General features: G+C 35.8%; 1 protein-coding gene and 1 pseudogene across 1 annotated transcript; both read right to left on the bottom strand.

Moving 5' to 3' along the window:
* Positions 1 to 29,379: 29,379 nt before the first annotated feature.
* On the bottom strand, positions 29,380 to 98,493 carry LOC149559800 (protein SEEDLING LETHAL 1, chloroplastic-like). The gene is made up of 2 exons (XM_089824299.1): positions 97,884 to 98,493; positions 29,380 to 29,981 (listed from the first exon to the last, which is right to left on the bottom strand). Exons 1-2 carry the CDS (start codon positions 98,408 to 98,410, stop codon positions 29,441 to 29,443), a joined length of 1,068 nt encoding a protein of 355 aa, XP_089680425.1. The 5' UTR covers positions 98,411 to 98,493; the 3' UTR covers positions 29,380 to 29,440.
* A 26,221-nt stretch (positions 98,494 to 124,714) lies between these two features.
* Positions 124,715 to 125,638, bottom strand: LOC149559801 (SNF1-related protein kinase regulatory subunit gamma-1 pseudogene; annotated as a pseudogene).
* Positions 125,639 to 144,179: the final 18,541 nt, after the last annotated feature.

The raw sequence follows: 144,179 nt of genomic DNA on the forward strand, positions 1-144,179 counted from the left end.
GATCCCTTGTATAACAGAGATAAGATATATGGTCAGCCTATTATGAATGCAGAGATTGATAGAGAAGAAAACTCGGATATTAATCATAGGGCAAGGCATGTCATTCAGTTAACCAAGGATTGGATGAAGAGACCATTCAAGCTGGAAACAATTCCACAAACTATAGTTTCCTAAGCTGCACCCAGCCCAGTGAAAGGTAGAGGAGTGAAGGTGATAGTGCAAACATTCATAGCTTAGTCTCTAGTAAGGCTAGAAACAGTGCATCATCTTGATAGAGAAGTTGGATACTTTAGGGCACAAAAGGGTAAAAACAAAAGAAAAAGAACTTCCCCTTGGCAAGGTCAACCTAAAGAAGAAACAACTGAAGGGGTAGAAAATGTACAAGGAGCAAAAAATGAAGAGACCACCCAGATTCAAGATAATCCACTAGTGCCACCACTAGAACAAGGGCAAGGAGCTAAAATGGAAGCACAAGAAGTGTCTTCACCTACACAAGAGGAAGAAGCCTCCCCATTAGCTACCAAGAAAAGAAAGATGAAAACTCTAATTAGAAGGACAAGGAGATAAAGGGTGATAAGAAAAGTTATTCCTTTTCCATTAGTCATAGAAGTTATTCCAGAAGAGGAAGACGAGGATGATGAAGATGAGGAGGATGACCTTCCCTTGAATCAAAGGACTCTTCTTGATAGGGCTACAAAGGTAGAATGGAGAAGAAGCTCCACTAAAACACCACCATCCATTCCTATACAACCTACTCAAGTTACAACTTCAAAGGATGATTTATAAATATAGATCGATGAGAAAGAAGAACAAGGGGCTGATGTCTTTGAAATGTCAGATTTTGATTTCATGCCTAGAGGCACTAAGTTGGTAGGCAACAAGATAAGGGATACTCTGACAAATCAACCTCCACAAGAGGATTGGATTCAATTATCACCTTAGCCACAAGGACCTAAAATTTCTCCACCATCATAAAGTCAAGATTTATCTTGCTTGGATAAAGGTTCAGTTATTCCTCTCCCTCTAAGTAATGAAGAATAGGTGCAAGCTGAATAGGAAGAAGAGCTACAACAAATACCTGCCGATGAAGTATCAGAAGAGGGACAAATATATAAGGAACCTCACTAGACTTCCCAAGATATAGAGGTAAGGATTGTGTACTCAATAGATAAAAAGATGCTTGATGTGGATCTCTCACAAAAGGAGAAGACCCTAGAGAGGGGTGATAGGGGAAAAGGCCTAATAATACAAGCTCCTTCTTCATCTAAGGATAAATCTATGATGGAAGATGCTCCAAGATGGTTGAGAAAAGAGGTAATGGTTAGGTAAAAAAGATAGTTTTATTATACTAACAAAGAGGAAATGAGAGAATTAGTTGAAGCTCTCAAGAAACTTGAGTTGCGCACAAGTGATGCACAAACATTGGACTTTGTTATGAGTGATTGGAATTGGGACTTGTGTGCCCATGTTTCCATTCCTCCTCTACATGTAAATATTGAGGATCTAACTCCAACAGATTATCAAATCAAGGAGGCCTTGCCTAGAAAACCCACTATGGATACTTCCAAGTTGATGGTCACTACAGGAAGCAAAGAAGTGTTTAAGCGCTTAGAATAGGATGACTCTGAAGTGTTAAAGATTTGAAAGCATAATGAAATCCTAAGGGATTATCTAAATGAAGTAGTTGGTCTATTGGATCTTGAAAATCTCTAGTAGACTTTTGAAGTAGCACTTGATAAGAGGGTTAAGGAGACTACACAATTAGATCCATTTTTTAAGGCTTGTCAGCAATGGCAGAAAAATTTTGAAGAAAAAAGTGTGTAGATTATACAAGGAAATCTAAAACTACTACACCACATGCAGAATAATGTAGATAAGTTTTTTGTTATATTGAACTAGGATTTTGGGTTAATGGACGAAGTACATACCTAGGGAAATGATCTTCAAGTATTACAATCAATAAAGGGTCAAAGGTATTGGATGTTGATGGATGTATATACGATAGATGAGTTAGATAAGATAGATAATTGGATAGAGAAGCTTGTGGATGGAAATAATGTAATAGAAACATTACATGCAGATATTCATAAGCTCAAGGATCAAACCCAAGAGCAGATTTTAGAGGCAGAGAGACATTATAGTGATGCTTGCTTGGACATTTTTGAAGATGATTCAAGGGATAAACTCATGATTGTGCAAGCAGTTGTTGAAAAATTTTGGAAGACTTTTGAAGAAGCTTCCACTAATGAGGATATCAGACAAGCATTTAAGACTGAAGAGGTGTTGCTAGAATTAGATGTGAAATTAGGAGATTTTATAGACTCGCATTGAGGTGGGAAACTATTGACAAAAGGTAAAGGATAAATATGAAGCTTTAGATTTTTTGAATGCAACCCAAGTGAATTAGATTATAGAAAAATTCAAGAGAAAATACCTACACATAGCTTTGGTATGAAGGGGAATAAAACCTAGAAGCTAGAATTTCAATTTTGACACTTGGTAAAATTTTGCATTTTTAGACCTATCTCCCAAGGTGCACAAGGTACACAAAATGTGCTTCTCCAAAGGTGCACTGGAATTTTTTGAAGAATTCAGAGGTGCACCAATAGTTAACTGCCAATTCCAAATTTAGAGCTTTCCATGCATAGAAAATGTATTATGACAGTAGTTCAACTCCTACAAACCTCCAGAGAAGGTTAAGCTTCTATTTTTGGCATCTCCAGAGACTCCTACATCATTTGATGGCTTTCTTCTTATTTTCTCATGATTTCTTTGTTTTAAGACATGTAGAGGCTCATGCACCCATTAAATGATATAAACAAGGGTGGAGTCCTACTTAGCACCAGTTAGAGAGTTGGTTTGTACATAAATAGATCTGTTTGATTACTTTAGAAGCATATGTTTGCATAAAGAGATCTCCCACTCTCAACACAAATTGAGGAGAGGATTTCTTATAAATTTAGGAATGTAATATGTATTTTGGTTCATTATTTTGATGCAATAATATATGCTTTTGGTGCTCTCATTCAAAGTGTAGTTATTCTTGCCTAAGTGTGTTATATTTTGTGAATGTATGTTCCTAGAGTATATTTGAGCCAAGAGTTTTATTGCCTTATTTTGATTAAGTGATCTTTTAGTTCTAGTTTGCCACATGTTTACAAATTTTGCTGACATACTTAGTTGGAGAATAGACACCTTATTGTTCTTGCATAGCTTTTTGTCTCGCATGAGCATACTTTCTTTGGCCTTGTGATCTGATGAAAAGTTAAACATCTTATGGTTACTGAATTCACATGTATGATTGTATCAGTGGAATTAAGGAAGCATTTCTCCTATTTTCATTGGTTACCTACCAATCTTTTCAAAGGTTTAACTCATAGATGTGTTGTTTACATGGCTTATGTCCATTAGGGATTTACATGTCAAGTCATTTGCTTAAACTTCGTGTTACCCTATCTTCATTATTTTCTTTTACAAACACTTGGTTAATTTAGGAATTCATATAGTTGCATAGTTAAAACTACATTCATTATAAAATAGAAGAATTATGTGTGTGTGTGTGTGTGTGTGTGTGTGTGTGTGTGGTTATTTGTTTTGAGATAGAAAGAAGATTCAACATCTTATCCAAAATCAGTCAAAACCAGCAAAGGCCTCCCTATGAACAAATACATTTATCTTCTACCGAGTAGATTCTAGTAAGTTGCAAGATCGTCCAAAACCTTGGAGTTGATCCCAAATTTTCTTTTCAAGAGAGGAGTTCAAAAGGATTCTTGTCATTAAGCATCATGAAAAATCACTCTCAATAAGAGGATCTTGACACTTTGTACACTTTTATTATGAATGTGGCATTCATAGAAATAGGACTTACACATGAAACCACATGCAACTCATTTCGCATCTCTATAAAAGAGATTCCTCTCTCTCATTCTATATAGGACTTCTACACATCATCTCAATGTTATTATAATGAGCAATTTGCTCCACTATTCTCTCTCCTTTCTTAGGGCTTTTTCTTTCCATTTATAATACTCACAAGAGGTTTTCTTTGCTTTCCCCTTTCAAAAATATTTGTCTCCTTTGTTGCTCTTCATTGGTGTATGATCTTGGATCTTGGTTATTTTATGGTAACTTTTATTCACTTGTCTCACTTGGATTAATTTAATTTCATTGCTCTTCCTTATTTGTCTTATAATTTCTTACAAAATCACCCTTGTATATTGATATCAATGGGGGAGAGTAACACATGGAAAATCTATTGATATGTATAGAGAGAATAGTGTATAATTATATTTTGATTGATTTTAATGAAGGATAGATGTTTGTGAAGGAAAGATTTGATTGATGAAGAAGATCTAGAAAAAAATGTTGATGTATGGGGGAGATTAACACCTTCCTTACCTTATGCATGATAGTTTAAGTACAAATAACATTCATGGATAGCATGAATGGGGAAGTAGTTGCAGTAGAGACATTTGGTATTCATAGAACTTAAATTTTTTTCATCTATGTTTCCATCATTGCCAAAGGGACTGATTGTTAGCATGAATATTGATGGTATTCCTATATGAGAGTATCCTAGCATTATTTGGGAAATGATTCAGATATCTTATTTTGCATTCATGACAGGTTTTCTCATTTATATCAACATACTAGTTATTCTGTGAAAGCTGGTAGAGTAGCAGACAGAGTTTAGGTTCATGAGGTTCGAGGAATGTAGATGAGATTATGTATAGTTGAGAAGATGCTCTATAGAGTGTCTAGATACTATAGTCAAGAGTGTGTATAAAAATATGAAGAATGCATAGAGATATGATTGTTTTAGTGAAGGAAATATTCAATGAGTGTTTTTGGGAAGAAATTACTATTGTTTGGATTGTATCTCCTAACAAAGACAGAATTTGGTTAAGTGGACTTAGACAGAGATAGAAGACATGATGAAGATGATATGGTTAATCACCCACATCTAGATGAATAATGAGTTAAGATTATAAATACTTTGAGTCGACAATTTGAGTGTAATTATGTAAATGATATAATATTATAATGTAACATGTAAATGTAATATCTTAAGTCGGTCCTATTTTATTATTATAAATTGGGAAAGCCTCAAGGATGACTCACTAATTATTTTTGGGGCTTGGTATAAAGGAAGGATTTTTTATTTGGTTATAATCACCAATGAGATCAATTTTATGATACGTGAACTTAAGAGTGAGATCTAGTGTAGATATTGTGTAATCAGTCAGATATTGTATTGTGTGGACTTACATGTGAATACCTTTTTGGATTAGAGAAGTGGTGCAATTTAGGCACAATGAGCTGAAAAGGAACTGTATCTGGCAAAGAATTTGTTGTTGAACAGTGTTGATGTACAATTAAGGTGTTTGGATAGTGGGTTCATCTATCTTCATAATCAACTCTTAACAAGGTTGGAACAACTCCTAAGAGGGTAGGAATCTCCTAACAGCGTTGGAATCTCCTAACAAAGATTCAAAGCATCCTAACAGGGACTAATATGTATTGAATGCATTTAATTGAATCATAGTAGGATCCATCCTTTCACAAGGAAATTTTATATCAAGACATCATCTTGTGGGTACTCCCCACTAAGATTTTCTCTCTAATCAAGGGTTTCCTTAGTTAATAGATCTGGTGTTATTGTGTATGGTTATCTTTCAGTGGTTATTGCATCATTGGTCATATGTATTAGAATTAATAAGGATACTGAGATTTATTTTATTTGCATAACTAATTCACCCACCCCCCCCCCCCCTCTTAGTTATCTTGGTGGAATTTTTGCTAACATCTGGGCCCTATAAGTGTACAACAATCTTGCAAATTTTCAATGTCAAATATCAACCAAAAATATCTAAAAACCATACACTTACATGTATTACCAGGTCCCATCATAGAGTTAAAATATTGCACAATTATTCTAGCATTTTTCCAAATTAGGTTTCCACATTAAACAATCCTGGTGTCATTCTTGTGTGGATGTTATTTGAGATGTTTTACTGTTAATGTTTTACATTCTGCAAAGTTTGTTTCTTTAGGACAGTGGACTGCAAGTTTATGTTGTTGATTATTTTCTATAGAGACCAAGCTACTAAATATTTAGATCTGAATTATTTGTAGTGATTAAAATTTTAATTGGTACATCTAGACCTGAGGATAACTAATTCACCCCCCTCTTAGTTATTCTAAATCATTCTAACACAAAACTCATGCAAATTGGTGGAAATTTATGGCATGCTTGGATTTTGTCTCCAACACTTTGAAAAGGACCAATTAAAGTGGGGAAATTCATGTTGGGTCAAGATTTTGATCAAATTGTTAAGTGAAATTCATAGTGAATCTAGATTTTGATCTAAAAATAAAGGGAAATTCATAGTGAGTCTGGATTTTGATCAAAATGTGAAGGGAAATTCATGGTCCATATTTTGATCAAAATAAGAAGGGAAATTTATTATAAATCATAGCTTTTGATCAAAATATAAAATGAAATTCCTATAAGTCTGATTTTTGTGTATTTTTATAAAATGAAAAAATACATTTTCCTTAGGATTTTGGCCATTTTAAGTGTGAAAAATGAATTTTCATAAGAATTGTAAGGTCGATATGCATGGAATATGCCTTTGTATGGAATTTTAGACTAGTTGACTAGCCAAAACTTAAATACACTTATGATCTTACATTCAACCCATCAAAACATAACCCCGATAGACTTCAATTTTAACATTGCCACTTTAAAAAACACAACTTACCCACTTAATTTCCCTATCAACCCTCAATCGTTTAAAGCTCTAAAGTTTTCAATAAAACACAAAACATTGTAGAACCTAAAAAATATGAGAAAAAGAGGGGGAGGCCATTTGCAATGGGGCAATGGTGTGAAAATCTCACTAAAAAACATACTTTCGAGGATGCTTGTTGTAAGAATTTGCGTAAGGCAATAATTCAATACCAAGATCAAGAAGCTCAGTAGATAGCACAAGAGAGACAAATGATGATCAAATGAGAATGGATAATAGATGATTGGATAAATACTTCATACAAGAGCCTTGTATATAAAGGCAATCAAGATGACTAGGAGGCGTGCAAAGAGATAAGCATACCAACTAAGCACATGTCCACCAAGAGTGGATTATCCTCCATTGTGCATGAATGTAAATGCAACAATGTGAGGATAAGAATGTAAAGGTATATCTCATAAAGAGATGTAGTAGACACCATGTGCTCAATTGGAGTGAAAATTACTATGTTGTCAACATGACAACTCATATGAATATGCAAACTCCTAGATGTCTACATGACAACTAACATGAATATGCATTAACCTAAGTAAACTTAAGTAAAGTGTAAATAGTAAAAATTTATTTACACCAACACTTGTGTGAGGAAACCATAAGTAACTACTATCAAACCTTCAACTTTAATAACATCAATTGAAAATTTATAAATAAAATGAATCATTTAAAGTAACAAAATCACTAGTAAGCATGAAACTTTAAAGAAAAATATAATAAATAATTAAAAACTAAGGGATCATATCTATGAGAACAATATTACTTGAAAAGAAAAAATCCTAATTTAGCCAACAAAATTATTATATATTTCTTTTGTAAATATTCATAGATATTTATTCAATTAACCAATTTTCATAAGCCATTTGATTCACTACCACCTGAAATAAGTATAAATGTTGTAGTGGATGAAAAAATGATCAACTAAAATTAGTCAACGTATTACCTATACAAAAGATCTAAATTTTCAGCTATTCCATAAAGCTAAAAGTGTTTACACATGTAAATGTTAGCCATTTTTTTCCCTCCCGCCAAAATTTGAGTTTTGCCTATCAAGCATGGCCAACGGTCATATCTTTTCAAATTTTAAAATTTTTAAACATTCTAATGTTATGAGGATACATATAAAACCTTGGGTTATATTTATATCCTAATTTTTCAAGTTGTTCATGTCATAGACATCTCGACGGGCCTACATCTTCCTAGCCATCTAATTTAAAGAGATCAACGAACGTCATATTATTGTTATGGAAAGTTGCACGACAAATTTTTGTAATGACATAGCAACAACGTGCCACATGTTCTAGTGGGCCACTTCCTTTTGCGGCTTGTAAGGAAGTCAAAGGAGATGACAGATGTTCCTATTTAATTGGTCATTCTCTAACTGAGCCAAGTTCTTGAAATATTCAACCAACATCATCAATCAAATCTACGATCAATGGACATCATTATGTCACTAATGGAAACTGCACAAAGAATACTCATAGTGACATAATGATAGCATCATGTGCATCTTAGGTTTCCCTTTCTTCTTTGCATCTAGTGGAGTTGTCAGATGAGGTAACAATTGTCAAAATTTTATTCATTACCTTTTGAGGTGGGCCAGTTTCTTGATGTACCCTTGTCTACTATTGATTTGGAGATGATCAACATTTGTCACTTTTCCACTATGGAAATTTATACAATGAAAATACATAGTGAGATAGCGATGATGTGACATGTGTCCTTCTGGGCCCAGGTGGTAAAGCCATAGTAGAGGAAAGCAAATCAAATATCACTGCATGGCATGCTTTAGGAAGGTTGAAAAGTCAACAGGAAATAATAAGCGAACTCAAAGAAAAAAGGTGGTGAAGTCATGCCAAAAGGAAGTCAATGGGTCAACATAATTTTGAATGTTGGGATAGGGTGGTAGAATGTTTTAACATGGTTGGACCAAATGGCAAAGCCTGAGGATTGACTCTAGTTAACTGATGACATGGCTGACTTGGCATGCTAAGAACAAAGAACGGCAAATCTTTAATGGCCAATATGATCTTCTTGATCACCTACAACCACTTTCATTGTTCTCCATGCCACTTTAATGTAAAAACATTCAATCGTTGCTATGTGGTTATCCATTTATCTAGTTATGGATTAATGGTCATCGTTTCTATCTTCTCACGAATTCATTTGATGAATGATATGATTTTCTTGCATCTACATGTGTACCATGATCATATCTTTCCTAGATTTGTAGTAATTGTTCCCTACAACCTTAAATACATGTGTTGTGCTTTTCCTTAGGGTAGAAGCTATATGAGTTATCCTTACACTATAAAAGCAAATTTTGTAACCCTTCTTAGGGTCAGCCTTTTTCCAATTCATTAGTATTGTATTGTATGCTCTGCTACTGTAATTTTCCTTTTGTCTATGCATGAAGGCATTCTCTATCTTACCTCATTCTCTCATTAATATAAGTGTAGAAATTTCTTGCCTTTGTTGATGTTTTGTCTTCTATCCTTCAATTTGCATAATGGTATCTATTTTGCCTCGGATGTTATAGAGTGAAGTTCCTTCCTTGTAGCATTTCATTTGGTTTTTGATTTTTTTGTGGCTATTGGATTGAAACAAAGATTCAATTAGTGTATCTTGGGAATATGTTGATGGATAGTGCATTGTTATGCTGAAATAAGGTTGAACAAACTATTTTGGTGTATCAACCCCTTTAGACTAGATTAGGTAGATTGCTTTCATGCATTCCTTCTCCCTTTTCCTCTCAAAGAGTAGTTAGGTGCACCCTAATAGTAAGGGAGCCGACCTTCTCCGAAGACTCAATCTCACAATTCAAGTCCCATAGCTTGGAGATTGATTCCATGTTTCACAAGGTTGCTTTTAAGTGAAAACTTTAGGACAAGGTGCAAGCTTTTGTGACAACAATAACCATATGATCAAAAATGTTTTATGGCCAAATCAATGCCATTGTCTTTGAAATATTTTTTTTTGGTTTCCATCTCCTTATAATTTTATTTTCTTCAATTCAATATAAAAAATAGATAATCCAAATATTACCATTTATTTACCTGATATTATTATTTATTTACCCAAGGTGCAAGTGTCATGCTAATGTAAATGTCACTTCTGTAACCCTCTTTAAAACTATAATTAATATAGCCATGAGATCTCTTCAACCCAACCCAAACACAAAAGAATATTTGTTAATGAAATTTGTACGAGAGTTGAAGATAATATAAATAGTGACAAGTTTAAATCAATTATACAAGTTAAATACCAATGGCCATTTGATTTTAACATGGTTCATTGCAGATAACTTCATGGGGACTAAAATGATGAAGGCATGTGTTAAGTTGATTTCTTTAGGAGATGTACCTCTCTGCTTGATGGAATGTCTGCACCAAATTTGATCTCATCAGTTGCAATGCTTGATGATTATACTAGATCAAGGTGTGGAAGGACGAGCTTGGCAATGTTTTACACAATGCAGAGGTGAAGATTAATGCTGAGTAATATTACATTCACCATCATTATGCCAATCTATTTAAATTTGAAAAATCTGGAATAGGGTAACAATGTTTGTGAAGAAATAGAACCGGGTTTTACATATTATGTTTTTATTTGTTTGATAAAATGACTACCCAAAGTGAGGCTTTGCAGAATGGTTTGATTGTAATTACATAACTGGTGTGGTCAAGAGGCTTGAGAATCATTTGAAGAGTGCCAAAGCGAAATGAAGTTTCCTCGAATGCAATGGTATCAGAAATTGCCCAAAATCGTTGTTTTGATTAGTTTGTAAAACTATTCAAAGAAATGTGTAGGTGGGCATGAAGTCAAATTTGGTGACTTATACCATTATTCTCCAAGTACAATGCACTATCTTTGTTGTCCTAATCTAAGTTACCAGATTCTCTCCAACAACCCTCAAAGTCTAGTTCAATTATATCCAAAGTCTGGTTCTTGTCAAATTATCCCCAAATTTGCCTACAAAGCCACATATTCGTTGCACATTTTGTCAGAGGAATCTAGGTTTAATGTGGAGAGAATTTTGAAGAATTTTTTGCCTAATAGCCAAACTCAAGCTGAATTTGGTCTCAAATAAATTGTTTTTACTTTTTTCAAGTTTTTTTTTGCCTAATTTGGTTTATTCAATCCTCCCAACCCTAAAAGTGACCACTAAAAATGTTAGGAATAAGGTGTCTCAACCTTGGATAATTCCTATTGTTATTATTTGTTTTGTAAAATGTATTTCTTGCAAATAATGTTGATGTGTCAGCATCTTGAATTATGTATAAGGAGATCATGGCTAAAACAGTTATGACAGATTCCTATGACATGTAAGAGCTATGTCAAGAAGATTCAATGATAGGTGAAGACATGTGGCAACTAATAAATTTGAGTACTGTACACTCTACCCCAATCGTGAGGTCCCAAAAAAAAATTTTGGGGTTCTTATTTTCTCGGAGAATGGTAAAACCCTAATACGGTTACCTTTGGGAGTAGCCCTAAAGTGAAGCACATGTTATAAGCATTTTTAGGGTTGCGAAGAGTAGTGATGTGAGTAAGTGTATTGTTGGTATTGTGAGTTCCTACTAGAGTCTTCTGTTGTCACTATTGAACTTGCATTGCAAGCGTATTGTAACCTTGTGTTGAAGATAATACATTGTGCTGGTTCTAGAGGGGTAGGGTTGTTTTACCGAAAGGTTTTTCCCCACCGGAAAATATTTTTTTTATGTGTTTCTTTCTCTATCTATTTTCTTTTATGCTTGGTTGGCTGAAATATTGTTGTTTACATGATATTGAATCTGGAAGTGTAAAAGTTTTTAATAAGATTTGCACCATACTTCTCTTAAGAGATTAGCATAGGGAGTTGTTTCCGCACCTGAGTTTCCTTACAAAAAAGGAAAAAAAATGGTTTTTATGTCATTTATGCATTTGTGAGTGAAAATGAAAACTTTCTTATAGAGGAAATCCACATTGACAATTGGTGAAGTTCAAATTGACGATTGTAGAGGAATTTCTTTAAAAAAACTATGATATATTCTTTGAATCCAGGGCTTAAATTTTGAATCTCAACTTTTGATCTAGCTTGATTAGAAATCCTCTAACGAGGATTTAAAAAAATTCAAATAATTGCACTTATCTTTTGATGATTCCTTTCATGTTCAAATTATCCCTTGATATGGAACTATGCCCCATTCATGTGACCAAGCAAGTGTATGATGTTGTATGTATGGCTGAATGATGCAATTAATATCCTATTATATTGAAACATAGATATGGTGTTGTATTTTTCTATGTTGCTTTACTATTAGCAGAGTGGTGTAGGGACTTATTTGTTGTTGTATACACACACACACACACACACACACACACGATATATATATATATATATATAACACATATGTTTTGGTATAGATGAACAAAAAATGAATTCAAACCCAAAACAAAATATTTGGACGAATTTCAAACTCAAATCTCAAACCCACATCTATACCAAAATCTGAACCAACAACTTAGGTCCTAATTAAAAGCAAGGAGGTTCTGGTATTGTAAGTAGAAGTGGAGTTTACTTTAATGTATTTGGTGGGAACTCAATCATGTAGACATGTATCCAAAATGTAGTAGTGTTCTAGATTCTCATGAGATGTTTGACAATGTTCCAATAAGAAAATATGATTTACTCAAATGTGATGATTGTTGAATATGCAGAGAATAGGTATGGTGATGAGGCCTAGAAGTTCTTTCCATCCTCTTCTAAAAGAAATTTGTTTTCATAGCACTCAATAATTTCTTGATTTGCACAAAATTGGTTTGTTGATGATGTAGAGAAGTTGTTTCAGAAAATACCTAAAAAGGACTTTGTCTTCTAGACTATGATGACCTCAAGACATGCCAAGAATGGCCATTTCAACAGAGCTCTTAATAAGTGTTTACAAGCACAAGATGTTAGCTTGAATCCAAACTTAAAAACCTTCAACGGTCTTCTCCCACATTCTGCCAATGTAGGAGCTCTTCACCAAAGTTAGGAGGTACATGAAGACATTATCAGAAGTGGACAGCAAATTTAGTATTGCATGAGATAATACATTTCTATAGAAATGTATTATCTCATGCACATAAACTATTCAATAAGATGCCTAGACAAGATTTATCTCATGGGCTGCAATAATTGTGAGATATCTGACGCATGGATATGGAAAAGGTTTCTACCCATTATTTGATGACACATGGCTATGGAAAAGGTTTCTACCATTTTTTGATCAAATACTTTCAACACATGAAGGTAGATTGCATTGCTTGTATTAGTGTTTTGTGTGCATCCTTTCATGTAGACATAATTGATAAGGGAAGTATTTTATCAGGATGAATCAAGATTATCATATCATGACCTTCCATAGAGAAGTATAGTTACATGTTTTGACCTTTTTAGTGGAGATGGCTTCCGAATGAGGGTTTACTACCACTCAACCTTATGCTTGAACCCTACTCAATCTCTTAAAGTCTAGCCAATTATAAAACTAGCATGAGAAATGGACTATTGTACCAGCATGCCATAAGCTTATAAAAACACCTGTGGACATTAAAAATAAACACTTTAGTCTACTTTTCCCTGATACAAAATGTCATTAGGCGTGATGACCTTATGATCCTTCTCTATCCAGTTCAAATAATTATATGCAAGACAAGGGTCTAATGTTGAATAAGACTTGTATGAATGGCTAGATCGGTGGTCAAGTTTCTACATTTTCAAGTTTTAGTGAGACTTAAAAGAATACATAACCTATCATCTTGAGGAAGGATGTAGGACACTGTTATTGGATCATCTAACTTTTACACATTCTTGTATTATGGCTCCCTCCCCCAAAGAACTTGCCGACAAAACTAATTCTAACTTGGTTAAAAAACAAAAGTATGCAACACAAAACTCCTTAAAAAAGAAAATACTCCAATGAAAATATAAAACATGAACTCATGAAGGAATAGTACCTTATTTATCATCATGTTTCTATGCTATTGTCACTAATGGTAACCTTACTTCATTGGTTTTATTGGTAGCACTACACAACCAATAAGCCATGTTTGCTTCAAGGAGGAACATGTGGATTACCTAGCAGGAATAGACATAAGTGCTTGTGTTCCTCTATACCATTTATGATTCATTAATCATTAGTAGTGGATAACTATAGGGAAGGTTTGTCACAGTAATATCGTGTACATTAGTCAAGACTTAAGGCAGAGTAACATGAATCATCATGATTCAGGCAATTCGGATGATTCAACAATCCGACTCAAGCCAAATGATTCATGGTGAGTCAATGAATCAGCTTGCCAATTTTTGACCCAAAAATCGCTAAAAATTGGCACGAGAAATCGACTGCAACAAGCATAAGTTTGTCAACTCAAAAACATAAAAAGTTAAACACTTTTTTAATATTTTATTTTTTCTTTCCTCTTTCTTACAACCCTAAAGGGCCTTCTAATTGTTTTGTATGAGAAGAAGAGAGGAAAAATGAGAAAGAAGAAGAGAAAAGAGAAACTATAGAGTTGCAAACAACAAGAAAGAAGAACATCAAGGAGATCAAAAAATAGTTTGGGGAGGCCATAAGATTGCATTGGGAACTTTAAAGAGCCAATAGAAACTCTCCTCAACTCATTGCAAGAGGTAAGTGTTGATTTTTTTTGTATGTTAGTGTATTTTTCATTCTTTTTCCAGTTTTTTAAAGTTTTCATTTATAAATCTTGAATGTCTTTTAGTTTCTACATGTTTGTTTACTAAATTGCAAGGTGAAATCTTATAAACGCTACAATGTTTCTATAACAAATTGCAAACATCTATTTGATTTTTCATTTTACAATTTGCTCAAAAATAATGTAGGGTTTGCTATTTTTTTTTAGTTTAAGTTTGTAATGAAATTTTCTTATTGTAGTAGCCTTAGCTTTCATTTTTCATAATGCCTAAAAAGGATGAGGCCTAGATCTATACTGAAGAATATCCTGGAAGAACAAAATATTTCTTTTGTAAAGAAATAAACTCGAATAGCATCTATAGGTTCAAATATCATATTGCAAGCATACTTGGACATGATATTACCCTACGCAATAAACAAACTACTAAGTAAAAAAGAAAATGTTATATGGCATTAGAGGCTTTGGAACAAGAGAACTTAAATAAGAAAAGACGACTTGAACAATTAGGTGCTATTGGCTCCCATGCACCCTCATCCACATTCGTAGGTTATGTTGGAGAGGGTTCTTCTAGGCCTCCCTTTCGTCCTAGTGCTACTACTAGTGCTTTTCCTAGTGCTTGTCCTAGTGCTAGTCATTCTTATACTAAGCATGGGCTTGTTATATTTCAGCCTAGAGTGCTGAAGTCCAGATTGGATAGCTACTTTGTGTCACGCACTACTCTTGGCTCACAACCCTCAGTTGAGAGCATGGCCAGTTTGAACAAGGAGATTCATGATGTTGCCAAAAAAAATTGCAAGCTTTGGTACTTTTGCAACATTCCATTTATTGCAATGAGGTAATTATTTCTTTTTTATTTGTTCTCTTTTTCAATTACTTAATATTTATACTTGTGTAATTGTAGATTCATATTTGATATTACATAATGATTTTTTATCCAAATTTCTAATCATAATCTATTTGTGACAGGACTCCTTATTGGCAAGGCATGATAGATTCCATAACTATTTGTGGTCTAGGCTTTAAAGCCCCTACTGAGGCTGAGTTGAGTGGCTACCTCTTAGATGAAATGATAGATGACATGAAGTTTGAGCTAGCCAACCACCAAAAAGAATGGACCACAAAGGGTTGCACAATCATGACTGATGGTTGGACAAATAGGAGGGGAAGAACACTCCTCAATTTTCTTGTTTCCTGTGGAGGTGATTGATCATCCTACTTTCCTACATGCTGATTTAAATTTTGATTTTTTGATTGCTAATTTTTTGATGGTCCATGAATCATAATCATGATAATTAAATGTTTTTCTCTATTTCAATTTTGTAGGATCCACTATGTTCATCAAATCAATTGATGCTTCCTCTCAAGTCAAAAATGCCACATACTTGTGTGAGGTTATTGAGGAAGTCATAGCAAAGGTGGGGGAAGAACATGTGATATAGGTGGTGATGGATAATGTAGCAAGTTATGTTGTTGTAGGTAAACTTTTAAGTTTTTTGTTTAACTTATCAAATTTTGAACTTTTCTAATTCTAAGTTTCTTAACATGTGTAAAATTCTAATTAATTTTAAAATTGCTACAGGAAAACTATTGATGGAGAAGCACCCCACAATATTTTGGACTCCTTGTGCAGCACATTTCCTTGACCTCATGTTGGAGGACATTGGTAAGATTGAGTGGGTCAAATAATGTGTTGAAAGGGCAAAAAATATATGCAAGTTTATATACAAGCATGCATTTGTCCTCGACTTTCATCACACTGAAGTCCTTGATGACATCAAGGGAAGAACTGAGGTGCATGATTGTTGGAGAGGAGTTTGTTTCTTATTCCTATGCTATGACCATTATAGGTATAGACGTGGTGAATATCCTCTTTGATGAGGATGGTTTTTGGGCACCTATTCAAGAAATAATCAAGGTAAACTTTTTACAATTTAACATTTAGTATTGTTATTTATTATTTAATAATTTTAATTATTTAATGATTTAGCTTTATAATTTAGTTTTGACTCAAATATTTTTTTACATTATATGCAGATCAATGAGCCCCTTGTATCTCTCCTACAAATTGCTAATGGGGATAAACCATCTATAGGCTACATATATGAGGGCATGGATAGGGCCAAGGAGGCCATTAGAGCCCAATATGCAGGAGTGTGAGAGAAGTATGGCCCCATTTGGGACATTATTGATAGGAGATGGTAGAATCAGCTCCATAGGCCCATCTATGTAACCGCCTATTACCTTAATCCAACATATCGTTCCCTTCCTAAATTTAGGGCAGATGAGGAGGTTCTTACCAACCTATACATAGTCATGTAAAGGTTGAGTCCTAATGGTAGTGCTGCAACTACAACCATTGAGCTAGACAAATTTAATAATAAGGAGGGATCACTTTTCTCTAGTAGGATAGCCATAGAGGCTCACACATCATTATAGCCAAGTAAAAACAATATATTCTTAAAGTTAATTCATAATTGTTACGACTTATGCATATTAGCTTTTGATTTTGTAATTTAGCCTTAAAGTTGTGTTTGTAAATGAGACTAATTGTTTTTATTTTCCCTCATTTCAGATAGATGGTGGAAAATGTTTGGGCAATCAAACCCAAATCTTCAGAAGATTGACATCTGTGTTTTGAGTCAGCCTAGCAACACTTCTAGATGTGAGCACAGTTGGTCCATGTTTGATCATATGCACTCGAACAGGTGAAATAGGTTGTATGTGCTGAGGTTGAATATCTTCTATTTCTTCATTACAACCTTCACCTTAGGACCAAACAAATTTTGGCAAGTGATCATTCTAGACAAGATTGATCCAAAGTCAGAGTAGCTCACTGAGGCTACAGATGCAACAATCTTCACAAAGGAAGACCATGAGTGGGTTGACCAAGTAGATAGAGAGGCAGAGGTTGTGGCCATGGTAGAGGAGGAGGCTAGAGAACGTTCAAACACTGGTAGACACACATGTGCATGCACAGAGCATGCTATAGATATAGTCCCTAATGATGTTCATGCACCCATCTCACATGCGGGAGCTATGGCTCATCAGTCCTCTAGGACCTACCTTATACGCCTTTGGAGAAGACATTTAGAGGTTGAGTTTGAGCTTGAGGTTGCAACTGAGCTTGAGGATGATGATGAGACTTGAGCTAGAGCCTTGTTTTTTCATTTTATTTACACTTTGACTTTACAGATAAATGTGGTTCATCATCATGGATCTTCATCTTACATACATTATGATTTGATGTCATTTTGATTTGGTTTTATTGTTATGGATCTTTGTCTTACACATATTTATAATTTGACAACATTTATAATTCTATAATCTAGATCATGTATATCTATGTCATGACTCATTATGATCCTATAATTTTTATTTACTTAAGCTACAATTTACATTTTACATATGTGATGGATTTATCAATTAGGTTTTTTGTTTATGTATGTTAACTTCTATTTGATGATGTTATAGTGTTTTTTAGTTATATTTAGTCAAGGCTGCATGAAACAAGTTTTAAATCATTAAAAAAAATTAATTTCAAGGGTTTTTTCACTTTGTTGATTCATAACCGATTCATTAACAATTCATAGGTGATTCACAATTAGAGTAAGCCTTGTAGATTCCAATCTGATTCTGATTTTTGGTTCTTTGGGTAAGACTATTTATATAATGAAGTGCAATTGAAATAATAAATAGACTAAAAGCATAGTGTAGGTGATAAAGGAAATTGATCAATTCATAAAGAGAAAAAGGTGGAAAAATTAAACATATCAAGTTCACCCATATTGAACACAAAAAATATATATAGCTAGCAAAATAGAGTCATGCATGGGCACAAACTAGAAGATGCACTAGACAGAGAAAAGGATGTCATGATTCCAATTGAGAAAGATAATTGATACAAATCCAATAAGCAACCAATGGCATATATCAACAGTCAATATTTGGTGACATGTAAGTTCATTCCAATCAGCATATTTGAAAAGAGCTTGGGCACAAGCAATAACAGTATATGTTGTTGACACAAAGCCATTGAAGGATAGATAAACATTGATCTTATAGAACATTCAATTGGCACTTAACCACAACCTAAGAATCAATGTGGCAATGAAAATACAGCAGCAAAAGTGGAGTTCACTCAAAACCATGTATAGAGGATATACAGTGATAGCATTCAATCATAGCATATTATTGAAAGGAAATATCATGTGTATCATTATTGTATTAATATGTTCTCACAATTGTGACAAAGCTAAGAAATTTAAAGACTGAGAATATCAAGAAAAATAATGGAACTTCATCTCCAATCTCTCAATTTGGAAGGATTAGAGAGATCAATTATTGAACTTGTTAATGCTACAGTAAGTAAATATAAGGGTAAACATGCTTTTTCTCCTTGGGATAGCTATGTTATTCAATGGTGGAAGGCTTTTGTTGTTCCTTGTCTTCCAGCTCCATTATGTCCATCTAAGGCTCCTCTTATCTGAGCACAAACCAAGTGGATCCCCCCAAATGAGGACTATTACAAATTCAATTTTAATGGGGCCTCTAGGGAAAATCCAGGTAACTCTAGCTATGGAATAGTCATTAGAGATTTTAAAGGTCATGTGGTTGTAGGAAAATCATCTCCTCTCCCTTCGAGCACTAATAACAAAGTTGAGGCCCTAGCCTTGCTTTGTGGTTTGGAACTTGCAAAATCACTATCAATATCTAAGTTGCATGTTGAGGGAGATTCAACCATTATTATTAATGCATGTATTAAACATCATGTGTATAATTGGTCCATTCATTATATATTGCATCAAGTTTGGTCTCTTCTTGATTCAATCTCTGAATGTTACATTTTGTGTACTTATAAAGAAGGAAACCTATTAGCTGATTGTCTGGCTAATTTGGGTATTGATGGGGTTACTATTAACTCTTTACTTCCCCACTTAATCCCCTTGATTTCCCCAACCTTGTTAATATTATGACAAAAGAATATGCTAAGAATATTGTTGAGCCTTTCTCAAATAGTAATTGATAGTAAATCTTGGCTTCTCGATGATTTCACATGTTTTACTTTTATGGATCTCACTTGTTCTTTTCAGTTATTGTATATAGTTCAGGGACCTCCCTTGCAATTGCATCAGATGGCTTTTTGCTAATGCCATGGTTTCAATTTGAATTCTAGATGAAGATCAATGATGGCAACATTTATGACACTTCTTGGCTTGGCTATATGGTGTTTTCTACAGCACTACTTAATGATTGGAATAACAATTGTCTTCATATGAGTTTTGGGCTCTTTTGTAATCACAATGTAATCAACATGTATATTATTTTAAATCTATACTTTCTTTGTGGTTCCGGTATTAGACAGTGGTTTAGGGTTCAAACTTTGTATAGCTCCCTTCTCTTGGAGCATTGATGTAATGGGTTAGTTGTTTGGGATCTAGATTTGGGGTTCACAAGATCGAGAATCATTGGTGTTGATAGATATTCTCTCTGGATGCAGTTTTTCTTCTTTTGCATCTTTGTTGTATCAAGCAATGATCGAAGTTTTTCTTTCCTGGTTCTTTTCTCAAGAAGCCCTTCTTGAACCAATTTTTATTATTAATATGAATATAAAGTTTCACTATAAAAAACAATGGAACTTGCCACATCATTATTGAAGCCAATAAGGATGCAAGGTTAACACATTTGATATGGCAGCGATCAAATTATTCTTAATTAGAAGGTTTTCGAAAGAGACTTATCTATAGAAATTGATGGCATAGTGATACCAAACGTCTCATTCAAAAGAAGCATGCCTTAGTAATTTATCTACGGCATGAAATACAATTATAGATTGACTAATGGCAGTGTAAGAAAAAAATTTATATGTAGCAGCAATAAATATCTCAATATTAAAGAAGGGAGTGGCATATATAAAGCAACCATTAAATTAGAAAGATTGAACTATCAAAGTGTTGGAGGTAAGGATTTGATTAAGGTGTTCAGCCTATGCCATTAAGAGAATTGATTGGTAGAAGGTTGTATAAAATAGTGATGTGATTTCAGTTGTTCCAGTGTAAGAGAATGTTAGAACAATTTTGACATCTGGGTCAACAAATAATCATCATCTTTCAAAGTCTCCCAATTCGACATATTTCTTAGAACAAATGATATAATGCAAGGAGTGTATTTGAAGATCAGTGTTCAAGTGGCATAACATAAAGGGGTGTTGAAAATATGGAGGTTGAGAATATCGAAAGACAACAATAAAAATATTCATGTTGTTGAGGAAGAAAGTTGTTGGATTGAGCAATAAGAATTATTTTTTTTTGGATTCTAATTGTTCCATATGAGTAGTGATGATTTGTCAATCATTAACCTTAGCAACAACAATTGATAAAAGAATGGTTAGATTTTTAAATAAAATAACAAATAGGTGTCTCTTTGGAAGAGACATATCTATTAAGTCAAATAAAGATATAAAAAGGTAATTGGGGGATTTGAAGTCTACAGTGAATAAGGAAATAAGAGTACGAAGAACAAATAAGAATTGGCAAAAATTGGAAGAGTAGTAAAGAAGTGTGGAGTAATAAAGAAACATATATATCAAAGTATATGAGATAGAAGGAGAGGAGATTATCAAAATATTAAATGAGAGAATAAAGGGTATGGATATTCAGAATTGTTAATTCATGTGTGTGTGTGTGTGTGTGTGTGTGTGCGTGTGTGTCGTTTTAAAATGGAAGCACTTCCATGATAGGAGTGTTTAGCCCTCTTGTTGAGATAATGGGTGTTGTTGAGATAATGGGTGTTGCACACATTGCATAATATTGTTATATTGTATTATTTTATTTTATTATATAATGTTGCACCTAGATGGATGTGCAACATGTAAAGATCCCCATAGGATATACTTGATAAGTTGTATTGTAACATTGTGATAATATTTCATGTAATTATTTAATATTGGAGAAAAGAATTAAATTTTCAATATTAAATGTGGAGTCAATGGGTTAGGTAGCACATGGTTTTAGCACATAGTTTATGTAATACCACTTGGTGGTTTTGTGAGATTTTCTACTATATAAGAAACTACAAGGGTAGCTATTGGTGTGATAAGAGAGAAGATAGAAGACAAAATGAGAAAGAATCAAACGGGACAAGGTTAGCCAATGGAGCATTTGTGAAGGTAGGAAGTATGGCATGGGATGTGTGGATTCATGCTTGTTCACATGGATTGCTTAGTTGTGGCTATAGCTTTGAAAGCCTCCATGGTTGTAGTGCAATAGTATTTTTTGTTGTTGAATAATACATGGTGATGGATGCTTTTGGAGATTGGCTTTTTCCCTCAATGAGGATTTCCCAAGGTATATCTTGTGTCACTTTTTTGTGGGTATGTTGTCTATTCTCTTGCATGTGGATTTTAATTGCAAATTTGTTTCAGATCTACTATGGGTTATGTGAAAACAATTATATTATTTATTGCAAGTTTCCTTACAAGTGGTATTAGAGCTATAGTTTTATTGTTGTAACTCCAGACTGAATCTATGGAAATGCATGAGAGGTTAAAAGAAAGGGCAAGATATATGAATTGTTTATTGCAGATCTGAGGGTTTTGGGTTTGTTGTTATGATGGGATATTAGTCGATTTTGGGCATGTGAAATTGTTGGACAAAAAAAATTTCCGAATATTTCATTTAAATAAGAATTTTATGAGAAGTTTGCAAAAATGACCTCTTAGGTAAAAATAGACCTCATCATTGGATCTGAGCCGATGTTTCCATAAATTTGGATATATAATATGCCCTAGTTTGGCCATGTCCAGAGGAAATGAAAGTTTTTTAGTTTTAGCCTGTGATGGCCGACAAATTTAATCCTGTCAAAATTTTCGTCACACAAAAAAGAAAAAAAAAAGGCAGTGAAAATGGTAAAAAGATTGTCTTGATAAAACGGTCATAACTTTCTCTCAAAATATCGAATTTCAGACTTCTTATAGGCATTGGAAAGCTAATTCAAAGTACTACAACTTTGTGTAAGTTTGGTTCTATGATTTTGACATTTTGTCAGGTTTTAAAAACTCGAAAGTCAGATGTTGTTTATTTTGAGCACAGATTGGGGCAAAACTTAGGCATATGGAGTTAGATTTTGGACTTGAATAGTCAACAAAAAGCTCTTGGAGAGCTCTACATATTGGTTCAGATTTGGTGCAGGTTTGACATGATTTATTTGGTGATGTATTGATCTAAACAGTTTATGGTATATATTGACTATGGTAACATTGTGAGTTTATGACATTGTATATTTAGAGATTTAAGATTTGATATCATTGTATACTTAGTTCATATTTTAGAGTAGTCTTATGATTATATAATTATCAGTATTTGGTTTGGATATGTATGATGACTTGTTGGGTCTACAAGTTGTGTAATGTTGTAAATGGTCTATACTTATAGGTTACATTTATAGCTTGGTTATGGGTTGTCTTTGCCCATTGATCTTTCATTATTGATGCATATTCAAATTGGTGGCTTGGATTTGGGTTGTCTATGCCCTAAGTCACATGATTTGCTGATTTTTTTCTTCACGTAGAAAGGATGAAATGTTGTTGCTAGGTACAATCATGGTGAAGGATTGTGGTTGACTATTTTATGCTGACAGGTTGGACATATTGAGAATCAGTTGCTCAGCTCATGGATATGATCATGGTGCCATGAATTTTGGCAAGACATGATTGGATATACAGGTACATCCTTGATGTTCATTAGTTTGGACTGCTGATTTGGTTATGGTCATATACTTCTTGATTGAGGATTATGGTTATTGATTTCTTTTGAGGAGCTCATGATGTGCACTTTGAGTTCTTTGATGGTTTGATGCCTTGGTTGATTCTCATGGTTCAAAGATATTTTTTCATCACGATGACATGGCTAGCTTGGATACACAGTTTAGTGGGAGCTTGTGGCAGTGATGGGGTGACAATGCAAGATTAGTTCCTAGTTTGGTTTGTATTTTATTGGTTCAAAGATCTTGGTTTCACTTGGTACTGGTACTTTGATTGTGTGTGTAGACCTGGAGGATCTTCATGTAGGAGATGGAATTTATGATGCCATTAGTGACTTAATACCATAATTGAGTGGGGGTTGTTGGCATTGATATATTTATTGAGTGTTTGCAAATGTTAGATGTTTTTCTTAGATCCTGTTGCTGCAGAAGCGCCTTTGACATTTGCATGGTGCACTTGTTATCTTCATGGTGTGTGGAGATAGTTCTTCATGATTTGTGAAGATGGTTTTCTTCATGGTCTGTGGAAATGGTTGCATCTTGAGGGCTAATGAAGTTCTTGGTAAAGGTGTAGTTTATGCTTTCATTTGACATGTTATCCTTGGTGTTAGGATGGTTTCATTTTTTATGTCATGGTATACTCTTGATATGTATTTAGAGTTTTGACATGTTATAGTATGTTCATATGAAGCATGTTATCTCTTTGGTTGAGATGGTTAGATCATGTTGTCATGTTTATGTTCCTGAAGCCATGGTTGAAACTTTGACATTGATCTTGGTTTAGTTTATTGGTATTGAGTATATTGATCATAAGTTGGATACTTCATAATATTGTTATGTTGCATCTAGAGTTGGCATGGATTGATTAGTTACAGGTGCTCATGGATACTTAGAGACGGTGGTGATACTGATTTCTCTTGGATAAGAGAAGTATTCGTTGGAACAGTTGTTTGGTTTTAGCAAGAAGTCCGAAGGGCATTCACCTGATATGAATTTAAGAGGAGATTGTTCTTAGACAAGTCTTGGTTGGAGACTTGAATAGCTTGATAAGCTTTTTCATTCCCCACTCTTGGTCTACTGGGTGGTTTACTACTTGAGAGGTATAGCCCATTGTTTCTCTCAAGTGCATTATGTTTATGCTTGTCTTTCATGGATATGAATGTTGAGTTATGGTTCATGATTTAGTTCTAGAGGGTTCATTTGAGAGATGGTTTAGCATTGGTTATCTCCATTTGCATATGTTGTTATACTGGTTGAGTTTGAGAGATGGTTTTATATTGGGCATATTCCTTGGATTAGGAATGGTTATTCATTTGTTTAGGAATGGTTTATGAGTTTGATCTTCTTATTGGGGTTTTATGGAGGAGATCATACTTGCACAATTTACATCTAGAGGTGTGTGTAAAAGGACATGATAGAGGTTATGATTTGCATGGTTTCTCTTTGATCTTGGTTATCTTCCTAGATGTTTGGTTCTGTTTACATTGGATTTGAGATTGGTTAGAAATTGTGAACACTGATTTGTGCTTATGTATGTTATGTGAGAGATGACATAGTTATTCTTTTATCTCTTTCCTCTATTGGTTGTGGAGAACTTGGGAGTGTTAAAAAAAAATTATGAGAGTTGTTCTTGTAGGTTATTGGTTTATATGTTGTGATGTCCTTCATACTACATGGATTCACTTCTTTGAGATGTTGTAAGTGAATTGGTTATAAATGTGATATTATCTTTTACAGTGAAAACTTCTTGGTATATATGTGACAGGTATTGCTCTTGAGGCTTGTGATTGCAGGTCATAGATTAGATATGTTGATGATGTGAAATTCACTTGGTATACCTTTGGAGGTATGGATGGATGGATTTAACACTTGTTGTGGGTGCTATTTCAACTATGGATATTTTGACAACTACAGATACATGTGATTACATTTGGATTAGGTTTTTGTGCTTGACATTTCAATTGGTAAAAGATTTTATGATCTTCTAATGTGACAAGTTGAGTGGCTTTCTTTTTGTATGACTTCTATGTATGTTCGATGGCAATGGCATAATAGAAGGTGAGATCATTCATGTTTGAGATGTTAGATCTTTGATTTTGTTGTGGGTACCAGAAATGAGCACATGGTATACTTTGATCCATGATGGTGGATGTGCTAGGAGGAATTGTTCTCTTGTTCATTTATATGGCTATAGATTGACCCTATGCAATGTATACAAGTGGGAGATTGTTGAGATAATGGGTGTTGCACACATTGTATAATATTGTTATATTGTATTATTTTATTTTATTATGTAATGTAGCATCTAGATGATTGTACAACATGTAAAGATTTCTATAGAATATACTTGATGAGTTGTATTGTAACATTGTGATAATATTTCATGTAATTATTTAATATTGGAGAAAGTAATTAAATTTTCAATATTAAATGTGGGGTCAATGAGTTAGTTAGCACATGATTTATGTAATACCACTTGGTGATTTTGTGGGACTTGCTACTATATAAGCAACCACAAAGGTAGTTGTTGGTGTGACAAGAAAAAAGACAAAAGGAAAAGAGAGAAAGAGTCAAGCGGAACAAGGTTTGACAGGTTAGCCAAGGGAGCATTTGTGAAAGTTGGAAGTATGTCATGGGATGTGTAGATTCATGTTTGTTCACATGGATTGCTTGGTTGTGGCTATGACTTTGAAAACTTTCATGGTTGTATTGCAATAGTGTTTTTTTTGTTCAATAATAAACGGTGATGGATGCTTTTGGAGGCTAGTTTTTTCCCTCGATGAGGGTTTTCCAGGGTACATCTTGTGTCACTTTTTTGTGAGCATGTTGCCTATTCTCTTGCATGTGGATTTTAATTGCATATTTGTTTCAGATCTATTATGGGTTATATGGAAACAATTATATTCTTTATTGCAAGTTTCCTTACACCTCCGAGTAAGTGGTATGGATCATGTCAAGCACCTTTGAATAGGTCTTTGCATGGATTTGGTTGTTTTCCCCCTATTCTGCTTCTCCCCCCCTATTTCCATCCTTTTTCTGACAACTTTCTTTGAGAAACTAAAGACTTTGACTTTCTGGGTCAATGACAATCTGAAGGGTTGAGGTTGACCTTGACCCTAACCTAGGTCAAGGACAACCTTGAGTTTGACCTAGGGTAGAGTCGACCTCGACCCTGAACCCAAGTACAAATTTCAAGTTCTGGAGGTTTCAGGATATCTGGCTTCGAAAAGTTTCATTTTCCTACTTTCGAGTTAGTTGTTTCGAGTTTCGGAATGGTAAACTCTTAAATTGCATTTAATATAGGTAAATTTCTAGGGGTTAAGGTTAATTGGGATTTAATTCTCCAATGTCGGCATCTCTAGAAGTTTGTGCCCTAGATCACTATATAAGGAAGCCTTCTCTCATTTTGGGATCTATCTATTATCTACTTTTTATGAAAGAGACGATCCGAAGATAAATTTCTATGATTGAGCATCCGCATTTAAGCATTCAAGCATTCAATTCATCAAGGAGATCCATTGTTAGCCATTGAAGGATTCAATCTCTATGGAGCCCTCTTGTTGAAAATTTCTCTATCCACATTCATCTAAGCCTCTTCCTATTCTAAGATCCATTCAAGATTGGTGTTGAAGATCTTATGTCATTGATTAGAGACATCCCATCCACAATTCTACATTCATTTGGAACATCCCTACTTGTGGATTCAATGATTTGAATCCTCCACAAGGATTTCAACATAAGCAAGGTGCATGTACAAGGCAGTGAATTGAAGTTCAAATTTGGATACCTTTTTTGGCGAACTTCTGATATCCATAAATAGAAATTTCATCGGAGTTGTTCATGTTAGGGATAACCTTCAATGAGGGGTAAGATTGTGCCCCGCTATCTAGGTCAAAGTCGACCTGACCTCAGAAGGACAAAAGTTTTCGAGGTTTTCTCTGTCTCGATATTTCTAACCTGGCACTGGTTGCAAAATCTCTCGAAACTATGCACAGACATCATAAATCAACATTTTCCAAATTTGACCTACTTTGAAGTTAGTATTTGTCTTCTATTCATTCAAAATTTTAAATACATAATTTTTATAGTATATTATAGGATTTCCTCCTTTCTTCATATTCTCCATTGTTTGATTTGTTTGTGCATTGATCACTTCTTTGTGATCAATCCATTGGGAATTTGGACCAAGGATAGGTCATATAATCCCCCTCATATATCATACTATACACTCCATATTTCATCCTATTCAATATGTGTGTGTGTGTGTGTGTGTGTGTGTGTGTGTGTGTGTGTGTGGGTCAAAATAATACGGAAGATCTCCTACTCATTTGTAATAAAGATATAAAAGAGGGTTTTGGGATATGAGAATATCAAATTAGAGAAAGGATTCCTAAAGTAAAAGTGTCCATCAGTTGAATAAGCAAGAGAGCCAAGGTGGAGAAATAATTTTTGTTCAGTGGATCAGTGCTCATGAAGACAAGCAATGGAAGTTGGTGCATCCAGTAGGTTGGTGCCTACAAAGTGTGGAAGTTGGAGCTTCTAGTGACTCGATGCTCATAAACAGAGGGGTTGGAGCCTACAAATCTGCATTACAACTTGGCTTTCCTGCAACACAGTATGGAAAAATAATAGAGAAATAAAGAAATGCATGAAACTAATGAGGATCCTCCAATGACCAACAAAGACCATTGGAGGATCTTTAGAAAACCTCCATGCAAAGGCCACTCTCAAAACAACAGAGAGATCTGGCTGATAGGAAATGAAAAAAAATTAAGAAAATGCTAAGCTATTGAGATCTGATTTTCAGATTTCTTCCAAAAGAAAGATCTAAATACAAATAGAAAAATGTGTATAGAATACTACACAATCATAGACATATAACATAAGAAACTCCAAAAAATTATAGGAAAACTCAAGAACTTCATTCTATTCACTTTTTTCCCAAAACTCTCCTAAAAAAATCTCACTTTACAATATGCACTCTTTTTTTCTTTTGAAAAATCCTTCTAATGTAACTCCTAAGAAATCATCATAACTTTCTTGTGGTAGTTATATTTTGATTTAATCTTCCTTTTATTTATTGATTCATCATTTTCTTCATTTTGATTTTTCCCATAAAACATTCTCAAAAACTAAAGACCGTTAACACACCCAAAAGATATTGAAATAAACTAAACTAATGTCCTAAGTGAATAATGTTGGGTAGGCTTATAAGAGTACCACCTAAACATTTCCACCACATGGATAAAAAGACTTTTATTTAAAACTAAATACTTACACACTTACAATGTTTTAAAATTAAACAAAATACTATGTGAATTGCTGAAAATTAACTTTGTGCCCCTACACCACATTATAAAAGAACAAGTTTATATAAAAAGCATTTATTTGTCGTGGTTTTCTCCCGTATTGGGTTTCCACATAAATCTGTGTCATTGTGTTCATGTGCATAACTGTTTAATTCAGTTATTGATTCTATTGTGTGGATTAAAGTATAAAAAGGAAAAAGTTTTTATTACACTAATTCCCCCCCTCCCCTCTCGGTATAATCATGTGCTCCTCATCTCAGTATAACTAAGAACACGAGGAAATTTTAGAAACAAGCAGTTCAAACTCATCAGAAGGGTTAACTCTCCAGGATTTTGTAGGAAATCCAGCAAACTATACCATGAAACTGGCAACAACCACAAGGATTGACGTGGAACTCAAAATCAACCAGGCCCAAATAAACAATCAAAAGGGGCATCAAAATAGCAAACATACCCAAAAAATGCCCTATTAAACTCACATAACAAGGCTTCTAAACTGAACAACAGCCATGAATGAAAAATCAGAAAAGAAAATAAACTCCCAAGAGGCTGTTTAATTTATAAATAAGGCCGCTATGCAAGTGAAATACTCAAGACCAGCTAGCCACAATGGGAGACATGAAATAAATGAACCATCAAATTTATGCACCTCTAGGCAACAATAAGACCGAACAAAAGCAACACCAACCAAAATTCAGAGAAAGTTCTATGCTAACAGCGTGTCAATCCAAGTGGCTTCTGAAATTGCTGATCGCTTTGTTTCTCCTAGGATATTAGAAGTCAGGTTGCTTAACATAGAGTTTTTTCTGTCCTTTAACAATATGTGCTAGAATTAAGAGGATTATCATATATTTACTTACAACTGAAAACACATGGCATTGTTGAGCATTAAATAGATTGCTTAAACCGAAGCCTTTTGTTATACAAGTACAAAGAGTCTAATAATTTATAGTCATCAGCCTGCAAAGACCCATCTTGCAATTCCTTCACTCTCTGATAAAAAATTTTGTCACTTGCTCTAAGCATAACAGACAAAGGAAGCTCAACATCATTTTCTAGTAAAAACCTGTGCCTAGGTTTTATTCTCTTCTCTAAACTGTAAGCAAAGTACTGAGGAAACCGCTTCAAATCATCAATACTCTTGGCCATGTCCTCCACCAAATAATCATACTTTAGTTTTAAATTGTTATCAATACTGTAGTTGAACATTGCAGGAAACCTTACAAACATACTGACTGCATCATCAAAGGATAATCCCAAGCTTTGAATAAAATCTAAGCGAGGTATAAATTTGTCCTCAACACTGCAGGACAAAAGAAAGGAGTACTTATCCACATTAACTATTCCCAGTCTTTGCAAGAAATACAAAGTGGGGCGGAGCTGCTCCTTGACACTGCAGGCCAGTAGCCGTGGGCGCCTGAAAATAACCCTGCATAGTGTAATCACAAACTTGGTGATAAAATCAAAACCCAGAGGTGCAAATTTTGAACAATCCACAAGCAAACTGTAAGAAAAATCCAAAATATTTAACTCAACTTTTTTCTAAGTCAGATATCTGTTGTTATTATACTGTACCTAGCTTCTGTATTGTACTATATATGAAAATTCATTATAGAGGCTCATATAACAGGGAAATGTAACGTGTAGATTCATTCTACAGAGCTTATAATGCATATACACTGTCCCTTGCATGAGTTTTTTGAGCTTCTTTATGGAATTTCTGAAAACAAATACAGGGATAAGTGTGTAATTTTTACAACTATTTTCTCCAAGGTGTGTTGATTATTTTTATAGATGGCCCCTTGTGCACTTGCACGATGCAAGTCTCATACACTGGATTGGCATCTGGCACCCTGACGCTGAAGAGCATTTGGTTTGCAGGTTATTTGTACAAAGCAGGAGCTCCAAGACCCAAGTTCAATTCCCTAAGTCCAATTCTAATGCTGGGAGATAGGTGAAGGCTGAAATGAGCCAATTTATTAAACTGGGGGCACACAAAATCCAAGTTCGATTCCCCAAGTCTAAAGCAAGGAGCTGATCAATATAAGCCAACTTTTGCACCTGTACTTCCACAAGCCAAATGGTCGGGGAAGCCTCAAACAAACAAATTTATAAAATTGTGGGAAAGTGAGAGCCAAATTCAATAACCCAATTCCAAGCATGACAATGGTCAAAATGAGTAACTTGGAGAGGAAACGAAGAATAGGTAGCCAAAACACAAGTTCAATTCCCCAACTTCAAAAAATTTAGCAATGCTTAAAAATATCTACAAAACCCAAGCTAACATCTCCAAGTTCAGCACTTGGTAAGTCCAAAATGAGCTAATTAGCCAAAAGTTTCTTATGCAAGCATTCAAGCTTGTGGTTATGAGCCTACAAACTGTCTCACACTTGTTTTTGTTTCCACAGTTGGCAGTGTAAGGTACATATTATTTTGTTCAGGTTTCAATGCAAGTTTCACTTGTTCAAGTAATTGCTTTCAGCCTGCCTGATCAATAAAACAAACAATGGGCTCCATTCTCTCATAAATGCCGATGTCAACTTTGAACTCAATGCCTAACCTATGATTTATTATTCACAGCTAATTAACATTGCTATCACAGTGCTGGGCGCGCACGCACACACACATAATGCTGCCTTTTGATTAGTGATGCCAGGTAAAAACTGTTTCACACTGGTTTTTGTTTCCACAGTTGCCAGTGTAAGGTGCAGATTATTTTGTTCACGTTTCCAAAGTAATAAAGTGGCTTTCAATGCAAGTTTCACTTTGTTCGAGGTATTGCTTACAGGCTGCCTGATAACACAAATTATGGGCTCCATTTTCCCATCAATGCCAATACCAACTTTATACTGAATGCATAACCTGCAATTTCGTGTTCACAGCTCATGAACATAGCCATCACCATGCTGGGTGTGTGGGTTTGTGTATGTGTGTGTGTGTGTACATATTTATAAACTGTGGTCTTCTGATAAATGATGCCCAGTAAGCAAGCATTATACCACTTAAGGCTGATAACAACCATGATATTGTTTAAGAACTCAAGTGACAATTCATTACCTACATTTAACTTTCAGTTGGCTGGAACATAAGTTACAACCACCACAAAAAATGAGTTTAGATACAAGTCTCCAGTGCACTCCCGGGAATGAATCTGCACATTCCATGTCAAGAAATGTGATCAAATATCAGAAATTTACTGCCTGTGAATTTATGTTGGAAATGAATTTATGCTCACTTTTTCAGCATCCATGCAGGATTTCACACTTGACCAAGATAAAAGCCCTTGATTTGTTTGTACTGCTTGGTATTGATTGCCTGGTTTTTAAAAAGTATCCAAGCTTAGTCATAAATATCTTAAACCTCAACCTCTCATGTTCATATATGCATTTGCAAACTCTCTTTCACCACCACCTGCACACATGAAAGTTTTGCAATATCCCCCACACATCTATCTTGCTATATCGCCTCCAACTACACCTAACCTTGGACTTTTATTTCTTCATTCAGTACCAACTCCATGATTGTCCACTAGATCACAAAATCTGAATTGCCTGTGTGCCTGGGCGGAGCAGACTGCAAAAACTCAACTCCCAGTTGTCTTCACAGATGACTTTCTCAAACAGTTTGTATCTCCTCAAACATCAAATTCTGGAAACAGCATGCCCTTATGGCAATTAGCATATCCGCTGTTTAATTATTTAAATCTAATCTATTTCATTGTGATTGTTTACTCTTGGGATTTACTGATGCATGAGATTGTGTGTGCATGCTAATCTTAACTTTGTTGTCTTGTGCCTTGTTCGACAGTTATGTCTAACTGTGGGATCTAACATTAGAGACATAAACTTTAGAAAATTTCAACTAGTAGGCTCTTTTCTCTGAATTTTCAATTTTGCAGTCGTAGAATCAGATGTCAGCTGACTATTGCTATTTTTTTCTAAATGTGTTATAACATTGTATCACATTGAAAGTGAACTGAAATTTTCAAATATATATTTGTAACACCCCTTTTTATTTTTGAAATGTTGAAGCTCTTTTTTATGGTCACTTGGTGGGGTGTTTTTTTTAATAAATTATAAACTTCAGTAAATTGTAACTCTCCAAGATAGTTTCAATTGGTTTCTTCAAAACAGTTGTCATTCAATAAGTAAATCAACATAGTTTTCTCATATTGTAAACTTGAAAGGTTCAAAGAGTTCATGGAATTGCCATGAGTGTCATGAGCATTGTTTTAAAAAAATTATTACATATATTATAAATCAAAATAAAAGATACAAAACAAAATTGGTGATGGCTAGCAATAAAAATCAGAATAGCTCGCATTCAACGAAAAGAGGACTGCTTTAATACAGAAACAAAAAAAGTTTTTCAACAAAAAAAATATGCAATTGGTGCCCGAAACAGTTTTGAAGTTCTGGGAAATCCTTGACACTCAAAAGCGGAATTCCTTTACAGAAGGGCTCAGCTAAAATTTCGCTGCTCCATAGCTAAAGTATGATGATCAAGAAAGGGCATTCAATACTGGCCGAAAATCATTCCAAATTCCACAATCTTCAGGCAAAAACCCTTGTTTTGTTACTGCAACAAACAGTATTCCACTTGTTCCGGCACCTAGGGAGGGCTTCAATTCTGGGACATCACAGTTTAAGGCTAATCTCACTTATCCAAATCAAGACATGTACATTTTAATCACAAGCAATCCCTATTTTAATGGTCTCTGGAATCACTGTAAGGAGTGGTGAGTACGCCATTTGGGAAGGAAGCTATGTTTTGAATTTCGGCCTCGCAAAATGGCTTGAGCAAAAAATGGCGGCCAGGTAAGTATTACTAACTTGGAAGGCAATTCCATTTATGCAGAATGCAGTAACAAGATGTTTTTAAAAAAATACTTATCTGATCCTTTAATGTTCTACAAAGGTTTCCTGTAAAGTTTTTTGAATGGTTCCCAAATTTTTATATCTCTAAATTTGGTACCCTCAAAATATGTAGATGGATTGAAATCCCTAAATATCCAGTCGAGTTACTCCAAAGCAAGATCATTTTTCAATTAGGAGATTTTATTGGTACATATAAAGCTTTAGCGGAAAACTTTCTGGCTTCCAGCAAGTTAAAAGATTTTAATTTAAGTCCCTCTATCTCATAAACTTAAACCCCTGAAAATTATATCCACTAATTCTTTCTACTACCTCTATCCGAAATTTGTGAAGGCACTAATACAAATATCATTTTCAAAGATTCTAAACCTAACAATAAATTCTTTAAGAATTTAAGGTTAGAAAAACCCAAGAGAACAATTCCCAAACTGGAATTAAATATTAAATTCATGAATAATAGAGATTTTATCCTCAAGAATCATATTTAAAACCCTAGGACTCCAATTAAAGCTGCATCTATGAATATATTCATCTCCATCAAATGTTCTAACATCTCACCCGTTCTACCTAAGATTGGTCGGGACAACCATAATTCTAACAAACTAGATTTCATGGAAAAAACTCTAATTGATAAGTCCTACGCTCCCACTAGACACCTTATTTTAAACTCAGTGCAACCAATGGATTTGCTTACCCCTTGCTACAAAATCAAAGATTTGATAACGAAATTCCCCGACCCTCCTCTCATTCATTCTCCTGTCTCTCAATCCCCTATATTAGCTTCCCTTGAACCAGATCCTGCTTCCCCTATCTCTCATGAGAACAATAAGGTGTTGAAAGTTAGTAAAGAGGTAAATAATTGTTAATGTCAGTTTCGTACCACTACATAACATATAGCGATTGAATACTTGATATGCAATATCAAACACTCAATCCCTCTCTTGAAAAGTAAATACTCATGAAGACATGAGAAAAACTCCAATGTTCCTTACACCTATGGATACTAACTCAATTATATTAATGTGATTTGTTGTTAATCACGTAGGCGGCCTTAACGTTGTTCATTCAAGGACTGTTGGACTCTCATTGTGATAGTGATGATGTCTAGGTTTGGTAAAGTATATGAGTGCCAAACAAATGTTGATGGTGATGATGGAGGGTGTGTCTGCCAATGATGCTTCTCCTTTTCTCAAGGATGAATTCAAATTCTGCCCTCCTTCTAGCGCCAGATAATGTTGATGTCAGTTTTGTACTTCATAACATATAGCGATTGAATACTTGATACGGAATATCAAACACTCAATCGCTCGCTTGAAAAGTAAATACTCATGAGGACATGAGAAAAACTCCAATGTTCGTTACATCTATGGATACTTAGTTATATTAACGTGATTTGCTGATTAATCGCGTAGGTGGCCTTACGTTGTTCATTCAAGGATTGTCAGACTCTCATTGTGATGGTGATAATGTCTGGGTTTGGTAAAGTATATGAGTGCCAAATAATGTTGATGGTGATGATGATGGAGGGTGTGTCTGCCAATGATGTTCCCCTTTTCTAACTTTCTTCTTCAAAACTCCAACTACTAAACTACTTACTGCCTTACTCCTCTTATGAATGGAAAGATTAGCAAATGGATGGGGATCGAATTTGATGAAAGCTTACCAGCGGCTCTACCTCCATAGATGCAATGATTCAAGGAAAAAAAGACTAGATTACCACGCAAGGCTTCCTAACCAGCCGCTAGGATGCTAGTGGCCTAGTTTATAGATCCCTCTCAAACATCCACTAATATCACCATGCAACTATCTATCTATTCTTACTCTTTACTTAACAACTTTCTTGAAATAAAATCTACTTTAACAATTTCAATGAAAAATTAACTCTAACTATTGGAAGTCGAAACCATGCAATAACACCAGGTGTTCTTAATTACCATACAAGTCACAACAATGATAACAAGAAGCAATTTTGGTATTATCTTAAGCAACAAGTTTCTTCAACCCTTTACAAGTGAGAGCAAATGGCCTTATATAGGGGCCAAAATTACAACCAATGGTAGAGATTAAGAGGCAAAATCAACGATCCATATTGAATCCCAAAAACCCTAATTAGGGTTGCCACCCCATCGGCCAATGAGAAGACACCACCTCGTCAATGGACCAACGAAAAAAAGGAAAAGTGGCAACCAGTGAGAAGGCACCAAAATGGTAGCCAATCAGAATCAGACACCTATCCTACCCAAAAAAAAAGGAGAAATTGCCACTTGGGCTTACATCAAATGATCTTCTAATATAACTCTACCCATTTCTTTCATCTTTTTAGCCAAGGCAATGAACTTAGCTAGCCTGTCGTTGACTTCCTTCATGGGAGGGCAAAGGGTGTGCTTTGTCTTGAACTCAGTTGAATTCATCATGTTGCTTGCTTCTTGCAATGTCTTCTCATGATCCTTCTCATACTCTTTTGCATATCCAATAAAGGCATTGAGGGAGGCAAGGGTGCCCAAATGCTTCTTCTTGATGGCAACCTTCCCCAACTCATCCAATCTTGATCCAAACTCTATCTCATTGACGTTCTCCTCTTTGATATCTTCAAAATCAAGTGCAGCCCCAACATCGCTCATCATGGTTGAAGTGGAAGTGTCCACACCTGGGTTGTGCTATGCAATCTCATTCCATATTTCTTCATGTATCCTCAATCTGATGGTCAAGGAAACAAACCAAGACTCCACCGTACTCATTTCTCCTTCATCTACCAACTTGGTTCTCTCCAAATATCTCTTTGGTAGCTCAATAAATGCTTGTAGCCTAGGAATGGCCAAGTCCTTGACTGGAAGGAAATCCTTCCACTCCCTTTCAAATGCTCTGAATTTGTCTCTAATAGCCACCAATGACCTGAATGTCAAGATAAAGGAAGGCAAGAAATTTCGCCCATCTTGAATTATATCATGTATCCAATCCTTGACTTCATGCATCTGAGCCAATATCTCTTCTATATTGCTCCTGCTGTCTTGCGGAAGGGCTCCCTGATGCAACTATTGGATAGGCTGGCAATCTCTCCAATACTTGTTTTCGGCCTCCAACTTTACTATCCTCTCGTTTGCCTTCCTCAACCTTTCTATTGGCTCCTGATTTAATAGTTTTAAAAATAACCAAGAAACCAGACCAATGCATCTAAGGCTAGCAAATTCCTATGACAAATACACTCGACTATAGTCTTGGGCCAACTATAAGGCATAACTCCTTCTTCACTTCAGGTTCTGCAAGACCTAGGTGGGTTAACCTTGAGGTTCTAATATATGGTACCAATGCAATTAAACATAAATCTGAACCTAATAACAACAAATGAAACCCTTTTATCTTCTGATACTTATGCAATGACATAGGAATGAGATAGCTACAAATCATAACCTATGAACCCATAAGCTAAGAGAGGGTTAATTCCTTTCAGCCCATTGCAAAACATGAAAAACTGAATTTATTTGATTAAAAAGATTTGCACAAATGAGCTTCATATCAGCTTGCATCTAATTTAGTGATCAGTGCCTTATCCATTGAAAGATAGAATCATTACCAGGAGAATGACCTAACTTGATTGCTTTACAATGAAGTTTGTCAATTGAAATCCCCAACTCCCATTCTTATGAAATATCCCCTCCATACACCCAGAAACCCTATCAAAACATTGAAGCATTTACTTGACCCCTAGAATCAAAAGCAACAACAAACCTAACATACAAATCATCCAAGCTGCCTTAAATCAAATGAACCTTATTCATTTAATCTCAAAGTCAATAGCATATGAAGAATTAGGAAGAAAACCCAGATAAATCATTGTAAATCCCCTTTGTATTCATCCTTGGAAAGACTAAATACACAAACTGGTAAAACTAAATGCAACTCAAGATACTTCACATTATCTAACATTAATTTCCAACATCTCAGAATAACAACACACGAAATGAACTGAAAATCTGCACAGGAGCAGATGTGTGGCCTTCACTGCTAGAGCTCAGCTCAATAGACAGGAAGCAAAACCATCAACAATCCTTGGTTTCACAATAAAGCACTAGAACCCTGCTGGTATCACAGAGAGAACTACCAACCTAGTATCACAGTAGTGAGAAACTTCTCTAAAACTTGAACCCTTACAATGGAGAAAGAAAGAGAAAGATATAGGAGGAAGTGAATTCTCGGATCTATTATGCATCTGACATGTGTCCACTTGGAAAACCTCCTCAAGAAGTTAAAAGCGTCTCTCTAATCTCTCTTTGCAACTGCATATCAAATCTTTAATCATTTTGGCCTCCAAAAGCACAAAATATCTTAGATATCTGATGGAAATCATAACTAATTGCAAGAGACAAAGAATTCTAAGAAATTCCATCAAAATCAAGCAAATTGTGAAATACTTGCAGTAAAACACATCATTATGCATCAAATTTCGAACAAACTGAGCCAACAAAGCATATCAAATGCATCCCAACTAAATTTTGTAATTGCATTGATGAAATCATTGCCTGTAAAAGAGCATCTTATTGAAAACACAAAACCCCTTGTAGCACACACCAGTGACCAGCTGTGTAAAAACCAGTTCCAAAAATGGATAGCTCATTTCTTCCCAGTTCCAACGATATGCTACATTGCATATTTTGGATAAAAATTGCCCTCCTGAGACCAATTTGAAATTCTGGCTCCCAAGCTATAAAATCGACAATTTAAAAGAATGAATTTTGAAAAAATTTGAAATCTCTATAGTTGGAACTATAGGAAATTCTTTGTTTTAAACAAATTTTTCAATCTGGAAGATGAACACCCAAAACTAGAAAAAGATATTCATTTTAAAATTTCCCTTATATCTCCCTTGGCCAATTAGGTGATGCCATGTGTTTACCTTTGAATGGTCCAACTGTACCTAGCGGGTCCCACGATATCTAAGCGTAGAAACACTTGCAATCTTCTTAATCCTTTATGCTCTTACGCATCTTCCACCATTGAAAATCATCTTTACGCTCTTACACATCTTTCGTAAGAGCGTAGGCCTTAAATTTTCTTCCTCTAATCTCACGGCTAAGTCCATTTTCGTAAGAGCATAGGCCTTTGAAATTCACCTCGCAATCTCATGGTGGAAATTCTCTCCCATAGCATCATAATGTTATACAACTTCACCTTCCGCCCATACGGGGTAATCGGAGTAGCGTAGGGCTTTGAAATTTGATTTTCGTGCGTACGTTTGCTTGCCACGTGTCATCCGCCAAATCACTCTTCCGCCTTCTACCTAGACGGTCAAAATAGTACTGACATCGGCCGGATGGACCCCTCCTTGAACGAGCTCTACCTTCAAAAGGCCCAGTGTCTTTTAGACACGTTAGTATTGAGTGCATATTCTTTTAAACACTAAGAACTTTCATCCTTTGATGTGTGTGGGACAAACATCCATGGTTGTTATTTCTTTTGCGTGAACAAACAAACAGGGGATGAAAAGAAAATGAAAAACCCCATACATCAGTGACAATGCTATAAGAGACGGGGGACGCCATGGGTAGAACTCCCCATTCAGCAAAAAACACAAGGCTAAAAGACTTCCAAACAATCTCGACTGGTGTCCTTAGCTTGTCGAAAACCTTTTCCTTCACCGGCTCCTCAACTTTAACAAGTTCACTAAGCTCATGTCTACTGCCAAAAACGTGGAGTTCCATTGTAATTTGGCTTCATCTTTCATGCTTTGCCTCTTCAAGCCGTGTGATGTTGTGGACATTCTACCTCTTTGCTTGTTTTTTCTTTTCACATGTCATATTCTTCATTCTAAACAGCGGCTTCTCCTTAGCGCTGAGGCTCTCTCTATGCTTGGTATTTCAATCGGCTTCTTCATGCTGTTTTATATCTTTCTTGGCGTGAATGTTCTACTTCATGCTACCATTTTATGATCTCGCAATGCTCTTTAACATTCCTGTGTCTCCAAGTCGTTCCCCAGCATCGTTGGAATCAGCACTTAGGCTACCAGTTTTATAAACATTATCAGCATCGAGATGAGTGAATTTGAGCTTTTCCACTTCCAACCTAAGAGTACCATTAATCGGTTTATGAATCTTCCTGTTGGGATCCTGGAGCAACTCCTCGATATAACTTCCTTTAACCCTATTAAAGTTTGGTATTTCAACAATCACACAAGAGCCACTCAAATAATGGATCATTCTTCCATCAGATGTTGTTCTCCCAACAAGGTCAAAACCATTTTCATGTGAGCTCGACCCAGATATCAACTATGATTAGCTCACGAAACCCTTAAACCACTGCATTTTCCCTCCAATCACAAGGAAAGAAACCAGCACAACTACACATATTCCCTTCAAATAACCCAAAGAGAAGCCTTGCTCGAAAATACAAAGCCTCCATAAATCATACTCCGCGCCTCATTGTTTCTTCCATACCCACTCTTGTATTTCCTTCAGTGCTATGTATCTAACCCTTTTGTATGCTCCTTTGAACTCAGAGCCAGGGACAACTCCATGTGCTCTTCCAGCCTTATGCATTACCAAACCATAATGATGTCACAGGCACTTGTGTGATGGATTCTCAATGACGTTGCAACCACATCATCCGATCAACTTAATGGAATTAGTCGAACCCCAAAGTGGATCCGACTATAAAAAAATTGATTTTCGAATAACTAAATTGCAAAACTGATCCATTAACCATCTGGCATTAATTGAAATCAAATTCGACCAATGGATCAACATTTGAAACTCATTTTATCATTGATCTGCAACTTGTAATTTTTTGCTAACAAGGCCTGTCGACTGGCCTTAAAAACTGACTAAAACACCTGACCGGGTTCTGAAATCAAACATATTGAATCTCTGCTCCACATACTCTTGCCAAATCTCGTCTCATGATGAATTCTCAGTCAAAAGATATTGACCCCCAAAGTTACCTTCCCAGAACTGCCTGCAAGAAAACATGTCAAAAAACATAATTTGCATTCGGATTTGGCTTTGGAAACTAGGTAAATGGACACTTGGGGGCACGAAAACTAGGGCGTTGGTTCACTGTCACGGGGAGAGTATAAATCTGTGATTTAGGCTCATGACGAATAACATAACACATTTGGTGAACGGTCAAAGTGGGCTACTCAGCACTTGCAAACTGGAAACAATGTCAAAAAAGCAATTTGTGCAAATGAAATTGACCTAGGAAAGTGTGCAGACGGATTCGTCAAGATTTGAAAATTGGCACACTTGAAGTATTTTCAGAGTACAACACAATGGTACAATCCATTTGATCTCATCTATCACAGATTTCAAGTTATGACACCCCGAACAGGGGTACTAACCAATCTGCTTTTCTCGACACCAGTAAAAAATTAGAAATTGCATTTGGAATTGCGTTTGAAAACTGATCAAACGGATTTGTCATAAGCTCAAACTTGAAATGTAGAAAATCTCTGACCCCTAGAGTATGATGCAAAAGGACATTTCTTATTCGGGTCAACTGGTCAAAAGTTATGATAGGTCAAACAGGGCCTTCCAAAATTTTGAACAATTTGCAAATTTACAATAGGGGCAACTAACCAACTTTGAGACATTCAAAACCTAGTCGAAATATGTCGAAACGACTTGGAACTTGGAATTTAGGTTCTTTAGTATGCATATTAAACATCCTCAAAGCAGTGAATCATGAAACATAACCAGGTGAAAGATATTCAAAAGCAAATTGGGCCCTCTGTCGCTGTTTGTCACTAGGTAGAATTGCAAAACTGAAAACTACTCAAAATAGAACTCCACCGAATGACTCAGAATGTCAGTTTATCATCATATAACACATAGATAGGTTGAATACAAGGTGTTAGAAACATAAAACACCACTTAGGCCTTAATTCAACAGTCGGGTACTCAAGCAAGGAAATGTGTTTATAGGGCTCAGAGTGACTCAAAATTTGGTATACACACTCAAAATGGGAATGCAATTGAGTGTCATCACTTTCTCTGATTGAAACCATGCCTTCCTGGATCTCCTCACATTCCATGTCATCAGTGATTCTTCCCAAGTTATGCTCAACTATCTCATACTCATGAGCTACAATCTCGTCTACTGCCTTGCTAACCTTTGGCATAGCAATCTAAACTTTTTAGTGAACCTCATCATCGCTCCTGATTACCTTTGCCACTGTTTTTGCAATTTGTCTTTGTTTCTCGCTATCTTCCTTTTCCACTAACCCTTGAATATCTTCAACTATTCGGACAGTCACCATCTCGCCTCTTGGCATAAGCATTTTCCTTAACCATAGTGATGTAGTGCATCTCCCCAAATTTGGATTCAGTTCGACTAGCAAAGCATCACCAACAGCCTCACTCGCCTAGCTTATTTCCTCAATATCAATTGGCCTATCCTCTTCTTCACTAGTGACTGTCACATCATCTCCATGCTGGTTCTCCGAGAGAGGAGAGTACTCAGTACTGTCGCTATAACCACTTGATTCCGAATCAGAGCTCACCCCTACCGCAGCCCCTTGTCAACTTGTATTATCCTCTTGGCCTCTAGCCTCAATTATGCTCTCCCTTGACGACACTGCATTCAATCTCTTTGCTGGAGGTTCCTAATGTTCTTTACTTTTCTCAACCTCCAAATTTCTTTTCTTGCTTTTAACTACTCTTGGTTGCTAGCTACTGCCTTCACCTTTCTGTTTGACTAACTCTGCTGGACCTTCTTCCTCCAGTTTCATCTTCTCATAAGGCAAACCTTCCGATTTTGTAATTGCCTTAACTTCTCATTGTACCACGACTCAATGTGTAGATCAACTATCCTTGTAACTGCCTCTAAGGAAGGATCCTGATGATCATACCAATCCACTGGACCCAATTCTGTTCCATCCACTGGAGCATAATCTTCCCTTAACACATTTTCATTATCTTCCAGTTGATCGGGAATATCAAGGCCTCTCCATCTGATTGCCCTCATCATGCCCACTAACAATCTTGAGAAAGCTAGCTTTCTCACATGAAAGTCATCCTATGCATGGGCCCAAAAATCCTCTATAGTAAAAATATGTTTTGAATGTGTTTTTGTGAGATATCTTAATAAGACCATTAGGATTGAGTCCTTGGCTTGCTCTATACCATCCTAGATGATATTGCTCTAACTCTTTCTCCGCAGCTGCAAAGGCGACAGGATTGGGGCAAGTATCATTGCCTATTCCAAATGAGAAGGTAATCCCTGTCTCACCTTTAAGTTTCATCATCTTGTCATAAAGCTCAAGTTGCCTAGCCAACTCCATCAAAACTATCTTGTCAAGTGGGTACCTTGGAAGTCTCTTGGGACAAACTGTACTTCCTGCCACTCTAATATATGTGAATTGCGGAAATTGGATGAACCAACTCCTTGCTTGGTGAAGTTATGTTCCTGAATCCTCTAAGTCTCCTTCTTGAATGTATCAAGTTCATTTTGCCTTGTTGAACTCTTCTTCTTGCCTTATCCGCTTCCCTGCATTATCATGAAGTGTTGTCCTTTGAACTTGACCACTTTAGTCTAGTCCTCCTTCATTGCTATCCTGAGCCTTGAGCTTGAACTTGTCTTCCACCTTCTTCTGTTCAATTCCTTGCAACCATCCTTGCCTTTGATCCGAACATGATTCCTAGTGCGAAGCTTGAAGTCAATATAGTTTAAGGGACTCAAACAAGGAAAAAAATTCAGACCTTACAACTATTTGATTTAATCAATAAACCCAATTCAAAGACCTGAAAAATTTACACCCATAGCCTGCAAATGAAATCTGGATTTAAATAAAGTCCAAAATGAGTTATATTATCCTTAAACGCATTGATTTTGTAAGGTAAAATCAGAATCAGGGATGCACTACATCCCTGCTAACCAGGCCCTAGAACCCTCAGGATTCCATTGAGAAGTTACTGAATTTTGAAATCAAAGTCTGAGGACTTAGTACGCAGATTAACCAGTTTAAGAGCACAAAATAGTCCATTTTCTGCTACAAACTTAGAAAAATCAGAATTTTGAAAAAAGATAAATTTTCTGACACGTCTAAAGACAAAGTCTGAAGACATGGTCTGCAAATAGGTGCAATCAGACTATTTGAACAACAAGATCATCATTGAATTGACTTATTTGAACTCTTAAATGCACAGATCAGCCCTCTTCATTAATGCACAAACTCTGATTTTTGTAAGGGCAGACCTGCAACATCTCCCAAACTTAGAAATCAACGCATCACTTTGCCAAATATTACCCCAAACATGCATTCTGAGGCCTCATTATGGGGAAAAAGTCTTAGGATCAGACTGGTTTTTAGGACAAATTCTGAAAGTAAGTCTGGAGACATCCCCCCATTCCCAGAACTAATAACTTATACATCAACAGATCATCCCAATAATTGACTAGTGCACATTCAAATGAAGTTTTTAGGATTAGAAGTGAAAGAACAAACCTTTTTGTATGTTAAATCTGGTTTCTGAAGACAAGTCTAAAACCTACCAATTTACGCATGATTTTCCTCTTTTAGTTTGTTGTTATTTGCACAAGCACAGCCTCGTAACACTCAACAATAGTCCCTGGGGTGTGTAATGGACACCCAGGAATGTCCAAAAGCTGAACCAAGGCTGAAATTATATTGATGCTGAGAATGTTGTAATCAATTACAAAGAGATGTATTCCAAAAGCCAAACCCTAAGGGAATGACGTCTAGAATGTTACAACAGAGAATGAACGTCCTCTATTGCCAAAAAAAGGAGTGTGATTCACACATCCAAGCTCTTATCAAATGCAAGTCATAATCCTCCGATACAATAATCCCATGCTAAACAATGAGACTCTCACCCATATTTATCCTATTCCTTCACCCTTCTAGAAAGAACTAAAACATTAATTAATTGCAAGTGCTAGAAGCTTCCCCCTTCCAATAATTAATGCACTCTCTAGAAACTCCTCTCTTGCAATAATTAATTGTGCTTTTAGAGGCTTCCACCTTTCCAATAATTAATACACACTCTAGAAGCATCTCCTTTGTAATACAATAATTAATTAAATTAATTAAATATAAAGCCACCTTTTAATTTTAATTTATTTAATGGCTTTATAAGAAATTAATTTAATTGCTAAAGTGGGAACATTATAGGGTGATTGGGCAAGTGGAGAATTTATTGTGATTTTTCATAAGTAGCCCATGTTTAGATAGTTTTTAGATTTGATCTGAGGACTAATGCCTTGCCTACCCTCAAATGATCTTGGAAATTGGACTGACCTCCAACAGGTCTGCAAATAATGTGGATCAGATTTGATGATCATAAACAACTTGAAAATTTTCCATTAAAAAATTAAAAATTGAACCTTTAAACAAAGTTTTCAGATTTAGTCTGAAACTCATTCACTCTCGGCCCTTTGGATACCCCAATTTGGTCTTCAAACTTAAGATTTTACTTCCCTAGCAACCTGCAATCGGACTTCAATGGATTTAATTGTTAATGATTTTACAAAAAACATCCCACCATATAGGGTATTTTCAGATTTTTGTCTGCAGACCTCTCACCTACAGCCCTTCCTTGCATCCAAATTGGTCATAAAAAATCAGAATCTGCCCCTCGTATACCCTTCTATCAAACTTGGCCACATTTAGTGGTTGAGAAAATTTCTAAAACTTCTCACCAAAATCAACCTCCTCTTGAAAAAATTCAGAATTTAATCAGAACATGCTTGTATTATGCCATCTTACTTTGTGGATTCCCTATTTGGAAGCTTAAAAAAACCCTGATTTTATATCAGCAACCATACCATATCAGACGTTTTTGGTCAAGGTTGATATTCATCTTCTTCCTTGGTTTGATTTTCAGCCTTCTTAGCCTTGACCGATTTTCTTCTTCAACCTTCAACCTTTTTGAATCCACCACCTTTACTCACTTAGTCAAATCCCTTGTTCTTTCTTGTAGCTGTAGCTTGTCTTTTTTAAGTAGTTTTTTAATGCATTTTCACCCACACAAGAAATGTGCGATTAAAGCTTGCCACCTTGAAGTTTGTGTAAAATTTTATTTCCCTTTATCTAATTTATTATTATTTAAAAGTCTCAAAGGGAAAAATCAATCCATGTAGGGATTGCAAATATTTTACTGAGTACACCTTTTACCCTGCACAAAAGGGCAAATTTGAATTCCATGAGTATACATAGTTAATTCCCTTCATCCAGGTGGGGATATTTAACCCATGTATGGATAAATTCTCACATTTATACTTAGAAAAAATTCATCTTCACTTGCCCAAGTGGGCAAGATCGCCCTATGTAGGGATAAATGTACTCCTATACTTAGAAAATTTGATGCTCATCCTTAAGTATCCCCAAGGGAAAATCAACCCACGTCTAGATTAATTCATGCTCTGTTGGGACACTCCTGATTTTGGGACCCAAAATTTGTTAAGGCCAGGGGGAGAATCAATCTGCATCTAGACTCTTTACTTTGTCCCATGTCCTTAGTATGAAGATGGGGAAAATCAATCCATGTCCGGATTTTCACTATTTTCAGCAAAAAAAATCATGCGATGTTCGGATTTTCATTATTTTAAGTGGAATAATTCATGTGATGTTCGGATTTTCAGTATTTTAAGTGGGGAAATTCATGCAATGACCAGATTTTCCCTATTTTAAGTGGGAAAATTCATGCAATGTCCAGATTTTCATCATTTTAAGTGGGAAAATCCATGCCTTGACTGGATTTTCATCATTTTAAGTAGGGAAATTCATGCCTTGTCCAGATTTTTTCCATTTAAAATCGGGAAATTCAATCCATGTTGTAGGGCATAATATAACAATAATGTGATAAAAGAGAGTTAGTAGTAGGTTTGGGTAGTTAGGAATCGAGGGTATTTGTCTGTTGGTCTCTCTAACCAACCGGGCACTATTTAAGAACATTGGAACATGAATGATGTACTTATTTTGGTAATCAATAAAGAATACCATTTTTCCTTGCAAATATTTGGTATGCTTGTCTTTGGTAATAGCTTCTTATGTTGATACTAGTAACATTGAGTTCATGCTTAATTATACTGCAGTGTAATCGTTCCAAATTTTGGTGTCATTGCCTAAATCCAAGCCTGGAGGTCATATGACAAACTGGATGGAGTAATGGGCAAACCATTCCTACCACAAGTAAAAGTCACAACAGTGACGAGGAAGAGGAAGAAATAACAAGAGAAGATCAAATGACATGAGACCTAGTGGTGGCCTGAGAAGTTTCCATCAACCAATACGTGCAAAGGGAAGCCCAAGAGAGAGCAGTTCCAAGGAGAACAGAACGGGATGAACTTTCGGTGCCACTAGCAGTGTATGAGCTCCTTGGACAAATACCTAGATTACTGGCGAGAAACTTGGTACGACTGGAAGAAGAAAGAATCGAAGTTCAAAGACAGCGGAGAAGGCAACAAGTACTCCAATAGTTTGTTGAAAGAAGTACACATGAATTTCAAGAACAAGAGAATCCTAGGAGGACAAAAAGGCAATAAAACAATTCATGCCCTTAATCCCAAATAAGGACCTGAGACAAGTACCAAAAGAAGAAACTGAAGGGGAAACTTCCCTACAATGGATCCTACGTACTAGGGAGCAAGATGAAAGGTGTCGTCATCTGAGAAGGGCTATTAGTCAAACTCAAGTGCCTAACTAACAAAAGAAAATTTAATTGAAAACACTACATGGGGAATAGAAAAGTTGGCAATTTCAGAAGACAAGGGAGTAAGGAGGGGTGGACAAACCCGAAAACCCCAACACGAGGAGAGTATCGTCCTACCCAAGAACAAAGCCCTAGTCAAGCAAAGGGACAGCTACAGGGAGAAGAAGTAACTAGACCAAGTACTCAAGAAGTACTCCCATGAGGAGGGAACATTGTCCCGTCAAGAGGGAATACTGTCCCATCAGGAGAGAACATTGTCTTGTCAGGAGGGAACACTATTCTGTAAGGGGGAAAGAGTGGGAGAACCAGGATGGCCACAAACAAACAAAAACTTCCTAGATTCACAGGAGAAGGATCGGAGGATCCAGCACCACATTGTAAAACATGCATAACCATATGGCGGGATAATGGAGAGAACAATGTGGACGAGTGGTTAAATGCATTTCCGACCACCCTAAGGGGCATTGCCATTGATTGGTACACAAATTTGGACGTTGGGAAGAAAGCTACATGGAAGGATCTTTACACAACCTTTGAGGAAGAATTTAGACTCTTACAGGATGATGATGACATAGTAACAAAAATATACAATACAAGACAAGGGAAGAATGAGTCTATAAGAGCCTATAGTCGGAGGATGAAAGAATTGATTGGGAAACTGGAAAATAAACCAGCAAGTTGATTAAAGAAAAGATGGTTTATTGAGGGGCTAACTCTATCCCTACGTAGACAAAAGAAAGTAGTATCACCATCATCCTTCGGGGATGCCTGCACTCGTGCTATGGATATAGAAAGCGAAAGCAAAACTTCAAAAGAGAGGAGGCATGGAAGCAAAAGTGAAAGTTCCGAAGCGAGTGGTGATGAACCTAAAACAATCCAAGCACTAAGAAAAGACATGATGAGGATGATGAAAAAAATGGCAACCAACGAGGACGGAAAGGGGGGAAGAAGGTACGCACTATGAGAAAGGATACACCACAACCAACTGCCCAAGTAAAGCACTTCGTGATAAATGTCAAGTGCTAGGACACTCCATTAAGGAATCACCTTATAACTTGAAGGTGCAAAGCACTTAGGTATTTTTTTACCCATGGAGAACCATCCACTCCACCTTCCACACCCTCGAGGAACACAAACATGGATGTGTCATCGAGAGGATATTGGAATAATAGAAGGGGGAGCAATAACACTACACCTTGGAATCAAATCCAATATGACAGTAGGGGAAATCCCATGATACAATGTAGAAGGTGCAATAAATGGAGACATTTGGCTCGAGATTGTCAAAGCGGAGGACAAAATGAAGGAATGCTCTGTAAGTGGTGTGGACCTGGTAACCACAAGGATGGCAATTGTCCAAGACAGAAGACTGTGAACATGCTTGATATATCTGAACCCCAAAGGGAACTCCTAGTCATCACAAGGAGCCAAGCAAGGAAACTCACTTACTCTGATGCAAGCACGAAAAAGGAGAAATTCAAGGAGGCAAGGAGAGATTCAAGAGGCCATGACAGGAGAAGGATAGGTAAGTAACCCTAACCCTCTTCCTCTAAGATCAATATCAAAAACCAATATCATGTCGCAAGTATTACAAGCCATCATACCAGTAAGGGTAGCGGATTTATTGGAAATTCTCCCTCAATTAAGCATGGAAATAGCACAAGGTGGGAGTGATAAAAAGGAGGAACCCAAGGGAGGAGAAAAGGAGGAAGACAAGGACATCAGTACTTTGTTCATCATAGGGGTAGGAAGGACACTTGATGTAATAGAAATGAAAATAATGGGTTATAAGTTAGCAAACACTATTGTGGATAGCGGATCAGGGATTAACGTTCTTCCAAAAGAAACTTGGAAGGCCCTCGGGAAATAAACACTCTGGCCACCAACATTCTAGTTGGTAGGGGCAGACCAACATGGAATTGAGCCAATTGGAATGCTAATGGGACAAAGAGTGGCGATTATTATACAGCATTTTTTCTTGGACTTCGTGGTTATCACCTTAAAAAATAAGGGCTATGATGCACTATTAGGGAGAGGATGGCTTGTTACAGTGAAGGAAACTCGTAATTGGAAAAGGAAAACTCTTTCCATTGAGCATGGTAGGAGGAAGTAAGTAATTAACCTCCAAAACCAATTAGTGAGTCAGGAACAAACCTCAGACTCGGATGGAGAAGAGTGGGACAAGGGCAAAGGAGTTGAGCATGACGAAGAAGCGTACTACGACTAGGGAATTGCTAAGAAGAGAACACAGAAGCTCCCTCAATGAGTTGTTCCACTGGCAAATGAGGGATTATGAAGTCTTCCAACCAGAATGTAATATGTTGCAAATCCAAGAAACAGAATTTGAAGAAAACTACCCAAGACACTATAAAGAATAAGGAAGGTACAACAAAGCTTGCTCACACACCATCTTACAAGTTTGAAAATGAAAAGTAACATAGAAATATATTTAAAGAAAAGGAAAAGTAAGCAAAAAGAAACAGCAATAAATGACTTGAGAAAGAAAAATGAAGTCAATGAATTCATTAAAAAAGAATACGAAGGTTGCACAAGTAAGTTGCCAAGAGATAACACCATACGAGAGAAAGAGGCAAAAGGAAAAGGAAAGGGCGTGGGTTTTGTACAGCTTACAGAGACAAAGAAAAAAGTGACCATATGGTAAGGGGAGGAAATCTTCATACAGCATACCAGTGTCCAGAGCCTGTTGGATGGAAAAAAGGAACATACAACCCCTCATACAAAGACAGGGGTACGAGAAGAACCTAACACTTTTGTACGGAGTACAAACATTAGGTGTACGGTGGACAAGGAACAGTGGACTTTTGTATGACATACAGATACTAGAGTACATGAGCAATGATCGAAGAAGGAAAGATACTGTATGGGGTGGGACATATTGCATATGAAGGAGGAAGAAGTACGAACAAGTATTGTACGAACAAGTGGACAAGAGGAGACTCACCTTACAGCAGAATATTATACGGCAAGGATGTCTGTACAATAGGAGGTAGATGGTCGTACAACTAGAATGTTTGTGTGGACAGGAGACTTCCGTAAAGAACAAGAAGAAGACATAATGCATCAGGACGAAGTCCACATGGATGAGATGTGTTAGGAGGAGTGGAGGGAAGAATGTGCAGATGAGATATGTCGAGAGGAATGAAGGGAAAAAGGTAGGAAGTCTGTACGGTAGGAAGTTCGTACGGAAGCTAGAGAAGCCAATCGTACGACACTACCAAGAGTAATCGGAGAAACAAGGCAGATGGGAAATAGGAAAAACATTTCTAAAGTGGGGAGTCCAAAGGAGTTCATCTTCAACATGCAAGACCAGCCACTGGCTCGAATGGTGAAGGTGTTTAGGACATTCCTAGAACTTCAACAAGCAAAGGAGTTGACAATACAAAGGAGAGAAGAGTGGGGATTGGAGAAAGCAGTCTAGGCAAAAAAGTTGGCCCTAGTAGAACCAGATAGGATGGAAACCTTACAACAGAATGAGACCTATGACTTCTATGATAACACATCCAATTCAAGGATGTCTTCCCACCCTACATCCTAAAGTCTAGTTCTTTTGGTTAATTGTTGGTTAGTCGTCTTCCCAACTTCTTTTTTGGTGGGGATAATGTAGGGCATAATAAAATAATAATGTGATTAAAGAGAGATAGTAGTGGGTTTGGGTAGTTAGGAAGTGAGGGAGTGTGTCTATTGGTCTCTCTAACCAACCGAGCACTATTTAAGAATGTTGGAACATGAATGATGTACTTGTTTTGGTTATCAATAAAGAATATTCTTTTACCTCACAAATATTTGGTATGCTTATCATTGGTAAGTTTCTTATGTTGATACTAGTAACATTGAATTCATGCTTAATTATATTGCATTGCAACCATTCTACACATGTTCGGATGTAAACCATTTTAAGTGGGAGATCCATGCCTTATCTAGATTTCCATCATTTTCTGTGAATTCATGCCATGTGCGAATTTTCATCATTTTAAGTAGGGAAAATTGTCCACAGTTTCATTATTTTTATAAAGAAAAATTGATTTTCCTTGGGAGTTTTTACATTTTAAGTATGGAAAATCAATTTTTATAAAGATCTTAAGGCCCCTATGCATAAGATATGACTTCATAATGTATTTTGAACTATTTAACTCACCAAAATACTAAGACACTTAGGATTGTTGGCTCAACCCACTACAACTCAACCCCAAAGGACTATAAGTTGTAAACTCCCGCGGTAAATTGCAACTTAACAACTTGATTGTTTAACCACTCCTCAAACCCTCTTAAGCTCTAAGATGCCAACTTTACCACCAAAACCTAATAACTATAAGCAAAAAGAGGGGTCCCCATTTGCAATGGCGCAATGGTGTGAAAACCTACATAGCGCCACCACCACCTGGCAACATCTTCAATTGACACAAATTACACCCCACCCACCCACAACAAACCCTATTCTACCTCACTATCCCCCAACCCTGCCTCAACATTGTCCAAAGTTGCATGTGGCCTCTACTTCGATCTTCTTTTCCTCAACACACTCACCTACGCATTCACTCCTTTCACTACATGGTGAGCCACGAAGTCTTAACAATGCAAGGCAAGCTTCAAATCCTCCCACCCAATGAGAACTTGCATCTGATATTCATCTATGTCCATTCCAACTGACCAACGCATAAACAAGATAAGCTTAAACACCTTTGCTCGTCTTAGGCTTGCAGCACCTTTAGATACATCATATCTTGCACCCGATTGCCCACTCAAAAATTGTGTTGATCCCAAAGAGTATGTCCTCCGCTAATGAATGCTTTGTGCCAATGCCAGGCCCCAAGCAAACACCAAGGAAATGATATCCAAGTTTGTGCGTAGGCAATGTTTAGCACTATTAAACTCTTTCCCTAGCACCATCAAAATTGCAAGCACCACCTCCATATCCTTACACTTAAGGACCCGCTTCAATTTCTACAGTGAAATCGAACCAAAAAATGCCAATTGTTGTCACATGGTGGGTAATGTAAAGTTTGCCTCCATGATAACAAATCATTAAACACCTCAACGCTATGCCCTATCAGTAATGACACCTACCCTTGTAAAATAAATCACACCAACCCACCCCCAACTCACCCCTCACCCACCTATCCCAAGAGTATATTCACCGCACATGTACTAACCTGTCAGCCACAATAGGAATAATAATGTCAGTCCTTGAATGAAAGATTGCGAAGATCTTCCAACCGTTCATGAAATGCAGCCAAGGTTTCCACAACATTATTAGTCCCATCTTCAATTCTCTTCACTCCCATCACAACAAAACCTATCCTAGAAGGCCCTTGTTGAAGCTCCATCAAAGTTTGTCTTAGTCCATCCATCACTAGGTTTCATCTATATCACTGCTAGTTTACTCACCACACATAAACTAACCTACTAGCCGCAATAGGAATAATGAAGTAAGTCCTTGAATGAAAGATCACGAAGATCTTCCAATTGGACATGAAATGCAAGCAAGGTGATGCAGACATGCAACTTTTACACTATATCTGAAACAATAAAGAAACTATGAAAACAAAAGAATCAAGGAAATCAAAGAAAGCATAACAATATGCTCTAGGAACACTAACAAATCTCTTCACTAATCTCTACTGAAGATGCTACATTATTTTCCGAAAAATAAAAATTAAACTTCCCATAGAAAAACTCCTCCATTTATTTCAATCTTCCCTCCTAAAAGGCTAAACCTACTCCCTACATAGGCTCCATCAAAATAGCAATCACAATTAATGACTAGATCATTTACTTGCTAATTGTCCTTGTATGTGGACACTAACAACATTAACCAAAAATCTATATCTGAAGTTATAAATTGAATCCATCATAATATCCCCTTAACTAAATCTAACACTAAACTGGAAATATGACTTAGCAAACAACAAGGCCAATCAAATCTACAAGTTGAACTAGCAGTTAGCAATCAAATTCATAAAATTGAATGTGGATGTTGTTGATGTCGAGTTTTGTACCACTACATAACATATAGTAATTGAACAACTGATATAGATTATCAAATCCTCAATTCCTCTCTTCAAAAGTTAATATTCATGAAATCATAAAAAAAACTCCAATGTTACTTACACCTGTGGATACTAACTCGGTATATCGATGTGATTCGTTGATAATCACGTAGGCGGCCTTACACTATTTGTTTGAGGACGACTTGGACTTTAGTGGAATGATGGTGATGGTGATTCGGTGTGAATGCCAGATGATGTTGATGGAGAAGGTGATGGTGATGGAAGGTGAATGTTCTTATGACTTACGCCTTCCTAACTTTCCTCTTCAAAACTCCAACTCCTAACTACTTGCTATTCTACTCCTACTCCTATGAATGGAAAGATTAGCAAATGGACGGGGATCGAATCTAATGAAAGTTTACCAGCGGCTCTATCTCCATAGATACAATGATTCAAAGGAAAATGAACTAATTTACCACACAAGGCTTCCCAACAAGCCGCTAGGATGCTAGTGGCCTAGTTAAAGATCCCTATCAAACATCTACTAATGCTACCATACAACTATCCACCTACTCTTGATCTTACTTAGCAACTTCTTGAAATGAAATTTACTTTAACCGCTTCAAAATGAAAATCTTATTTTAACTAGTGGAAGTAGAAACCATGCAACAATACCAAAAGTTCTTAATCACCATGCAAGTCACAACAATGAGAAAGAAAAGTGATTTTGGCATTATTTTAGCAACAATTTTCTCCAACCCTTTACAAATGAGAGCAAATGGCCTTATATAGAGGCCGAAATTACAACCGACGGTAGAGATAAAAAGGAAAAACCAACGATCCAAATTGGATCCTAGAAACCCTAATTAGGGTTGCCACCCCATCGGCCAATGAGAAGACGCCACCTTATCAATGGACCAATGAAAAAAAGGAAAAGTGGCAACCAATGAGAAGGCACCAAAATGGTAGCCATTCAATATTCAGACACCTATCCTACCCAAGAAGAAGGAGAATTTGCCACTTGGGCTTACATCAAATGAGCTTCTAATATAGTTCTACCCTTTTCTTTCATCTTTTTAGCCAAAGTGACAAACTTGGCTAGCTTCTTGTTGACTTCCTTCATGGGAGGGCAAGGTGTATGTTTCATTTTGAGCTCAGCTGAATTCATCATGTTGCTCACTGCTTGCAGTGTTTTCTCATGATCCTTCTCATATTCTTTCACATATCCGATAAAGGCATTGAAGGAGGCAAGGGTGCCCAAATGCTTCTTCTCGATGGCAACCTTCCATTGTACCATAATCTTCTCTCAACACATTTTCATCATCTTCCAGTTGATTGGGAATATCAAGGCCTCTCCATCTGATTGCCCTCATCATGTTCATTGACAATCTTGAGAATGCTAGCTTTCTTACGTAAAAGTCATCCCGTGCATTGACCTAAAAATCTTCTATAGTAGGAACATGTTTGAATGCATTTCCATGAGATGCCTTAATAAGACCATTAGGATCAAATCCTTGCCTTGCTTTATACCATGCTAGATGATACCATTCCATTTCTTTCTCCGCAGCTACAAAGGCAATAGGATTGGGCAACTACCATTGCCAATTTCAAATGAGAAGGTAATGCCTGTCTTACCTTTAAGTTTCATCATTCTATCATAATGCTCAAGTTGCCTAGCCAACTCCATCAAAACTACCTTCTCGGGTGGGTACCTTGGAAGTCTCTTGGGACATACTATGCTTCCTGCTACTCTAATATAAGTGAATTGTGGAAATTGGATGAACCAACTCCCATACTTCTTACCTTTTGCTTATGCTTCCGATGAGAGCTTCTTAGCAAGTGTCCCTTGTAATACCCTTACCATCCTCATGGCATCACAAAACATTTTATAGTCTTTGTTGTTGTGCAAATGAAGCTGTGGATAGCATTCATGCACCAAACATTGCCCCGACCCATTACCAATTACTCCTAAGGCCTCAAGTCTTGGATTTTCATACAACCTCGCAATCAAATAGAACAAATAGGACACCATATAGAATTGCCTTTGATTTTGCACGGTTCTAAGTTGCAATTCTAGATTCTCGCTTATGATCCTAGCCCAATCAAATCTTCTTTTTCTTTTTTCAATTTCATCAATAAAGAAGTACATCCAATTTTCAAATTGCATACCTTGAGCTTGGCCCATGATCCGATCGAGAAGCACAATGAGATCGCCATACTTTGATTTGAAATCTGATATGGTGAGCCTTGATGATCGGGTAACTCCCTTTTTGCCCTCATGTAGCCAATCCTACTTTAAATGAATTAAATAAGCCTCTTGGTTGTCATGGAATAACTTAGCCGCTGGTCCATCATTACCACTATCATGCTTTTGTACTAAGGGATGCCAAATGCTTCTTCGATCACTTGTCTGCCGATGTTGGCCAACACTCTCTTCCCTTCATCAAATATGATGGATTGACTAACCAAATTAAACCGGGATGCACATTCCATTACCAATTCTAGACAAGGCAAGGTAGGAGGAAAGGCTGCCGTGTGTACAATTCTGCTTCTATAAATTTTCTTTGCCATGGGGGATTGTCCTTCCTTCAATCTCTCATTTAACTGGATCATGTTCACTGTACCGATATCAGTGTCACTTATTCACCTCACTTTTGAGACAAAGGTGGTCTTGGGTATCATGTCTTCCTTGTCTTTTTTGGTGTTCGTTCCCTTTGGGTTCTTGCTTGCACTAACATCTACCATCCTAAACACTTATTTCTGCCCCTTCGTTCTAAATGATATGGACTACCCTTATCAATCTCCAACCTTCTTTCTATCAATGGAGTCTAGCTTATTTCTGCCTCGCCAAGTCATATCACTACACTTATCAATCTCCAATCTTCATCCTAGGGGTGGGACTACCACTTATTTCTGCCTCTTTGTTACCTTAGGATGGACTACAATTATATCTTCCAACTTCATTCCTAGGGTGGTCTAGCTTATTTCTACCTCGCCAAGTGTCCTATCATGATATCTACACTTATCTCTCCAATCTTCAACCTATAGATGGGATGATGAAGTGGTGGACGATGAATGCAAGAAGAACATAAGGGAAACGAAACCAAGCAAGAACAAGGAGTAAATTCCACCTTTGAACCAATCTTCAACTCTAAAATGAATTGAATTTTACTTTAATTTTACCTTTACCAATAGCCGGGCTCTCTTTGAATTTTGGATCAGACTTTGAAAAATTCAAGCTTCCTTCCAATGTGATGATGCCCTAGCAAAATCAAAAGTTTGACCTCTTTAAAACTGCTCATCCTTGCCCAAAATTCAGACCTCCAATCATGTATTTCCTTCACCAAACAAAACTGCCCAAGATGGAAATTGAAATCGCAGCCCTTCTAGAAAAATCAGACCTCCACAAAATTGCCCATGCAAGAGAAAATTTCAGATCTGCCCAAAAAAAATCGCCTAGAGCAGAAATTGCAGCCCTTATGGAAGAAGAAAATGGATGCCAAACATGAGAAATCTGCTCCCAAAAAAATTGTCCAAGGCTGGAAAATGCTTCTCCAAAAAAAAAAAATCGCCAAACAAGAAGAAATCTGCTCCTCCAAAAATCACCAAACAAGAGAAAGTTGTGACGGAATGAAGAAATGGAAGAGGGGGGAGCCCTCTTATACCATACTCCCATTACTCCTCCAAGCTGGTCGACTAGCCCTATAGGAGAAGAAAATTAAATTAGTGTTTCATTAATGGTCCCAATTTAAATGCCAAGCCAAAATTAATTTTGCCTATAGTGAAATTTGCACATTTAATTGTCGGTTAGGACCAAAAATTGCAAAATAAAATTAGAAAAGCCTTGGAGATGCCAAAATCTTTATTTAATAACGTTTTAGTAATTAAAATATCATTCAATATCGGATTTAGCAAGCTAAAATCGATTTTCAACTTTAATTTACCAATTCTTTTTTTAATATTTTTAAAATCTTCAAGGCAATTTTAACCAATTTAATGCAAAAATTTGCAATTAAGTCCACTTTCGATTTTGCAATACAATTTTAAATTTTTTCCAAAATAAATCATTTTCTCTAGCATCCAAAATCGATTTTCCAATTTAATTTCACTATCACAAAATTTTCTTTTTCACCAAAAAATAAAAATTTTCCAAAACAATTAAATCTAAAAAATTTCATTTTGAGAAAAGCTCGAGATTATATAACTACATCCAATTTTCAGAAAACAAATCGTCTAAGTCCCAAAAAAAATTATTTTTATTTTTTACAAACTTATCCTGCCGAATATTGTTATAACCATCGAAAATGTTGTCTTTGAAATTTGTTTGGCCTAAGGATAAAATTTACATGCTCCAAAAATCAAGTTAAGACTGGGTGAAGAAAGAAATCCAACTACATCCCTCCTGGCCCGAAGGCGTCCAAAGTGTAAAATTTTCAAATCGAAAACTTTTGGACAACTCCAAAAAAACTTGCTAAGGCAACCTAAAAATTTGCAAAAATCCACGAAAATTGCCAAGGCTTGCCCGAAAAAGGGGACCCCAAAAATTTTGGGACGATGGTGTGAAAACCTCACAACAGATGTCTAAACCTAAATGCTTTGCATCATACTCCCCTTGTCTTGAAAGGTTTGAACATCTTAGTACCGCTGCATCTAATCCAAAACTTGAATCAGCTTGGCTATACTTAAGTAAGTTGACTTCCGAGACCGAAGATTTATAAGAGTCAGAAAGGCCTTCCCACTTAACAAAATAAAGTTTGTAAGAGCTGGCTTGAGTAGTCACTAATTTGGTATCTAGCACTCGTTCAATCAACTCCCTTTTCTTCCTTGGGCGTAGATTGGTCCAATTGTTATTCTCTTACTCCGGTTGCTCCCTATTTGATTGTCCATCATAATCTCCAATTGAATATGAATATAAATCAGCAACGTTAAAGATGGGGCTAATATCCAAATCTTCAAGCAATTCAATGTGATGGGCATTGTCATTTATCCTCTTGATGATTTTGCAAGGCCCAATTTTCTTGGCTTCAACTTGTTATAGGTACCTTCAAGGTGGATTTCTTTGCATGGATGTACCATGAGCAACTCTCCTTCTTGAAAGACTTTTCTTTTGTGGTGCAAATCTGCCTTCTCCTTAAATTTTTCATTCATGGACTGCAATTTGAGTCTAACCTGCTGGTGTATTTCTTGAATGTTTTCCAAAAAAATCTACAGCTCCTTGTGTTGTGAACTTATTAGCAAATCAACTAAGTCCACAATTCCTTTATCATTGACACCATATACAATTTGAAAAGTAGACTTACCCGTTGATCTATTGTGTCTAGAATTAAAGATAAACAACAAGGAAGAACAAAAAGAGGTACAAGAGACACAAGAGATTATCCTAGGAAAACCCTTCCACTTCAAGGAAAAAACCCAGGCACTCCACAAAAATATCACTTTTCATTGACAATAAAATGTTTGAGTACAATGCTTTCCACTGAATACAATATATATATAAAGATTTGAGAGACTCTTTATCTCACAACTGAAGATCTCTTCAATTTCTAAAAACAAATCTTTTCATGTTTCCAAACGCGTGCCTCTTTGCATGATGCATGACACATGACTTCATATAATATTATCTCAAATGGATATCTTAAATATCTTCTCCAGCTGTAAACACAATATATATGTACTATCTCATTTTCAACATATAGAAAATTCAGAGATTAAGATCTCTATTGCAGCTACAATCTTCAACACTCCCTCTTAGTAAGAGAGATAGAGATCTTTAATATGGCATGCACACATAGTTGCAACCAAAGGTGTCAATGATAAATTCACATCACATAAAACATGTTATCTTGGCATAACATAATTCACCATAGTTACTTCATAAGCACATAAAATTAGAGTCATGGACTCACACATATGACTTCCACCATGCCTATTCACAGAGGGTGGTCAACCATACCTACTCGTAGAGGGTAGAAAAAGGACTTGGCTTTCGCCTCAGACTTCCCCTAAAGAAGAATGCATTTCCAACATGCTTACTCGCAGAGGTGGTACGATTCCTTTCACCTCAGACTTCACCCAAAGAAGAATGCACTTCCCCCATGCCTACTCACATAGGTTGGAATGAGGGCTTTCACCTTAGACTTCTCCCAGAGAAGAATGCATTTTAATAACATAAATAGGAAATACTAAGATTCTCTCTCAATGGAGACTCCCTCTCAACAGAGACAGCTTTGATCACCACATTAAGATAGTTGATTCCAATAAGCTTGCAAAGAATTACACCTCTCTCCCTCTGAAGCTGAATAGCCTCCCTTTGGATATCATTTTTAGTATGTGATCTTCCTCGTTTAATGAAGATATGTTTCATCAGTCCTATGACTGCAATCAGCATTTTCATATTCATTTTCACAATCTGCATGACTTTGTGTGTGTATCCCATTGCTTCTCAATGGAATCAACCTATCATAAAGAGAAATATAGAGATGAATGTTGAAATCACACATTATTCTAGTAATATAACAAAATTTACGATCTATATGTTAGTGTATTTAATTATTATTTACACTTTACTTAAGTTTACTTAGGATAAATGCATTATTTTATTATTTCTTAGGTTAGACACTTAGGAGTTTGCGTACTTATATGAGTTGTCATGTTGACAACACTGGAGTAAGCAACTCTAATTAAGCACATGGTGTCTACAACACTGGAGTTTGCATTATTAATTGAGTTGTCATGTTCACAACACAGTTATTCGCACTCTTATTTTAGCACATGGTGTCTACAACATAATTTTACGTGCTACAGCTTTGTAGGCTTATCCTCTCATCATCACACTAACTCTTGTGCTTAATGGAGGATAATCCACTCCTGGTGGACATGTGCCTGGTTGTAAGACTTATCAGTGTGCGGACTCCTAGTTCGTTTAGAGTCCTTTATATTCAAGCACTCCAAGTGTACTTTCTGCCTTCGTCATCGCTGCTATCATCCTGAGCGGATTCATCATCATCAGAGTCAGAGGAGCTGGTTTTCTTCTTCTTTGTCTTCTGTGCACTTTCAAGGTCGAGGGCTCTGTTGTAAGCATCGGCATATGATGACGGTGGCACAATTTTCATTTTCCTCCGTAGTTTCGAGCGTAGGCCGTCCACAAACCACCTTTTCTGCAATCCGTCCACTGGCTTGCTTTCCATTTTGTTTACTAAGTCTTTTAATCTCCTGGCATAGACGCGGACAGTTTCGTGCTTCCCTTGCTTGGTATTGAAAATTTCTGCTACGATTTCATTATCATCCCGTAAGAGTTTAAATTCCGCCAAGAACTCCTTTTTAATGTTATCCCATGTATCCAGCTTCTGCGGATCCATATCCGAAAACCAATCAATCGCGACACCCCGTAGGGTTGCCGGAAATTGCCTGGCCCATTCGTCGGCATCTATGATTCCATTTGCCCGCCAGATCGTCTCACATGTCTTACAATGTCGGAGGGGGTCAGCTGTACCATCGCCTTCAAATTTTGGTAATTTTTCTTTGGGTCCCGCCATAATTCTGGAGGTCGGCACTCCCACACCGGCAGTCGGCACTCCCACACCGGCAGTTGGCACTCCCAAACCGTCAATTGGCACTCCCAAACCGTCAGTCTGAACTCTCACACGGACAGACTGGTCTCCCACACCGGAGGTGTCGACAACTGCAAACCTTGGTGAAGACGAAGGATCCTCCGAAATTGTTTCCCGCGGAAGTCTATCCTGGACGAAGAAGTCACTCCACGCTCGTGCTCCGTCGACACCGCGAGCCATGCGAGTTGATGCTCTCCCGTCTGAATTTTCTTCCCTCGGCGAACACAAATTCAAGAACTCCTCCCGTGCTTCTTCCACCAATTCCACCCGCTGCCGAGTCTCCTCCAACAATTCCTCCGCACTTCGGTTTCCGTCGACAATCCTCTGAAATCTTCGTCGGCGTTCGGCTTGCTGTGCTAGAATTAAATTCTCTTGCGCAATACGGATTCCATCTTTTCCCTTCGCCTTATTTCGATCCTTGTTAAGCTGATTTGGCATTAATCTTCATTCCTCCCACCTTCCAGATTCATAAGGCAACGGCGCCAAATGTTTACCGTACAGGTAAAGTAAATGAACGCATACAAAAAATAATAGCAGAATAGTAGCATAATATTCGCAATAGTAAGTGAATGATGATTTACAATGATCCTGGACGGGATATAAATACTACTGCCGAAACTTCCCGAAGGAGTCCGTCGGCCACAATTATTCTATCCGTTACAAACTATTTACCGCCAGACCGTCGGCTACAAAAACACCGCCGGACCGTCGGCTACAGAAACATTGCCGGAACCATCCAGTCGGCTAACACTTTCATCCAATATCCACTATTCAATATCTGAGAACATTATTCATTCTCATGTCATTATTCTAATCATACTTTATTTGATCAATATTGTGCTTGTCTTGTGCTTCTTGGTCTTGGGTGAATTTTGCCCAAAACCAAATTCTTACATGGTATCAGAGCCATAGAGGTGTCATTTCATAGCCACTAGAGACCGATCTTGCTTCACCTCTCTGAGGACACCTCAATTCAGATCCAGAGTATCCACAAATATTGGAAGCATCTAGAGCCAAAGCGGACCTCACCATAGCATCTGGAGCGTCGATTCGGTGAAAATTGACTATAAATTCGCCTATATTGGGCAATAGTCAATTTTGAGGCAAAAAATTTTTTGCAAACTGGCACGCAAAGGCTCAATTTGCGGAATTGATATGATCATTTTAGATCCCTGAATTTAAATTTCAAATCTACATATTTTATTATTTCAGTCTCTGCAATTTCTCTACATTATTTTTCGAATCTACATATTTTGTCCAGAAAAATTTTGGCCATTAGGCCAGTAGGAGAATTTTTTTACAAGTGAAGATTGGTGATTGCTGGTGCAAATCAAATATTGGCATCATATTTAGAAGGTCAAAAAACCCCCAAATTGACTTTTGTTTCACCAAAATCGGACATCTAAGGTGAAATCTAAAATCATCTGATTTTTGAAGGCACGACGGTGGCGATTCAGGAAAAATAATAACAGAGGTGATTTTCAAACAGCGATATCTCCCTCATACGGACTCCTTTTTGTGAGCAATTTTTTTTGTTTTGGGGTAGAATTACGTGATCTACACATTAGTGTAGGATGTTTGATACCTTTGTTCTTGAATTTTTCTGCAAGTCGAAAATCTTGTTTTTTGCAACCTCAAATGCTTAGTACGGGCTCATCTAGACACATAAACAGGTTTTGTTTTTTTTCTTAAAGTGAATAATTTTTCGTCTACTTTCCAGATCTACAATTAGATTATAAGCTTGTATGAACAAAAATTCCACTTTTAGAAATAGGTCCTTTCTTTGCTTTGTATTGCTTCAAAATTATTGTCTTTCTAAGCTACATTGTAAAGTTCCAAATTTGAACTATAAGAAGAGGTTGTAAACTGAAAAATCAGAAGCCCACTAAGTCCATTTTGACAAAGTGGCCCATTGTAATCGCACTACCTATAAAGTGCCAAATCATGCATTAGGGGGGTTGATTGATTATTTTATGCATTTTGGGGGGTGAAAATATTCATTGATCTCATGGAGTGTTGTTTCATATGTCAGGGTGGTCTTAGACCAAGGTTGACAATGAGGAACTATCAAAAATGGAGTGCCTTAATCATTGATCATCTAAGGAGAGAACATAAGGAAGTATTTCCGTATTTATGTTCCAATGAACTGATCTCTTCCACTTAACAAACAGCCACCTATTACAAGACTTTTAGATATCATTTATTTCAATGTCACTCATTCTTGCTTTAAAGTCATTGACGAGTTTGATAATCCTTATGACATTTGGATGGCTCTTTGGGAAGCATATGGAGATCCACGAGTCCCTCCATTTCTAGAGGACATTTTATCTTTAGTCGCTTCAGTAATGGTTCCTCCAACTCCAGATGAGATCACACATCCTGATACTCCTGTTAATACTACCGATCCAGTTCCAACCTCAGATGCTTCTGATTTAGTACAGCAGGAATTACCATGTCTTCCTACTTCAGCTTCGTGGGATGACTTCCTTCTAGACATTGCAGAGTTGTTTGTGGAGTCTCACATTAAAGATGTGGGAGACATCATCAATGACATCAATCTTCTCTTTGTTGAGAAGACTTCTTCACTCGTTGCGAGGGCACACTCTAACCCTCAACCACTTGATCGTTCTAACATGATTGTGGCTTCTTTACAGCAGTTGGAGGAGGGCTCGTTCACTTATGAGGAGACATTTCAGTCTGTGGAGATTGTATTCCAATTTCCTCGGACATCATATTTTCTGAGGATTCTTCCTACCAGCTAGGGAGCGTTCTTTACTACACCTATGGCACCATTTCTTTGCACACGGAGGACCCTCGTTCAACTTTCATGGTGCAGCTTCTTCAATCATCAAGGAGCTTCTTTCACAGGTGTGCCTACATTATTGAAGGGGGGCGTCGTTGCTTCTCTTCCTCCATTCTCCTATGAGGATGTTTCATCATCTTTGGAGTTTGATTCAGCATTATGCATAGACATGTTCCCTTGCTTTAAGGGCTTCCACTAGATTGGTTCGTGGCATCTTCATTCATCAAGCACTTGTCGACATTTGAGAAAACTTCAGAGGCAGCATCCACCGCATACTACATCTAGATCCCTCTTCCATCTTGCTATCCACAATGGGAAGCATACTTGCACCTATACTTGGTGTATCTTCTTCCTCAAGGGAGAAACGTTGTTTGTCAACATTGGATTTTCTTCTATCTTCAGACACTTATCATTACGAGATCCTTCTCTAAGGGGGGGGATTTCATGGAGGGATTCTCTAGTGTATATGCATGATGTATGTCATAATGGGGGGGTCTTCCTTACTCCATCCATTCATGCATCTTTTTTAATTGTACTTTTCTCTCTTTTTGGGGGAGAGTTTTTCCCATGAGGTTTTCCCTCTTTCCCCGTTTGTAGAGAGATTGCATTGCATTGTGTGTTCAGCATTGCATTTGTACAAGGGTACCTAAAATGACCTAGTAGCCAGGACCCATTACGCATTTCATCATAGCTTTTGTGAGCTTAAGCACATTGCCCTAAGTTGCACTTAAGGGGGAGTGTTAGTGTAAATAATTATTATTTACGCTTTACTTTACTTAGGATAAATGCATTATTTTATTATTTCTTAGGTTACACACTTAGGAGTTTGCGTACTCATATAAGTTGTCATGTTGACAACACTGGAGTAACCAACTCTAATTAAGCGCATTGTGTCTACAACACTAGAGTTTGCATAATTAACTGAGTTGTCATATTGACAACACAGTTATTCGCACTCTTATTTTAGCACATGGTGTCTAAACATAATTTTACGTGCTACACCTTTGTAGGCTTATCCTCTCATCATCGCACTAACTTTTGTGCTTAATGGAGGATAATCCACTCCTTGTGAACATGTGCCTAGTTGTAAGACTTATCAGTGTGCTAACTCCTAGTCAGTCTAGAGGCCTTTATATTCAAGCACTCCTAGTGTACTTTAATCCAATATTCAATATTCAATATCTAAGAACATTATTCATTCTCATATCATTATTCTGATCATACTTTATTTGGTCAATATTGTGCTTGTCTTGTGCTTCTTGGTCTTAGGTGAATTTTGTGCAAAGGCAAATTCTTACATGGTATCAGAGCTATACCAAATTCTTACACTATACTCAAAGGTATAGTCATAGAATAATGTAGATACTTATTTCTTTTTACAAAATAGAAAATCTTGAAACAAACCTCATACACAAAGCACAATAAAACTTATCTGATCAATTTTTGATGTAGGCCAGTTCTGTCCCATTAGAGCATATACAGAAATCTGCAAATGATGGCAAGTATCCTAGCCAATCTAGTGTACTCCAATATATATGAGTTGATCAAATGCAATGAATGATCGCAGCACAAAGAAAGACATGGATGGCAACAGCAAAATGCTGAATAAGATGAACAAAAGGCCAAGTTGTTCTCTCAAACTCAGAGACTTCGTGCATTGTATTAAACCTCACCAATTTACTCTGCAAAATACATATCCAACGACTCTGGAACAATGATAGACTTCCATGATGGCTTAGGACAAGACGCCTAGGATTATGAATAAAATAATCTTTGCTGAAACTTCACCAATATGATTTCACCTGGCTGAACAAGATCAAGGTTTATACAAAACCTCCACACACACTGAACAAGATCTAGGTTTCTACAAAACCTCCACACACTGAACAATATTAAAGTTTACACAAAATACCTACACAGTATCACCTAAACTCAATAGACATATGCACTCTTTTATTTCTCTTAGAAATAAAAATCAGACCTGATTGCAAACTGTATACAGATTATAATCGGCACACTGTTGAAAGAAAAATATGTTTCCTGTACACTCGTGATAATGTCTGAAAGCATGGAACCGTAAGGAAGGTCCTTTGATGACCAACGTTGCTTTGTAGAAGTTCCTAACAAAAACATATCTGGCATATTTTGATAACCTACATATACTCGATTCTATGAAATTACTCAATGGAAAAACAAATTGGCACACGTTGAGATGTGAAAGCAATGCCTCAAGACATAAAGACGACATTACAAAATAGAGAAAGACATTTAGAACAAGAGTCCTTCATATTGAATGAAGACAAGTGGTTTGGAAATCGCCAACTTCATAAAACAAGAGAATCGACAACATATACACAAATGACTGACGGAGAGAAAACAAACTTTTGAACCATATAGAGCAAACAAAATTATGACGTGAAATCCAGTCAGCAGCATACACTATACAAACTGACTACTCAGCAGTGATCAAAAGAACCATGATGACTAAGAAAGAATATGTTGATTCACCAATTCGAACCATAGGATTTGCAGAAGAATGAAATCAAACACAAAACCTTCAGAACTGAAGTAAAGATCTGTCTCACAGTAAATTTGCAGTCCAATACCCTTCTTGCTTCTGAGTGCTCTCTATTAAATCTCAAGTACATTGGGAATGAATCCCCAAGTTCACCGGAAATTCAATTTCTCTGAAGATATACCCCTACAAAAGCATATATAGAGAATGCTACACGAAAAAAAAAACTTGACGGTGGAATTGAAGGAGATAGGTGATATCAATCATGAACAATATCAATGAATACAGGAACCAATAACAGTGGGCCACCTCAAAAATAAGAAACCACGATGCCAAGATATTATGCATACAATGACATGTTTTATCCTACCAAAGAAGGAGATATTCAATAAGGAAATTAACGGCATCTCAACTGCAGGTGACAACAAAAAAATGCAAGCTGGGCCTTCAAAATAAAACAAAGACATGACAAAATCAACTCACAAGAAGAGAGAACAGAAATGTCTTGATGCCAATCAATCACAAAGCAGAACAAATCTTTATTGTAGATAATCCACGCTTACAGATAGCCTAAAAACACATGAGAAAATCGCAACGGATAAGAGAGAAGAGACTTCCTTAAATGTTGGTATCTAACTAGGCTTAGATACCATGTTAAGTTTTCCCCAAAATTAAAGATAAACAGCAATAAGAACAAAAACAAGTAAAAGAGACAAAAGATTATCCTGGGAAAACCCTTCCACTTGAAAGAAAAGACCCAGCCACACCACAAAAATGTCACTTTTACTGATAATAAAATGTTCGAGTACAATGCTTTCCACTCAATTGCTTATATATATATATATATAGAATTGAGAGGTTCTTCATCTCACAACTAAAGGTCTTCAATTTCTAAAAACAAAGCTTTTCATATTTCCAAACACATGCCTCTTCACATGACACATGACACATGACTCTTCATATAATATTTGCTCAAATAAATATCTTAAATATCTTCTCCAGATGTACAACACAATATATAGGTATTATCTCATTTTCAACATATAGCAAAAACAGAGATAAAGATCTCTATCGCAGCTACAATATTCAATACTTCCATGGTATGATATCGGTCATTTTAGAAAAATAGTCCACCACTACAAACACTGAATCATTGTCCTTTTGGGTTCTTGGAAGCCCCAAAACAAGATCCATAGAGATGGCAATCCATGGTTCTTTTGGTACAGGTCTAGGCAGATATAAGCTTGTACTTTGACTTCCTCCTTTTGCTGTCTGACACACTCTACAAGCAGCAACAAACTTGTTCACAACTCTTCTCATGTTGGACCAAAAGAACTTTTCACTTACTAGTGCAAAAGTCTTATCTCTTCCGAAGTGCCATCTAACCCATTTGAGTGCATCTCTTCCACAAGCTTTTCCCTTTGTGATCCAAATGGAATACAAGGTTGGGATCCCTTAAGTAAGAATCCATCCAACAACATGCAATCATCAAGAGGTTGCATATGAGTATGTTTTGAATTGTTCAAAGTTGTGAAAATGCTACTAAAATGAGGATCATCAGCATATTCATTCTTCATTTCTTCAAAAACAACTAGCCCATGACTCATAACTACCAATAGATGGCACCTTCTACTTAATGCATCAGCCCCTACATTGGTCTTACCACTCCTATGTTGCACAACAAAAGTATAAGCCTGCCAGAATGAAGCCCATTCAGCATGCTTATGGGATAGCTTACCTTGTGAATAGACGTACTTCAAGCCCTGGTTGGCGGTCATCAAAACGAACTCTTTATGTAAAAGATAGTGCCTCCAATATCTTAATGCTTACACCACAACATAAAATTCCTTGTCATAAGTAGTGTACCTCTTTTTAACTTCATTCAATTTCTCACTGCAAAAGGCAATTGGTTTACCCTCTTGACTTAACACTCCTCCAATAGCAACTCCTGAAGCATCACATTCAACTGTAAAAAGTTTCTCAAAGTCAGGTATGGCAAGGATGGGTGCAGTTGTAACATTCTTCTTATATCAGCTTCCTTTGTCCAAGTGAAGACCTTCCCTTTTGTGCAATCAGTCAATGGTGCACTTATACCATTGCAATTCTTGATGAATCTCTTATAGAAGTATACGAAACCATAGAAGCTCCTTGCCTGAGTAATACTTTGAGGAATCGACCAATCAAGAATAGCCTTGACCTTTTCTAGATTCATGTTCAATCCCTATGCTGAAATAACATTTCCCAAAAATACCAACTTATCCTTGCAAAATTTACTCTTTTCCTGATTGATAAATAACCTTCCTTTCCAAAGTATATCAAGTACCTTCTTCAAATGTTCTACATGCTTGTTCAAAGATTTACTAAAATTAAGATATCATCAAAATAGACTATCACAAACTTTCTAATGTGCATTCTAAATGTAATGTCCCCATTTTTTGCCAGTCCGTGCAGTTGATTGAGTTAGCTCATCATAGCGACCCTCGTGAGTCAGTTGATTACTTAGTATTTTTAGTAAGTCTATTATAAGCAGTAACTATCTTTAGTAGTGCAGTGGATGGCTTGGCAATTGGTTGTCACCTACAAATGATTGGGTTAATAATTTCATGAGCTCTTATTTATTCATTGAGTTGCATTATTATAATAATAACTTAAAGAGATATTTCTAAAAAAGCAAGTTGGAAAGTTTCTAGTGTTGAGTTCTTTTGGGAAACTACCACATTTTTTGAAGTGGAATTTTATGGAAACTTTGCTAACGAAAAAGCTTATAAATGAGAGCTCTTTTCATCGAGAAAAAGCACGCTTGCTTATATATTTGATTTTGTGCCTTCATGGCTTCTCCGTAGGTTTTGAATTGTGAGCCCTTGCTGAAGTATAAGGGTCTCTAAGTTTCTGAGATTGAAATCACTGCTGAAGTATAGTGGTTTCACTGGTCAAATCTCCTGTCTGTCATTTTCTATGCCTGGGAGACTGGCGTAGTAATTCTTAGAAGTGGTAATTCACAGCTGAGGTATTGTGAATATGATTTCAAAGATTTATTAATCTTCCATTTCTGTGTTGCTGTTGCTTTGGAAGAAGTCTCAGTGCTGGAGTAGTAGTGAATCAATTCTGAGTTTGGGAAATACTCCTAAATTTGTGTGCAAATTGCTGCTGCCATATAGCTATTTGTCAAACTTCTCCGACTGTCTGAAAGGTGTCTAGGAGAATTGTGTGAAGGAAGAATTTATAGACGTTGAGAGTCTGCTATCGAATTTACTATGGCATTGAAGGAAGTCAGCCTTGAGAATTTGAGAGCTGCCGACTGATATTCTGGAGCAGCATTTCTAGTATTTAGTGAACCAGCTGCGTGAACTCTGTAGCAAGCCATTGCTCTTGGTCTGGATGGCAATCATATCGGGTTTCCATTTATTTGCCAAACATGTGGAGACTAGCCTAACAGCTGTTCTCGATCTTGCACCCCAGACATCCTTCATCCACCCGAGATCTATCATTAAAGATCAGCATTCATCCTCGGCCTTTGACATCAGATCACTCCTGCATATCATGGCTCCTCCTGCAATTTCATGGTGTTCAGCATATACATGTTTGAGATCATGTCTATCAAACTGGGACTGATATAAGCAGCAAACTTGGAGAGCATTGTTGATTTATTTCAAGGGATTCGGTAATGCTGATGGTGCAAACCAGGTTCTAGTGTTTATTAATTGGTTTCAGAATTTTATGTAATCAATCTGATTTCAATTGCAGCAGTAAATTGCAAGTGGGTACATATATCTTAACATATGATTAGCAAAAGTTTCAAAATAAAGGGAAGAAGAGATTCGATATTGTCTATTATTGAGAATTTCAGTATGTCCAGTTGTGATAAAATTTAAACATTTACTTTGATAACTGAATTGCTGACCAACTGTTTGACAAAATGTCGAACTCCTCAATTGTTAAGATAATTAATGTGTTGAGATTTAATTGTTGAACTATAACCGGCTAGGGGTTATTACACTAAATACCTGATTCATTGTGCGCATAAATGTGGCTGGAGCTTAAAAAATCCAAGAGCATCACCACCCATTCAAATAATCCGCCCTAGATTTTGAAGCCAATCTTCCACTCATCACCATCTCAAATCCGAATCTGCTGATAACCACTTCTAAGGTCAATCTTCAAGAAGATCTCAGCACCTGACAGACAATCCAATAAGTCATCCATCCTAGGTAGTGGATATCGGTACTTCACTGTGATTTTATTAATGGCTCTTCAATCCATACATAATCTTGACTTTCCTCCCTTCTTAGGAGAGAGCAGAGTAGGTGTGGCACATGGACTCATACTTTCTCTCACAAATCCTTTCTCCATTAGTTTTGTGATTTGTCTCCTCATTTCCATAATCTCTAGTCATTCTATAAGCTGCTTGATTTGGAAGCTTAGCACCAAGAATTAAGTCAATTTGGTGGGTAATGTCTCTAGAAGGGGGCAAGCCAGCTGGTAGTTCACTTGGCATCAGGTCTTAATATTGTTGAAGCAATTCTCCCACTTCCAAAAGGAGTCATTTGCTGATCTGATTTCTCTTTTCCTTGTGGGTACACGAGATAACATATTTCTCCCCTAGATTCCTTTAAAATATATTTCCACCCTACTGTAGATAGTGACAAAGCAGTTATTTCGGTTGATCCTTCTTCCTTAAAAGGCTTCAAAATATGCAATTCACCCTTGTGTTGTATCTCATAAGTATTTTCTTTACTGTGGTGAGTTACATCTTTATCATATAGCCAAGGCCTACCCAATAACAAGTGACAAGCATCCATTGATACTACATCACAACACCTTATCTTCAAATGGGCCAATTTTGAATTCAAGCAAGATTGATAATACAAGCACAATATGATCATTCTTCAAACAAGAAATCTTGTAGACTGATTAAATTTTTGTACCATTTCTATACTAACCAAATTATCTGTGGACCCTCCATCCACAGTCACCTTGCACACTCTATCTTTGCACTTGCATTGTGTTCAAAAAACACTATTTCTCCTCCAATCTGCTTTAGCGGCTTCTTTGTCCCCAGCTACCAAGGTCCTTCTCAACATTAAACTCTCTCCTATCTTTGCTTCCATCTCTTCTACCACGAGTTCTTCTCCTTCTTGAGTCATCATAACTCTTTCGGAGTTTTGAGGGCATTCTATAGCTCTATGGCCTTCATTGCAGATATAGCACTTCAATGATTTCCATCCTCCAGAGAATGGTTGTTCTCTTCCTCTATATTCAAGACTCCAGACAGTGGTTGGCAGATTCAGGACTCCAGAGGGGTTTCCAGACCCGATATACAGCACCATTGGGGTGAAGCAGGGTTGTCCACTCTCCCCTACACTATTCGACATCTATATTGATGAGCTTGAGTCCTTCATCCGTGAGGCTTCACTCCCCGACGATGGTTGTTATTTGCACCAGGTTCTAATCTCCATTCTCATATTCGCAGATGATGTGGTTCTCTTGGCCTCCTCTCCTAAGGGGCTCCAAAGGCTTATTGATAGACTTGCTTCGTTCTGTGATTAGCACCAGCTGACGGTGAACTTGAGCAAGACTCGGGTCATGGTCTTCAACTACTTGAAGACTTCACATCTTCACTTCAGCTTCCAAGGTCAGCAGATTGAGATTGTCTCTTCTTACACTTATTTGGGGGTCAAGTTCTCTAGTCCCCATTTCAACATGAGACAAGCCCACCTTCCTAGAGTGGCTAAGGGCATGGGCTCCCTTGCCCTCCTTGAGAGACAGTGCTTCTGGCACCACTTCTAGGACACTAAGTCCAAGCTCTCTCTCATGGACTCTCTGATCAGACCCACAGTTCTCTACCGAGCAATGCTCTAGGGTCTATCTCTTCTTGACTTGGACTAGGCCTCGATTGAGCAGGTACAGACACTTCTCCTCCGTTAGATCGTCCATTGCCACCATTTCACTCCTCACCGCATTGTTTTGGCCAAGTTCGGAGCTCATCCTTTTTGGCCCAGCACCATTTTCGACTTGATCTAGTTCATTCATTGACTCAAAGTTTTTGCGAACTCATCTAAGGGCTGACATAGATACTCATACCTTGCTTACTGCTCCTCAAGGAACATAGCCAACTCGACAGGGACAACTAGGGCTCGCTCTTGGTATACCCAAGGCATTATCTTACTAGGCTCGATCGGGATTAACATTGACCATCTTCCACCATACCAGTTCTTGTTGGATGCTCCCGCCCACCTCCTCCCCTCACGGCAAGAGCTAAACGGACATGTCAGACTTGACATCTATAGGCAGTACATCTCCACCACTTGGATCAGCCCTCCTGGCAATTTACGACCTCGGATGGCCTTCTACTCAGAGCATTTTCTAGAGATCCGGGATGGTATCATTGTTCGCCCCTCATATTTGAGTCATTGTTGGTGTCATGCCCTCTGCATCGCCTTGGGTTTTTTTAGAGTCGAAGCCCACCGACTCTATTGGCAGACCGATCACCACTTGACCAGAGAGGAACGGGTGTGTTACCTTTGCACTTTAACAAAAACAGAAATAGAGACCCATTTTATCTTCAGGTGTCCTATCTACTAAGAGATCAAAGGTAGATTCCTGTCATGTCCCCTATTTTCCTCTAATAGAAGTTATAAGATATATAATGATAGTAAAAATAAAATTAATTATAATGTTGAATTAATACATTATAATTAAAATATAAACATATTAAATCTATTACTATTATGATATAATATATCATTAATATAATGAAAATTAATATAATAATATATAGAGAGTAATATATTTAAATATAACAATATAAATATTTTATATATATTATAAATTTAAAATATAAATATATATTAATCAAATCTTTTTATTAAACCTAAATGAAGAGTCACAACCTTTTAGCTACGTCCATATATAAGAAGAAATATGGAATGAGCAAGGGGAGAAAAAAAATTAAGAAAGCAATTATACATTTCCAAGCAGTAGCGATTTGGAGGAAAGCTATCGGAGAGAAGAGAATCAAATATCAGAGATGCAATAAGGAGAATCAGATTACTAATTGGGAATGATTCAACCAATTATTTGTGTGAAGGTTGCCCGTGAGATGAGAAATAATAGAGGTAGAAGCCGTTCAATGGTAATGAAGACTGATGGAGTCACGACAGAATAATACAGAGCCTGAAGTTTCACATAGAAGGCGGACAGTATCATTATTAGCAGGAGATAATCTTATCACAGAAGGACAGGACAGAGGACTATATAGTATATAATCGACAACAATAAGAGATTTAAGTTTCATAAAAACGTAACACTGGAAACTACCCTTGGATTATCGAAAACCAATTCAAAACATCCGAGTCAGTAATAACTATAACTGGAGCAAATATTGAGCAAGGAAGATATGCACGAATTAATTGGAGGGAGAATTAACGCAAGACAAGGAATAAAATATGAATTCTATTGACCATCTTGGAGAGAAACAACAATATGCAATCTATAATTTCAGTGAAGAAGATTTGGGAAAGACACCATCAGAAAATGATATGAGCAATCTTCCATTTTTTTACACAGCCACATACAAATAAAAGATTATTCTGTGTAGACATCTAGAGAGGACACGATTCCAATACAATCCCAGTCAAGAAACACAATCAGGCATCTACCATTGAATATTATATCATATTTGCAAAAAAGACTTTGGAGGAGTTAAAATAAAACAAAAAAATATCATTGAATTAGAATAGAATACAGTCAGCAGAAGTTCTTGGTTACAGCCTGCTACAAATAGATCATACTTAACATGGAGAAGAAATAATGACCATGACGTGAGGGAAGACATCAAATAATAAAATTAATTTCTTATAAGTCAGGCAAGCTACGTATGAAGATAGCAGGCTAACCACAAGGTAAGGGAAACATTATTAGCAGTACCAATGATAAGAAAGGAAAAACCATTATCTCCAACTAAAGACAAAACACTGAATTAATTTCTTGGTTTTATTTATGCTGTGCGAATTCACTCTACTTAGAGCAACTGCCTGTTGGCATTTAAGTGCAAGTTTATATTGGCCACATCAAGGGGGGATCTCCAAATTACAGAGATTGATTCAGACCAGACACAACATCAATATTGGCAGCAACTTACAATCTCCAGAACATCAGAATTGGTATCTTATAAATAAACTTTTGTAGTTTACTCTTGTTCTATATCAATTAAAGAGTTGTTCACAACTTAAATATAGAAAGAAGTCACCTATAGTTGAAGTTTTAAGAACATTGTCTCCATATTTCAAGCCAGACAGATTGGGGTCATTACAGTGGTATCAAAGCATGATCTTGTCATCCTGTAGGGTGAGACTTAAATAATGATCAACATATAAGAATAAAGAATTGTTGTGAGGTTCTCACATTATTGCCCCAAAATTCTGGGGACCCCCATTTTTTTGATCGCCTTGGCAAAAAATTTTGAAGTTGTTCAAAAATTTTCGATTTTAGAAAATTTTACACATTGGGCGCTTTCGGCTAGGAGAAATGGTTAGATTTGTCTTTCACCCGGTTTTAACTTGATTTTCCGGAACTGGTAATTTTATCCTTAGGCCAAACAAATTTCAAGAACAACATTTTCTCGATAGTTAGAACAATATTTGGTGGGGTAAAGTTACAAATTCTTGGGACTTAGACAATTTATTTTGAAAAATTGGATGTAATTGTATAATCTAAACCATTTCCAAAATAAAGTTTTTTTTTAGGTTTAATTGTTTCGAAAAAAAATTTGGTGAAAAATTAATTTTCTGATGGTGAAATTTGAAAATCGATTTTGGATGCAAAAAAAAAAATGATTTATTTTGGGTTAGAAATCAAATTGGCACTGCAAAATCGAAAATGGATTAAATTGCAAAACTTTACATTAAATTAGAATAATTGCCTTGATAATTTTAAAGATATTAAAAATGATTGGTAAATTAAAATTGAAAAATTGATTTTGGCTTGCCAAATCCAATTTTAAATGATATTTAATTACCTAGGACGTTACTAAATGAAATTTTTTAACATCTCCAAGGCTTTCTTAATTTTATTTTGCGATTTGGGTCCTAACTAGCAATTAAAAATGCAAATTTCACTTAGGTAAAATTAATTTTCTAGCTTGGCACTTAAATTTGGACCATGAATGGTAGCCTAATTTAATTTTTTTCTCTCCCAAGGCTAGTCAGCCAGCCTGGAGGAGGTATGGGAGTGTGATATAAGAGGGCTTCTCTCCTCTTCCATTTCTCATTCCACCACAAGCCTTTTCTCTACTTGGCGATTTTCTTGGGAAGGGACAGATTTTTCCTGTGTTTGGTGATTTTCCTTTGGAAGAGCAGCTCTCTAAATTGGCAATTTTTCTCTTGGAGGACAAATTTGGCCTTTGAAGAATTGTTTTTGGGAAGTATTTTCTAAATTGTTAATTTTATTAGGGCAGATTTGTACTTCCTGTTGACTTGGCAATTTGGTGGAGGTCTGATTTTCTTGCAATGGACTGCAATTTTATACCAGATTTGGGCATTATTATTTGGTAGAGGATGCTTAATTGAAGTCAGATTTTTTGGCAAAGGTGGACAATTTCAAAGGAATTGAAATTCTGATTTTACAAGAAAGCTTGAATTTTCTTTAGAATCTGATATGAACTTCAAAAGAAGACCCGGCTATTGGTAAAGGTAAATTCAATTCATTTTTAGAGCTGAAGGTGGTTTTTAAGCAGATTTTACTCCTTGTTCTTGTTTGCTTTTGTTTCCCTTATGTTCTTCTTGCATTCATCATCCATCACTTCATCATCCCATCTATAGGTTGAAGATTGGAGAGATAAGTGTGGATTCCATGATAAAAGACATTTGGCGAGGCAGAAATAAGCTAAACCACCCCTAGGAATGAAGTTGGGAGATATAAGTGTAGCCCATTCCAAGGTAATGAAGAGGCAGAAATAAGTGGTAGTCCCACCCGTAAGTTGAAAGTTGGAGATTGATAAGTGTAGTGATAGGAATTGGCAAAGCAGAAATAAGTTAGAATCTATCAATAGAAAGAAGGCTGAAGATCGATAAGGGTAGTCCATATCAATTAGAACGAAGAGGGTAGAAATAAGTGTTTAGGATGGTAGATGTTCGTGCAAGTAAGAACCCTAAGGGGACGAATACTAAGAAGGCCAAAGAGGACATGATGCCCAAGACCACCTTCTTCTCAAAAGTGAGGTGAATAACCGATACCAATATAGGTACAATAAACATGATACAGCTAGAGGACAGACTAAAGGAAGGACAATCCCCCATGGCAATGAAGATTTACAAAAGTGGAATTTTACACACGGTGGCCTTCGCTCCTACCTTGCCTTGTCAAGAATTGGTAATGGAATGTGCATCCCAGTTTGATTTGGTTAGTAAATCCATCACTTTTTATTAAGGGAAGAGAGTGTTAGCCAACATTGGCGGACAAGTGATCAAAGAAGCATTCAATATCCCCCAGTACAAAAGCATGACATTGGTAATGATGGACCAAGCAACTAAGTTATTCCAAGACAACCAGGAGGCTTATTTCATTCATCTAAAGTAGGATTGGCTACACAAAGGAAAGAAAGGAGTTACCAGATCATCAAGGCTCACTATGTCAAACTTCAAATCGGAGTATGGCGACCTCATTGTGCTTCTCAGCCGGATCATAGACCTAGCTCAAGGTATGCAATTCGAAAACTGGATGTACTTCTTTATTGATGAAATTGAAAAAGGAAAAAAAAGATTTGATTGGGCTAGGATCATAAGCGAGAATCTAGAATTGCAACTTAGGACCGTGCAAAATCAAAAGCAATTCTATATGGCGTCCTATCTGTCCTATTTGATTGCAAGGTTGTATGAAAATCTGGGACTTAAGGCTTTAGGAGTAATTGGTAATGGGTTGGGGCAATATTTGGTGCATGAATGCTATCCACAGCTTCATTTGCACAACAACAAATATTATAAAGTATTTTGTGATGCCTTTGCCATGAAGACAGTAAGGGTATTACAGGGGACACTTGCTAAGAGGCTCTCATCAGAAGCGGAAGCAAAAGTCAAGAAGTATAGGAGTTGGTCCATCCAATTTCCACAATTCACTTATATTACAGTAGCAGGAAGCATAGTATGTCCCAAGAGACCCACCCGACAAGGTAGTTTTGATGGAGTTTGCTAGGCAACTTGAGCATTATGACAGAATGATGAAACTTAAAGGTGAGACAAGCATTACCTTCTCATTTGGAATTGGCAATGATAGTTGCTCCAATCTTGTCACCTTTGCAGCTATGGAGAAAGAATTAGAATGGTATCATCTAGTATGGTACAGAGTAAGGCAAGGATTTGATCCTAATGGTCTTCTCAAGGCATCTCATGGAAATACATTCAAGCATGTGTATAGAAGATTTCTGGGCCAATGCATGAGATGACTTTCATGTGAGAAAAGCTAGCTTTCTCAAGATTGTTAGTGAACATGATGAGGGCAATCAGATGGGAGGCCTTGACATTCCCAATCAACTGGAGGATGATGAAAATGTGTTGAGAAAAGATTATAATATAGTGGAGGGAATAGAGTTGAATCCAATGGATTGGAACGATCATCAGGATCCTTCCTTGGAGGAGGTTACAAGGGCAGTTGATTTGCACACCAAGTCGTGGTACAATGGGAAATTGAGGAAACTACAAAGTTAAAAGGTACACCTTATGAAAAAATGAAACCAAAGGAGGGCCCAACGGAATTAGCCGGCAGCAAGAAACAGTTAGAAGCAAGAAGAGAGCTTTGGAGATTGAGAAAAGTAAAGAACATCCGGAACCTCCAACAAAGAGACAGAATGCAGCGCCATCAAGGGAAAGTATAATTGAGACCAGAGGTCAAGAAGATAACACAAGTGAAAAGGGACCGTGGTAGAGGTGAGCTCTAATTTAGAATCAAGTGGTTACAATGATAGCACCGAGTACTCTCCTCTCTCAGAGAATCAGCGCAGAGATGAAATGGCAATTACTAGTAGAGAAGAAGATGGGCCGATCGATATCAAGGAAATAAGTCAGGACCCCGATGCCGTTGGCGATGCTTTGCTAATCGAACCAAATCTAGATTTGGGGAGATGCACCGCACCACTATGGTTAAGGAAAATGCTTATGCCAAGAGGTGAGGTAGTGACTGTCCGAACAATTGAGGGCATCCAAGGATTAGTAAAAAAGTGTGATAGCGAGAACAAGAGACAAATTGCAAAAACAATGGCAAAGGTGATTAGGAGCGACAGCGATGGTCATCGAAAGGTTCAAATTGCTATATCGACGATTAACAAGGCATTGGATGAAATTGCAGCTCAGGAATATGAAATAGTAAAGCATAACTTGGGAAGAAACACAGATGACATGGAATTTGAGGAGATCCAGGAGGGTATTGTTTCAATAAGAGAAAGGTTGAGGAAGGCAAATGAGAGGATCATAAAGTTGGAGGCTGAGAACAAATATTGGAGAGATTGCCAGCGTATCCAACAGTTGCACTAGGTAACTGTTCCTCAAGACAGCAGAAGCAACATAGAAGAGATATCGGCTCAACTGCATGAAGTCAAGGATTGGATCCATGATACAATCCAAGACAAGCAAAACTTCTTGCCTTCCTTTGTCTAAACATTCAGGTCATTAATGGCCATTAAAAATAAATTTAGAACATTTGAAGGTGAATGGAAGGATTTCCTTCCAGTCAAGGATTCAGCTATTCCGCTACAAGCATTCATTGGGCTACCAGAGAAATATTTGGAAAGGGCCAAGTTGATTGGAGGATTGAGTATAGTGGAGTTTTGGTTTGTTTCCTTGACTATCAGATTGAGAATACTCGAAGAGGTACAGAGCGAGATAAAACACACACCTTGTCCTCCCATGAAGGAAGTCAACGACAAGTTAGTCGAGTTCATTACTTTGGCTAAAAAGATGAAAGGAAAAGGTAGAACTATATTAGAGGATCATTTGATGTAAGCCCAAGTGGCAATTTCTCTTTCTTCTAGGATGGGGTAGTGTTATGAGGTTCTCACACCATCGCCCCAAAATTTTTGGGGACCCCCCTTTTTTTTAATTCGCCTCGGCAAATTTTTGGATTGTCCAGCAATTTTGATTTTTCAAGAATTTTGAGCCTTGGACACCTTCAGGCCAGATGTGGGAGAGACTTAGCTTATTTTCACCCGGTTTCGCTTGATTTTTCAGAGCAACCAATTTCATCCTTAGGTTGGACAAAATTCAATAGGCAATGCTTGGCAGGATAAAATTATAAATTTGTACTTAAACGTTTTCTTTCGAAAATCCGAATATAACTGCGTAAATTTCAATAACTTTCAAAAGGGAAATTTTGTTAGATTTGAGTTTTGGAAAATCTTAAATTTTTTCTTCAGCGAAAATTTTAATTTTGTAGAAATGAGGCTAAATTGCAAAATCGATTTGACTCTAGAAGTGATTTTTTTTTTGTCAAAAAAATTTAATGGCATAGCAAAATCGATTTGGATGAAAAATTGTAAAAATTGTTTTTAGTAGATTAAAATTGCCTTGAAAACTTTTGTCTTTAATGAAATTGGTAAATTAATATTGAAAAATGGCTTTTGGTCAGACAAAATCCAATTTTAATAATATATTAATTACTAAATCCTCATTAAATGGAAATATTTAACACCCCCAAGGCATTATCTAATTTCTTTTTTGCAATTTGGAACTAATTGGCAATTTAAAATGGCAATTTTCATTTTGGCAAAATTAAATTTTAGCTAAATATTTAATTGTGGGCCATAATTTTGAATTAATTTTTGTTTTTTCTCCCCTCCAAGTCCAAGTCGGCCAGCTGGGAAGACATGTGGAGTTGGGTATAAGAGGAGATCCTTCCCCCTTTCTCCCTCATTCCTCATTCATTCTTTTCCATGCTTGCGCGAGTTTTCTTGTGAAGAGCAGATTTGGTGTTTGGCGAATTTGTTTCAAGGCAGATTTCCTTCTTATTGGGCAACTTTGCAAGGGCAGTTCAGATTTCTCTTCCTTGGTGATTTTCCTTCTTGAGGGCAGATTTCTCCATTATTGCCAATTTCTCTTTTTGATTGGGGGCAGATCTGTACTATTGGCGATTTTCCATGATTAAGGGGCAAGCTCTCCATTGTTAGGTAATTTTTACAAGGTCTGATTTTGCTAAGGAGCTGTGATTTTCTGCCCTAGTTTGGGCAATTTTATTTGAAGAAGGGATACATGATAAATTTCTGATTTGCAAGGGATTTGAAATTCTAAAGGTCTGATCCTAAACTCCAGAAAAATCAAGATCCGGCTATTGGTAGAGGTGACTTTTAATCATTTAGAGTTGAAAGGGGTCCTTAAGCTGACTTCTTTCTTTTGTTCTAGTCTAAGGATTGCCTCCCTTGGTTCTGCTTGTTTATTGTCCACCTCTTTACCATCCTGTAATAGGGCGACGAGATGGAGGATGTTAGTACAAGCAAGAATCCTAAGATGACAAACACTAAGAAAGACAAAGAGGATATGATGCCCAAAACACCTTTCTTCTCGAAAATGAAGCGAATAACCGACACCAATATCAATACAGTAGACATGATATGGGTAAGGGACGGATTAAGAGAAGGACAATCCCCCTCGGCAAAGAAGATATACAAAAGGTGGTTGCACAGCACAGCCCAAGCATCGACACTTCCATTTCAACCATGATGAGCGACGTTGGGATGGTGCTTGTTTTTGAAGACATCAGAGAAGAGGATATTAATGAGACAAGACTTGGATCAAGATTGGATGAGCTAGGAAAGGTTTCCATCAAGAAGAAACATTTGAACACCCTTTCCTCCCTAAATGCTTTCATCGGATTCACAAAGGAGTATGAGAAAGATCATGAGAAGACATTGCAAGCGGCAAGCAGCATGGTGAAATCAGCCGAACTCAAGATGAAGCACACACCTTGTCCTCCTATAGAGGAAGTCAACAAAAGGCTAGCTAGGTTCATCACCTTAGCTAAAAGAACAAAAGAAAAGGGAAGAGTCATATTAGAAGATCATTTAATGTAAGCCCAAGTGGCAATTTCTCTTTCTTCTAGAATAGGACAAGTGTCTATTTCTGATTGGCTGCCATTTTGGTGCCTTCTCATTGGTTGCCACTTTTTGCACTTTTTTCATTGGTCCATTGACGAGATGGCGTCTTCTCATTGACCGATGGGGTGGCAACCCTAAGTAGGGTTTCTCGGATTCAATCTGGATTGTCAGTTTTTCTTTTGATCTCTATCGTCGGTTGTAATTTTGGCATCTATAAAAGGCCATTTGCTCTCATTTGTAAGGGTCGGAGAAAATTGTTGCATAAGATAATACCAAAATCGCTCTATTTTTCACTGTTGTGACTTGCATGGTGATTAAGAACATTGGGTGTTATTGCATGGTTTCTACTTCCACATAGTTAGATTTCTTTTCAAGTTGTTGAAGCAAATTTCATTTCAAGTTGCTAAGTAAGAGTAAAGTAGATGGATAGTTGTATGGTAGCATTAGTAAGTGTTTGATAGGGATCAATACTAGACCACTAGCATCCTAGCGGCTTGTTGGGAAGTCTTGCATGGTAAACTAGTTTATTTTTCCTTTGAATCATTGCACCTGTGAAAGTGAGGCCGCTAGTTAGCTTTCATTAGGTTCGATCCTAGTCCATTTGCTAGTCTTCCATCCATAGGAGTAGAAGTAGGATAGCAAATAATTTAGGACTTAGAACTTAGGAGAAGAGAATTAAAAAAAAATAGTCGTAAGAACCATTCACCCTCCACCACCATCACTTTCCATCATCGTCATCTAGCATTCACACTGAACCACCATCTCCATCATCCCACCAAAGTCCAAGTCATCCTCAACAATTTGCATAAGGCTGCCTACGTGATTACCAGCGAATCACATCGATAAAATTGAGCGAGTATCCACAAGTGTAAGGAACATTGGAGTTATTCTCATATCCCGTGAGCAATAACTTTTCAAGAGAGGAATTGTATGTTTGATACTTCGTATCGGATATTCAATTACTAATATGTTATGTAAGTGATACAAAACTCGCATCAACATTATCTGGCACTAGAAGGAGGGCCTGAAAATTTATTTTGGGGATTTGTTGGCATTCAATTATGAAGAAGAATGGTGCTCCCTAGATCAAATCAGCCTAGAGCAACTTGGAGAACACTTCAAGATCGCATTGTAGCTAGTTTATCCTCAACTGCTTGGGAGGAAAGTGAGAACACTAGAGAGTACCTGGACACTGTTGATGTGATAAATCAAGAGGTAAGAAAAGCAAGAGCTATTGAAAGGAGAATTCAAAAGAGGTTTGGACGTCAAAGAGAATTGGAAAGGAAGCTTGAGAGAGAAAGGAAAGCCCAAAGACAAGCTCAAGCTATTGTTAAAGAAAACTCGAATTAGGGAGTCAATCAAGTCGGGATTATTTTCAAGCTGGATAAAAGATCGGGTCTTTTTCCCTCGAAAGATTTGAGAGACTGATATCTGATAAGAGGCAGAGGATACTGAGAAATACACCCCACCAAGAAGAAGACTTACTTGTGCTAGAATTTCACAAGAAATCAAGGAACCGTTGGGTAGCTGAAACATCAAACTTAGCTAGCCCCTCAAGTAGTCCACCAGTTCAGGCTCCAGTTAATTCACCAATTCAGGCCCAAGTCAACCAACCAGTTCAAGCTCAAATCAATCAACCAATGATGGCTCAACCACCATGAATTCAAAACAATGCGTCACCCCTCTTATTCCAACAATACCATGATCTACCGAAGAATCCAGCGGTATTCTGCTCCAAGTTTTTTGTCAATGACCCTAATCGTACAATAGAAAAGCATATCAAGGTATTCCAAGAGGCATTGTGCAATAGGAGAATTCAAGAGGAGGATGTAGCATGTAGACTTTTCCCTTATTCATTGGGGGAAGAACCTTATTACTGGTTTGTCAATTTACCAGCATCATCAATAATGGGATGGGTCCAACTCAGAGAGACCTTTATTGCAAAATTTGGTATGCCCATCACACCACTGGAGTTACATAGTTTGTGGACATAAGGAGACATGATAGAGAGACAATAAGTTCCTTCAATGATCGTTTCCATAAGGCTTACACAAGATTGCAAGCCCTTTACACAACGATAGAAGCTGGTGCATTGGAAGCATACTACAGTGCCTTAGACAACCAGACGACTATGTTCACAAGAATGGCGAATCCTGCTCCCACAACATTGACTGAGGCCTACACTAAAGCAATTGAGATAGGGAAGCAATTAGGCCAATAGGGAATGGAACCCCAAGGTGCTAGATATCCTAACCCTCCAGTTCCACAGCTTGCATACTAGGCACCTGCAAATCAGTTAGTAGTACATCTGCGGCCTCCATTATTCCAAGCACCACCATCAGTGCCAGTTTATCTAAACGGTGCAAGTTCCTCCACAAGGACGCAAGAAGAAAAGGATGAGATGAAAGAGTTGATTGACCAAGTCAAAAAGCTATCTACGAAAGTCACCTATTTGAGGAACTAGAACAATCAACTCCAAAGTTCCCAAATAAATAATCAAGGGAATAATTACCAAAATCAAGGTGGAGGTTATCAAGGAGGGTATCAAAGAAACCATCAAGAAGGAGAACAACGAAGGAATTATAAAGATAGAGACTATCAAAGGAATAACCAAGGTGGCGATTATCAAAGGAGCTATCAAAACAATAATTATCAAGGTAATAACTAGCCACAAGACCAAGGATACAACAATCAGTCTAACCAAAGGAGAACTTGGAATACAGGCCCAAACAATGGAAATGTGGTGTCACCACTTGATAATCAAGCTTCAGCAGATAATAGACCAGTGGACCGAATATTCTTGGCCGAGTCCGCTATGTCCAAGTATTGTAGATTCCACAAGACGAATCAACATTGGAGTTAGGGTGTGCAGAATTGAAGAGAGCATCTAACCTATTTCAAAACATAATAGATGAGTCGAATAACTATGAAGATGTTAAGGTTACAAGGTATGAGATTGTTCCATCCCAAAGATACGATTAGTGTCTGACTTTTGAGGAGTTTTCATTCCCACCAAAGTTTGGAGCTTATGAAGAACACCAAGGGAGATTTCCTCCTGAGTCAACAAATAGACCAATTGATGAGGTAGTAGATGAGAAGGGGTATAACAATGGATCAAATGTTTCCTTCCCACCTTTAGAAGATACTGTTCTAGTTCAAGGAACAGGTAGGAACCAAACATTTCAACAATAGGCTAGCAATGCAAGGTTCTATCAGAGGAACAACAAAAGAAATGATGGACCTTTCACATCCTCCATAGCCCAAACAATTTCAATACGCCTCCACACCCCAATGCAAGTAATATACCGAATGCTTCAAGGGATGCACCTGAATACAGACAAGGCAACCACGGTAATGAGAATGGACAATCGAGCTTTCAACAGAATGCACAACAAAACAATCAAGGTACTCAAAGAACGCAAAATGTCCAGTCGACACAAGAAGCAAATAGAGGAAGAATTGGAAACAATGTCGTGAACAATGAAGAGTTGAAAAGATTAGGACAAAGTGTGACAGAGGAGATGAAGAAGGTCAAAATCAATCTCCCTTTGTTTGAATTATTGAAAGTAGCAGAGATTAGAGACACGTTCCTTGATAGTTTGAAAGATAATAAATCACAAGGATTTCACACTAAAGGTGCAACAGCACATACTCAAGAGAGGCCTCCTCCTAACTTGGTACATGTAATCCAAGATACTCCAAGAGCGAATATGACAAACTCATCTCAAGACATTTCATCCGGAGAAATAGGAAGCTCTACACAGGAGATCGCATATGGCAATATCAGCAAATTCAATGAACAGCCAGGCCCTCAACCAGTTTATGTGGCTCAAGGATCAATGCGTGTAGAACAACAAGCTCAAAGGAATCTAGACACGATACACAATAAGGAAAAAGTGAAGAAAGAGGAGGCTCCTCAACCAACAGATTTCGAAGTGAAGCCAAAGCAAGTACATAAGACACCCGTAGTGTATTATCAAGGAAAGGATGAGCCAGCCCCATTCTTGCTATCAATAAGGATGTTCGGAAAATTGCTTCACAATTGCTTGATAGATTCAGGAGCATCAAGTAACGTCATGCCTTTGAACATTTGTAGAATATTAGGAATCACGCCTTTGGGATCAAACAAAAAGGTTACTCAACTATATAAGACAGAGGTGCCAGTAGTGGGTGAACTACACAACATACACATGCAGTTGGCATCTGATCCAAGAATGGAACACATGGTAGACATTTCAGTGGTAGATGTGGCCGATACCTATGGATTGATCCTAGTTAGAGATTGGGCTAGAAGATTGAATGGATATATGGCAATCGACTTCTCTCACATGTGGCTCCCGTGGAAAGGACTAGCCAATCAAATCAGAATTGATAGCACCTCGAGATTGAGATTGACAATCACAAAAAATGGGGAACCAAACGAAGTATTGTTTGTAGAAACGAATATGAGCACCTATAGACCAAAGAAGGCCGAAGTGTTCACTATGACCATCATAAGCGAAGGAAAGGATTCCATTGAGATCCTAATTGAGTCAGATCTAGATGCTTCATCCGAAAAGGGTGAAGGCATGTTTGAGAGTTTCAAGGACTTTGTGACTAGAACTGTGCAGCAAAGAATGGAGTCAGGTAACCGAACATCAATAGAGAACTTATTATTACCCAACTAGTGCAAAATCCACAATGCATTCCATTCGGAATTATCTTGCTCTTTGTGTACAATGGCCTTAGAACAAGTGGAAAAGAAAATCCCAGGGGCTCTAAAATGGGAAGATGAACATGGCAAACAGAATGTTGAGATTCAACAAGTTGACGAAGCAGAAAGTAGCATGATGGGTGAAACGAAGAACCAAATTACACCACCCAATGCAGAAGTAAAAGAAGGTGATGAAACAAATGAGTTGAAGAATTTCCAAGAGGAGAAGTATCAAGAAAACAATGGAGTATAGACTCTAAGGTTCAATGGCTCCAAAACTAAGTAAGGAGCCGAAGTTGGATTCGACTTAGTCAGCCCAACAGGGGTAACATATTTGGAGGCACACAGATTACAATTCCCATGCACCAACAATATGGAAGAATATGAAGCTTTGATTCTAGGCTTGTTGTGTGCTATCAAGAAAGGTGCCAAAATACTTCATGTACTTGGAGACTCATATCTAGTAATTGAGCAAATAAAGCAAAAGTTCACTTGCCATGACAAAAGGTTGAAGAGATAGAGAAATCAAGTCTGGGATTTGATAGAAAGCTTCGATGCCTTCAATATCAAGTTCAGCTATAGAGCAAACAATCAGGTGGCAAATGCCCTCGCACAGACTGCAAGCTCACTAGCACCAATTAAGTTGGATAGCTTGAAGAAGTTTAGAGTTGAATTGGCATCGGTCCCATCAATACCAAACAATGTCAAGAACCTCCAGGTGTTCGAAGATGATAGACATATCCTCAAGTTCTTGACTAACTCAGATGTCTTCACTGCATAAATCATTGATGGTGAGGTAGATGAAGAAGCGGAAATCGACGTAGGAGTGATGAGCCTAAAGACCAATACTATTCCAAAGGGAATGATTGAATTGGAAAGAATATTCGACATGGACCAATTCCACAAAACACAATATCAACCTACAGGAGTTAATGAGTGTGAAAAGGTTAACTTGGGAACAAAGGATTGTCCCAAAATTGTCCATATTGGGATAGTTTGTACACCTAAAGAGAAAGCGGATATATTGAATTTGATGAGGGAATTCCCTGACGTGATTGCTTGGGGATATGAAGATTTCAAGACATATGATCTTGCCATCATCACACACATGATCCCACTGAAGGAAGGGAGTAAGCCATTTGAAAGCAACAAAGGCCAGTCAACCCTTTGTTGGAACCATTGATATATCAAGAAGTGAAGAAGTTGTTGGATGCGCGGATCATCTTCCCAATGAGACATTCAACGTGGGTCGCCAATCTGGTCCCAATCAGGAAGAAGAATGGAGAAATAAGGTTGTGTGTAGATTTCAGAAATCTGAATAGAGCATTAGAGAAGGACAACTACCCATTGCCATCACTGGACAAGGTTTTGCAAATTGTAAACGGAGCTAAAATAATGTCATTTATGGATGGATACTCGGAATACAATCAAATGATAGTTGAAGAGGAACACAGATTGAAAATAGCCTTCATCACAAAGTGGGGAACTTTTGCATACAAAAGGATGCCTTTTGGCCTGATCAATGTAGGTGCAACATTTCAAAGGGCCATGGATTTAGCCTTTAAGGACTTAAAAGACAAATGCATTATCATTTACATGGATGATATAACAGTATTTTCAAAAAACAGAGAGGATCACATAATGGACTTAAGGAAAGTTTTCACAAGATGTAGGAGGTTTGGAGTCTCTTTGAATCTAAAGAAATGCATGTTCAGACTTACCGAAGGAAAGCTTCTGGGACATGTGATTTTAGAGAAGGGTATAATGATAGATCCAGAGAGAGTGGAAGCAATTCCCAAACTTGGCATCCCGAGTAGCAAGAAAGAGCTCAATTCGTTCTTTGGGAAGATCAACTTCGTGACGAAGTTCATATCAGCATTTGCTGAGATTGTGAAACCAATGAATGACATGCTAAAGAAGGATACAAAAGTGGATTGGACTCCAGTAGCGAAAAGGGCATTTGAGGAGATAAAACATGCCATCATCAATGCACCAGTCCTAGTAAGCCTGGATTATGAAAGGCCATTCAACATATATTCTTTCGCCTCTGATCACGCATGTGCGGCCATTCTAACACAGAAGAATAAGGAAGGTGAAAAACATCCGATTGCATTCATGAGTGCACCTTTCAGGGAGGCCAAATTGAACTACCCAAATGTGGAGAAACAAGCCTATGCCTTGGTGAAAGCGGTAAAGAAATTCAAGCATTATATCTTGAGAAGCAAAGTACATGCAACTGTGCCCGACATAGCAGTAAAGACTCTCTTGATGCAAAGCGAGCTCGGAGAAAGATGGGCCAAGTGGGTCGCCACTATTCAAGAATATGACATAGAGATCCAACCAATGAAACTGGTCAGAGGACAACAATTGGCGCAAACCATGGCATCAGAGGGACTCAGCCTTGTACAGCAAGTTTATGAATTGGAAGAGGTACATCTCGATGAATGGTATCAGGACATAATCAACTATCTTTTAAATCACCGATGTCCTTCACATTTGAACCCAATGCAAAAGCGGGCGCTGAGATTCAAGAGCAGAAGATATATGCTACATGGAGCAATGTTATACAAACAGAATCATGAAGGGGTATATTTGTGATGCGTTGGAAAGGAAGAAGCAAGGAACATTTTAGAACATTTTCATGACAAATGGGGAACAGGACATGGATCAGATTTGGCCACAACACATTGGATACTAAGAGCCGGATATTACTGGCCAACTTTGGTCAAGGACACTCATGAGCATGTGAAGACTTGTCATGTTTGCCAAACTGCAGCAAAGAGACAAAGGAACCCAGCAATGCCTTTGCGGCCAATTATTGAGGTGAGACCTTTCGCAATGTGGGGGCTTGACTTCATTGGTCCCATCAATCCACCTTCCTCAGCACAACACAAGTATATTCTAACCGCAGCTGACTACTGTACTTGGTGGTCAAAAGCTCAAGCTTTCAAGAATTGTACTGCTAAGACTATCATTAAGTTCTTAGAGGAAAAGATCACCACCAAGTTTGGGTGTCCTTTGGCTTTTGTATGTGATAATGGTTCTGCCTTCACTTCTTTGAAATTTCATACTTGGGCCTTTGACCACGGGGTTATACTAAAATTTTCATCAGGATACTATCCCTAGGGAAATGGCCTAGCAGAATCTACAAATAAGAACCTTTTGACCATGATTGGAAAACTCTCAGATAGGAACCCAAGAGATTGGTACACACAACTGAGATATGCCTTGTGGGCAGATAGAACTAGAGTGAAAGAGTCCATAGGAATCACACCTTATCATTTGGTTTATGGACAAGACCCTGTATTCCCGATCCAATTGAAAATTCCAACTTTGAGGTTCATATAGGAATACTATGATGAGAACGAGGACAGAGTCCAAGTTAGGTTGGCTCAATTGATGTAACTAGATGAGAAAAGAGACGAAGCCCTGGATAAATTTGCAAAACATCAAGGGGTAGTGAAACGTTGGTTCGATAGGAGAGCGCAAAATAAGGCCTTCAAGATCTCTGACTTGGTCTTATATTGGGACAAAGCCCATGAGGAGAAAGGACAACATGACAAATTCGATCAACTATGGAAAGGTCCTTTCCAGATATTCGAGATCATTGGAGATAATGCATTTAGATTTAAGACACTGGTGAGGATGTCTCATTGCCTGTCAATGGGCAATTCCTCGAGCATTATTTCCAAGCCTAGGACTCCATCCGGAGCCATTTTTGTACATAGTTAGAATAGATTTTCTTTTGGTTAGTAGTTTGTTTGTTTTTCTATTCTAAGTAGTTTGTCTGTTTTTCCATATTTAATACCCAACTTGCATTATCTAATTTCTTTTTTGCATTATCCAGGTCCAAGTCGGCCAGCTGGGAAGACATGTGGAGTTGGGTATAAGAGGAGATCCTTCCCCCTTTCTCCCTCATTCCTCATTCATTCTTTTCCATGCTTGGGCGAGTTTTCTTGTGAAGAGCAGATTTGGTGTTTGGCGAATTTGTTTCAAGGCAGATTTTCTTCTTATTGGGCAACTTTGCAAGGGCAGTTCAGATTTCTCTTCCTTGGTGATTTTCCTTCTTGAGGGCAGATTTCTCCATTATTGCTGATTTCTCTTTTTGATTGGGGGCAGATCTGTACTATTGGCGATTTTCCATGATTAAGGGGCAAGCTCTCCATTCTTAGGCGATTTTTACAAAGTCTGATTTTGCTAAGGAGCTGTGATTTTCTGCCCTAGTTTGGGCAATTTTATTTGAATAAGAGATACATGATAAATTTCTGATTTGCAAGGGATTTGAAATTCTAAAGGTCTGATCCTAAACTCTAAAAGAATCAAGATTCGACTATTGGTAGAGGTGACTTTTAATCATTTAGAGTTGAAAGGGGTCCTTAAGCTGACTTCTTTCTTTCATTCTAATCTAAGGATTGCCTCCCTTGGTTTTGCTTGTCTATTGTTCACCTCTTTACCATCCCATAATAGGGCGACGAGATGGAGGATGTTAGTACAAGCAAGAATCCTAAGGGGAAAAACACTACGAAAGACAAAGAGGATATGATGCCCAAAACACCTTTATTCTCGAAAATGAAGCGAATAATCGACACCAATATCAGTACAGTAGACATAATACAGGTAAGGGACAGACTAAGAGAAGGACAATCCCCTTGGCAAAGAAGATATACAAAAGGCAGTTGCACAGCACAGCCCAAGCATCGACAATTCCATTTCAACCATGATGAGCGACATTGGAATGGTGCTTGATTTTGAAGACATCAGAGAAGAGGCTATTGATGAGACAAGACTTGGATCAAGATTGGATGAGCTAGGAAAGGTTGCCATCAAGAAGAAACATTTGAACACCCTTTCCTCCTTGAATGTTTTCATCGGATTCACAAAGGAGTATGAGAAAGATCATGAGAAGACACTGCAGGCGGCAAGCAGCATGGTGAAATCAGTTGAACTCAAGATGAAGCACACACCTTGTCCTCCTATAGAGGAAGTCAACGAAAGGCTAGCTAGGTTCATAGCCTTAGCTAAAAGAACAAAAGAAAAGGGAAGAGTCATATTAGATCATTTAATGTAAGCCCAAGTGGCAATTTCTCTTTCTTCTAGAATAGGACAAGTGTCTATTTCTGATTGGCCACCATTTTGGTGCCTTCTCATTGGTTACCACTTTTTGCACTTTTTTCATTGGTCCATTGATGAGGTGGCATCTTTTCATTGGCTGATGGGGTGGCAACCCTAATTAGGGTTTCTCGGATTCAATCTGGATCGTCAGTTTTGCTTTTGATCTCTACTGTCAGTTGTAATTTTGGCATCTATAAAAGGCCATTTGCTCTCATTTGTAAGGGTCGAAGAAAATTGTTGCATAAGATAATACCAAAATCGCTCTCTTTTTCATTGTTGTGACTTGCATGCTGATTAAGAACATTGGGTGTTATTGCATGGTTTCTACTTCCACATAGTTAGATTTCTTTTCAAGTTGTTGAAGCAAATTTTATTTCAAGTTGCTAAGTAAGAGTAAAGTAGATAGATGGTTGTATGGTAGCATTAGCAAGTGTTTGATAGGGATCAATACTAGACCACTAGCATCCTAGCGGCTTGTTGGGAAGCCTTGCGTGGCAAACTAGTTTATTTTTCCTTTGAATCATTACACCTATGGAAGTGAGGCCAATAGTTAGCTTTCATTAGGTTCAATCTCAATCCATTTGCTAGTCTTCCATCCATAGGAGGAGTAGGATAGCAAATAATTTAGGACTTAGAACGTAGGAGAAGAGAGTTAAAAAAAAAAAAGTCGTAAGAACCATTCACCCTCCACCACCATCACTTTCCATCATCGTCGTCTAGCATTCACACTAAACCACCATCTCCATCATCCCACCAAAGTCCAAGTCATCCTCAACAATTTGCGTAAGGCTGCCTACGTGATAACTAGCGAATCACATCGATAAAACTGAGCGAGTATCCACAAGTGTAAGGAACATTGGAGTTATTCTCATATCCCGTGGAGCAATAACTTTTCAAGAGAGGAATTGTATGTTTGATACTCCGTATCAAATATTTGTTTACCGTACAGGGTAAAAAGCTTGACACATGTATAACACGATTCAATCCAAAATAGGTACTTTATTCATGTATGCACTTGCAGATTACAATCCAATTACAATGATCTATGATCGATGATGATTCCAAAGTCCATCTCGGACGTGTACATATACCTTTTTGAAGGGGTGACTGAAGCGTCACGCGCTCGTTCGGATACTACTCTACTCGTCGGCTACATAATACATTTACCGACAACAATATTCAATTACTAATATGTTATGTAAGTGATACAAAACTCGCATCAACAGGTAGGTGTCTGATTCTGATTGGCCACCATTTTTGTGCCTTCTCATTGGTTGCCACTATTCCTTTTTTTCATCGGTCCATTGATGAAGTGGCATCTTCTCATTATTCGATGCGGTGGCAACCCTAATTAGGGTTTCTAGGATCTAATCAGGATCTTTGATATTGCCTCTTTCTCTCTACTGTCAATTGTAAATTTTGGCCTCTATATAAGGCCATTTGCTCTCATTTGTAAAGGGTTGAAAAAAATTGTTGCTAAGATAATGCCAAAATCGTTTTTCTTTCTCATTGTTGTGACTTGCATGGTGACTAAGAACTTTTGGTGTTGTTGCATGGTTTATACTTCCAATAGTTAGAATAAGATTTTCTTTGAAGTTGTTAAAATAGATTTCATTTCAAGTTGTTAAACAGAGAGAAGAGTAGATGGATAGTTGCATGGTAGTATTAGTGGATGTTTGATAGGGATTTATAACTAGGCCACTAGCATCCTAGCGGCTTGTTGGGAAGCCTTGTGTGGCAAACTAGTTCTTTTTCTTTGAATCATTGCATCTATGGAGATGGAGCTGCCGGTTAGCTTTCATTAGATTCGATCCTCGTCCATTTGCTAATTTTTCCATTCATAGAAGTAGGAGTAGAATAGCAAGTAGTATAGTATTTGGAGTTTTGAAGGAGAAGGTTAGGAAGGCGTAAGTCATTAGAACATTCACCCTCCATCACCATCACCATTTCCATCAACATCATATGGAACCCATGCAAAACCATCGTCACCAACATCCCACCAAAAGTTCAAGTTGTCCTCAAACAAATAGTGTAAGGCCACCTACGTGATTACCAGCAAATCACATCGATATATTGAGTTAGTATCCACAGGTGTAAGGAACATAAGAGTTTTGCTTATGTCTTCATGAGTATTAACTTTTCAAGAGAGGAATTGAAGATTTGATATTCTATATCAGGTATTCAATTGCTATATGTTATGTAGTGGTACAAAACTGACATCAACAAGAATCATCAGTGAAGGTGAAGTATGTGAAAAGATTGTGGATACTTGTGATAGACATATGGTTGAATTATACAAAACATTAGAGCAGAATTGTGGACAACCTTTTAACAAACTTGTGGAAGAAGAAGTGAACACTAGTCCTTTGGCAAATAATAATATGAGGTCCATCAACACATTACTCATTTGGGATTGATCGTCATCTAAACAAATGACATTCATCTTAGATCAAACCAGACATGACATGTTTTTGTCATCATGCAGAATATTGAATTTGTTGAGATTGAGAGGAAGAAGAAATAGACTACTCCAAATAGCCACTAACAAGAGGAAAATAAAGCATAATAATTCCTAGAAGGAATTAAGACAAAGCTAACCTTTCTGAATGACTTCACAAGATATTCTATAATTGAATACTCTTAAGGAAGTGAGTCAGGAATCGAGTATTCTTTGAAGGACAGTACATACTGTTAAGGAAAATCATATGCATATGTAAGGATGGATACACCCATAGTGGGTATTAATAAGGCCTAGGACAAGGAAGAACTCCCTCCAAGGAAGAATGGATATATCAAAATTGATTATCCATAAGGTCTTAAAGAGAAGCATCGTGAGAAGATGGTGCTTAGTGGAGAGTTGTTCTAGTAATTAGAGCCCCAAGAAGCACTCCCCTAGGAGCTAAGCATCTGATCACAACTTCTCTTTAAGAAGGGCTTTAATTGGGAATTAGGATCTTATAAGTTGATGACTTACAACCTTGAAAAATATTCTTATCATGGTTTTGGAGTACTAACATATGATGCAGGTCTATTTATCAAGGAGTTAGTCGCCACTAACTCCAGCAACACAAAAATGGTAATTAGAGGAAGGAATCTACCAAATCTTTTTAACATGTGTATGCATTGTGTCTGCATCGTGTTTTCATGCATTAATGTGTATGCTTCATGTTTGCATCGTGTCTTCATACACTAATGTATATATACTTTGTGCATGCTTTATATTTTCATCTACCCTAGTATATATTTCTTAGATAGTGCCAAGAACAAGGGTTTAGTATATATTTCTTAGCAAGGGTTTATTTGTTGAAATGACATGACAAGTGACATGACAATTCCACTGTTTATTCAGAAACTGTAGATCTCTCTCGGCATTTTTCAATTATTCCGACCATAGGTGCCTGGCGCTTTATCTCTAGGAGGCCTCCCAACTTAGAGATCACACCTTACAGCTCTAGTTCTCTCAGTACTAGATCTCGAATCAGCTCATCACGGACTTCTTTCCATCCACGCCCACTTTTGGGAGTAGGAAACAACCCCACCCGCCTATCTCCGAACACACCAGATCAGTCAGACCTCGGCTTGGGTTCCTTAGACAGTAGCACCATACCCCCACAGTTATGCAGAGGTAGAGGCAGAGCCGAACCCAAACCCTTGCTCGTCCTAGTCCTTATCCCTCTATACAGGATTTCTTTGTACCAAGAAAGGACTGATGGTCCTTCTCTCTTTCTTTTGTTTGTCTCTTTTCCCTTTTGTAGCGCTCTTTTTCTGGTCACTATTGGGTGCTCCTGCTGGTTACTTTTCGTCACTGTACTGTTGTATCTTTCAGCCCCTGAGACACTTGTTGGTCTCTTGTTGGACATTAATATCATTATCATATCTACCTCTAAAGTCACTCCTTCCTTGGAAGTTGGGCTTCTCATTAAACACGGGTTCTTCTTCAGCATTTGATTTAGAGGGACTTCCTCTTCCTCTATTCGAACTGTTACCACCTCTTTTGTTGGCCGCTCTACTGAGTATATTCAACTTCTCCTCAACATTCATGGCTAGTTGATAATCCTCATCCACTGTTCTTATTTTAAGTAGAGCCAACTCATTTTGGAGCTGGAATCGAAGTCCATTAATATATCTAGCCATGGGATGCTCATCTTCTTGCAAACTAGTCCTGATTTGTAGCTTCACGAGTTCTTTAGTATATATAGATATGGAGGACTCCTTTTGTTTTAAGTTTTGAAAATCTCTAAAAAACTTGTTGATAATCTGATAGCATGAATCTAGCCTTTAAACGCTTCAGCATCTTTGGCCACAACTTAATATTTTTTTCCTTCCCTTGATGCCTCCTAGTGTTCTGGAGATTTTCCCACCATAGAGTTACATGACACTTCATCTTGGAGGCAGCAACTTTGACCATGCATGGATCATCTTCTTCAATTCCTTCCAGATGATAGTATTTTTCTAACTCTTGACTCCAGTCCAAGAATGATGCAGGAGCATCCTGGGTTGCATGGCTATCCTGCATGATTACCGAGTTTCTTAGTTTTTGTCGATTTGCAATGCCTTTCATTGCCCAGTGTTCTTTGATTGCTGAGTAATCCTCTGGTTTCTGAGTGTTCTTTGGTTGCCGAATCATCCTGTGGTTGTCGATTTATCCTTTGGTCGCCGAGTTCGTTTGGGTACTGAGTTCCTTTGGCTGCCAAGCTTGTTTGGATGTCGAGTTCCTTTGGTTGCCAAGCGTTGCTGAGTTCGCCAAGTTGCAGCAATTTGCTTGGTCCTTCGTTTGCCAAGCTGTCTGTGTGCGATTTGTTATGGGAGCCAACCTTTGCATTTAATTTTGTGATAGGTATCTGCTGTGAACCAACTTGTGGCTTATTCTAGCATTTAATATGAGAGTTTATTTTGGTTGTATTTGCAATAGGCCGACTTGTGGCTGTGCATGTATTTAAAGAGGTCATTGGTGGAGTCTTGGGGAGAGATTTTTATGATGGTAGAAGCGTAGTAGGAGTAGAAGCAAGCTGAGATGCAAGCTGAGATGAGAAGTTTGATCATTGAAGGTGGAATTTGAATTGTAATGTGGCCGAAACCCAGAAGGCCTTACAGCTGGGCATATATCCAATATCTTGATGAATATATGAAAGCATTTGTTCCTCTATCTCCGAGTTTTCTGTTATTTGGTGTTTGTTTTCCACTCTGTTTACTCTCGCAGGTGGCTGAATAGCTGGGTGTGCCTTTGGCCCTGGTTATCTCATGTCTCCCTGGGTCAAAGAACACCTCTGGATTCAGTTCTCCTTTAAAATCAGGAATTTCCACCTTGGCTCAAGTCTCTTGCTTATTGATGGCTTCAAAAAGTCTCTCCATTGGGGCTAAGGCAATGGGTTGCCTTCTTTCAACTTCTTCTTCTTCTTCTTCAAATTCATCATGAAGCAACCTAGCATCTAAGTCTTGCAATCTTTAGAGTACTTCGTCGAAGGCATTACCTCTCAATCTGGCACTCCTCCTGCCTCTTCTTCCCCGAGTCATTTGAGTCCCTCTCTAAGCCATTTGTTTAATTTTTATTTTGCACTGATACCAAACTGATGCAGACATCCACAGACCTGCAGCTTTTACACCATATTCTGAAACAATAGAGAAACCAAAAAAACAAAAGAATCGGGGGCATCAAAGAAAGCATAACAATATACTCCAGGAACACTAACAAATCTCTTCACTGATGTCTGCTGAAGATGGTACATTATTTTCCAGAAAATAAAAAACTGAACTTCCCACCGAAAAATCCCCTCCCTTTATTTCAGTCTTCCCTCCTAAAAGGTTAAACCTACTCCCTACGTAGGCTCCATCAGAAGAGCAGTCACAACTGATGACTAGACCATTTACTTCCTATTTGTCCTCCTATGTGGACACTAACAGCAACATCAACCAAAAATCTACAACTGAAATCCTAAATTAACTCCAATGTAATATCCCCTTAACTAAATCTGACACTAAACTGGAAATATGACTCAGCAAACAGCAAGACCAGTCAAATCTGCTGGTTGACTGGCAGTTAGCAGTCAGATTCCCTAATTGAATGTGGATGTCTGAACCTAAATGCTCTGCATCAGAAGGCTTCCCCAACATTAGTATTCCCATCTGCAATCCTCTTCACTCCCATCACCAAGTTGTTGCCATGGCTATCCCTGGCAACAAAATCTATCCCAAAGGGCTTGGGTGAAGCTCCACAAAAGTTGATCTTACTCCATCCATCGCTAGGTTTCAGTCATCTCACAACTTCAGCATTCGTTTTTGCTGGATTAACCCAGCAGTAACAGGCCTTCTTATTAAGAATCTTATTAACATCTATTTCGCTCTTATTTGGACCATTTTCATTTATTATATTATTATTGCACCTTCATTTACACTGCAAAATTATCTCACCATTTTCTCTATTTCCATCCAAACTCTTATTCACCAGCACTGTCTATTCAGAAAAATAGATAGAACTTGTTACCGTACTCAACAAAATTTATTGATACATTTTTCAAATAAATATTTTCAGAATCTCCCTGTCAGCAAAAGCATTGAACGTCCCAACTGCTATGGCAGACTCAAAATTCAATTCCCTGAGTCTTAACACTTCGAGATTTCCCAAATGGATCAAAAACTTGTAGGTAAGGAAACTCGAACCGATTTTCTCAGTTCCAACACTTCAGGATTTCTGAAGTTTCCTAATTTATGTATTAATACAACATTCATCTACTTGTGGATGTAAAAAGGAAACAAAATTAACATGTAGTTTGATTGATACCTAAGAAACAACCTCTAAGATCAATTCATGGAGATTGCAAAGAATAGAAATTCACAAAGCATAAAACCTGATTCCAGTCCAGGGCGAATTTCAGAGATTGGAAACTCCTTGGTAGTACACAAACGGATGGGGATCATTTTCTGTAAACCAAATACCAACGAGAATTCAATTCTGCAATACTAAAAAGACTAACTTCTACCTTACCTTTTTATATCACGTAATTGAACTTTGGCCTCCCTGAGAAGAAACGTAAAGACTGCCCTGATCTGACGGGGGGCTAAGGTTAAGGCCTCCGGACACATGCCCACAAGTCTACCAATATCATTCTGATCTATCCCCATGCTCTGCAGAAGCTTCACCACGCTCATTATCGATTGTAAACTGGTTGATGAAATCTGCTTATTCTCCCCAACTAATCTGTATGAATCCACTCCTATGCTCTCCAGGTATAACATTTTCTCCTTCAATTGCCCTTCATCTCCCTTATCTTCTCCTTTCCCTTGTACTTCCTTTTGCTTCGTTATGGAGAATTTTGATTCTGGTCGACTAAGAAGCGGAGGAATGGAGACATCATTTTTATCTCTGCTGTAAATGGAGTTGGGTACGATGGATTTGAAATGGCGACAAGACCATTTAGCGGAGAAGAATGGCACAGGAAATAAAGATTGGGATTTTGCGAGATGGCACTTCGCATTGAACGAAAGGGTGGGGGAGAGAGACAGGTTTTCCATGTTATGTGTTTCATGCCTCACTGCAAGCAGAAAGGATAACGAGGAGGTAGAGCAAGCTGTAATTGTTAAAAGGAAATTTGTATTGTCTTATTAATATTTTTATTAAGTTAAACCCAATGGTACCTTACGAGGACAACGGGTCTAGTCTTCTTCGCTTTAATTATACTCGGAGCAACCAATTATATGTTATATGTTAGAAGGGAAATATGTAGCATGCAGCACTTTAGTTTTGGTTATACTAAAATATAAATCAGTATTTATTAGTAGTTTATCTTGCATTTTTTTTTAATAAAAATGTGGAAGTAGAGTATGAAAAAGAAACCAATGTAAATCCCAAAAATCTATTGTATGCAAATTTGGTTTTTCCAATGAATATATAGGATTGTACTAATTTGTATGGAAAATAGTGGCGTCTCTAGCCTAATGAGTATAATGAGTATACATAATAGAATATCAATTGATATTATAATATATAGGAATGAAAACTATAAATCAATTTATAGTTTAAGGGAAGTTTATAATTATATTGTTATTATATAAGTTACATTGTTTTGTTTTGTTTTGTTTTTGTACTTCTTTCAATAAGTTTTGAAGATTTGAGAGAAAATATTATTTCCATCTATTTTTGTGTGATCTCAAGAAAACAAACTTCAAGGCACGGGCCAACTGATCTATAAGTGGCAAATAATAATATATTTAATATTTATCATAATAATTATTAGTAGTATTTTTTGAAATAATCATTTTACCTAGTGATTAAATGAATTGTAGTTGACCAATTAGAATTTTTTTTATTTGACAATCACGTAGTGATATTTATAAGTTAAAGAAAATATATATATAATTCAATGACAAATGAAAAATAAGAAATTCAAGAATTGGTATGAAAATTTGTCAACACTTGCCAGATTATTTTTTTGACTAATTTTTATGTCAATCCCCTTTTAACTAAGGTTTTTCCTTCTTTTTTTGGCTAATGTTATTGGCTTTAGTAGCGTTGCTTTAAACTTATCAAAAGAAGTAAAAAAACCTACACACTGATTGTGAAAACTGTAGACACCTAAAAATCCTTTAGAAAATAAAGTATTTTTATTTTCTGAAAAATTCCCGATGACATCATCATTTATTAATTAATTAATTATTTAATTAATTAATTAATTAATTTTTATGCCATTAAATCCTTTTATAATATTTAATTAAGGAATCCCTCCCAAAAATGTTTAAATCTTATTTAAACATTATTTCCTTATTTATTAATTATTTAATTAATAAATTGACCAAAAATCTTAAAATAAATAAAAAATTTATTTTTTTTCCCAAAAGTTGGCCAATTTCCTTATGACCAATAACCTCTTCCAAAATCTTCTAATCCTTCTTTAATTTTGATTAAAGGCTAATCCCATCAATTCCTACCCCTAATCCCAACTCAAAATATTTAATTAAGATTAAATATTAATCCTCATGTTTATTAAAAAAGTTTTAATAAATATCTCCTCAACCTAAACCCTTGAAATAAATAAAACTTTATTTATTTCCTAAAAATCTAATTTATCCTCATCCTAAGAAGTTCTAGACTCTTCTAGAAAGTCTTCATCCTCATCCTAGGAAATTCTAGACTATTCTAGAAAGTCTTTATCCTCCTCCAAAATCTAGACTCTTCTAGAAGATGTCTTTAAACCTAATCCTAATCCCCTCCTAACCTTGTCACATTCCCTAAACATGGGTTAAAACTTACTAACCCAAGCCAAAGCTAACAAATATCTCCTCCTTCACCCACCCTCATTAAATGCCATCCACTTGCCTATCCCTAAGCTAATCTTAAACCATCCTAATCCATCCTCTAATCATTTGCACAAGCCTAAGCAAGCTTAAAACTTTCTTAATCAAGTCCAAGTCGAATTTGCTCTCATCACCCTCAAAATATCTCAACCATAAAACTTTATGAAGTCCACTAGGCCATAAATGACTCTTACAAGCCCTTTTATTGCTCTTACAAGTTATTATGAGGGTCTTTATGAAGATTTTATCCCTTGAGCCTCCTTTGTTGACTCATCCTTCCCCTTTCCTCCATCCTCTCACCATGTGACATGTGTCACTCCTTGATTGGCTATAAGGAAGCACAATCCATGTGCTCTCCTCTCATGCAATCTGAGCCCTCCATAAGCTTTTTCCCATCCTTGCATCTTAGCCCTCAAACCCTCAAGCCTCTTGCCTATAAATTGGATCCTTCCCCTTTGCAAAATAACACAATCCATGAAGTAAAGTTATAATGCTATTTTGAGAGCCAACTCCATACTAAAGCCATCTATCCACACCCAAATTCCAACTCCATTTGAAGCCCTTTTTGAAGCATAAGCTTGAGCATACATCCTATCTATTTAGACAAAGCTACTCAACAAGAGAGCTTCTCATTGAGAGAGCCCATTAATGGCTCATATTCTCAATTGAGAGTTCATCTTAGTCTATCTTGAAGTTTATGAATTTTGTTTAGTTTGTTGAAGCTTTATTTAAATTTGGTTTCTATTAGCATACTAACATTGCTCATATACAAAAACAATATCATAAAAAAATTTAGTCGATAGGCTAAATGAATTTTATGTGAAATTCCCTATTAATTACCATTCTATTTCTATCTATTCTTTATTTATTTTTTTAACTTCTAGAGAAAGATAATTTTTCGTCTAAGAAAAAAATAAGAAAATGTTGATTTAATACGGTGACTTCAACTTTCACCTTTCACCTTAATTTAATAAACCATGTTTGGTCATAAAAGAGTAAATTGTCTATTTCAGTATAGTTTAAGCCATTGATTGTAGTTGAAGAGCTTAGTTATGCATAATTTCTACAATTATGGTCGTCTATAATATTGTTTTTGCTTTGTTTTTTGTTGTGATGGCATAGAAGGGGTTTTGCCCAATTCCATCAATTTTACAATGCGATTTCCAGATTTTTTTTGTCTGTCATCGGATTTGACTTCGGACATTATTAGTGTTAGGTTTCTTCAGTTGAGGGTAAAAGAGGTATGTCATAATTGTCAGAAAGGTTGAAGATAAATTTGATGGTTTCTTTGTAAAGATTATGCCTATAGGAAGTAAATTGTGTTTTTTGTTGTCCAAAAGAGAAAGAATCGAATGGAGGGTCTAAGAAAGAAAATTCTAGACTTATTTTGATATTTATCATTGAAAGAGTAAATCGATCTACACCTATTCATATCTAATCCAAACTTAAAACCCTGGATAATGAGAGGTCATGATTGATTTTTTCTCTGTTATAGTACCAACATTATCATCTTCACTAACTAGGGAGAGTGTATATCTTTCAATGAAGATTCAAGCAGTGAACCTTACTTTGAGGGTTTGAATAAAGACTTGGGCCACAAACCCTACCCCAACAGTGTCAATCAAGATTTAGGTAGCGAACCTATTCTGAGGGTTTCAATCAAGACTTGAGCACAAATCCTTCACAAATCACGATCTGAAGAGCTGAGAGAGAATGTACAAGCCAGTGGATGAAGCTTTTTTGAAGGAGGTGAAGGATATCGAAAGCAATATGCCTCCACATCATTGACAAGTAAAGACAATCATTTAGGAGAATAATAAACTACAAATGTTATATAATTTAATAGTCCTCAATCTTTGACAAATGAGGCCCTTCCCTAAAAATATCTTTGAAGTAGTGCTCTCTTGGGGTACCTTTGTTGGTCATACATAGATATATGAGATCTTAGAAGATTCCTATAGAATAGGAAAATCCTCGTAGGTTGCATCATAGGAAAATTTCTAGGAATGTATCTATCTCCTCCTAGCAATTACTCATTTGTATTCAATGTCAGAAAATGTGTATCCACACCCCTGAGCCTTTGTGGACGCTCTTAGATATTATGTCATTCTATTATTTTGTTATTGTTCAGTCATTTTGATTTTATTTCCCAAGCCAACAATTTGTGTGTTGCTTCAACAATATAGGGGTTCTACAAGAGTTTAGCATACTCCATCAACAAAGAGTCCTAAAAGAGTTTAGGATTAAAACAGAATTTTGTGGGTGGATCAAAAATATTTTATTAATAAATATCTATACATCTGGCTACTATATTACATTGTATCAAGTTCTGTAATTTGTGAAAAAAAAGAATATGATTCTTTTTGTGTTATGGTGGGTCTAAATCTTTACAAACAACATTTCCAAAGCAAATAATTATGGTTATGAAAGTACAAGAATCTTTTTGTCTCTTAAGATACAAAATAGAAAATTTTGAAACATTTTACTATGAATATTTATGTTTATAGAATGTCAAAGTATAGACTGGCAGGTAAGACATTTAGACAAAATGCTTCAAATTATTTGTAAAATATACACACCTGAACCTTTTGAAGAAGTTCTATAAAGCCAAATATACCTATCTTTGTAGCCTTTGAGACATTGTTTATAGTGATTCATTTTATATGTTGAATATAACGATATGTGCAGAAACTGAAGGATTCAAGAGGATTCAAGCAAATGTTATTCGTGACTGTAAAACTAGACTCTCTAATGCTTGTGCTAATATGAAAGAACTGACAATGCATGCAAACCATTTGATAAAATCTACGATAATTATTTGATTAAATGCTCTCGTATTCTCCACTTATAAACTATACAATTAAAATATTCTGTGAAATGTAATATTGCAAAATAATATTTGGAAAGGTGATGGTTGTATAATGTAGTCAAAGTGGGAAGATTAGAGAGTATGATTATTGATAATCCATTTGATACATTTCAAGTTATATATTTCAGTCTTTAGCAACCATTTTATTAGATGTGACATACACAATTTAGATAAATAAAGATTTTTCCATAGCTCAAACTTTATATGTGTCTAATAATGAGTTTTATACGATATGTTGTTTTGAATATATGTAGTTTGGTGATGAGTTTTATATGATATGTGATTGGTTAAGATTATGGTGTTCTATATTTTGATGGAAATCATTTTTTGTTTTTTGCTCTCTATTGTACAGGTGACTTGGTCAAGCACAATGGCCTCCCTAGATTCTCAACAAGTGGGACATAGCAACACATTACTAGAATACCAACAAATAACAAATGCCACTATGGTACATTCAACCTCAACTATTTGCCCTTACTCACTCTATTCACTTAAAGCACAAAAAATATAGTTTTGTGAAATGTAATTTTGCAAATTAATATTTGGAAAGGTGATGGTTGTATAATATAGTCGAAGTGGGAAGATTAGAGAGTCTAATTATTGGTAATCCATTTGATACATTTCAAGTTATTTATTTCAATCTTCAGCAACCATTTTATTAGATGTAACATACACAATTTAGATAAATAAATATTTTTCCATATCTCAAACTTTATATGTTGTTTTGAATATATGTATCTAATGATGAGTTTTATATTATATATTGTTTTGAATATATGTAGTTTGGTGATGAGTTTTATATGATGTGTGACTAGTCAAGATTTTGGTGTTTTGTATTTTGGTGGAAATCAATTTTTGTTTTTTACTCTATGCTATACAAGTGACTTGGTCAAGCATAATGGCCTCCCTAGATTCTCAACAAGTGGGACATAACAACACATCACCAAAGTACCAACAAAGAACAAATGCCATTGTGGTGCGTTCAACTTCAACTATCTGCCCTTGCTCCCTCTATTCACTTAAAGCACAAAAAATGTTAATTAATGATTTCAAACTTACAATGTTAAAGCCAATAATAGCTTTTCTTCACTATTTCATGTTCCAATTCTTTGTTTATTGTATTTGAACAAATCTATTTAAAGAATTAAATTTTTTTCTTATAGCTCTGTATCTATAGATATGTGTATTTTGGAGTGATTTCATCTTACCATTACTATATCCATATGAATCACTGTGTAACTAACAGAGTTGGCATACATTCTTGTATGATATTTTTTCTAGGATGATATGTTAAAGGAAATGACCTCTACATGTACAGCCCAAGGAGCAAGTACACATAATGTAAGTTATAGTTCATCCTTGTTTCAAAATTGTGTGTATAGCTCTATATTTAGGCCTTTGTGTATATAGCTCTATTTTTGAGATATTTCCTTATCCTACGAAAACACACTACTTGACCTCTTGTGAACTAATTAGCCGACTAAAATATTAACATGTGAATCCATAGAAACACATTAATTACTATTATTATTATTCCAAATAAACTAAAATATGAATTCCTATGTGCAATCCATAATCTGAAGTTGGTGTTGCGTATTCTAAAACTATATGCTTAATTTTTTATGCTTATCACATGGCAGTTCCAACTCTAACTCTGTAGCATTAGTTATATGCTCAACTAAATATAAACATCCCCATAGTTGGACACTCAAAGCTATTCATTCATTATCTCACCATACCAACAAATCAATCACAGAAATCTTATGTACACTATCATATACTTATCACTACATTCATGCAATCACAAGATTTCAAATCTAGATATATTACTTGTCTTTGGCACATGGCAATCCCAATTATTTCTAGGCTAAAACCATTTACTAAGGATTTTTGCTTCCCAACCATCAATATGTGTAACCACCATCATGAAGGACTAATTTTTACTGTATTCTTAGAGTATGTGCAAACTGAGTTTATAGGAACTACATCATGAGAAATTACATCATTTATTTGGAACACACTATTGAAAAGAGACTTGATGATTTTTGTTGCAGGTCTTCTTGAATTGTTAGTTTGGCTAGTTATCTGATTCTTAACATTCTTATCTTGTATTTTGAAAAATGAGATCTTTTCACTATATCATCCATTTAGTCTACCTAGGAAAATATCCCAAGGGCGTAGACTGGTGGAATGCTTTTTGTTCAGTGCTTATCCCTGAAGTTGATATTTATGTTTATAGGAATTCTACTTTGGGACACAGAGGTGTCTTTTTGGGAGATGGATAAATGTTTTATCAACCAGGCTAGAGCATTTAGCTGGGGCTCAGTAATGTTGAAGATGAATAAAACAAGTAAAGCTTCTTATTGCCTATTAAAGACTTTTCCTTTCTAGATTTTCTCGGGCTGCTATTCTATAGACACAAGTAAGTTCTAAATCTTGTGACAATAGTTCTAGAGATTGGGAGCTCTCCACCATTTGAACACATGATTTTGGTAGGAAAGATTAAAATAATACTGCCCAATCCCAATAATTGATTAAAGGTTGTTGTACTGCCATTTTATTTCAAGATGCAATCCACTTGCAAGTTTGAGAGATTTATGAAATCATGAGATATATGTAACCAATATTTTTCTAAATTATGTTTACATGGTGGAAAATCAACTCAAATTTTGGGTTGGCAGGGTGATGCTTAGCTGGACAATAAAGGAACATTTTTGTAAGTGTAATAGGGATTTGATAGATTATAACTATAATTTTAAACCCATAGTTAATAGTTCGTTATGTGAATCACAATGCTAAGTATCACCCTTACAAAATCTAGCTTATGGCTTGTACTAAATTCATACAAGTGCAAAATAGCCACAACACATTGATGAGCTTGTCAAGATTAACCTTAGTTACAACTGGTATTCTCATATTTATATCTTATATTAAAATACATCTTTTCATAACTATAAATTTTAAGTACCATATGTATAGTATATACAAGCCCCTCAGACCCCTGTCGTCGTCCCCCTATTGTCCCCAAATCAATGCCTTGATGTCCCCCCCATCTTGGAAACTTGTCCCCCCGTCCCTCCATCCCCCAGGATGGTGTAACTATGCTAAATAATATGCAGGAAAGGTACACCATTACAATCAATGCCACAATTGATTAAAGGTTTCTACATTTTTTTGTATTAGGATGTCATACTCTCATTTGAAATGAAATTTGTGAGAGTATGTGATAAATATATCCATCAATGCAACACCACCTTCAACAACAACTATTGTACCAACATACACATCACTACTATTATCATCAACGACAACATATGTAACAAGAGTATTAAGTGTTGCAGTACATATTCACGTTGATAGGCTTTCATAACCTTTTTTTAATTGTAAATGGTATACAAAAGTTCATAATGTAAGAGGAGCATCAAAACAGCTTTCATCCCACTCTTCTTAGAAAGCAAAAATACACAACAATAAAATTTACTCCACAATAACAAAAAACTTTTTCATGCTTTAAAAAATATCTATGAAAGAATAAATTTGAGTAATGGAACCAAGCACTTGTTGCCTTTCCTCCATTACTTCCATCAAAGATCCACTCTACTATGCATGGCACCTTCAAATCTCACATGATTTGTACACTTAAACTAGATAAAGTCATGAAACCTTTTAGTTGATATTAAAAAACACATTAATACTAGAATAGTCAACAATATAACATAAACATAACCATCAAAATTACAATAGGATTATCATACCTAAGCTTAGGAGGATCAAAACCATAGTCTAAGCTTAATTGTCAATTTACCTATATTGCAGAAATAAAACTTCAAAATGACAAGACATTACTCTAAAGTTCTAAAAATGTTAGAACCCAGGTGCTAGCTTGGTGGGGTATTAAATATTTGTAATCAAACCACTAATGTTTTAAATTATTAATACCAACATGAATCAGATACACAATCAATGTGTATGATAATGAGATAGAGTTGAGGAAAGATTCTCCTAGCCTAAATTTTTGGTAGAAAATCTGAGGAACCATGCATGCAAAAACATTTATGAAAAAAGATTTGTAGGACGACAACTAATATTGAATGTATTTAGGCATCTATGTATATAGCTATATTTTTTAAATATTTCCTTTAACCATTATTATTTTAAATATTATGAATATTGCATGTATTTAACCATTTCAAACATTATGTAACCAACTGTGTATTTATACATTCTTCTATGAAATATTTCACAGGATACTATACAAAGGAAATGAACTCTACATGTTCCAGAGAAGGAGTAATTAGAAATGATGTGAGTTAACATTCATCCCTTTTCCAATATTTGTTTTATAACCTACGAACACATATATTTAATTTGTTATTTATTTTTGTCAGAACTCTTCTATATCTATTTATTTATGTCGATTTGGAAGTTCATATTGGTGTCACTATTTTCTAAACTATGCATTAATTTATACACAAATATATCCATTTGAATTTATATATGCAAGTCTCTATTACTGCAAACCTGATTCTATGGAATTGTTTTAACTTAATAAAATGCATACGAACCTGATAAAAATAACTAACTTAAGTAAAGATTTTTGTTATAGACCACTAATGTTGAAGCGTTATTGACCTACAATGCAATACACTCAATCAATATTGGAGATTATGTTAGAAATCCAATTCTTCAGGTCTTATCTTTCAAGAGGATTACGAGCTTTGAAGATCATACTGACCACTACAAGTTTTTTTTATCCTATGGCAATTACCTACAATTGGAAATTTTACCTAAGCGAGCCAATGATCTATTCTTCTCAGTTAAACTAAAAATAAAATCTATTGTATCATTAACAAATTAGACTTGTCAGTCCACAAGTGATTCTAGGTAGGCCTTTAAATTACCAATATTTATACACTTAGTCATCTTTATTTTTTAAATAATAAAAATAGACCTAATTTTATGTACTTGTGTCATAAAAAAATAGGACCATAATCATCTTCAACCTCAAAATCATTGACCAAGAGTACCAAATCATCAAGAGACCCAAATATCTATACAAGACCAAACAGGAACACATGCAAGAGGACAGAATAATTGTGTCACCAAAAAAACCCACAAAATTTGGTATCCATGTACCTCGCAAGGAGCTTCTACTACTTGAAACTATCAGCCCTATAAAGGATTTAAATCCACACCAAACCAGGTGAGCAATCAAAGAAAGGGTTACAACCAAAAGACAAATGGGACAATTTAAAAACCAACAAGGTAGTGGACAAGTTTTCAGCTCTGACATCTTAGATAATGAAGGCATAGAGACTAGAATAGTTTTTTATAATGACATTGTAGAATTCCAATATGAGAGAGTGTAAATAGGTTGCATGTACACCTTTTCAAAAGGTTCAGTCAAACAGGAAAACAAAAAGTACAAGAAGTTGAACAACCACATGGAAATTACTCTTGACCACAATTCCATATTAAAATGGTGCGATGGTGATTTACCTATTGGAGTTGTTCTATACAACTTTAAGGCAATTGCTAATATCATGAACATCAACAATAACAAATTAGTTGATATTATTGGAGTGATGCTCAATGTTGGAGAGATTTCCACAAGAAGGGATGAAACTTAGGTCATCTGAAGCAATCTCAAATTAATGGACTTGTCACTCTTGTCCATTGATGTCTAACATATAGGGGCTCATTTGTCAAAAAGAAGGAGAAGAGCTTAAAACATTGAAAGCTTATAAAAAAAATTGTTGTACTTGCTATTAGAAATGGTTGTGTTGTTGATTTCAAAGGGAAGGTCATAAATAGTACAACAATAATTGTTTTAACAATAGACCCACCCATACTTGAAGCTAACTGCCTACAGTCCAAGGTAGAAGGAGAACAGACTGACATTCCTTCATTGTTGTCATTTTCAAGAAATAGCACTAGAACAACCAATTCACACACAATTGCAGCTATGTTTGAAGATGTTGAAAAAGTCATAGAGCCCTTTGAGGCTATAATAAAGGCAACAGTCAAATTTATTAAGCAAGAATTTTTCTACTATCCAACATGCCCACTTCATGTGAAAGCAAAATAGTGCAAGTAAAATTATATTGAAAGCAATAGCTATTGAAATCTGATTGAAAAGATAATTGATTAGAAAGATTGTTAAGAGGGAGATTGTTGAAGTAGATTATGTGTTTCAATCATTGTTTTTTCACTAATGTCAAACTTGATATTTGTTGGTAAGATAATTGCTTACAAGATTCAAGTACTATCACTTAGTTGATTGATGAGAAGGTTCTGATCAATAAGATGTAACAAAAGCACCTAGAGGAAAGGTTGAGTTATGATTATGTAATGAAGTACAAGGATCAGTTAAGACAGTAATGACATGATGTATTAATGATCTACTTAAGATTACAAATGTTGGCTACAATAAGAAAAGTTTAGAAGAACAAGTGAAACAAAGTTAGTGCAAGCCGAGCAGAAAGTCAGTTGGAGCCAAGTAAAAGCAAATTCTAGTGGATGCCGAGTAAGACAATTGATGTCAAGTAAAATTTAGTTGATGTCGAGCACTAGTAAACTTTAGTTAATGCTGAGTGATTTCATAGTTGATGCCAAGCAACGTAGTAGGTGTCAAGCATCGAAAGATAATGTCAAGCTGTTGCATTATGTTAAAGATCAAAGATATGCCAAATCTAAGCTGACAAGTTTGCTTTCTTGAAACTTGTGAACCATGAGGAAGATAAGGTTGATGAGCTGGTAGCACAAAACTTGATGTAAACCATTTTGAGGTGAATTCAAAAGTGATTCTAGTGGAAGTTTTTAGAACAGATATGGAATATGGGGTAGATACATTGTATCCTACCTAATCCATACGAAGCCTAATTTGGATGATGGAGAATGAGCCACAAAATATGTAATTTTCCATTTCTAGGAATGTCTAGTCATGAAGTAAGGTTTTCATATGCGAGAACCCAAAGAGAAGAAGGAATTAAGGGTTTTGCTTCATCAAGTGACCCAAGAGAAGAATCTACAAATGACATGCTAAGCAAGAAGGCTTAAGGAGATATATGCTTGAAGGGTGAACAAGCTATTAGAGATGCTTAAAGGCCAAGTAGAATGGAGGACTGAAAAGAGATTTCTAATTTGCAAGAGAAGTTGTAAGTTGTGTCAGATCAAAGTTCTATTGTTACTCTCTAACAATTGTATCAGTCTAGGGTAAATCCTTTGGATTAAGGTTGACCTAACAGTCATTAGTAAATTTTTTAACAGGGTGGCAATCCAAGTGAATGGCCTAAATTCCTCTAACAAAGCTTACTTTTAATAGGGTGATTGAAATCCCTTAACCGGGTCACATTTAACAGTGTGTATTGTAACCTTTAACAGGGTTGGCCTTTCATAGGGCATCACTTTAGAAGAGTGAAAAGGAGTAGCATGTTACTGGTGGTTTTTCCCAAATTGGGTTTCCACATTAAATCATTGTGTCAAGTGTGATTGATGAATCTATTGTGTTTCATGCTTTATATTTCTGCAAGTTGATTTGACAGTAACATACAAGTTTTAGTAAATACACAATGGATGCATGCATGGGTATGAATGTTTATGGGTTCACTAAATTGTGAAATTTTTTATTTATACATATGGACCTTGGATAACTAATTCATCACACCCCCCCCCCCGCCAGTTATTCTAAAGAATTCCAACAATTGGTATTAGAGCCATCTGTTGAAGAGGACTAGTTTGAAGGTACTAGAAGAACAAAGATCAAGATGTCAAAAAGAGATGTACCCAAACTCAATAGACATAACTTTTCTGCATAGAAAAATTTGATGAAGCTACAACTTGGAGGACTTGGAGATCATGCACAATCTACCATTACAGTGGAACATGTTGATCCAACAAGAGCCCTAACTGTTGAAGATATGAAGAAGAAGAAAGAACACAATCAGGTCATATTGGAGATTGCCTCTACCCTAAGCACCGAATTTGATGATATCAAAGGATGTGACACTATAAAGAAAATGTGGGATACCCTACATACCATCTATGGAGGAGACAAAAGTGTTCAAAGAGCTAAGTCTGAGAGCATCATAGGTAAGTTTGATGAGATGAGAATGGAAGAAGGTAAGAATATTGCTCAATATATTGCTAGGATAAAAGAAGTTGTTAGTGCAATAAAAGGTGTTGTTGGTCATATAGATGATGATACCTTGTTAAGTAAAGTCTTGATAACACTGCTACCTATTTATGCTATTAGAGTTTCTGCAATCCAAGAATTGAGATGTATTCCAGGAAATAATCTAACTCTTGAAAGTCTAGTAGGTAGACTCACTGCTTTTGGGCTATCTAACTTTGACAATTACAAACCAAAGAGTCTTGAATCTTCTTTACAAAGCTAAGTTGTTATTGAAAGATATTGATGAGGTGAAATAGAAGAAGAAGAAAAGGAAGATAAAGTATGCATCCAGTGAAAATGATATAGATGAGGAAGATATTGAACAATTGGAAGCACTACTGGCAAGAAGATTTCGTAGAGGTAAAGGAAAGTTCAAAGGTAAGTTACCCATCATTTGTTTCAATTGCAATGAGGTTGGTCATATTCTTGCAAGATGTACACAGAAGAAGAGCTACAAAGAAGGAAACAAGTACAAAAATAGAAAAGAAGATGACAAAAGAGATTACAAAGACAAAGGCAAAAAGTCATGTTACATTGCTGAAGAAGGAAGCAAGGATGATTCTGATGAACATGACGATGAAGTGGTGTATGTTGTAATGAAGGACGAATCTGATGAAGATGAGGCAATTGCACTTGTGACTTGTGTAAACAAAAATGATAGATGGATCATTGACAGTGGATGCTCAAATCACATGACTGGAGACAAAAGTAAGTTCATTACCTTAACTTGTTATGATGGGAATAGTGTAAGACTTGGTAATGATGCACTATGTTTGATAAATGGAAAAAGCTCTATCAAACTCACAGAGAAGATTTTATGTGACAATGCTTACTATGTTGAAGGATTAAATTATAACTTATTAAGTGTGTTACAACTAAACAATTTGGGATGCAAGGTTGAATTTGAAAATAAAATTGCTAAGATATATGACACAAATGGAAAGCTGATTGGAAAAGGTGATCAAACTAGAAGTAATCTATTCTATCTAGATATAGAGTATGCTACTTGTCTTGTTGTAAGACTTGATGATGTATGGCTATTGCACAAGAGGTTATGTCATGTTAATTTTGATAACTTGGTTAGTATTAGTAACATGAAGAAAGTTAGAGGTTTGCCTAAGTTGAAGACACCTGATAATATAGTATACAAATAATGTCAGCTAGGAAAAATGACAAAATCAAGCTTTAAGAGTAAAGCTTATACCTTTAAAGAAATACTAGAGATTATTCATACTAACTTGTATAAATCTATTGAAGTGCAAAGCTACAAAGGAGATAAGTACATTATGCTATTTGTTGATGATTACTCTAGAATGATGAAAATCATGTTTCTAAAAGATGTAAGAAATGGAAAGTTTGATGCAAAAAGTGAAGAAGGTATATTCTTTGGTTACTCCACAAGAAGTAAAGCTTATAAGTGTTTAAATACTAACACTAACAAAATTATGGAAAGTGCAAATGTGAATTTTGATGAATATACAGAAATACATGAGGTTGAACCTATGAAAAAACCAGAAGAATACAAATCATTTATATACTTTTATGAAGGTATGCCTACTGAAGAAAATGTTGCAAATCAATAGCAAGTTTCAGTGAATGTCAAGTCACACCTTGTGAATGTCGAGTTGCATTCAGGAACCAAGTTATATTCAGATGTCAAGTTGCAAAATGAAGTAGATGCACATTCTGATTCTGAGGTCAGTACACATGAAAGAGATGCTGAGATATCTAATAGAAATGTACACAGTGATTCTAAAGCAGAGAGACAAAATGAAGAAACAAGAGCTGAGCCAAGATTGTCCAAATATGTCAAAAGTCATCATCTTACTAATCAAATCATTGGAAACAAAGATGTTAGGCCAATGAAAAGAAATAGATTGAGAAGTGTGTTGGGACTGAAAATTGCATGGTCCATTTTCAGTCACATTTTGAAAATTTTGAAGAATCAATGCCCTAAAGTGCTTTTTATGCATATGTAGCCAATTGTCAGTTTGAGACCTAGATGGTGTTTGAGTGGCTTAACACCTTTAATTTTACATATACATGTGATCCACAATGTTATTTTTCTATCCCAAATCATTCGGTGAAGTCCCATTTTGAGCTAGTGTCAAAATTTGCAATTCTGCCCAAGTGTCAAATAGCGACAGGATGCCCAATTTGTCTTTGAATATCTTTTACCCAAGAATGTGTCATGACCTACCACTTTGGGGATGTTTAGTATGCATATTAGAGAACTTATATTCCAAGTTTCAAGTTGTTTTGAATCCATTTGACTAGGTTTCAAACTCCTCAAAGTTGGTCATTTATTGTTTTGTACATTTGTGTAGTTGTTCACAATTCTAGGAAGCCCTGTTCAACCAATGATATCTTTGACCCAGTTGACCCAAATGAAGAAATTCTTTTTTGCATTGTGTTCTAGGGGTCAGATACTTCATATGTTCCAATTTTGGGATCATGATGAATCCATTTGATCAATTTGCTAACATGATTAAAAACCCAGTTTACATTGTTTTGTTATGACTAAGGTATCCAGATTGATTTGTACCCCTGTTTGGCACGTTATAACTTTGATCCCATGATTGGTAAGCCTAAACTGATTGTACCATCATGTTGTGTTCTAAAAATCCTTGAAGTATGCCGCTTCCCAAGTCATGAAAAATCCATTTGCATACTTTCATATGTTCGTCCATTTGCCAAAAATTACTTTTTTGACATGTTTCCCAGTTAAAATTACCAAGTGCCTATTTTCAAAAATTTGCCAAATGCATCCTATGATTCGTCATGAGCCCAAACCATAGAATTATATTCTCATCATGGCATAGAACCTACATCCTAGTTTTCAAAATCCCAAGTGATGAATACCCCAGTTTATAATGCCGAACCCGAGCCCAATTTATGTTTTTTAACATTGTTTGCCTGCAGGATAATTGAAGTATGGATGTTCAGCAATAAAAATATTTTGACTGGGAATTCATCATGGGCTGAGAATTTGCAGTATGGTAGAGCATGTAGGATTGAACACTCATGTCGATTCTCGTGGTATGGTTACTTGATTGAATTAGTTTTTAAGGCCAGCTGGTGGGCCTCGTGACACAGATTTCATAGTGGTGCGAAAATGATTTAAAATAAGTTTTAATGGTGATTCAATGCTCAAGTTTGTTTTCAATCAAGTCAGAATGATCATTGGAATATTTTCCAAGGTCAGTTGTTTGGAAGCAAAAAAAATTTAGCCGGACCCACTTTCGGGTCCAACTGATTACATCAGATGGATGAAGTTGCGCATGGATTGAAGTTGCTCAAGTTGCAATTGGTGAACACAAGGGATTCCTATTCTTGTGATTATAAATTTGAATTTTATTTCTATTACTTCTCCATCATGCCATATGTAGTGGTTTTTCTTCAAAAGAAAGGTCTTTTCTTTCTTTGTTCAAAACTAGCAAAATGTTGGGGTTCATTAAATAAAGGGACTTAGCATAAGCATTTTCAGTAAAGCAAAATGAAAAGTTTATTTTTGGATTGTCATGAGATTATAAAAGGGTGCAAACTCAACATGAATATGGACATTTTTGTAATTGAGTATGACATATGTTACTAATGTGGGAGCACTACATGGATTCCCAACGCAACAATAAAAGGAGAGGAGGACAGTAAAGAACCATAGCATGAGCAAAATTCCATGCTGATATAAAAATGTTTTTGCTTTGGGGTCTATGTTTTATTTTTATGTGAGATCCATGTTGAAGGTGGTTGCCGGCAAAAAATAGTGGAATTCATCTTGGGCAGAACCTCACACATGATAAATGTGCACATTTGAGCATCCACTGCAAAGAAAGATCCTTGGCCGCAGCATACATCAGGAACTCCTTTTTTTTGTTGATCACATGAGGAGCAGGGGTAGCAAAATTAAGCAATGAAAGGCTCCATATTTGGGCAGTGCTAACATGTCCACCTACCTCCATGTACACGTCCAATATGGAGAGGAAACAACTCGTGTTTACAATAGAGAGCCACTGTAGAATGAAGGGAATAAGCCAAAGTTGGAGACGCATGTTAATAGAAGACATCCCATGTTAATACAATAGGAATGTTGTGAAACAAAGGAGCAGCAAATGATGCCCATGGCTCATCGTAGCCTTATGCAAGGAAAAGATCCACGCTGAAGAAAGAGAGCAGTGAAGGAAGAAATGCCCATAGAAGGGGAGCCAGCTATGAACCCACAGTTAAAGGATGATTCAATGCATGTGAAGTAGCAAAAAGAGGAGCCATGGTAGATTTGTATGGCAGGCCTTAAACGCTTAATCCCATATTTGTTGTGCAGGAGGATGTTTTGGAATTTAAATACTATTATACACACTTTACCTTGTGTCTAAAGACAAGCGTCTTTTGGAAAGGCAGCTGCTTGTGCGGGGGCCCCACTCATCCGACCAACGTGGAGGTGCAACGCATAAGTTTTGAACAAATGAACCTGTCAAAAAATAAAAAATATGGCTAGTTGCTATGTCGCTAGCTGAAAAACCTAGGGTTTGTCGGCTAATGAAATAGTGAGTTGCCAGAAAACTCTGAAAACTAGTGAAAGCAAACACCAATGTAAAATGCAACGTGGCTCCCGCATGCAGTTATAGTTAACGAATCAAGTAGTGACAAGTAGCAACATGTGGCAAGTAGGTTGTACATAAAATGATGACATGGCACGTAAAATGGAGATTGAAGGAGATGTTGCCACGTGGCACATCCGGTAGTCCTCGCTATCTCGCCAAGGAGAAATTGCTCACGCAATAACATGGTGACATAGCAAGGGTAGAGGTGGTGATGACACGTGGTGCGAACCTGGCTGGCGATGACATGGAGATGCTGACTGAGTAGTGATGTGGTAATGTTGTGATGATTTGGTGGACCAATCAAAAATCGCCACGTGTCAAGGTTGGTCAAAGAAGCTTTGACCTGGATTGAAAGGGGAGGAACAAATTCAAAAGTTTCAAATAAAAACTTATTTTTATTCTTCTTAGACTTTCACATGCAAGAGCAGAATTTTTAAATAAAATTTGATTTATAATATAGTTCAAACTATATGAAGGGATTAAATTTTTGCTATTTTAAATGCAAAGCCATGAATGGGAGCCCGAACTTCAAAAGAGTGTAACAAAGGCAATTCTAATCCAAAATTGACGTTCCAATATATCGCCAAAATCAGGAGAATCCAAATTTTCCATTTTTGAAGTTAGATTTTTCACAGGTCTTCATCAGTTCACGTTGTAGGTCAATTTGTGTTTCCCAGGGTATTGGCAGAAGAACAGGCAAATTTTAACACTGATAATCAGAAGTGGTTAAGAAGAAAATATAAGAGTTTGTTGGAGATTCATGGTGAAGAAAATCAAATGAAAATGGTTTTCTTGTTTTCTGGAAGCCAATTAATTGATTTTTCACTCTTTACATTAAGTTCATTTTAACATCGAAAATCGGTTGCATCCTTTCATCATTATGTTTGAGATATTTTATGCCTCTAAGAACCAAAATGATGGGATTTGATTTTTAGTTACAGAGAGAAGGTAGAGAGGTTTTTTCTACTTCTTGGGAAGGAATTTTGAAGGGACACTTGTCATCTCCTGATCAGATCTAAGATTTTCTTCTTCCTATATCTATCTTTTTTTTTCTCTTTGTAGAGGTTTCAGTTTCTGGGAAGAAAAAACCACTCACTACTGTGACACCAGGGTTTTGGTTCTAGTTTTGATGGATTCCAAATACTGAGACACCATTCTTCAGCATAATTCTTTCATGTGAATAGCAGTAGTGCAGATAATATAGAAAGTTCTGATATGTTAGGTGTTTTCATGTTTTAATTTTGTGCATTTGAATGTATAGTTTCAAGGAAATCAATACATATGAGCAATAATTTTACTAGTTTCGTTCTAGTTCTTGTCTCCTATCTCAACAATCTGTAAGTCTAATGTGGTCTTCGAACAAAGATTTGAGATCCATTTGCATCCCCTTCAGGTTGTGTGTTTGATGTATTTTGCTGTTGGACCAAAGGGCCAAGTAAATGCCTGATATGTTTAACAAGGTTATTGGTTACTTGAGAAGGATATTTTGATGTCTGAATCACAAGGTGATTAGATAGATGTGATGTCTGGGTATACGAAATATGTCCTGATGTCACAGATGTATGTTTTGAATTCATGGAATTGCCCAATGGATTAGGCACTGATTAGTTATAGGATCACTTGTTATACCGCTGCATATTTGAGGTTGTGTTGAATCAACATCATTAATCAAACATTTTCCCTTTTATGTTGAAAGTTATTCAATGTTTAACCTGCACTTAGCTTGCCAGTTTCATGAGTTATGTTATTAGTTGTTTCATGCTTGTGATTTCTTGGTTAAGTATAGAAGATTTAGGGGTTTTATCTGCTATTCTAGATTCTGATTATGCTCATTGCAGTGGTCACATAATTGGATCCTAAGAAGTTCACCCGCCTAGGTTCTGCAGAGCCTGAAGTGCAGAAGGAGTGTAGCCTTATAGTTGGCCCAGGTTCTCAATGAATTGTGTCCATGATTGGAGATAGCTGCCCATAGACACATTCTTGCCTTGCATACTTGGTTGTTTAAACTCTATTAAATTGGGAGCCAACAAAGTGAATCATGTTTGTTAAGCATGAAGGAACCTAAGACAGTAAAAGATGCATTAGAAGATGATGAGTGGCACAAGGCCATGGAAGAAGAGATTGAACAAATTGAGAAGAACAAAACACGGATTCTAGTTCCTAGACCAAAAGACAAAAATGTGATTGGTACATAGTGGGTATTTAGAAACAAGCTAGATGAGAATGGTGAAGTCACAAGGAACAACGAGAGATTGGTTTGCAAAGGATATGCACAAGAAGAAGGAATTAACAATGGAGAGACATTTGCCCCTATTGCAAGAATAGAAGAAGTAAGAACTCTACTTGCTTACTTTGCATACAAAGATTTCAATGTTTATCAGATGGATGTTAAATTTGCATTTTTGAATGGCATACTAGAAGAGGAAGTTTACATAGAACAACCAAAGGGATTTGTTGATGTTGACAATAAGAACATGGTATGTAGACTGCACAAAGCCCTATATGGTTTGAAACAAGCACCAAGAGCATGGTATGAGAGACTTCATACTTCTCTTGTGAAGATTGGATTTGAAAGGGCTGATGATAACAACAATCTGTACATGAAAATAGAGAAAGGAAAAGGTATTTTGTTATCTGAAATATTTGTTGATGATATCATATTTGGAGGACAACATGCTTTATGTAAGGATTTTGCAAATTAGATGAAGCAAGAATTTGAGATGTCTCTATTTGGAGAGATCAATTTTTTTTTGTGGGATTGCAAGTATACTACATGAAATATGGTATATACATCACTCAGTCAAAGTATGTTAGACAAATATTGAAAACATTTGGATTAGAGGATTCCAAACCAGTAAGTACACCTATGCTGATAGGACACAAGTTTTCAAAGAATGATGATTCAACTGAGGTGAATCAAACATTGTACAGGTCTATGATTAGCAAATTACAATATGTAGTACACAATAGACCTGATATTGCATTATCTATAGGGATAGTTGCAAGATTCTCTATTAATCCTAGGGAGAATCACTTAGTAGTTGTAAAAAGAATAATGAGATACTTGAAAGGATCAGAAGAGTTTGGTTTACAATATAAGAAGAATGAAAAGTTTGAATTGAGAGCATACACTAATGTTGACTGGGCTGGAAACATTAATGACGAAAAGAGCACTAGTGGAGGAGCATTCTTCTTAGGCAAAAGACTAGTTACATGGACTAGTGAGAAATAAAGTTGTACTTTCCAATCTGCTATTGAAGTAGAATATGTTGCTACTGCTATAAACTGTAGAAATATTGTATGGATCAAACAGCTACTTAAAGGAATGAAGGAAGAGATCAAGGAACCAATGATACTTTATTGTGATAATACAAGTGTTATTAGTATATCAAAGAATCTAGTGATGCACATAAAGACTAAGCACATTGCAATCAAGTATCATTATATATAAGAGAGTTAGAGTAAGATAAAGAGGTGAAGATAGAATATGTTAACACAAAGGAGCAAATTGTTGATATCTTCACAAAAGCATTACCTAAGGATGCTTATGAGTATCTAAGAGGTAAATTAGGGGTGATACCCCTATCAAAGGCTATCTGAGAAAGCAAAGGACTGCCCTGCATCAAACAAGTTGATGCAGAAGGTCTTACTTTAAGAGATACCTAAAGTAATCACAGAACTGACACTACAAAATCAGTCACAAGAAAGGTGACAGAGGAAGAAACTAAAGGAATAGTAAAAGCCTATATCTGCATGAATTAAAGATGCCAAGTGTATGGTATATGTCTTTGGCATTGTTGTCAAAGAGGCAGACAGTACATTAAACTGATCATAATCAGAAGAAGAGTATTACTGATCAAGTGCAAGAGATAAGAGGGAGAATCCTAAATTGATCTATTGATCAAAGAGGAAGAAAGTAAAAGAAAGATCATTATCAAACGGAGAAAGTTGTAAAAGCTGAGAGTATTACTAATCTTAGAGGGAGATCAAACAACTAGTCATGATGAAGATAAAGAAGCATGTAAGAACAAGTGAGAGATCCTGGTCTACCTAGTGGGAGGGAGATACATGAAGAAACTCAGAGGGAGTTATAAGAAAGAGTTTTGTAATCTAATCAGAAGATGGAAGTTGTTGATAGAGGGAGACATTTCAATACAAGTTTTATTTTTGGTATTGTCTTACTATTTTAATCTAGTTAGTTTGGTTGAACAAAATGTTCATCATTTGATTGACTTAGTTGATCAGTTTGGTTTGTTATCAATGCCAAAGAGGGAGATTGTTGAAATTTGATTGAAAAGATCATTGATTAGAAAGATTGTTAAGAGGGAGATTGTTGAAGCAGATTATATGTTTCAATCATTATTTTGTGACTGATGTCAAACCTACTATTTGTTGGTAAGACAATTGCTTACAAGATTCAAGTACTATCACTTAGTTGATTGATGAGGAGGTTTTGATCAATAAGATGTAACAAAAGAACCTAGAGGAAAGGTTGAGTTATGATTATGTAATGAAGTACAAGGATCAGTTAACATAGTGAAGACATGATGTATTGATGATCTACTTAAGGTTACAAATGTTGGCTACACGAAGAAAAGTTTAGAAGAACAAGTGAAAAAAAGTTAGTGCAAGCCGAGCAAAAAGTCAGTTGGAGCCAAGTAAAAGAAAATTCTAGTGGATTTCGAGTAAGACAGTTGATGCTGAGTAAAGTTTAGTTGATGTCGAGCACCAGTAAACTTTAGTTGATATCGAGCAATGCAGTATGTGCCAAGCATTAGAAGATTGATAATGTTGAGCTATTGCATTATGTTAAAGATCAAAGATTCACCAAATCTAAGCCGACAAATTTGTTTTCTTGAAACTTGTGAACCAGGAGGAAGATAAGGTTGGTGAGCTGGTGGCATAGAACTTGATGTAAATAATTTTTAGGTGAATTAAAAAAGTGGATTCTAGAGGAAGTTTCTAGAATAGATATGAAATATGGGGTAGATACATTATATCCTACCTAATCCATGTGAACCCTAATTTGGATGATGGAGAATGAGTGGAAAATTATCTAATTTCCTATTTATAGGAATGTCTGGTCATGAAGCAAGGTTGTCATATGTGAGAACCTATAGAGAAGAAAGAATTAAGGATTTTGCTTCATCAAGTGACCCAAGAGAAGAATTTGTAAATGGCATGCTAAGCAAGAAGGCTTAAGGAGATATATGCTTGAAGGGTGAACAAGCTATTAGAGCTGCAAAGTGTAAAGGCCAAGCAGAATGAAAGACTAAATAGAGATCTATAATATGCAAGAGGAGTTATAAGTTGTGTCAGATCAAAGCTCTACTATTACTCTCTAACAATTGTATCAGTCTAGGGTAAATCCTTTGGATTAAGGTTGACCTAACAATCATTAGTAAATCCTTTAACATGGTGGAATTCCAAGTGAATGGCCTAAAGTCCTCTAACAAGGCTCACTTTTAACAAGGTGTTGAAATCCCTTAACCAATTCATATTTAACAGTGTCTATTGTAACCTTTAATAGGGTTGGCCTTTCATAGGGCATCACTTCAGAAGAGTGAAAAGGAGTAGCATGTTACTGGTGGTTTTTCCCAAATTGGGTTTCCACGTTAAATCATTGTGTCAAGTGTGATTGATGACTCTGTTGTGCTTCATGCTTTATATTTCTACAAGTTGATTTGATAGTAACATACAAGTTTTAGTAAATACACAATGAATCCATGTATGGGTATGAATGTTTATGGGTTCATTGAATTGTGAAAAGTTTTATTTATACATCTGGACCTTGGATAACTGATTCCTCTCAATTATTCTAAAGAATTCCAACAATAGCAAGACATGGTTTGTTCTAAATGCCAAAAGACCATTCCATAATGCAACTACTAGTACCTCTTACAAGTTAAGTTGCAAGATCATATAGGTATCATTTGACTTGTCACTTCTGATGAAGTAGCAAGTGATCTACTACAAATGTTTGCCAAAGATCTCTACATGTTGCAGTATGATAGCCAAGTTGACACAACTATTGAAGGGGTCATCAAAGCTATCTATTTCAACACTTTCATACTTACCATTTCAATAACAAGTGATGTTTACAACTTTGAAAGTAGAATTAAAACTACCATTACAAAGGCAACAAAAGTGGACTTCAAGACTCAAAGAAAGTCTCTGATTTCTAATATATATTAGAAATAAGTGCTTGCAAATAAAGTTGGTATGTGACATCCATGTCCCTACAATAGAATTTTTTCAACAAATTAATAAATAAAGTACACGTGTACTATTTCCTTTTAAAATCTTTATTCAACTCAACAATGTAATCCAAAACTCTCAATGTTGAGTTTTTGGAAACTTTGATGATTAGTACTTTTATATGTCATTGTGTTCGATATTATTATTCAATATGGAATAAAACTAGAAAGAAAATGTATTGTATTGTTGTATAGCTTCCATAGAGTTGTTTTGGTTGTACCATATTTATCAACAAAACTTTGTCTTTTTCTACTGATTTAAATTTTACTTTTGGTTATTCGTCATCATCCTTTTTCTATTCCTATCATTTGCTTACTGTCAAGCTTATTCCAAATGCTGCTATTGATAGAAGCATTTTCTACCCAACATGTTTTTGTATGTTGTACCCATTTGGATTTCTTGGTAGTGATTGGATTTATTTATCTAAGATGAATGAATAAACATTTCTTTGACAAATTAGATTATCATTAAGTAGGAAATTCATATAAATTAGTGATTTTGTAAGACTTAAGAAATCATTTGATAGCAACATGATTGATCAGCTATATAATAACTAGAAAGACAAAGAAATGCCTGAGATGGAAAACATGAAATTATATTCATCTGGAAACATCAATTTTTTTCTTATTTAAAAATTTGTCATTTTATACCAGATTCTTCTAGAATCCAGATTCAATCAAAACTAACTATTTTGTTACTACACACGTTATGAAAGTTATATTGTAGTTTTGTTGGTAAACAGATTGTTCTTTCCAATGTAACTCTTAAATGCCCGAACCTATGAGAAACAATTTGATACCAACAGTTGGATAATCTATCATGAGGTTGATAGATTTCCTCTGAATTGAAAGGTACAGCTCCCTTATCAATGATATTCAATGAATTTGTTTGTTCCTAAACTAAATGGGTACATTCTTAACCTGAGAATGAAAGAGGAAAACCAAGCCAGCCCTAGACAGAACTAACTCAAGCAGAGAATTCAGTTCTACACCTAGCCAACCCCAGGAATTCACATTTCCTATGACTCCCCAACATTGGTAATGCAATGTGAATGCTATGTATGCAAATGCATTGGAAAATGAAATGAAAGAGTGTTAAATAATCCCAATTCTTGTAATAGGAACGTCTGCAAATACTCTGATCTACAACCCATTCATAATTCAACACAAGATGGAAGATGATGCCCAAAACTGAAAATAACAACACTCTAATTGATAATAATCAAAGGAGAAATACTAAATGCTCTGATTTAGAATAAAACCCCTGTTGCTTTGAACATCACAAATAAGAATACTCAGATTTTATTTGCTCACAACTTATGCTCAATCTATTACAAAAACTCGAACTCTTAACATGCATAATGAAAATGCAAAACAAATTAAACTAAGTTCCTTCCCCCTACTCCAACTCTCTGTCTCTTGTAGCAAAGAAGAACCCAGACAATAAAGAATTGACACCAAGTATGATTGTCTTTGCAATCTCTCCTCATGCCAACCATTTTTCCAACCTGGTGGTTACATCTTTTACTATGGCTTATATAGAAAACACCAACATAAGCCTTCATGAGAATATGAAGTGCTTCGAATTCAGAGACTTGGAAAGACTTTGAATAATATTTGTGAAATTACACATAAGGAGAAGCCCAAAAGACTCTGTCTCATCCTTTGATCTGCCTCCAAGAATATGAAGTGAAAAGACTCCATCAGTCGACTTGATGCTGGTATATTGAATGACAATTACATAATGGAGTCAACAAAGAAGCATTACCACTGCCAACATTTCGGGATAATGGTTTTGTAGAATATTTGTAGTTTCCCGAGCTATTCTCATTGGCACAGAATTTGACAAGGACCAACCAGTGAAGTCTATGAGCCAAACCATTTGCTCTTGATCAGGAGGTAAATTGATGATGGCATTTTCAATGAAATACACGAGGTGACACAATTGATTATCTTGAGATATAGTGTTCTGTTTTGCAGGGGTCATCACAACGATAGTTCTTCCATTTTTATGTAATATGGCTACTTCAACCAACATTTCAAAGCCTTGGTCATTTTTTCTATTTTTATTATTACAGGGAGACACATCTTTCCCAAACACCACAAAGAGTGCAATTTCCAAAATAAAGAAAGGAGTCTGATTTTCCAGCTTTCACAAAGTCATATTCTATATTGCGATACACCATATTGTGCTGCTCATGATTCCCAAAAAAGAGGTTCATGTACTTGTTACTTTTAATCTAGGATCTGAGGAATTCAACAATGAAGCGTGCATCCATTGCTAACATAATGTTTCTTCATCGTAGTCAATTTTCCCTTCGTAATACTCCCTAGTTTTATCATCTAGCTTCTTGATTTCTTTTATCAAGGTTGCTACATTTTTCAGAGCCTGCCCAACATTTTATGACTATTTCCACCTTGAGCTGATCAATGACAGATAATGTTATCTCATTTTTGTCATGGTAAGGTCTGAAAGATACAACCAACAGATCATATGCTTCTCATTTAAATTTTTTAATGAATTCAAGAATCCTATAACTACAAACATGGGCAGTCTGTGACCGTGGTCTATCTTGGGTATGATATTCCCTCTTTACCAGATCTACAATATTATATACAAAGACATCTTCACACAGTGCTATTCCTGGGTAATGGCACCACTTGATAGAAGAAATCTTCGAAGTATCCAGGAGGTTCCTAAACAAATGTTGATATAATATCCCGCAAAGTTACAACACCCTCTAAATTTCTATGACTATCAACAACATAGATCCTTTGAATCCTTGCATTATCCAACTTCAATATGACAGATTCAACAGTATCAGTCTTTTTGTACGTGATCACATGTTCCAAGGGAGATGATGCCTCTTGCTTTAATGAGAGGTGAGATCTAACTGCCATATAGAAGGCCTGTGTTGTAACCTATCTGAATTCTTTATATATCTCAGGGGCCATCAACAGAAAATAGATGTCCCTTAAACTTATGTTCCCCACAACTTTCTTTCCTTCTTTCTCAATAACTGAAAGCCCTCCTACACGCTTTTCACTCATCAATTTGAATGCTTGGAGAATAGGTTGATCAATGAACTTGACCATTTGATCCGGTTTCATTACTCGAAGGCCAAGTTCTAAAAGTGTGTTGTTTCCCCATTGAATTTTGAGGATGTCAACATTTCAAAGAAGTGACCTCCCTTTGCAGCATTAGCTTTAGGATCTGAGTTATTGCAAACAATTGAAACTGTTGAAGTAACCATGCAGAGATTCCTACAAACTTAACAATCCCAATCTACTTGTCAATCTGAGTTGCATCATCTGGCGTATTTATATCCCTTACTGGTGCACTCAATATCTTGATCACAAATGTAGAACATAACTGGCTGCAAGTACTTTGTCGAATATTTGATGAAAGCTCGTCATATTAGCTTTATGATTAAACTTGTACTCCTCCAATTTCCAACTGATAGACCCGAAGTCACCAAGCTTGAATACATCCATTTTTAACAATTTACTCTGCCATTTTGCCTTGCTTAGAAGGATATCGGGCATTACCATTACTGTCTTAGCAACTATCTTTAATTTATTTTCACTGGGGATGTTCTATGCAGGGAAATGTAGATAAAATAATTCATAATCCTTTACTTCTATCACAGCCTTGTATAGGAATAGAGGTAGTGTATCGATTAAGCCCTGCTCGACACTGGAATCATGAAGATGAAATAGCTATTGCAACTGTCCTTGTAGGACTGTCACATTGGCATGACTCAAACCTGGGTCTCCTCTCCTCGGTGTTTTCACAAGAAATCTGATCAACAAATGGAGACATCCTGATATGAAAAATATGACAGCCAATACTATTATTATTACCAAAATTCTTTGATTGATGTCATTGACATTGCCCTCAAACTTTCTAACTGTAGGTGGCACTGGATTGGTTGGATACGACACAAGGTCTACTAGAGAAGGAAGCGATAGAACATTTCCCTCTAATGACACCAATCTCCTCCGAATAATCTCCATGTATCTCCATAAGCTTTCCAAGGTCAAATTTTGGAGCTTTCAAGATTTTGACTTTTCTGATGAATACATTTCACAAAGGGTAAATGGATGAAGTAGCCTTCTCAATTTCTTTCCCAATCACCTCTGGTATAAACTTTTGCATAAGCTCTTTTAGATCACATGATATAGCTTCACATACCATTATTTCTCTCATCTTCCTGTGAATCTGTCTAATCTTCTAATTCCAATTCCAAATATGCATTCCAATTCTAATTTTGTAATTCCAAATCTTGTTTTTGCATGCTTGAATCTGTAGATATCGATCTGGATTTGAACTCTGACATTTGATCTTCTGAATCTGAGGCATAAAAATTTTACATCTGTGTCTCAAGACTATAGTCTTCATCTTTTACAACATCATGTTTCAAGAAAGTTTAGGGAACTTATGAGAAAACCGACCAGGACAACCAAATATTTGAAGTTTTGAAATAGGGGTACTAAAAGTGCACCTACAAGTTTATGATCTTTGTGTTACAATATTATATAAATTGATTCAATACATGTTAATCATAGTTTCTTTGCAAACCCAGTTGTTTTTTGTTGTTAAAATCTTAATATTGATAAATTTTTAACTCTTTATTTCTACTCTTTACTTCTACTTATCATTGTTAATATTGGTTGAATTTGTAAAAAATATAGATGTTAATGTTAGCTACATTAGAAAAAGTAAAATATAATAAAGTTAAGAATCGAGCATATTACAATAGACACAAGGAAGAAATTTCAGCTAGGCGTCGTATCCATAGATTAAAACAAAATTCCTTTGTAAATAAAGAAACACTGCTTCACAAAAAAAACTCCATGAAACCACAAAATAATAAATGTCTATTCACGCAAGTCAATCAAGTATCTTAGAAAATAACTACGATTCTACACTTGACCCACTCACTATTGGTGCATTCAAAAGGAAAAGACAAAATGAACATGTACCAAACTCAAAAAATGCAGACACCCTCAACAAAACTACATCAACCCACAAAAACAAATGATACCTACTATTATGTTGACTCATACTTTCAATGCAGAATTCTTAGAATCAATAAAATAATTTTGGCAATGCATTGATGCATTATCAAATGTCAAAACATGCATTATATGTAAAGAAAGCTACATAGGTATGAGCATAAGAAAAATTGTTCCAAATACCATATGTTCTAGATGTTCAAGAGAAAGAGGGATACATTGATTCTCTCTAACAAATAACTTAGACCTTAGAAACCAACTAAATGTCCTAAAGAAACTCACCCAAGTAGAAGAAATGTTTATTGCTAAATTATCCCTTGTTCTACAAGTGACATATGCAAGAGGAGGACAATACAAATATAATGGTCACACTATAAGTTTTCCCTAGGATATTTCAACCATTTCTCATATTTTGCCTAGAAGGTTACAAGACATAGAACTTGTTATTATACACCAAACAAACCTACAAGGAAACAGTTATGATTACTATGTCAATAAACACAATGTTTTGAATGCACTAAATTACAAAATCCAAAATGACCAATAACACAAGGATGTTGCTATTGATGTAGATGCACTCAATCAATTGCCTAAAATAACCAATGATGTATCAAATATGCTCCACAATGTGGCAATAGAATCACTAATTCCCACAATACAACATCATTAATTCCAAAATTTCCTAATAGGGAACGCAAGCTACAAACCATAATACTATTAGGCATCAAAGATAATGATCCACACATCATACCATGGCCAGAAATTAATAACACACCAATAAATAAATACAATGTTGAGGGCCTCTTTAGCATGGCTTTCCCAACACTATTCCCAAATGGAGATGCACTACCATTACAACCAAGAAGCAAACAAGTTCACATGCACGAATACGCCTTGCATTTACTAAGATACTTTGATAATAGATTTGGAAAACATGCATTGTTCCGCTATTTCATATATAATTTAATAATGAGACACCGTAGCCAACAAACAACAATAGTTTTCCTTAAGTCGACACTACAAGACAAAGTGCCAAAGACTATCCAAGTCTTTTGAGAAAACCTAGAAAATGTATCTAAAACTAATTAGCCAATCAACTTATGCATTTTGGAACATCATTAAGGGGCACAAGACCTTATTAAAATAAGAGTAGATCAAAGTTAACAAACATGATACATCAACTAGGGACCCCTACACTTTTCTTTACTTTGAGCTTATGAAAGAAAGGTAACACAATAGAATGTCGCTACAAAACCCAATGGAAGGAACAATTAACATCCACCTTAACAATTGACAACAACCATAACATAGCTTACAATGCAACAAGCTATGTGCTCGACTTAATATACACAACCCACAAATGCTATCTATTTGGAGAGAAAATGTTGACTATCAACCAATCACTTCACAAAGAGATGTCCTCAATTACATCTCCAAATATGCATCAAAAGTGTAGGGCCCATTTACCGTTGCACCAAAAGTCATGACTATTAGTGAACATGGAACACCACATAATTAACCACCTGTGGGTAGGGGAGCGCATCGCATCACCCAACAATCTCCCCCTCGACGCGCATACCAGGTGCTTACGCGGGTCGGGAAGGCACCGGGGAGATTTGAACCCATGAACAAGCCAAAACCAGGCTCTGATACCAATTGTAGGGCCCATTTACCGTTGCACCAAAAGTCATGACTGTTAGTGAACATGGAACACCACATAATTAACCCCCTGTGGGCAGGGGAGCGCGTCACATCACCCAACAAAAAGTTGGAAAAAATCAAAACCCTATTTAGCTATTTAAAAAAAAAATTACAGATACAAGTCATTCCAATGACAATGCTTTAATTTTATATCAAAGATTCATGATGGGAATCATTGCAAACCATGACATTAGTGCACAAGAGACCTGTCATATGCTACAAAAATTGCCCCTTGTAATTTGTAATTGAAAATTCATTTTGCTCAATGTTAGCAAAAAGGTCTTGCACCAAATCAACAATTTAGAAAATGAATAAGAATTGAGCACTAGTTATATCCACTCCTACACATAAAGATCCCTGGAACTCGACTCACTATCACTGATTCAAACATCCCAAATGTACTCATATTCTTCAAAATGTAAGAAAAATCAATGGCAAAAATGAACAACAAAAGCAATTGTTAATGTCTACCTATTCAACAACATTCCTAATGAAAACAATGACAACTACAAGGCTTTTTGCTGGAGTGAACTCCTACTCTACAAAAACTTTTGTAACATATCTACATACATTGGAATTATAAAATAAGACATGCTGAGAAAATGGAAATTACTAAAAATGACCAATTACTCACCTTGGCACATTAACAGAGCCCCCCATAACTGAAGAAACAAATGGAAATGATAATGGTGAACTCAATATAGCCCAAAACTATGAGCTATACAAATGGAAGTTTCTTTACCAGATAGGCACATCCAGTAATTTTGACATCAATGAGCTTGATATGCTTGGTAGACAAGACATTGATCTTAATCACCAATGGAATACCAATGCTATTAGCCAAGAACTACACAATTCTGCAAAAACCTTCATAACTAGAGGCAAGTTACAAACAACTTGTGTAAATATCCACTTACAAACAACTGAACAAAATTACCATCTTGACCCCAAACAACAACTTGCATTAGACATTATCATTAAACACAATACAAACTCATTCAAAAAAGACCCATTGCAAATGATTATACAAGGGACAACAGGGAATAGAAAATCATACATGATTGACTACATTAGACAAACCATAAACAAGGGTACAAAAAATGACAAAAAACCATTGTTTTCATGAGCACCTACAAGGGTTGCAACATATAATATACAAGCCACAACAATCCACACATGTCTTCTCATACCGATAAAGTAGATGCATCCCTTACAAGGACAATCATTGACAACTCTTCAAGAGGACTTCAAACATGTCAAATACATTCTTATATATGAAATGAGCTTCTTAGAACCAAAACTACTATTGAAAATAGACAACCGTTTATGTGAGGCATTTCCCCACAACCTACAATACGCTTTTGGTGGAATTTCAATAATTCTTGTAGGTGACTTCGGCCAACTACCGCCTACTATGGATAAACCAATATATGCTTCTCACTCTAGAGCCCTTATGCTTTGGCACACATTCACTATTGTAGTTACACTGCACACAATTTTCTGTCAAAATGGAGAAAGCGAGTCCCAACAAAAATTCCAAAAAATTCTACACAATTTAAGAAATGTTGAACCCGTCAAAGAGGATTGGGACACACTAATGACTCAAACAAAGTAAATGTTAAACACCAAACAAAATAAAGACTTCAACATAGCAATATTGTTGGCAATATGTCCAATCAATTAGATAAGGTAAGTTATGGTTGTCATTTATGGCAACATATTTGTTTTGCAAATTAGTCATGTTCACTTGTGAAGGAAAATTGTCTAAGTATTAGACAGTGTTACAACAACCGGACGAATTTGATGATAGTAGAATATTCTCTTACGCAGTTAACCAAAGATGCATGACATCATAATGATGGTGTATACCAGTGCGCATGTCCATACAGTCAACCGAGTTCAAGTTATGAAGGAATTAGTGATCCAGTATTGATACAGTGCAGAATAGAGCATATTAGCAGAATGTGTTAAATAATTTGGTTTATTGTTTTTAAGTTATAATTTCTTGTTGAGCCGACTCTAATGATGTTATGTGAGCCGACTAAGGAAAAATTTACTAACATGTTTTGTATAAGTAAAGAACTTCATTTGTGAAGTTAAACAAGATGAAAAAAAGATATGATGATAATGATATGTGATCAGTGATTGCGAATTTGATATGATCTTGTGAAATGAGAGTAACAAGTGAATGCGACTTTGTGATATATGATACGAAGCGTTGTTATGCTAGATGTGATGCAGATTAAGTTGTGCACAGTCACTCTTGTATGAAGAATTGTCGATCAGAAGATTTGTGAAGTACAACAAGTATCTCAGAATTGTATGTATACTTATTTCCTAAAGATCTCATTGTATAGTTGCATTTTACGGCAATGGGCTCTTCTTGTACACATTTGTATATGATCCACCAACTCCTAACAAGGTTAAAGCAACTCCTTACAGGGTTGAGGCTTCTAACAAGGCCTAGTCTACTAACAGGGACTCGAGACACTATACATTCTTCATAGACTCCTAATAGGGTCAATATCCTTAACCAAATTCTTTATATAATGAATCATGTTGTGGGTTTCACCCCCACTAGGGTTTTACCTTGGCCAAGGTTTCCCTAGTTAACAAAATATGGTGTTATCATCTCTCTTTGTGTATGGTTGTTTATATTGTTCAACATTATTGGTTTACATTCTTATGCATGTGGTAAAGTAATTAATAATATTTAGTTGTGGGCAAAAGATTGAAAATACTAATTCACCCCTCCACCCCTCAGTATTATCTATTTCTAATAGATACATCTATTTATACCAATGAATTTGCTAAACTACACAATATGAAAATGCTGAAATAATTGAACCTCCCTTGATAGCTCATAGTTTAGCTAAAGTTGTTGTGCATAAGTCTGACATAAAAGAAGATGATCAACTTAAACAAGAGGTGCTTCTAACAAACTTATGGATATAGACTGGACTTGTAAATGGATCACTATGAGTAACTACATCAATCTTCTATGATACTAACTCAACTCCACCAGATCTACCAAAATATGTTCTTGTTCAATTTGACAATTACACTAGATCACCATGGGATATAGACAACCCAAACATTGTTCCCATATGTCCAATAACCCAAGGGAGTTGTACACAACTACCACTAACTATGGCTTGGGCTATTACAATACACAAATCTCAAGGATTGAAACTAAAAAGAGAAATAATAGACATTGGAAGAAAAGAGTGACAAGGATTGACATTTACAACAATATCAAGGGTCAAATCTATTGACACCCTTCGAATATATCCACCTTTCTCTTTTAAAAGGTATTGCAAAATGGAGAATAATACTTACATAGCTATGATGAAGAAAGAGGAAGCACACCTGCAAGTACTAATTCCAATTTCAACAATTTCAACGATTTAGACAAGCTCACTGCCCACACCATACAAAAGTGTAGAGGCACAGGTACCCGCACAAACTTTACTTCATTAATTTCTTAGGCTTTAAATTAGTATTTCTATAAAATGCAATACAAGAACAAAATATATCCTAATCCATTAATTTACTACTGTCTCCATGTTACACTTGCCTGTCAGTTTTTCTTTGGCCATTTGGTTGTTCACAACTTCATACTTCAATGTTGTGGATATTTTGTTAAAATAAAACTAAATATATTATATGCTATGTCATTTGACTTTGCAATATGGTTTTGTACAAAACTATTGCATTTCCTAGATATATTATGTTTTAGTAGCTTAGAGCAATGCTACTTCTGGGAAGAGACTTGATTGAATTGGGTTGGAGAACAATGAGACCAATCGTAAAGCATACATGCAACTCCTACTAACTACACATGGACTTGGACTATATCTTTTCGGAGCCATTCACTTTGAAGAGACCCTCTACCAGTCCACAACTGATGGCAACAAATTGGTTGATGCCAGGCATGAGAAGAATATCATGCCTAGAATCAAAGTAGACAAGGCAAACTTTGTTGTGGTTAATATCTAACATTTTATAGCTTTTACTTTTTGCTGGTTAGTTTACAATGTTTAATTATGCTTCCCTGTTTTAAGTCATGGTGTAATTCTATTATTTTTGGTGCTTTATCTTCATGAACGGTTTGGTCCCATTGCCTGAATCAAATAATGAATTTTGGTACCAAGGTCTTGCTGGATTAGCTTCATGATCTGCTGAATATTATAAATAGGGCACACGGTTTGCTAAATGGTGACTACATATTCTTCTAATTTCTCTACACTTCTTCCCTTATTCTCTAATAGAGAGCATGATGAGAAGAAAGTTGATTCATTTATGAATGAGTTTACAAATGGTATCATTAGATTTTGCACTTTCATTTTGAAAAATAAATCATTGTCTATTTCTTCTAGCCCATACAATTTAATTAAAATATATTTTGACTATGGGATTGTGCATTATTATTAGCCTTATCTCTAGATAAATTGTGTCACAACCATAACTCTTTTAACTAAGGTTTTTGCTTCAGGATAATGGCCTTTTGCCCATTAAAGAGCCAGAAATTATTTTCGATGGCGATCACTCCATTGATAAATATGTGTTGAATTGTGAAATATAATATATTAAAAAAGGAGAAAAAAGAATGGTCTTTTTACTAAAATAAAGAAGAGAAAAAACTTACAGTTATTGAAATAAAGAAGAGAAAACAAATATACAGATTTACTTTAGCTTGTCATGATATTGGTTACTATCAAAACAACCTGGGATTCATAACAATGACATGAAGTTTTTTTTTTTTGATGAGTAATTTTTTCTTTAGTGGGCTTTAGAGGACGGGGCAGGGCGGTGCAATGAATGGCGGCAGGGAAAGCCGAGTGCTGGAATCAGAGTAAAGTTCAGATTTTACTTTTCATAACAAGTGTTGGAGTTGCTTCAAAATTGCTTGTATCAAGGTATGTTCTCAGTGCCTTGTTTGTCATTTTGTTTGAAGTTACATTTTTTTCGTGCTCAAATTCAAGCCAGTGGATGAAGCTTTTTTGAAGGAGGTGAAGGATATCGAAAGCAATATGCCTACACCGGGAGCATAGACATCATTGACAAGTAAAGACAATCATTTAGGAGAATAATAAACTGCACATGTTATATAATTTAATAGTCCTCAATCTTTGACAAATGAGGCCCTTCCCTAAAAATATCTTTGAAGTAGTGCTCTCTTGGGGTACCTTTGTTGGTCATAAATAGATATATGAGATCTTAGAAGATTCCTATAGAATAGAAAAATCCTCGTAGGTTGCATCATAGGAAAATTTCTAGGAATGTATCTATCTACTCCTAGCAATTACTCATTTGTATTCAATGTCAGAAAATGTGTATCCACACCCCTGAGCCTTTGTGGACGCTCTTAGATATTATGTCATTCTATTATTTTGTTATTGTTCAGTCATTTTGATTTTATTTCCCAAGCCAACAATTTGTGTGTTGCTTCAACAATATAGGGGTTCTACAAGAGTTTAGCATACTCCATCAACAAAGAGTCCTAAAAGAGTTTAGGATTAAAATAGAATTTTGTGGGTGGATCAAAAATATTTTATTAATAAATATCTATACATCTGGCTACTATATTACATTGTATCAAGTTCTGTAATTTGTGAAAAAAAAGAATATGATTCTTTTTGTGTTATGGTGGGTCTAAATCTTTACAAACAACATTTCCAAAGCAAATAATTATGGTTATGAAAGTACAAGAATCTTTTTGTTTCTTAAGATACAAAATAGAAAATTTTGAAACATTTTACTATGAATATTTATGTTTATAGAATGTCAAAGTATAGACTGGCAGGTAAGACATTTAGACAAAATGCTTCAAATTATTTGTAAAATATACACACCTGAACCTTTTGAAGAAGTTTTATAAAGCCAAATATACCTATCTTTGTAGCCTTTGAGACATTGTTTATAGTGATTCATTTTATATGTTGAATATAACGATATGTGCAGAAACTGAAGGATTCAAGAGGATTCAAGCAAATGTTATTCGTGACTGTAAAACTAGACTCTCCAATGCTTGTGCTAATATGAAAGAACTGACAATGTATGCAAACCATTTGATAAAATCTACGATAATTATTTGATTAAATGCTCTCGTATTCTCCACTTATAAACTATACAATTAAAATATTCTGTGAAATGTAATATTGCAAAATAATATTTGGAAAGGTGATGGTTGTATAATGTAGTCAAAGTGGGAAGATTAGAGAGTATGATTATTGGTAATCCATTTGATACATTTCAAGTTATATATTTTAGTCTTTAGCAACCATTTTATTAGATGTGACATACACAATTTAGATAAATAAAGATTTTTCCATAGCTCAAACTTTATATGTTGTTTTGATTATATGTGTCTAATAATGAGTTTTATACGATATGTTGTTTTGAATATATGTAGTTTGGTGATGAGTTTTATATGATATGTGATTGGTTAAGATTATGGTGTTCTATATTTTGATGGAAATCATTTTTTGTTTTTTGCTCTCTATTGTACAGGTGACTTGGTCAAGCACAATGGCCTCCCTAGATTCTCAACAAGTGGGACATAGCAACACATTACCAGAATACCAACAAAAAACAAATGCCACTATGGTACATTCAACCTCAACTATTTGCCCTTACTCACTCTATTCACTTAAAGCACAAAAAATATAGTTTTGTGAAATGTAATTTTGCAAATTAATATTTGGAAAGGTGATGGTTGTATAATATAGTCGAAGTGGGAAGATTAGAGAGTCTAATTATTGGTAATCCATTTGATACATTTCAAGTTATTTATTTCAATCTTCAGCAACCATTTTATTAGATGTAACATACACAATTTAGATAAATAAATATTTTTCCATATCTCAAACTTTATATGTTGTTTTGAATATATGTATCTAATGATGAGTTTTATATTATATATTGTTTTGAATATATGTAGTTTGGTGATGAGTTTTATATGATGTGTGACTAGTCAAGATTTTGGTGTTTTGTATTTTGGTGGAAATCAATTTTTGTTTTTTACTCTATGCTATACAAGTGACTTGGTCAAGCATAATGGCCTCCCTAGATTCTCAACAAGTGGGACATAACAACACATCACCAAAGTACCAACAAAGAACAAATGTCATTGTGGTGCGTTCAACTTCAACTATCTGCCCTTGCTCCCTCTATTCACTTAAAGCACAAAAAATGTTAATTAATGATTTCAAACTTATAATGTTAAAGCCAATAATAGCTTTTCTTCACTATTTCATGTTCCAATTTTTGTTTATTGTATTTGAACAAATATATTTAAAGAATTAAATTTTTTTCTTATAGCTCTGTATCTATAGATATGTGTATTTTGGAGTGATTTCATCTTACCATTACTATATCCATATGAATCACTGTGTAACTAATAGAGTTGGCATACATTCTTGTATGATATTTTTTCTAGGATGATATGTTAAAGGAAATGACCTCTACATGTACAGCCCAAGGAGCAAGTACACATAATGTAAGTTATAGTTCATCCTTGTTTCAAAATTGTGCGTATAGCTCTATATTTAGGCCTTTGTGTATATAGCTCTATTTTTGAGATATTTCCTTATCCTACGAAAACACACTACTTGACCTCTTGTGAACTAATTAGCCAACTGAAATATTAACATGTGAATCCATAGAAACACATTAATTACTATTATTATTATTCCAAATAAACTAAAATATGAATTCCTATGTGCAATCCATAATCTGAAGTTGGTGTTGTGTATTCTAAAACTATATGCTTAATTTTTTATGCTTATCACATGGCAGTTCCAACTCTAACTCCGTAGCATTAGTTATATGCTCAACTAAATATAAACATCCCCATAATTGGACACTCAAAGCTATTCATTCATTATCTCACCATACCAACAAATCAATCACAGAAATCTTATGTACACTATCATATACTTATCACTACATTCATGCAATCACAATATTTCAAATCTAGATATATTACTTGTCTTTGGCACATGGCAATCCCAATTATTTCTAGGCTCATTTGAGAAGTTAAATTTTTTTCGTGCTCAAATTTTCATTGACAAATTGCGTCGTATCTCCCTCTTTTATGACTGTCGTGTATCTTTTCCATTTCCTTAATTTCTACTGCGCTATAACCTTGTTGCTTTCTTCTAGTTCTATATTTGAGAGTGGAACTCTCTGGTTAGAAACTTGCTTATTGAATTGAAAATTTGGAATTTAATGTCATTTTCTGTGATAGCTTACTAAATTGAATTCTTTGAGTTTTACTCTACAACTACTTTCTTTCAGCAGTTCTATATTTTGAACTGGAATCTCTGGATGGATAAATAATTGTTATTTGAAAAATTTGGAATTTAAGTCCAGATTTGCCTCACATAGCAAGAAATCCTTGTTTTGTTTGCAAGAAATTTGTATGGTATCTGTAAAGATGAATCACCATGTATCATACTTTTTTAGTGATTTAATTTTTAAATATCAATTGAAATGCTCATGTAAGTTCCCATAGGTGGTTTTAAGTTAGATTAGAGTCAACACTTGCCAAATTTATACATCTATATGTCATTAAATTATTCTTTAAGTCCTACTCCCCCATTACTTTTTTGTAATTATTTCTATTTTTGAATTAGAAACTCTGGATAAATACATGCTAATAGATTTGAAAATTGGAATTTAAGGTCAAAATTGCAATAACACAGTAGAGGCTTTCTTTATTCTTTAGATTTCTTATTTTGCCTGCAAGAAATTCTTAAAGGCCAATAACAATTTGCAATAACTTGCTACTGATTTAAAAATTAAATTTTTTATATCACTTGGAATTTTCATAAGTTTTCTCTCATGAAATTGAAGTTTGGAAATTTAGAGATTGAATAACGGGTAATCTTTCTTCACAAAATTTCTCTCCACCTGGCCATTTTAAGCAAAATAGGTTTTAGCTTTTGCTTATGTCCGGAACCAGAGTATTGAACCAAGACTTCGAATGTCTATAAATAAGTCCATATAATTTTGTATAGACATGTGTGTCAAAATTATGATCCTCTCAACAGGGTATAGAGAAAACATGTAATCTTTAAGACTAGCAATTATCCTTTTATTTGTTGAATTGTGTTTTTATTTTCCTGGATGACCAAACTTTTACCCTTTGGTAATTATGGGGTTCACAGCTGACCAAGGAATGAACCTGGATGATTTGCTTTTGTTCTTCTTCTGTTAATTTTTTAATTTCTTTATTCTAAAATCAAATATATGGAGTTTAATCCAGTTTTTTTCTGTTTGTGGCAGTAACGACTGTCAATACAGCAAGGCAGGTCATTGGTGTTCTGAATGCAAAGAGCCAGGAAATTGATCTCATTTTGGCCGAGGTGGATCTGCCTAAAGACAAAGGTTTTAAGATGTTAAAGCACATTATGAGGGAGGAGCACTTACAACGAATACCTATAGTTAGTAGTGAGTGACCATTTTGTTGCTTCACCAACTAATTGTTAGTTGTTAGACTATTTTTTTTTAGGTTGAATAGTAATACACTTTCAATTATTGAATTATGCCTCCTGAAGAATTAACTAACATAAAGTCTATGAAACATTTACGTTATGTTACTTTTCTTGTTGCTTGGTTGATCAGGTACATATAATTTAAGCTAAAATATCAGCAAATATAACAGTGCTTTCTCATTTTGGACCAAAAATTTCATTGGGTTAAAGTATTGCTTATCTTAGATAAGTTGCATGTGAAGAATAACACTGTATTTACATATTCTTTTGGTGTATGCTAGTGACGTATGCTCAGGATGACGTAATTGTTGTTATGAGGTGCTTATAAATGGGAGCAGCCGATTACCTCATAAAGCCACTTCGTATCAACAAGCTTCTCAACTTGTGGATTCACATGTGGAGAAGGCGAATGGTGCAAGAAGCTTGACCTGAGCCTCAATTGTTTCATGAGCTTTTCTTTTAGATATTGGAACTTTCTCATGTCTAGTAGTTTGACTTGTATTATGACTTCCAAAATGATTGTAACCATACTTACAAGAAGGTATGCATTTTTCAGTATGCATTTGCAGCTAAGAATGAAGTTGAAGAGGAAGTCTGGGTAGTGGTTTTCTTATGTTTGGCTCAGAATAATGAGTTGTTTGAGGAAATTCTATTGAATACCAGCATGGTGACTCTAGGTGATGGCCATAAATAGAGACCAACCCCACATTAGGTTGCAGAGTACACTCTTCAAATGCTCAAGAAAGGAGTGCCACCAACTGTTCCAGGAATTATGGTGAGTAATTTAGACATTATCATCTTCGTACCATCTTAAAAATTTATAACTTGTGTTCACGAGATCTTTTTTCATTTGTGTTAGTGGACTCCATAATGGCAGAGCTTTTAGCAAAAGAAGCCTCATTTTAGTTGAAAGAGTGAAATAGATCAATCAAACAAGGCTTGCATCTACAAACACTTAAATTCTGTATACAAGATTCATTTCAGTTTAGAAAATCATTTCTTTGAATGCTAACAATTTTGGAATTTATGGTTACTGCAGATATTTAGGATCTTGGAGACACCAAGTCGGAAGATATGGCCTGAAATTGTTAATTTTATAGGAGCAAAATGTAGATTTGTCAAACAACCGTGAGTCTCTTAGATCTTTATGAAGCTATTCCAAGTATTACTATTATTATAATAATTGTGTTTGTGGGGTCGTAGTTAGTAAACAAATGTAGAAGAATCAAATTGACATACTATCTTATTCAAAGCACATATGGCTTCTGCCACAGAAGTTAACATAAATAAATTGTCATTAGCTTGCCTTATTTTCTTGTATTATATTAATGACAAATTGAAATTTGATATTTTGAGACAGATATAAACTTGATAAAAAATTTGGCAGCTTCATTTTAAAGCCAGAAAACTTCACTTGAGAGTGGATTTGATCTTCTTAATCACCTTCTTACATATGATTCTGACAAGGTGACAATGTTATAATTTTTAATTAATTAAAAAATGTGCACTTTTACCTGTCTATGCTCATTATTAAGTTATTAGTTAGTATTCTTCTCTGAACATTGTTATGGGGTTGTGTTTACAATGAATAATTGTTGAACAAGCCTTAAACCATGATTGGATCAGAAATTATCATATCCTAGAAATTTACTTAATTCGGATGCATGAGCAATCTAATCATAAAATCCTTTCAAGAGGATTTAAGCATCCCATTGCAGAGACTTTTGTACTTTATCATGCTAGTCATTAGAAATAGTACTGCAATCACATTTCTCCAACCTATTCTATCTTGCTGTGACTTTTCTGTTATCAGTCAATTATGACCATTAATGGACATTCAAAGATTTCATGAGACTCACTTCTTTGATTAAATGTGCAGGTTTAAATATCAATATATTATATTTTTTTATCATTTTCTTGGTCCATCTATTTTGGAATGCCACTAAATAGGCTTCCCCGCCTGATGAGATCTTAATTTGAAGTTTGTAATATTAAAAAGCTTCAAACTCTTGATAGTCTCACGGTTATCTTTTTCCATGGATTATATGACTTTGTACAAGTTATATTGATAAAAAATTATTTTGTTTTAGTAGTTTCTATCATTCAACAAAAGAATGTATATAAATGCACAATTGCTAATTTCAATATTATTTTTTAACTTTAGTAATTGATATGGATTGTTTTAGAGCCTACAACACAATGGGTAACTCGTGAGCCTCTCATGTGGGAGGTCTTGGATTCGAATTCACTTAACACATAAAAATAATTAGTTACAATAAATAATAATAATTGATCTAGGCTTTGGCCATTTACCGATCAAAAAGAATAATAATAAAAATTGATATCGATTGGTTTAAATTTGTCAAAACAAGTAAGAAATTACAGACTAATTGTGAAAAATAATATTCTTTATTTATTTTGAATAAACTATAGTTTTCCTTTTTTAGTCTTATTTTTCTAACTTTAGTAGTTGTTATGGATTGCTTTAAACTTATGAAAATAAGAATTAAAAAACAACACATGATTGTTATCTCCACTTTTAACTCATTTTTTTTTTCCTATTTATTTAAATTTTGATTTTTAAAATTTATTTAGATTTTAATTTTTAAATTAGTTTATTTTTTTACTTTAAACATTAATTTTTACTTTAGTTGGAAGGAGTTGCTATTTTTTTAAATATATATTTTAATATTTCTTATATTAATTATCTATAATAGATTTTTTAGTAGATTTTTTTTAGTGATTACTTTATTCATATATTTAAGCTGGTAGACTTTAAATTAGTTTATTATTAGATTTTATAATTATTATAATTTATTTTTTACTCTTTATTTTATGCATACTATTTTTCTCACGTTATTTTCCTATTAATTTTTCATAATAATTTTTTAGTGTAAAGATTTTTTTAGATGGTTATTTATTAGTACATGATAAATTAAATAAAAATAATTATTATTATTTAGTCTATTTAAAATATATATTTTAAATTTAATTTATGAACATTAAATTATAGTTTTAAAAATATTATTAAACACATATCGGCTAATGTTGTAAGCACAAAAGCTTGCAACTACTAGTATAGATATTTTATAAAAGTATTAATTCTAATTTAGCTATAGACGATGTGTAGCCATAGTTAATTTTTAGGTTGGAAAATTGTTAGTCCTTGTGAGATTTTATTTTCCTACCAATTTTTATGTCAAGCTTTTTAAACTATGCTTTATCCTATTTATCATTTTTTTTTTACTTTATTAGATTATGGATTGCTTTAAACTTATCAAAGAAGTAGAAAACTAAACACTTATTGTGAAAATAATATCATAATTTTTTATTTTTTATTTTTAATTAAATATGATTTTTTAATCTTATTTTTTTAAAGCTTTAGTACATGTTATAGGTTGCTTTAAACTTATCAAAGAAGTAAAAACTACACACTTATTGTGAAAACAATATCACACTAGTCTTTTGTTTTTGAAAAATAAATACTCTATCTTCAACTTTATATTATTTAAATATTTTATTATTGCTTATAATAATAACTTTATTATTAGCTATTCATTATTTATTATTGTTTTTAAAATACTAATTTATTATTGTTTTTAAAATACTAATTTATTATTGTTTATTAATTTTTTGTCATATTTGTGCTATGTTTTTCATATAAAAGCAGCCAAAACTAGGGAGTTGGCCCAAAACAATAGTAGTGTAACTACCAGCAAGAAACCAACAAAAAACTAAACAACCCTTAATGCTTTATATCAAAAGAAATAGTAAAGTAAAGGTACTAAAGTTCATGTTCTTAAAACTAACAAAGTTTAATATATTAACAAAAGACATGTAGGTGGTCAACGCATTGTATCACCCACAGCCCAAACCCAAGTTCCACTAAAAAGCCAAAGCCATCTAAACTAGATGGACATAAACTACCAATAGATAACCAAAAAAGACCAGGCACTGGAAAGACCACTAACTAGCACCTTTCTTCTTGCCTTTTGTAGATAGCAGGACCTTAACCCAGTCCTTCGCAAGGAAATTGTATAGCAATTTCGAATCATCTTTACTCAGGGCTTCCTCCTCCTTCTCGTAAGCCAGCAAGTGAAGGGTGGTCATCACCACATGTGTCACCTTTAGAGAAAATTTGGAGAAGAGGGTGAACCCTTCTTCCAACACTTGACACTAGTCCTTCAACTCCTAGATGTCTTTGGAGGTAACAGCCACCTCCTCTACAGTACCAATCTTTAGTTCCTTGTTGCATTTCCTAGGGGACTTCCTCTTATCCTGCACATCCAGATTGTTAGTGGGAGCCCTTAAGATTTCTAGACTGGCAGGCCTAATAGGGGAATAAATAGTGTCAAAGGAGGCTTTGTTTTCCTTAGTGTATGTCTAGTTAGCAGCAAATGATAGGGTGAAAGTGGCAAAAATATGGGTGGGGTCTTGGGAAAGGTCCTTGGTAGGGTTTTCCACCTCAAAATCCCATGTATCATCCACAATGCCATCCCATTTCTCCTCCTCTTTAATATCAATATCCTCCTTCAACTTCTTCTTATCATCCCCCAAGGTTTTAACACTCTCCTCCGAACCTTCCTCCTCCTCTTGAGATCATTTGGCCATTTGTTTAAATCTACCCTTGGTCTTAGCAAGCCTACTCGATCTTCTTCTATTCCCATGACACTCATCATCCAAGTCCCCAATCTCAACTTCAACCCTTTTTTCAATTTTAACTTTTTTATTGGTAGTTGGCTCCAAAACCAGGGTTTTGTCTTTCCTAATCTTGACCAATGTTTGGCTTGGAGATGATTTATATTTGTGTGATGTTATTAGTTATTTTAATTTAAATTAATTATTTTTAACTATAACAAATATTTTTTAAAAACTCAAAATTAGTTTTAACAATATATAATAAATATTTTAAGAATTCAAAAAATGAATTATTTCTATTATAGAATGAAATCTATCTTTATTCTAATTTATGACTATTATATTTTTGTAATTTTTTTATTTTTAGATTTTCATGTGGTTATTAGTTAATTTAATTTAACTTAATTAATTTTGACATTATATAACAAATATTTTAAGAGTTTTTAAAAATAGTTATTTATGTTATATAATGAAATCTATGTTTACTCTTATATGTTAATTTTTTATATCTTATTTTGTACACTTTACAAACTAATTTTTTTAAAACACAATCTCTAATCGGCTAATTGTTGCATGCACAAAAGAATGCCACTTTGAGTACACATTATTTATTCTTATATTTATTTTCTTATACATAAATAATATTTAATTAGCTTTTTAAATATCATTTACTATTTTTAGTTTTGTTTTTACAAATTTATTAATCATATTAGCTTTTTAATTCTTTGTTTTAACACATTTAATAGAGAAAGTGAAAATTAAAATACTCATATATGATATGTATTTTTGAACGCCCCTCTCGAGAACCCCCAAAAAATAAACCTAATAAGTTACAAAGATCACTAAACTATTTTTTAAAATAATTTTATACAACATCAAAGTAATAATGTGGAAGCAATATACACATACACAACAATTATGCATATGTAGTTACAGTACAAATTTCATTTATCAATGGTTCTTTCACATTGAGTCACATTTAAGAAGTTTTGTTAATAATTTAAGTTTTAAGTACAATGTCCATAATCATAAATGAATAAACAAATACATAATCTCATGACAACAACTAATATGATAAAGTACATCTAGATAGCATCATCTACTACACATGTCGCAAGGTATATAATAATAGATACAAGTACATCAATACACAATACAACATCCTGTAGGTTCTCAAGATATATGATACATAGATACATCAAATGAATAGAAGTCTCCAAGACAAGAACAATATT

The sequence above is a fragment of the Cupressus sempervirens genome, chromosome 4, assembly GCF_028749045.1.
Source record: "Cupressus sempervirens isolate cs-2001-9-10 chromosome 4, ASM2874904v1, whole genome shotgun sequence".
Lineage (NCBI taxonomy): Eukaryota > Viridiplantae > Streptophyta > Pinopsida > Cupressales > Cupressaceae > Cupressus > Cupressus sempervirens.

What these genes read in the sequence shown, in the direction of transcription:
- LOC149559800 (XM_089824299.1), bottom strand. Translation starts at nt 98,410, where the DNA reads ATGGAAAACCTGTCTCTCTCCCCCACCCTTTCGTTCAATGCGAAGTGC. An exon ending in CAATTACGTGATATAAAAAG is followed by an intron (nt 29,982 to 97,883) that starts GTAAGGTAGAAG and finishes TACACTATGCAG; the next exon opens with GGTTATTTTCAGGCGCCCAC.